The sequence below is a fragment of the Pseudopipra pipra genome, chromosome 9 (assembly GCF_036250125.1).
Source record: "Pseudopipra pipra isolate bDixPip1 chromosome 9, bDixPip1.hap1, whole genome shotgun sequence".
NCBI lineage: Eukaryota > Metazoa > Chordata > Aves > Passeriformes > Pipridae > Pseudopipra > Pseudopipra pipra.
Window position 1 is genome coordinate 7225094 of NC_087557.1, and position 121896 is coordinate 7346989.

Consider the following 121896-nt stretch of genomic DNA (forward strand, 5'->3'; position numbering starts at 1 on the left):
AAATCTGACTACAATATTTAAGCACCTGTCCATGGACACGATATATGATATTAAACAGGTCTTTGCAGAAGATGACAAAGGCACCACAATGTCCAGCACTGAAAAACCAGCAAATTTTAAGCAGAAAATGCAATGAACACTTTGCTTGTAACAGCAGCTGACTGTCTAGGAGATTACCAAGACTTGGTGGGCTGAGCCACACTCAGAGTCTGGTCACCCACTAATTGTCAGTATGCTCTGTGGATGAGCAAGGAAAACCCCCTCACTCAGAGTTATGCAGGTGCTCAAATGAGAAAATATACACAAACTCCTCCATCCCAAATCTGCATGTAGGCACGTAAGAGCTACCCTGAGCAGGGAGTGATGGAGGGACAGACCCTGGGAGAAAGCAAAAACTGCATGGAGCAGGAGGAAAACCTGTGAGTGAAGATGACACACGTAAGGAGAAAAAAAAACTGTAGAAAGAAGCTGAGCAGTAGTCCTTTAAAAAGGCATAGGAAAGAGAGTGCTTCAGGCAGGCTTTCACAGTGTGCTCTGGCACGGGTGTATTCCCAACAAATACACTGAAGTAATGGCTTTACTTGTCTCTGCTGTGGGCACCAGCACAGGATTTGACTTCTCCCACCATTGTCACTCCTAAATCTTCAGCTTCCCTCTGAATCACAGCTTTATTTTATCTCTGTAAGTACAATAGAGGGAAGAAATTTTGCAAGGAAAGCAAATAATGATGTTAATTTTTGGTTTTTTTTTCTTGAGTTGTTGAAAAGACAAAACTGATATAATTCCTTAGCACATCATGTGCTCAGAAAAGACACAATTCAGAGCAAACACATGGAAATACAAGATGGTCATATCATCCTCAAGACCAGCAGCATAGAGTTAGCCACATCTTGCAGCTCCTGGCTCCTACCTTTGTAGGCACCCAGAGCTTCATAACACCAAAGGACCCTGAAGGAGATGTAAACCAGCATATAGAATAATGCAATCACGGAAAGGTTAAGATTGAAAGGGATGTTAAAACTCATCTAGTTCTAACCCTGCTGCCACGGGCAGGGACACCTTCCACTAGACCAGGTTGCTCCAAGCCCCATTCAGCCTGGCCTTAAACATGTCCTGGGATGGGGCATCCATGGTTTCTCTGGACGAATTTTTCCAGTGCCTCACCACCCTCACAGTAAAGGATTTATTCTAGTTTATATCCAGTTTAAATCCCTTCTCTTCCAGAGGAGATGTGTTTTGTGGGACAGCCCAAGCTACGTCTGGCATCTAGTTCTCCTGCCAACCACAGCCATGAGTCTTTGAACATTACAGGGAGTTTGCAGGTCTCTGATGTGGCCTGGCAGGGCCCTGGGATGGTGGTGAGCACCCAAAGCATGCAGACATAGTTTCTGCTCCATGCCCCATGATGTTGCACGCCTGGCTATCTGCCCGGGCAGCTACTCAGTCCAGAGATTCCTCAGTAATTCTTGGAGTTGTTTACTTTACTCTCTGTTTGCTCTCTTATGTATTTGCATACATCCAATTTACAGTTCCTGTCATCTAGCTGTCTTGGTAATTGGGCAGCTGGTCTCAGAAATGCTGATTTACTGTACTGCTGATGACATAATGTGTGTTTGCACTTGCAAGAGGGAGATGCAAAATCCCTCCCTCCTGAACTGAATTCCACTATTGATTTTTGTTCTATTGGATTGACATTTCCACGACCTGCTCTTTCAATCAGCACACTTAATACACCAGCAATAATGTGCCTGTGCAGATGTTTCACCACGAACTGCGTTTCCTGCTTGGGACACGTTTCCTTTTCTTGGCACTCTTGCAAGGGAACAGGAACAAGACTACAGCTAGGGGTGCAAACAGAAAATATCATTAACATGAAATGTTAATGATTGGGTTCGGTTTTGCTCTGCCAACACCTGCCTGGGCTGGGAACAACTTTGCTACTGCCTTCGCAAAACTCAGAGAAACTATAGAATGGTTTGGGTCGAAAGGCACATTAAATATCATTTAGTTCCAGTCCCCTGCCATGGGGAGGCACAACTTCCACTAGGCCCAGTACTCAGGGCTGCATTCAGCCTGGCCTTGAACACTTCCAGGGGTGGGTCATCTCCCCATGCCCATTACCAGATCCAGTATAGTAGCCAAGCAAAGGGGTTTGCAGTGGTTTGCCCAGGCAGCTGCTTTCATCCCTGCTGACCTCTGTGCATGGACCTGTGCCAGCGCTGGCAGCAGTGCAGGTGCCCCAGCTGCCCAGACCACATTAGTACGGCTGAGTCAAGGAGGACAATGGCCAGGACAAGTGAAAATGGTAATGAACTGTTCCCATCCCTGCCAGCTCTCTCGAGCTTTTTACGTTTGGTTACCATCCAACCCAAAAAAAGAGCAGTCTCTTAAGGGTGGCATTTGTCACATCCCAAAAGGACTTTCAAGCAGGGTCACCCTGGACCACCGCTGCAGCACAGCTTGATGCTGCCTTGCTTTGGAGAAGGGCATGAACACGGTGTCCCTAAACCACCATCCACATCCCCCCTCAGCCCCCGGATGCACAGAAAAGGAAACAGCTACAGTACAGGCTCGGTACAAATAAAAAGAGCAAGAAAGCAATTTTGCTTACATTCTTGCAGCCCAGCAAACATGATTACTTTTTTCTTGTAGCTGGTGAACCCTGTATTTGCTTATTTCCTGAAGGAAAGACTTCTCCTTAAAACCAGAAGTGAGAAAGGCTGGCGTTATGTTCATAGAGTGCTTCAGAGGATTGCACATCCCTGTGCAGCCTGGCACAGTGGAGAGCTCTTACCTGGGGGACACGGTGTCACTTTGCATCACCGACTGTCTCAGGACATTCAGCAGCAGAGGGCAAGAAGATTTTAGAATTTCTGTGCAGTACTTATGTGCCTAAACTTACAGTGACACCCTTTGTATTCCAGAACAAAAAAATTGATTCACACATTTCCTTTAATGTGCATTTTCGTGTAGCAGAAAATGGGCACAGAAGGATAATTTCAAGTGAGCAAATGATGAGGAGAACCTCACAAAAATGAAAGGCACTGGAAGGAGAACACAGGCAAACAGCAAGTTGAAACTGCCTGGAGGGGACTGGCAGCAGATCTCCACCTCTGTGATGGATGATATTAACTTTTCTACTAGTCCTTGAGTTGCTTTTATTTCCGTTGAACAGCAGGAACAAGCTTGAACCATGCCCTCTAGTTGTGCACACCTGGCGCTTCCTTGAGCCCTCCATTTCCCACCCCAGGAGTGTAGTAGGAGGCAGTGGCAGTGGGGGCTTAGGGGGCTGGGAGCAGCCCCACACTGATGTGTCCCAATTCCAAACACCACACAGCCCATGGGCTCGAGCATATTAAAATACCAGTCTCTGCAATTTGCCCATTCTAATTTTCTCCTCTCTCTTAGTAACTGGTTCGTAGAGGTTATGTTAATATAGATTTAAATTCTCCAAAAAGCAGAAAATTAAAGGAAATTATTTATGAACCAATATACATTTCATATGATTCATAAACTTTACTGTACAAAATTGGTTGATTTGAAATAATTAAGGTTAAGGATGCCCTCTTTGACTCTTCAATACTACTACTGGATGCACTGCATTTTCCCTGTCTGCTCTTGGTCTCTTCAGCATTTCAAATTACACATCCTCCATTGTTTTTTTTTTTCCAAGATATCGCAAATTTAGCAGGCAATTAAAAATTGCTATGTAACAATAGCAGCAATAAAAGTAATGACGGCAATAAACTGTGTTTGCAGCAGGAGGAGTGGAATGCTGAAGGGAGGGAGGTGATATAGCCCTGGCAGAGCAACCGTGGCACGTGCTTCTTGTCAAGGTCTGGGAATCAGGTTACTTACCAACCCTTTCATGTTGCAAAAGAGGGGCATGGCAGCGGGACTCCTCTGCAGGAAAGCTCTGCATGCACCTTAAAACCTTCCCTGGTGCAGCAGCCCCTGACTTCAGCAAACATCTCCTCCAGAGATGTGGTGGACGCCCCATCCTGGAAACATTCAAGATCAGGGTGGACAGTGCTCTAGTTTCAGATGTCCCTGCTCATTCCAGGGAGATTGGACTAGGTGGCTTTTAAAGGTCCCTTCCAACCCAAACCTTTCCAGGAGTCTATGCCTTTCCCTAGCAGACATCCACGCTCAGCTGTAAGAGTTCCTTCTGCAGAGCTGTGAGGACAGTGGCTCCAAACCTTCTAAGGATTTCTCATTAAGGTAATTTTTATACCAGTGGGTTTTATTGTGTGGATGATACATTTAAATCAGCCACATTTACATTTACATTTAAATGATATATTTAATCAACCACAGCTTACTCACGTGTGAATATCCCCTAATGAGAAGCAGAACTCGCTTATCACGCCGAAATTTTAATGGGAAATAGAGAAAGAACTTTTCTATTGCCTCAGACTGCCATGACTTGTTCCCCAGGCCATTTGGATGGTAAGATGACCCAGTTTGGTCTGAGACCTCACAGTACAAATGTGTGGCAATTTTGTTTACCAGTTGAAGGTAAGTAAGGGAGAATGGCTGTTCTCATGGGTGCATTTCTAGGCAATGGGATGCATTGCTCCTGTGTGCGGTTGCTTCCATTGCTGCTTTTTATTGGCAATTATATATTTGTCACTGATTACAGTAATTCTCTTCATTGGGAAATAAACAGCAGCCACATGCAGCTCTGTGGTGGCAGTGGTATTTCGTTCCAGCATATAACTGCTGTCTGTCCAGATTTCTCCAGTCATAAAGCAGAAGTAAAATGTCATGAATCCTCATTACTGCTTCCACAGATCTCCAGGGTGTGACAATGTGTCTTTCTCCACGCTGACCTCAAAAAAAGCATTAAAGCACCGGTTTGGAAGCAGGAATTTCTGCAGCTCTCTGCTCGCAGTCAGGCAGCAGCAGACAGAAGGGAACCCAAGAAGCAGGGCCCGTTGCGACGAGGACGCAGTGCCCGATGCTGGCTGAAGGGCTCTACCACATTTCCAATGGAGCAGAAGGGCTCTGCAGGCACTGACTTGTGATGTTAAATAGAAGTGAATCTTTTCTTTCCTTGCCTTTGACTGCTGAACCTTCCAGTGCTTTGCAAGGGGCAGGGTGTTTGATTTGGTTGGGGTGACACAGAAGCTCAGTTATCTCCTTTTGTGTTGAACCAGCTCCATCCACTGCAAGCCAGACCATTTGTTCCACAGTAGATGACCCTGTGGCTGGTGGCCAGCTCTCTGTCATCTCCAGGAGGAGGTGGATTTTTGTTCTCCTCAGAAAAAGGCTCACAGCCATTCCAGTCTGCAAGCACATAGCAGGACAAGGCAGCCACATCCTGAGCTACTTCAGGACGAGTGAGACCAGGAGATGAAGGGGACTTACCAACTCTCCTCTGCTTGGTGCTGGCAAGTTTGCCCCTGAAATAGAGCCAGTTTGGGTCCCTGCCCCCAGTTCAGAGCAGACATGGAGAAACCAAAGGCAACCAAGATGGTCAGTGCTGGTGTAGCTTTGTCACGAGCCAGGGGCTGGAGAGCAAACGCTGGTGATTCTGGTGTTCGAGGTGAGCAAGGACTGTGATATCTTTGGTGAGACAACCATGTTTCTTCTTTTCATGCTGCAGAAACAGGCTGAAGATATTGCACCCCTGTGAACTGCAGTCTGAATTTCAGCCCTGCCAAACAGACTCAGCCACATTCGAATGGTGACAGGAATGTCCAGGGGCCATGTCAGATCCTGGGAACTGCAGAGCAACTACACAAACCCCAACAAGGCAAGCCTGCAGCTTCAGTGAGTGGCTGTGGTTTTCTCTTCAAGCCTTCCAGTTTGTATTCTGCCTTGGGAGCTATTCCTGATATTCCTCCTCTTCCTCCCTGTGGTGTGGAGCAGCAGCTTGGATCCCACTTGTTGACAAAGCTGTAAATCAATCTTGACAAGCTCAACAATCACTTAAGGCTAGCAAAGAATCAGCAAAGAATGAAGGTTGCTCCTGCCAAAAATGATTGCGTGGCCGGGTGCTGCCTCCCTCAGCCACCTGCGCCTGCCTCGGTGGGGCTGGGAACATGTGCCCACCACAGCCAGAAAGGTCACTCACCCCACTTAGAGATAAAATGCCACATCAAATCTGACATTTAACTTAGACTCCCCTTACTGAGTGTGCTGTAACAGACAGGACTCTGCTCCAGGAGCCCTCGGCACATCGCCTCCATTGGTATTGGAGGCTGGGAATGCTGCCGTCCCTAACGAGGAGCTAATGGCCACAGGCAGCACACCTCCCGTGCAAGCTGCAGCCCCTTCACAGTCAGAGATCATCCTCTGGATTCTGATGGCTGGCTGGGGCTTTTAACCAAGCACAGAGATGTGCATCTTGCAGGAAAGCCTGACTCCCATTTCACACTGCCAGTAAAGCCAGAGGTTAGGATTTGCCCTGGCAAAAGGGCTGGAAGTGGAACGACAACTCAGTTGTGTGCCACTAACTAATTCCCCTCTGGGGCTGCAGGTCACCTCTCTCCCAGATAAAGCCATGAGCTGTCATGGCCCAGCCCTGCAGCCCAGTAGCCAGGATAGCATGTGCCCTTCTGCTCCCTGTTCCAGTCCTCACTGGCACATGAAGAGAACACGTTGAGCACCCAAGGGTGGGTCCTGGTAATATACAACCAGATGGGTCTCATACATTCCCATCCCCCAGCACCAAAGCAGGCAGGAGACCTGGCTCTTGCTGCCTGTCCCCTGCAGCCACCCATCCCTATTGGCAGGGGTTTTCAAGTAGTGCACGAGGTTGTGGATGGCTCCTGTCACTGACATGTCCTGCCTTGATTTGTGTGTCAGCCTCTGCTCTCCAGACCTGTGAGGCCTGTGTGCTCTCTGTGTTCCCAGCAGAACTTCATCAGCCAGAGAGGCAGGCAGGGGTAGGGAAAGCCTGACTGTTTGCATTGATAGCAGGAGATATGATGGGAGGGAATATCAAACTGTCATCTCCGTCATCCTGTGGCCAAGGTAACGGTGGGAAGTGGGTTTGCCTTGTTGAATCCCTGTTCAGATGAAAAATAGCTAGCATCAAGCTGCTCTTGTTCACAGATTCCTCCTGTTCGCTTTCTAATGGAAGGATCCAATTTGCTCAGCACAGCTGCAGTTTTTGGGCTCCTTCCAGCTTCCGTGTCTGATACAGAAATCCTGCCTCCTGCACAAAAATTAGCTGTCCATACACACACAGGATCCGTCCCCGTCCCCTTGCAATGCTCCCCGAAAATGCTGTCCCCCATGCTCCAGGAACTGGCATGCATGGGAATCTTTCCTGTACTTCTAAGGATGTATTCCCCACAGCAAAGAGTTTGAAGAGTGCAGACCAGAGAGGGGATGCCTGAACTGACAGTGTGCAGCCACATCATCCCCCTTCCTACAGATCACTCTCTCCCAAAGTAACTTCGAGTTCTTCCTCTAATCGAGCTCTGTCTTTAACAAAGGTAGTTTACCCCCTGAAGCCTTTTGCTGCAAGATTAAGGTGTGTGGCAAAGAAGCAGAGCTGTCTAAATGGCATGGTTCTTGTCTTCTGGGATCTGCTTGCCCAAGTGCAGGGGTAGCATCTCAACTGAATGGGGGAAGAAAATGCTCTCTGGCCTGCTCCATTTCTCTGAAATACCCTAATCCTGCAGGAGAGATAACATGGAAGTGGATGCATCCATCATCCCTACAGGGCTTTGTGCAAATAGGTTAGAGCTTATTCTTAATTGTTGCTTATTCTTACCCTGAGCAGCGGAGCAGTTCAGCAGAGCCTCCTGCCCACGCCATACAATCTGTGGGTAGGATTCCTTTTCCATCCCCTGCTTAGAGCCATGCTCTGACACTGCTCCCATGGGGAAGCCAGCATTCTTTTGTATCCGACCATCTTCCCTCTTCTTAAAGAACAACCATCCTCAATATAACTTTGCCCTGGGCAGTGGCTTGCCAAGCTTCCCAAGTGCTGCAGGAACTGCAGCTTTGAAAGCCATGGCATCTGTGAGGGAGGGCTGCCTGTCCCTCGCCCTGCCAATGGGACCCACGGGTGAGAACACAGCACCCCACGTGTTCACTGCATCAGCTCTGAGGGCTCCTCTGACAGACGGGCCCCTCTGACTGTCCCCATCTTGCTGAGCAGCCCTGGGAGAGGGATTATCCTCCCAAAGAAGAATAGCAATCTCTGCATCTTTTCCCATCTGTCCCAGGCACCAGGAGTGATGCTCAGGGAGCTCCCCCCTGTGCAAAAGGGAGTGTGCAAGCAGCAAAGGAATCCCTGCAGCTGTGCTGCCAAAGCCAGGCAGGCACAGGGCCCTGCCACTGCTCCGGGGTAGCTGATGCCATCCAAGTGTCATTTCTGCTCCACTGGTGGTGAGAGCAGAGCCATGCAGGAGAGTGGGGCAGGAATTGGAGCAGGAATTGGAGCAGGCAGAGGCACGGCACAGTGCTGGCCAGGCACTGTGCTCATGCAGATCCTATTCAGCTGGCTAAAAATGTTGTCCTCCTTATTTAATCTTCGGGAAAGATGCCTGACGGGTTTTATAAAGCATCTGAGAGAAGTTTATGCTCTTGGGTTGCAGGAAATTAAATGCCTGTTGGTTGTCTCTGAGGGTAGTAAAGAAAGACTTCAGGAGCCTTATTAGACTTTATTTCCATTTCTCTCCATGTTGAAGGAATACTAAATAACTCCATCTGAGTGGATTTGGAGTATCTGTCATTTGCTTATCTCCACAATATAGATTATTACATGTTCAGAACGGGAAAAAAGTCTTATTTATTTTCTCATTTTCTTTACTTTTCACTTTTTTTTCCGTACCTTTTATCTAGCAGTTGTAAACAGCTTGGGCAGCTGGACTATTGCTTCTCTCCAGTTTCACTGCCCCAAATCCAGTCCCTGAGACTCTCTTTAGAAATCCTGACAAGAACTATCTCCCACAAATTTTTGCTCTAAGCCCACGTTTCTGCAGCTGTAAATCTCCAGGAAAAAGGAGATTGTTTTTCATCTTCATTCTGGCCTCAAAAGAGTTTTTCTCCCATGAGTTTTGCACCTCTTTCTCTGAAGCCTCCCAGCCTAAGGAGAGCCAAGCACAAAGCAAAGGTAGGATGAGGCCTCCCTGTCATCGAACTTGCCCTTAAATCAGCCCCTTAAACTCCTCCACTGAGTCCTTGCACCAAGAAGACTACAAGCCCTCTGGCTCTAGCAATTGGACACAAAGAAAATAATTGACTTCCAGTGAAGAAAGGCAGCTTTCCCTTGGACTGCTACTTGACATTATACTCCTGATTGTACTGTGACTTCCTGGGGCTATGGAGCAGGTTGTAAAATGTAGGTGTTAGCAGAAAGGTGGATATAACTGAGGTTAGGGAATGAGGCAGAGGGGGCTGAGAACAGCACCTCCATCACAAAAAGCCTCTTGGCTTGCTGCAAGTGTTGGAATTGACGATTTTTGAATTTTCTGTTTACATGGGATATTTCTCTTTTATATTCTGTGTATTAAAATACATTCTAAATGATTGTTATGTTACAGGAAAATGGCATAGCTATTTTAGTAATTTTCTGTTTTATAGATTCATAAGCTTTGGGGCCAGAAGGGATTATTACGATATGTGGAGCTGTGGCCAAAGTCACTTGCCTGATGATTCCCTGCTTCAAGCCCAGCGTTTCTGGCTGAGTGACAATCCATCCTTGCACAGAGAGAAGCTCTGTCAGAACCAGAGAGCCCCAAATGCTGGAGAATTTACATCCCCTACAGGCACCCCAGACCCATGTGGAGGTGCTTGGCAGTTCCCCCCCCCCCAGCTGTGCTGAAAGAGGCAGAGGAGCAGACCATGTTCCACTATGGCTGGGTCCACGGTAACTTTCCTTAACACGGAGCTCTCTTCATAGCAGGAAAAAAAAATATCTCTGCTTCAACTGTTTCCTTACTAATATCTGGAGCAATTGCAGAGAAAGGCTGGGCTGCAGCACCATTGCAGCTGGCTGCTGCCATTGGGAGCAGGATTGCACAGAACTCACCCTGTCCACCTCCTCCCTTCTCCCTAAGGGCCCTGGTGTCTGTAACATCCAGGGCAGCACAGCAGGATGTCACAGACTCTGCCAGAATCCCTGAGCCTTTAATTTATTTTCTTTTTCTGTGAGAAGAAATGCCTAGAGTTGGGACCTGGGGTCCTTTGCAGAAGCAGCAGCCACTCCAGCCCCTGTGGTGTGAGGACCAGTGAATTGCTCCAATGCAAGTTGTCAGTCTGCTGTCTCCAATCCTCTGTGGGGTTTTATAAGTGCAGTGGGCAAAAAGACCTGATTCATTCCCCGTGTCCTGGGCTGCAAGGGAGGCAGCAGACCCAGGGCCAGGCCCCTTAGACCTCCTGCAAAGAGGCTGCTGGCTGTTGTGGCACCATGAGCTGTTTCACCTGCATGCACAGCACGGGACTAGGAATTAAGTGGGCTCTAATTTTATCGTCAGGGTTCATTAGGTTAATTAAATACTCTGGACGCAGTCTGTTAATCAGCTTTGGAAAGTGGTTTCAGCAGGAGTCAAGGAGTTGCTCAGAAGCCGCTCAGCTAATGGCGCTAAATCCAATTTCATGCAAGGGCACAGTGACGGGAGGTGATTAATGGGTTTCATATCCCTCCATCTGGGGGGATCGTCCCCAGCTCCCCTGGTGCCAGAGGGACTGGGTCATTGCTGTCTGGCAAAGTGGCAGAACCTGGCGGAGCCCCTTGCTCCATGAAACAATCTTGGGATCTGGGCAAGGGAGAGGAAAAGTTTTCAGTGCTGGAGTCAGCATCCCAATGACAAGCAGGGCCAGCCCATCTGCTCAGGTGACACCAGCCACAAACAACGGCAGTGTCTCCTCCCCGGCCCCACTCCGTTCCACCGAGGTTTCAGCTGGAAGAGATACTGATTCTGAGAGCAGAGAGCAATCCAGTGCTGCACTGAGGCAGGGCAATGGTTTCAGGGACCAGTAAAAAATTTGCCACGAAAATATATTGCTGGATCCAATGATCTAATGTCATTTGGAAAGGATTTCCATTTTCATGTGTCTGAGAGGAAGAATAGAGACACCAACTTCCAAAAAGCTCTCCTGGAGGGCTATTCCCTCCTCTCTCCCCAGAACACAAAGAGTGACTTTGAAATATGAAACAGCGTTGACTGCAAATAAGTTGAAATAAAAGTACTTGTTTTGTGACCCAAAGGATTACTTGTTGGGAAAATTATCACCTGAACAAGTAGGAAGATGAGACTGGTGGTGGCTTGAGGTCTGGGCTCCACGCAGAGCAGTCACACAGCTCTCCGTGTGGCAGGGAATGCCCTCAGGCTGCTGAGCACAGGCAAGAGATGGGAGGGTGATTAGAAATAAGTGTATTTTCCCCCATCACATGAGAAGCAGGAGAGAAGTTGGACATCAGTGCATGCTCCAGCTAAGCATGTTGACTGAAGGGCCAGAAAGGTGCTAGTGAAGGACTGGACTGGGCTAGCACCGAGAATAGCAAACCTCAAAGCTTCATTACAGCAAATAAAGGGCATATTTACTGGGATTCAGTGGTTTAATGTGGGCACTAGGGAGAAAATTCATCCCCATCCCCTGACTTCTAATGGAGACTCTGATAATCTGATTATCTGATCGGGTAATTTGCCCTTTGATGAGATTATGATTTTGGCTGGTAAAGGTAACAGTACAGCTGTGAAATAGGTTGGCTTTCCTGGCATTTGAGTCCGGGTGGCCCAACAGTCTGATTTTAAAAGTTATTGAGAAAAGAGACGCCATGTGAATTAAAACATAGCTGACAAGCTCACTTTAAGATGCCAGCATGAGCCAGATACCCTCAGGTGATTGCATTGCTGGGGTGTGGGGGGGTCAGGGCTTGGCATTTCTGCCCGGAGCATCACTGCTGGCAGTGTTTGTCACTCAGCCAGGATGAGCCGAGCACACACGATGGTGAGCACTGGGCTGAGCTTTGCAGACTATGCTGAACAGAAAGCACAAGGGTGGAGGTTTTTCATGTTGCTCCCCTTCCCTGGGCTGATCTAACGTCACTCTCGGCTTCTCCTTGTACAACCTGTGCTCCTGGCTTGGCCAGCGCTTTGGCCTCAGTGGAGTCCTTCCAGGATGTCCCTGTCCTTTTGCCAGAGAGGCCAAGCCATCTCCAGGTCTGCAGGTGCACACAGGCATTTTTCTCCCATCATCACATAAACCTGGGTGATGGTATTTTAAAAGCATGAACTCATCTGTGTGTGCTTTTCTTACGGACGGTAATTTCAGCATGTGTTCGGGCTGCTGAAGTGCCTTGTAGCACTGGAATTGTGCTCTCCCATATTTGTTAAAGGACAGGATTATTTTCCATTGATTTCAGGCTAGTCACAGAAAGAAAAGCAACATCTGCTGATTGAATGGGCTCCCAAGGAGAATTAACCATTCTCACACACAAAAGAATGGGAAAGAGTTGAACCAGCAAGATTCTCTTTAGATAGAACATTTATTTTTAGAGCCTCGTGTGGCCCCATCCATCCCTCCCTTCTTTCTGCCTGATTCCACTGACATCAGCTTTTTTTAAACTCCCCATCATCCCCATTCCCACATCTTGACCCCCTCAACGACTGAGCCACTCAGGAAAAAATGGGATTTCTATCGCGTCGTCCATCTACGGTGCACATGAACTTGTTTCCCAGCAAAATAAGTGCAACAGAGATGATTTGAATCCGTGCCAAGGTTACCCACAACACACAAGCCAGCTGCACAAAGGTGGAGCGGGGAGCCCTGGTAATAAGATGGAAGCAATATAGAAAAGTGTCCTAACAAGAGTGTGGCAATTAGGACTGCACTGTTTGTTTCCTTTCTCATGAAGAGACAAGCCATAAATCAGGGAGGCATCTGCCATGCAGGATCCAAGGGCTCTCAAAGCAGTATGAAAGAGACATCCATCACTGTTAGCAGAAGAAGGATTTGAGTTTAAATTACAGATGCTCAAACTATGCATTTGCAATTGTTTAGGAACAAAGTCCTCTTTAATTTCTCCCCTGGCTCTGGAAGGGGGCTGAGCTGGCTACAGCAGAATTTAGCTGATGCCTAATCAGGCCCTAAGAGGAGCAGAAAAGGAAACTTAATTGGGGACCCCAGGGCTCTGCTGCATAGCTGCTCCCTCCACCTTAGCACCTGCATGCACTCTCTCACCCTCCTTGCCTTCTGTCCTTTGTGGGCATTTTTCCATGGTATGTTTCCAAAACAACCTGGTCCCTGAAACATAAATAAGGCAAGGAATGGAAAATTTCAAGAGCTTTCTTCCTGCTGATCACTCCTACAAGCAGATTGTTCATCCCATTGACCTCTCTGTGCTTCCTCCAGCACCAAATCCTCCTGAAGGGAAGCAGATCATGAACGCCCGAGGAATGAAGGCACCTTCCCACATGCCTGGTCCTCTGAAACCTGGGGCACTTGCTCACAGCCCAGAACAAATCTCTTGTCCCATATTTTTGGACAGATGACCTTCCTTGGATGCCATCTCTGGCCAAAGCTGTGAAAATTGTTCCCACTGGATCCCAACTTCCAGCTCCTCCTGCGAGGCTTAGTCATCCCCCTGTCCCCATCCCACAGTCTGCAGGCACATCCCCGTTTCCTCTTGTCCGTCACCCCATTGGCATGTCCAGTACATTTCCACATCTCTTCCCACACTTCCTTCTGTCCATCTGTCCCAGCAGCAGCAAGCAGTTGAGACCCCAGGCACCCACCTGAGCTGCTTGTCCCTCCTTTCACCACTGTCCAGAGACAGTGAAATTGTGTATATTCCATAGTGAATGGAAGCTAGGACTATTAACTGTGCTGCCTTTCATTCTCCCCTGCCATTTACAGTCACTGGGATTTGGAGGCTGATATAGATTATTCTTTCATACAAATATATCTCCAGGCAAGAAAGTTGAGTTGCAAGCACAGAAATGTTCACTGCCCAGATATGAGAGGCCCCTTAGGAGATTATATCAGAGCTACAGAGCTAGCATGTAAAATATGTGAGAGAGAGGGTGAAATATTGCCTTTGCAGGCCAGTGCCTATCAACAGGCTATGGGAAGGGCTGTGGGAGAAAGGCAGAGCTGGGAGAGGTTTTCCAAATGTGAGTAGGGATTGGCACATATCCCCAAGTGTGCACTTGGATGCGAAAGGAGGTGTTTGCTGTGGACTTTGCCCGGGCAGGGCTGGGCACAGGGAGTGTTTCTGGGAATGCTGCACTCATCAGCAGGCACCAGCCTGTAGCACTCAGGGATGGCTGTGTTTTGTGCACCTGTAGGGTTTTCACGTCTTCTCCTTGTCCAGGGAAAGTATGCACACTCCCATGTTCATCACAGGTGAGCACCAGCCACTCAGATTCAGAAGAAGGGATGGTCCCCCAGCCCTCATCTCACCACCCTCATAAGTCACCATATGTCAATCCCCAGATAAAAGCAGGCTTGTGTCAGAATTAATCATTCTGGCAGTTTACAAGGCAATTAAAGGAAGGGGCCATGTGTCTGATTTTACAGCAAATAAGCCCTGGCAAATTACAAACATATCAAAGGTAGTTCTAATTAGCTGCAGTGATCCACAGGGGAGAGCACCCAGGATGACGCCTCCTCCTCTGCTCGGTGTCCTGCACTTGGGAACTGGGCAAAAACATGTCTGAAGATCATAAGCTGCATTCCCAAATGAAGAATGCCAAGTAGCGTGTTTATTTATCAGGCACAAGTGGGGAATTGCTACAAGAAGCCTGACAGCTAGATGTGGCAATTAACATATAATTTGAATATGTCTATTTGCTTGCCACATAAATTAAGAAGATGCCCTTCTTGCTCCACGGTTTAGAAGCTGAGAAAAGACATATTCCTTCTTGCATCCGCTGCAACATAAAAGCCATGGCTAACATTGTATCCTCTGGACTGGGATCATAAGGACAAGGTTAGTCTGGAGTCCCTGGTGCCCTGAGAACTTCCTACAGAGATGGAAGGGCTAACTGTATAATTGCTCTACACAGAGACAAAAAACAACTTTCAGACCTTTCCTTCTGTAGCGATTCTGCCTTCAGAACAGTGTCATGATGAACCAAAACTGAATTTCAGGCCCAGGGCTTGGAGATCCAGCACCTGGATGTGTCACACACCTGGAGTGGCTGTGTGCTGACACAGCCCTCCTTGCCAACCTCTGGGATTGCCCTCACTTCAGGTCCTTGCTCTATTTTTCTAGGACATCTGCCCTCAGCAATTGCCATTCCCACTGCTGTAGGCAGCCCTAGCCTCTCATGGGCAGGGGAACCTGCCAGGTACCTGGAAACACTTGTTGGCTTCTTCTATGTGTTTTTTTTCTTTAACCCTCTATGGCCTGGCAGCATGGGGTGCCTTACTTCACTCATTGGGAGCACCTGGAGCAGTGGTGATTTAAGGGGATGTTGCTCTATTTGCAGTCAAGTGGTCTGTCCTGGCTAGGGCTGATGGCAGGTCCTTGGTGGGTAGAAGTGGTTAAGCTGTGCCCTGTGTGTAGCCCTCAGCAGCTTGCAGATGTTTTCCAGTTGTGGTTAGGCACAACCTAAATGTTCTGGGAGCTGGGGAAGAAGCTGAGCCCTGGGGCTGCAGGCTGTTGCTGTGGGGATGGGAAATACTGAATATTGAGAAAGTAAGTACTGATTTTTACAAAGAGCATCTGTTAATACAGTTATTTATAAACTCACTGACAACCAATACACCTCATCGTGCTGAGAATGGTCAAAACTTATATTTATGCAGTGTGTTTTTCTCATAATACCATATTGGGGTGTTTATTATTTATGGGCCAGTGAGATTAGAGCAAGGTGAATATTGTATGGGATGGCTCCTGTGTGGCTTTGAGATGTTCAAGAGATGTAGGCATTGCTCCAGTCTGCTGTGGGAGTACTCCTGCTCATATTTGGAGCCATGTGGGAGGTTCTCAGGGGTGGGCTCCCACTACCAATAGCTCTCTTCTGTGGCAATGGGACTCTGGGTGCCCCAAACCTTCCAGGCTCTTGTGGCTGGCTTGCAGACTTTGGTGGGGCTGGCAGGGAGTAATGTTAATTTTATTCAGCACCTGCTCTCCTCCAGGGAGTGTATTTGTTTCAGAAGTACCATGTGTTTGTCTATCTGAAACAAAAACATTTCAAGACTTGGGGTTTGTGGAGAACTTTCATAAGCCAGAAATAATTTCAAATTGAAAGGAAATCATTGTGCAAAGAGTCAAAATGTCTATGAAGAGAAAATCTGAGTTTTAAGGTGGATTCATTAGGAGTCTGTCTGCACCCCAGTGGATACCAAAGATGTGCCTGTGTTTTTAAAAACAGCTCTGAAACTCTGCCCAGTCTCACCTCTAAAATAATTAAATGCATACATAAGTTTGTGCCTGATGAGGAGCTCTGCCAGCTCATCAGAATAAAATGTCAGCAAATGCCAGCAAGTTCCTGACCTTAATTTCAGCAGACTTGCCTTCCTCCCCTTGCTGAAGTGTTTTTCTTCCTTCCCAGCCCTTGCCATTTCGATGTTGATCATCAGGTTTTATTGGGTAGAAAAAGCATCTGCCCGGGGTGCTGACCCACGTGCCTTGCTTGGTGCTTCTTCTACCTGGGGCTGTGCAGGTAACTGGAGGGACAAAGAGACTCCTCTGGCCCAAGCCCACCACGGGCTCACAGCCAGTGAGCTTTGGGATGCTCTCATGATGCACAGTTGTGTGCCCTATTGCACTTTCCAATTGCTGGACCATGACCCTAAAAAATGTTGCTGCTATAGGATTTTGTGGAAGGACGTTAAAGCAAGCGGGAGCACCTAACTATGAGCTGGATCCTACCTTTCCTGTCTGGATGCCTGCCTGAGGGCCAATTTGCTTTACAAATTATTGTGCAGAGCTGCAAAGTCTGCCATCTGCTCACTTCTTCTCACAGCCATGCCCTGTGATGTTTGCTTTTCCCACCTGCATCCAGCACAATAAAAAATATTTGCATCCCTGGCCAAAAGCTCTTTTATTACCTCTCTGGCAGAAGGAGCCTCCTGAGCCCAAGCAATGCACAGGGTATTTTCCCCAAAACCACTGTGCTGTGGAAGCAACGTGGGCAGTGGTAGCTGTGGGGTACATCAACTCCCTCTCTTTGAGAGCACAGGCAGCAAGGGGAGGGGTGTAGCAGCCTCCTGGGGCTGAAGTGCTTTTCATTGTTACCTTTGCAGGTTGCTGTCCTCTCCTCCCACAGTGGTGTGGAACAAGAGTTGCAGGGAATGTTTTAGGGAAGGTTGCAGCTTTCCCATGCTGGCACCATCAGTGTTTTAGGTATGAAGTTCTCTGCAAACATTACGTTTCAGGTTAGATAAAGGACTGTGGGTTGTTCTGTTATAGACTGTGAATATTACAGTAACAAATAGGACTTTATTATGGAAATAGTGCAGTAATTTCACTGTGCTTTGTTTGGTTTTGTTTTGTAGTTTTGTGTTTGGGTTTTTTGTTTGTTTGGGGTTTTTTGGCTTTTTGTTTTGTTTTCTGTTGTTCATTTTTGTTTGTTTGGGTTTTTTTGTAACAGACTAGACAGTGGAAACTGACTCTTGCAGACCAGGTTGTCTTAATAAAATATTTGCACAATATTAGCTATTTTCTAGCCCTGAAAATACCCTGAATCCTACCAAAAGTGTGGGATGCTTTGGAAACCACTGTGGGCAAACTTAAACTACCCTGACGAACTCTTTTGGACCTTTGCTTTTGGGGTTTGTGGCCCACTCAGCCCAATGCACAGATGTGTTCCCAAGTGAGGGACAGTCTCTTCCCACTGCACCCGATGACATCCCGGCTGCTGCTGCTGCTGGGGGGGGGCTCCTTAGCTGGCACACACTGACATGCTTTTTGGTCTTACTTCTGCATAAGCAGTGCAAGAACATCCTCTCGAGGATGCCAAAGGCAATGAATGGCAGGCGGGGCGGTTTCCCTGGGGCGCTGGAACAGTGCACAGGCAGAACATCACTCCTCGCGCCCCTAAACACACACACCGAAAGCTGGGGCGAGGCTGAGGAAGGCTTTGGGCTTTCCGTGCCGCATTTCCCGGACTTCCCAGGAGATGGCAGGCCAGCCTTACAAATCCACACCCCGCAGCCCAACTTGCGCCGGGAGAGGCGGGAGCGGGACTGAGCCGCTTTCTCCGCCGGCCGCTGCTGTCTCCTGCGCTGCTCGAAGCCTCGACGATGGACGAATCCTTCGAAGTGTCCCTGTAGGTGGCTCAGGGTCGCATAGCCGTGTCCCTTGCCATCCGCCGCCCAACCCCGGTGGGGTCCCCTCGGGCTGGGGGGACACCTCAGACCCCGACGGGCGGGTGCACCCGGGCGAGCCCCGGTCATGCCACCGGGTGGGGACAGACGAGGCTGCGACAACCAGCAAACCGGTTACACAACTTCAACGGGTTATTCCAGGGCTCCTAATTATTGACTTTGAAAGGGAGGAAACAGGTTCTGGACTCGGGACAAACATGAGTGTGAGAGTTTGGTCCTCTCCCTATCCTTCGCGGATCTCCTGTACGGGGGGGGGGGGGGGGGAGGCTTGGCTTGGCATCCTGGGATTAGCAGTCCGAAAAGGCTCTCCCAGGAAGAGGTGGTGTTTTGGCAGGCCTGGAACAACGGCAGGGTGTGTAAGGTCATTGATCCCAGAAAAAAAAAAAAGATACAGGTAATTTTTGTTACATAACAAGAAAGTGGAATCCTGTGAAATGCTGCAGGTATCGTAAGCTGCCTGTGTGACTTTAGCTGGAGTACCACCTGATGAAGCAAGTCCCCCCCAGTCACACTTGGGGCAACAGGCAGGTGTGTTTGGGGCAAACCAATCGCAGAGGAGCTGCTGTTTCCTGTGCTGCAGCAGTGCCAAGCCGCTGGTGTGAGAGACACACGAGTAACTGCAGAGGGGGACTTGTCCCTTGGTTCAACCCCAATATTTTAAGAGCAGTCTCCAGGTGCTGCGGTAGTCACTGAGAACAGATGCTGTGCTGTGGGAGAAGCCAGAGGAGCAAGCTATGGACTGCCCAGGGTATCTGTGAGCAGTCCCAGCACTGCCATGCAAACCCACCAGGACTACCCAGGAGAAGCTGGCTTGTTCCCCAGACTCTGAAGGCTTTCCATCAAACACCCGTGCCTGCACGTAGGGGAACACCTCCCCGAGGATGCCATTCACTGAAGAGATGCTCACAAGCCCTCCCACATGGGAATTCAATCCTTCACCAAATCCACGGGGCTTTGCTGGCTGTGGAAAGCCTGCAGTCTGCAAGAATGTGTGTCTTTAATCAACTTCAGCACAGGAACAGGGCTCCAGAGAGGCTGTGGGATCTTTATCCCTGGGGATACTTGCAATACACCTAGACACAGCCCTGAGCTGCTGCTCTTGTCTCTGAGCTTGCCCTGCTGGGAGCAGGCATTGGACTAGAGACTCCCGGGAGACTTCTCTGGTGGCTGTATCATTTCCAGCACTTGGGACTTCAATGTTGTCAGCTAAACCTTTGCTAGAGATAATTATAAAACCTCATCAAGAACCTAGAGCATTAAACACTAGAGAGCATATCCAGGCTCAAGACTTTCCCACCACTGCCTTCTGCCTGTCCCAGGCTGAAGTGAGTTCAAGTGGGTGTTCAGTTCTCTGCACTTTTTTTCCCCCAGGGATCTCTGCAGGTGCAGTCACTAAGATGCTGCAGCACACAGTGCTGATCCCCTGCCCTCTTCCAAAAACAGGAGTAAAGGTTTCCAGGAGCCCAGGACTTGCTGGCATCTTGTCTTCAATGGGAAATCATCCCCTGATTCATTTATCCAAGCGCTGACAGCCCTGTGAGATTCCTCCCTGGGTCAGGCACAAGGAAATTGGCAGCACAGCCACTGCTCCCATACAAGTCTCATGGGAATGATGGAGCACAGGGATTTCTCAGCTTGTCGTGTGTTTGTGCCCACACTCTTACCCGAGCCTCTGAGGGTGGTGGAAAGCCCACTCCATTTAAAGGGGAACAATAAATTTTTCAGCTGTGGCTGGCTCTGAACTCTTGACTGACTCTGAACTCTAAACTCAAAGGAAGGTCACTGCCATTGATTCAGTATGAAAAATCAGTGGCCCTGGATCTGCTCTGCCCAGGAAAGGGTCAGCAGCTGGCATTGGTCTTCACATTGCATTTAGAAACCCAAGGGTAATGGGCTGTGGCTGTAGGGTCATGCAAGCACAGCAAGGCAAGGACTTGGGGAACTGTGAGCCTCCTGCAGAGCGCAAGGACCCATTTGTCCTGGGAAAGGCTTGTTCCAAGTTCCTCTAAGGCCATTGTGAGCTCTTCATGCATATTGCCGGGAGATGAGCTCTGCAGCATCTGTGGTATTCGAACATAGAAGGATGGAGCTCTTTCTGAGGGTGTGCTATGCTTGTGGGGATAAGGGGTGCAACAGCTTGGACTTGTTGTGAGATCTCTGTGAGCAGGTCATCTGGAAAGCAACTCCATGGTGCTCTCGGGGGAGGTGGGGTGGGGCACACTCACTGCTTTTGGGGCTTTTATAAGGGAGGGCACAATAGGGGCAGGTCTGGTCGCAAGGCCTTTCTTTAGGCGCAAGATGGATATTTTCCACTTCCAGCTTGCTTGGTTTCCACCGTGTCCGGTGTTCATACAGAGATTTGTCAGCAGTTCTCTGGTCCCAGCGACCGCCGCACCCGGCTCCCCCAGCCCGGAGGGATGCGCGTCCCGCTCCCAGCAGCGGGCTCGCCCTGTGCGTCCCGGGGGGCGCGGCCGGCGCTGCCCACTGCCACCGAGACACTTCCCGAAGCATTGTTTTCCATTTTTCCCTTTTTTTTTTCTTTCCTTTTTTTTTTTTTAAGTTTGGCGGCGGGGCGCAAGCCCGGCCCCGCGCACTAGGTGTCAGCGCCGCCCGCCCCCGCGATGCTTTCGGGGCCGGTCCTTCCCCGCCGGAGGGGGGCTCGGAGCCCCCCGCCGCTGCCTCCCGCCCGCCCCATCGCTCCGCGCTGGCGCGTCCCCGCCCCGGGGCCGGGCGGGGCGGGGGCTCGGCGGCGGCAGGGCCGGGCGCGCTGCAGGGCTGCCCGGCCGCCGCGGGGCCGCCATGCCCGCCAAGTCCAAGTACAACCTGGTGGACGACCGGCACGACCTCCGCATCCCCCTGCACAACGAGGACGCCTTCCAGCACGGCATCTGCTTCGAGGCCAAGGTGGGCGGCGGGCGCGGGGGTTCCGCGGGGGTTCCGCGCGGGGGTCCCGGCGCTGCGCCCTGACTCTCCGGTATGCACTGTTTTCCAGCTCTCATATCGCATAGCCATGGGTTTTGGGTTTTTTTGCTTTCCCTTCCCCTTGGCGTTTCTTGCTCTCCCCAAAACTCAGATGCAGAGTTGGGCGAGGCTTCCCGCCTATCCTGTAGGCTGGTGAGATGGGTCAGGCTGGAGTGAAGAGTCAACCTCCTGCTTCACCCCAGCATCCCTCCTTGACCCTGCGTTCCTCCGTGGCTCTGCGCGGTGTTGCTTGGGGACGGTGGCCCGAAAGAGCGGGGTCTGTGTGCATCTTCCCGGGAAAGAGCAGAGGGCTCAGGCTTTGATCTGCGGCTCAAGCGCTGTGGGTACTGCTGGAGTGCCGGTGTGATGGGAGACGGATGTTTGGGGTCTGCAGGATGTCTTGACCCAGGTGCTCCTCTAATGCTCACGTGTGAGCAGCCAGAGGAACTGCGTGCCATTTACGGTGTGGTGCAAGATGCCCACCTAAAATAAAGGCTTGCTATTTGGCTTTACATACATAAACCGTCCTTGCTAGTGGATTTCGCAGGAAGTGCTCTTTTCTTTTTTTATTTTTATTTCTGTTAGGACCTTTCAGTCTCTTACTGCACTTAGACTGTGGCTTCCCGCAGGCTGGGAAAAGTCAAGCTAGCTGGCTGCATTGCCCAGCCTGAGCAAGTAATGCTGGCCAGCAGTAAATTGGGGAGGAGCTGGCCAGAAGATTTAAAAAGGGAAGCATAAAATCCTACCCCTTTTGCTTCTCCTGGCGGATATGGTTATCATGCTGACAAGATACTCAAGTGAGGCTGACTTAGGAAAAAAAACTGATGTAAAGCGGTTTTGAGTGGCAGGAAAGCAGGCATCTGTCACATACTGTTGTCCTCGGAGCACATGTACTCTCAGGGGAAGAAAATCACAGATTTGGCATCTAATTGTGTGCAGTGCCCTCAGGGCAAGGCTGTGGCTCATCAGAAGGTGTCAAAGTCTTATTTTCCCCCTTTTCTCCGGGCTGGGAGGGTTCCTCTGCAGAGGCCATCACCTGCCCCATGGCAGGCGCTGGGCTGCAGAGCGCAGAACAGCGGGAGTTGTTGTTTATGGAGCAAACTTAAACCTGCTTTGCAACTGTTTCCCGGGAAAGACTATTCAAGCTCAACTTTGTAGCCTTTTGCTCCTGCGTTATTTGAGCCGATCGCTGTTTTACTGCCAGCACCCGCTCACCTGTGGGGAGGCTGCAAGGCATCTCCCAAATCCCATGTGCCACTTCCGTGCCAGGTTTGGGTGACCTGGCTTGGGGCTGAGGAGTGGGATAGGGCGTCAGCAGCCCCTCGGTCTGCTCATGGCTCATGTCTGCTCCATGCTGGTGGGCTGGCTGTGTTAATGCAGTGCTGCATATTAGTCTTTGTTAGCTCCTCTTTCTCTTATTTGGTATCTGGTGGCACACGTTAATGCCAAGCACAATCTGTACGAAACCCAGCTTCTGAATTCGTGGGTTTCTCCAGCAGCCCTTGATGCCAGATACGGAATGCAGATGGCTTAGGCAATTACTCTATCCTTTTATTAGATTGCTGGAGATTAATTAAATGCTTACACTCCTTTAGTTCCTTTTATCCCCAAGAGTCCCAAGCCCTTATACCCGTGCAGCCCTTGTTGCAGGCAGGCACCCAGCGCAAGTCACACAAGTGTGGAACTCTGATTTAGAGCTGGACTTTGGGGCAAGCTTAAACAAGAAAAATGCTCATCTGGGGCATCAGGACTTGCATGCCTGTCTCCTAAAATCCTCCTGGGATGGCTGATAGTGCGGGTGGTGAGGATCCTGGTATTACAGCCCTCAGCAGCTGGATCAGTGCTCTTTGCTCCAGCAGCCTGAGATTCCTGACGAGCTTGCTTGGGGCTCACTGCAGGGGGGTAATGTAAGCCTGAGTTGGTATGTGCTGATTTATTGTTTTAATTTTTAATTTTATTTTTACGCTCAGACCTGCTGCCGACTTTAACTGGCATGTGTGGTGGATGTAGGGTGTGTTTTGGTCCATCAGTAGCAGCTGGCATCCGTGCCGTTGTCCCCCTTGCCTCTGTCCTTAGGGAGTCTTGGCATCCCAGGACGGGTGGGTGGCCATGGGCAGTCAGAATTTGGACCCTTGTCAAGCAGAGAGCGATGGATTCTATCTGAAGGAAGCAGTGCTGTCACATGTGATGTGATGCTGTCAGGAGAGTTATGCCTCTCATCCCCACTGGAGCCACTTGCAGTGCTCATATGCTATGGCACAGGGACACCGAGTCAGAGCAAAGTGTCCTCTGAGGATTATGTTAGTCCATTTTCTGGAGATAAATCCAATAGATGGAAAATTCCACCCCATCTTCTTAGGAACAACAATACATTTCACACTTTTGGATCTGTTTTCATTGGCCACTTGTCTTGGCACCAGACCCCTCTGTATCCCAGAGGTGCCTCAGTCAGGCTGCTGGGAATCGGAGGAGCTGGCTCTGAGGGAAGGCAGGACGTTTGTTTTCTTCTGTGTCTTGCAGTCTGAATTGTTGAGTAAAATCAAAAGCCAGGCCTCTTGGGTTAGCTGAAGCATTCAGATGAAAGAACTGGGAACTGCAGCATGGTGCAGGGGAGCAGACAGAAATTCCCACTTGTGCAGTGGTTTTCTGGTTAAATAAATGGGGATGTAGAGAGGAAAGACACCTCCCATCCTCCTCCACCTCCATGAGAAGGAGAGGGATATGAGCTTACTCCTTATCTTCCCAAAGCCATGGTGCTGCAGGACAAAACCCAAGAGCCACCTTGTGCAACACCAGCAATTCTGTGCATTCAGAAATTATGACTCAGGCTACTCCAACGCCTCCAGAGAGATCAGCAGGCAGAGAGAATTAGGTGGGGTGGCAGAGTCTGTCACTGGACTGCCAGACCCCTGTCTGTTGGAGTTTTGGGGCGTGCTTGGTGCTTCTGGGTTTCCACAGGAAAGCTGTTACTGTCTCTGTCCTTTGAGCCCCTTTTGGGAGCCCACTGGGCTGGGCTGGGCTCTCCTTCTGTCCCAGAGGTCTTGTCCAGAGCAAGGTCCCACCTGCCTAATATCCATTATTTGGAAACAGCTATTAATCCATCAGTCCTGTTAATCCCTCTGCAGTGCCTTAATGTACATGGTTCCCAGTGAAGGGGCAGATGGGTGTCAGGACCCTCTCTGCTGCTCCCCCAAGTACAGGTGAGGGCAGAAAGGGCTGCCCAAACACATCTTGATCTTTGACAGACCCAGTGCCTGAGGTCTGGGACTGCCATGGGCCTGGACATCACATGTGCTGAAACCTGATGTTCCTGATACCGGACCTGCTTGCAGATAAGTGCAGGACTGGAGGTTCAGGAAGATTGCTGTTCTTCTGTGCAGCAGGTGGGGTTTTTGGGTTTGGGTGGTGGGGTATTTTTTTTTCCCTTAAGTGATCTTGGCAACCAAGCATTTTCTCTCATTTTTGTCAGTGCTTTTCTCTGCTTCTGTGCGTGGGAAACTGAAGTTGAACCGAGCATCTGCTGCTCTCTATGTTTGGAGATGGGACATGAAGGAGACTTTAGTCTAAACCAATATGTCCCTTCCTCTGAACCTCTCCAGCCCACTTGCCTGCCACCCTCCTGAGGCTGCGAGCACCAGCAGTGCCTGCTGGTTGCTCCAAAGAGAAATTCATTCCCTGGAAAACAGTTATAGCCTCAGATGAACACTAAGCAGGGAATGGACATGTATTCCACATAATTCCACTCCTGTGTGTATTTTTATGTACATAGTGGCTGCATGTAACAGTGTTGGAAATTGGTTGAATTGCAGGCAGCTCTGATTGGGGTGCTTAGTTCTCCTCCACTTCTCCAGGCTCCCTTCCCAGCAACTGTTCCTTCCCTGGAGGGCTGGGCAGCAGGAGACAGGTTGTGTGAAGCTGTGCACCAATTTGGCTGGCTGGGAGAGACTTGGCAGCTCGATTTGGGGGCTGTTTGTACTGGCAGCTCTGGTGTGCTCTGTTGGGGCTGCTCAGCCCAGAGCAAAGCTGCAGTGTGCCTGAGCCCGGGATTGCTTGCTTCAGGCTATAAATAACCTTCCCAAGTCTACAAAGGTTCTCCTCTGAAACAGTGGCATATTTCTGCCGTACTTGTTAAGTCAGTTCACAGACTGCTTAGTGAAGCTCTTAGCAAAGAAAACTCAGTCAGGATTTGGTAAAGCCATGTGTGCCCAGCCGGGCAGCACATGGGCTCAGCAGATGCCAGAAGGTCCCAAGGAAGCAGTAATGGGGGTGGGATGCTCCCAGCCCTACTTTCTGCAGTGCTCTGGTCTTGAGCATCTCGTACATGAACACCTGTTGGGGCTGTAGCTGGGTGTAGGTGCAGGAAGCTCAGGCCCTGCGTGGGGGGCGGCTGTGGGTGGTGTGCCTGGGTGTGGTACAGAAATGGGGCGAGTGGACAGCCCTGCTTCATCATCGTGGAAAAACTTTATCCCTCCTCTGCACCTGCTATCTCTGTGCCCTGGTGTCCCCAGTGCACAGTCACCTGCAGCAAAGGTGTCTCCCCTTTTCATGCCAGCCCTGTTTTGGCTGGTGAGAGGGGAAGGTGGGTGCAGTGCACATGGCTCTGGTGGGTGCTGGATCTTGTCTTGGCACCCCCAGAACTCTGTGTTTCTGGCACTTGAGCCCCTGCACAGCTCATAAGCATGGCAAGCGCTGCTGGGACCAGCAGATAGATAAGCACTGATATCCTTAAGGGTTCAGCCTGGCCAGTGCTGCCTGGTGTGGGGGTCCCTGTGTTAATGCCTGCTGTCCGGGTGCATCCCAGCTCTGGATGAGTCTGACATACTGCCTAAAACTGCCTGGCTGCCAGGGCTGGATGTACCCAGTTGTCCTCAGGGTGCAGAGCCCTGCTAAGGGAGGACTGGGCAAGGCTGGAGGCCCACAGTTCAGCCGGGCACCCGTCTGCTGGGCTCAGGATGGAAAGCCAGGGCTTTTTTCCATTGAAGTCAGCTGGCATCATGAGTTTTCCATCCCTTTTGGCCTCTGAGCCTGCACCACCGCAGTCTGAGTAAACTTCCCCCTTTCCTCCCAGCGAGGCTGGGTGTTCCTGAGGTGCAAGGCAGAGCTGGGACCATGCCAGCCCAGACCCTTGGCTCCCTGGGCTGAGGCCATGTGTGGGCAACTGGAGAGCAGGAACAGTGGGACAGCAAAAGTCCTGGGAATTGGATTTCTCCTTGCTTTTCCTAATGGCAGAAGCCCAGGGAGAAACCCTTATCAGCCAATCTGCAGACAGGCTGGGTGTTCCCTGGGCACTGAGGAAATCAAGGTTTAAGATCTTGGGGCACCTGGCACAGGACCAGGGGTCAATGTTCCAGTATCTGGTGCAGCCTCACATCATCCTGGACTCTTCAGAAATCTGGGGTCCCTCATGCCCCGTGTCTGATGCCTCCCAACGGGCTGCTGGTAACTCCAGTGACCCCTCCGTAACCCGGGTGCAGGATCCCCTGCTTGGACGAGGCTCTCTTGGCTCTGCAGGTGGCTGTGTAACCTGTGGTGGGATGCCCCAGCCTCGGGCTGGTGCCAGCATGTCCCCCCTGCCCGTACTGCCCTGCTGCCTGCCTAGCAGCTCCTCTGCAGAAGCAGTGGCTCCCCATTCGTGGCAGGGTCTCTGGTTCAGGGTGGCTTTCGTATCTGGAAACCTGACAGCCAGCTGATCCAGGCTCCCCTGTAAGCTGGGGATGATTCAGCCCTGACCTTTGCACACTGCATTGGGCTACCGGAGCAGCAGCGTGCCTCCCTCGGGAAGAAGCTCCTCTCTGGGAAGGCTTTGGCTGCCCACCTCTGCCCACCACCGATCTCATCAACACCCCTTCCAAGGTGTCCCCTGTCAGGGATGCGATCGGCCTTCAATTTTCTGAAAATATCTGCCACCTGCTGTCACAGAAAAATCATCTTCCCAAGAAAATTCATTTCTGACAGAGCAGAAAACGAGCAATATTAAATAGCCTCAAGCAAAAATGAGAAACTGAGTGACTTGTGCAAACAGTGCTTTGGCAAAGTGCTCCCCTTTGTTTTCTGTTTAAAAAACAGATTTTTTTTTTCCCCTTGGCATTTCCCAGAAATGGGCAGATCTTTTGGAAGCCACGGGCAGGGGGTGCATGGTGTGAGCTGTGTCCAGAGACCCCTTCCCGCCGTGCCTGGGACAGAGAGGAGAGCCTATTTGCACAGCAGGGGGAGAGCAAGCAGAGTCCCTTCAGGTGCTCAGAAGCCCGATGGGTGATGTCTACCTGTGCCCTGGCAGGGAGAGGGGCTGCCCATTCTGGGGGCCCTGGAATGATGAATGAAAGGCTGGATGCCACACACAGGGATGAGAAGCAGCAGGGCATGTGAGGGACCAAAAGCACCCTGCAAAAGAGGTGCTTTGTGCTGGTGTTGGCAGTGTGAGGGCTGCCTTTGTGGGGCTGCCAGGGCGCCTGTTACACGAGGGACCCTCTCAGCTGCCCATTCACCAGCGCTCCGAGAGGGTGGCCTTTCTTCTCCTAATTGGGTTGAGGAGGAGGGGGCTGCCTGGGACTGCCCTCCCCACCTTCAGAGCATCCTAATTCCCCTTGGCTCTTGGGTGCAGGTGGGGGGCTCTACCTTTGTCCCCCCATCCTTTGGTGGGGTCGTGGGGCCGTGGATTGGTAGGCAATTATTTGGAAAAGCTGCATCCTGCATATGTACATATGTTTTCCCCCTCAGTTTGCGGGGCTTTGGGGTGGATGGATTCTTTCATAGGTCTATTTTCTTTGGCAGTCCTTTCACACAGCTTTATTTTCTTTCCTTTTGTCTCAGGCACCTTCCTTTCTCCTTCCTGTGCTCAGCCCTGGCCCCACTGCCTCCCTTTTCCATGGGGTCAGCGTGCTGGCACAGATGCTGGACTGAGTCCTGGGAGCCAGGACAATGGCCCCTGCAGGGACCAGGACCACCGCCGTGTGCCTGGCACCTCACTTGGGGCACACATATGTTAAAGGAAGGCAAAACTCTGTGCCTGGGAGTCCCCATGCCTGGGGGGTCTCTGGAGCTCCTGTCCTGGGAGTGGGGGAGCTCAGTCTCAGTGTTGGGGTGGGATGAGGGGGAAGTATTGCACTGTGGAGGCTCTGGGTGCTTTGCTAATTCTTGCCTTTGCCTCACCTGCTTTTTCCCACACCTCTTTCCGTAATTAAAGTTGGTGCTGTGAGTAGGAGGGCTGGAGTAGAGCAGAGCAGGAGCAGCCCTTGTTGTGCTTATCACTTGGAAAACACTGCTAAATACGGATGGTTTCTCAGGCCATCCTCCCTCCTTGCCTGGGAAGTCAAAGACCAACTCGCAAGTCCACATTTCATCTGAAAGACCGATTTCCAAGTCCACGTTTTTGGGCAATATTTGCCACATTGTGAAGGGTTACTCTTCTGCAGTGCGGTTCTCACGTGTGATTTCTGCCCTGCAGGCAAAAATAATCTGGGGAGACTTTGTCCATCTGTTGAGTTTTGTGAAATGTGCAAAAAATACCTGCCTCCGGAGTGAAGGGAGAAGGGGGTGTTTTCAGAACTGTGAGCACAGTAATTGTGTGAAGTGAGCCCACACTGGGGCTGCATGTGCTGAGGTCTCTGGTGGGAGCACCCACAGGATGTGGGATACAGCATGATGCCCTGGAGCCCACGTTTGGGAGCAAAGCTGAATCCTGCAGAGTTTGTGACCTGTGCCCCTTGTTTTGGGTACATGTGAATGTGGGCTGGAGGGGAATAGCTGAGTGAAGGGGCATAGATAGGACAGCACTGAGAGATCTCTGCTGCTGGTGCTGTTTCCCAGGAGGCCCATCCAGGGAGGTGTGCTCGTCCCAAGGTGGTGTCTGGCTTATGCTCCATCACTTGCTTACAGGGTGCCCCAGACCTGCTGGGCCTGCACATGCAATTTTGAGCATGAGGTTGTGGTCGGCAGCCAGGAGATTGGCATTGCTGGAATTCATGTGGCTGTGGGAGTCAGTGGTGGATGCAGCCCATCTCCTGCCCAGCTGCCACTGCTTGCCCTGTCCTTGGACGTGCCTGTGTTCTGCACCTGCCTGCAGAAGGAAACACGGGGGAAGGAAAGCGATTACCCTGCCAGTGGTAGTGACCTCATGCTGTTGGGAATAGCTGGAAGAAGATAGGCATCCTCTGGCTGCAAAAGTCTGTCCTCCTCCTCATGTAGCTTAAGAATTTCCCTTCCCCAGATGGTCCTTGGCAGAAGAGTGGTGTGGGGAGGTGCTGTGCAGTGGGGACATTTGCCTGGCAGGGCAGGATGGGGAGAGGCTTCTTCCTTAGGTGCTGAATGGTGACTGTGTGTTCAGGGCTCCAGCTGCCTCAGCCCTTCTCCTCAGCTCCTGCTTTTTATTGATGGTTTCCAGACTTTATATAAGAAAAGGGAATCGATTGTGTCTGAGATGCCTCTCTCAGTATGACCTGACACTTTGAAGGGGTGGAGGACTCTGTGTTGGGGATGTGACTGAAAACTTACCCAGGCCTTTGCGTTTGTAGCCGGGCAGCGAGGGGCTGGGGCCTGGGTTAGTGCCACGTGTGCCGGCACTGCCCATCGTGGGCTGTAATTCCCAGTTACGTAAAGCTGCCCTGCACCGCAGCAGCCTGCACAGCATGTGACGGACATGCCAGCTGTTGGGTGTTTATTTTTATATTCTCTCTCTTCACATCTCCTCTCAGCACTGGCTGCCCGGTGCTGGTCACTGTACACCTGCCTGTGTCTGCCCCCAGGCAGGAGCTGTGCCGTTGGGGATGGCCTCACTGGGCTGGTAGGCTTGTTGGATTGGTGTGTGGGGGTTTAGCAAGGAGGGCTCTCAGAAACACAGGGCTCTCTGAGTTTCTGTCCCAAGGGGCTCTCTCGGACAGCATGCACCCAAAGCTCAGATGTGGTCATGCAGCCCCCGCACCTTGTCCTCCATAGAGGTGGCAGCAGCAGCCCAGGAGAGAGGAGCTGGGGCTCCCACAGCGATGCTGGGTGAGAAATAACCCCTCTCAGCAGCCTCTGCCTGTGCAGTGATCCCCAAGCACACGTTCAGACACTTAGGCACCCATCTCAGCACTGCTGCTTGAAGCCAGTGACTTGGGCTTTCGTGATGTCAGTGAAGGTTATGGCCATATTCACAGGAACACGTAGCCCTGTCAGTTTTAGTGCCCCTGCTGTGCTCCCGAGCGTTACGTCAGCCCTTGTGTCGAGATGAAGCATGGGAGCACAGGGGGCTAGTTAATAGGCTCAAAATGCTTTTCTTCTAACTACATGTTTTTAGCACTCAGCATTGACTCTTCATCACTTGTCTGTTTTCTGATCCTTCTTCTGAATCTGCCCTCTTCCATTTTATTTTTAAAAAGCTTTTTGTTTGGCGTTTCTCCGTGCTGGGTCACAGTGGCGCTGCCTTTGGTCCCCTCTGAATAGCAAAGCAGCTCCTTTATTCTAAAGGCTTGGCCTGGAGGCTCAGCATCGCTACAAAAACAGCCACGGGTTTGGTAGGGCTGTAATTAAATAATGAGGGGCCTGACACAGGACAGGTTGGCCCAGCTATTTTAGGGATATTCCAACACCCAGGTCTATAACAGATGACTCAGTGCAGCTGAGGGGATGTTGGCTTATACCTACGTGCTTTGATCATGGCCTAGATGAATGAGCCCTGCTGGCCTGATGGATGAAGTTATTTTATTGCCAGAGAAAGGGCTGCTGAGTACTTGCAACGTTATGGTGAGGGAACAGCTTCATGATGGGAGGAGTACAAGGATTCAGGTGCAGCAGGCAAAATGCTGCCCATTCCCCAGAAGTGACCCTGAGTTCCCTTCATGGATGCTATTGAGGCCATGGTGGGACTGTGACATTTCCAGTTTTGTAGAAACTCGACTGATCTCCTCTTTCTTTCCCTCCAGTACATCGGGAGCCTGGATGTGCCACGGCCAAACAGCCGGGTGGAGATCGTGACGGCCATGCGGCGGATCAGGGTGAGTGTGGCGAGGATGCTCCTTCCCCTTCTGTGTTGGGGTAGCTGGGGCACCCCTCCTCCATCTGCACTTGCAGCTTTGCCTTGCATGAGTCCTGTCCTCCAGGTTATTCATAACTCTGTATTTTTCCACTTTCTCCACTGACACCTCCATGTAACCCAGGCACGATGCCTATGAGCTCCATGTGCCACGGAGTCACATGTACAGCGTGGCTGGCCCCTGTGGTACCCAGGCATGCTGTGTGCTGTGGCTGGGGTCGGCAGCAGGGCTGTCTCCATTCTCACGGTGCTGTGTCCGCTGCAGGAGCATGTGCTGTGGGGGCAGGGATGGGGTGGAAAGTGGGCGACAGACGTGGCGCTCTTGGCGCCGGCTGGTAACTGTGTAGCACTTCCACCATTCGGAAGATTTCCTCATTTCTCAGTCGCAGTAACAAAGTAACAACAAACTATTTATGGAAGAGGTATGTTAGGGTTTTGCTGTTTGTGTGTTTCAGCTGCGTGAAAATTTCCTTGCTGCCTGGATATGGCAGAAGGATAGTGCCTGCCTAATGGCAATGTGCAAATTAAAGTGCAGAGTTACGAGCTCTGGGGTTGGCCAGCAGCAAGCTTGTTTAACAGCGAGTAGGTCAGGGGATGTCATCTGGTAATGAAGTCATCTGGCTTCCCAAAATACTTACAGTCAGGATATAGGACACTCTTGCTGTATAATGCTTGGCCAATAGCCAGGAGAGGAGCTTTTCCTCTGCTCCCCCAGCCTCTCGCCTGCAGAACTGGAAGGTGTTCAGGGCAGGCTAGGAGGGGAGAAAACCACACGCCCTGTGAGCTCGCTGCCCCCATGCTTAAAACAGCAGGAGCTTGACTGCTCTTTAAAACATGAGACAGACCTTTGGGCTGGGGTGGACCTTGGCATGGTATCTGTGGCCACATGGCCACAGGCGCAGGTAATTTGGCCTGTCCGTAAGCAAAGGGTCTGCCCTGTCTTCCAGGGATGGCTCCCTCCTGGGAATAACACTCTTAACTGGAAGGACCTGAGGGCATTCTCAAGGATGTTGGGTAGTGGATGAGCTGTCTTTCTGGTGGCCTCATGAGATCCCATAAGCACTGGATCTGCTCCTGTCACTGAGCAGCCCTATCAGAGTTCTGCTCCTCTCAGCCCTTCCTGCATATTCTTGCTATAATCTGAATTTCTCTTTCCTTATCACCAGGAGGAGAGGGGTATTATATCTCAAGTCAAGGAGTATCACATCCCAAGGACACAGATTGTCAGGCTCTTCTTTTTCAAGCTTTCAGGGTGTAAATAGATTGTGGGCTTTACTCCTCAACAGCTTTCCCACCCGCTGCCCTGTCCTCTCCTTGGTGTTTAATGTTGTGACGGGTGCAAAAGCTGGGAAGTCCTTTATGGCATTAGGTTTGCTCACCATGTTTCCAGATGAGGTTTGGGACAGAACAACTGTTATGCCATCAAGAGTTCTCATAAACAGCAGTTTCCTCCTCTGCCTTTCAAGATAAGGCTTTTGAAAGAATGCAGCTCCAGCCCCAAAATCACAGAACTCCACCTCAGTATGGGAGGATTGGCACAACTTCGAGGGTTTAAGTAAACCCTAGGAGAAAAAAAACAAAGAACACCAAAATATCTTTGTTGACCAATATAAATAAACTTTAGTACAGTTTAGAAAATTCATAGATTAAGCTCTGAATGGCGGAGAAGGGACACGAAATAGGGTAAAATAATGTTTTTTTCATGGTGAATGATGTGCTTGAAACATGTGCTCAGGCTTCCTTCGTCTAGTGTAAGACAGGAGAGATGCAAGTCATTGAAAGGCCATGACTTTGCAGGTCAGATCTGCCAGAGAGATTTTTAATGGTTGTTTATTTGTTGCGGGGTGCTGTTTCTGAGGAGGATGCCAGGATGGTTTGTTTTGTGGATGTTTAAGTGTAGAGCCCTCCCCTGGTTTCCTGTGCTTTGTGGTGGCCTCACGTCTGGCAGCAGGATGTACCACAGCATTGCAAGGGCATTTCTGGCTGGGTGCTGGGGGCTGATTTCAGTTTGGCTGGAGGTGAAGGAATGCATGTCCTTCTTAAAGAACACAGCTACCCTTCTGCTTTAGGGAATAAAATAATCCCAAAACATTGGCATAGGGAAAACAGAGGAAGAAAAAGCTTACTTAGGTGCAGAAAGCAAGCAATGGGAGATCATCGAGTGCAAGCAACAATGGTTCTGTGTGTGGGGTGGGAAGCAGCTGCTGACCCTGAGGCTTGTGTGGTTTTTAATGCAGTCCCTGGTTTAGGGGCAAAGTGCTCTGTCTCAGCTTGTTCCAAGTTAGTCACTGCTGGGGAAGGAGGGGGACCTTTTCTGTCCCTGCTGCAACTCCCTTTTCTCGGTGCTGCAGGCACCATAGCTGCTCTCTTGGCTTTGCCTCTACTTACGAAATGATAAAGAAAATGATCCTGCAAAGAAGTGAGGAAGCTGCTAACAGTGGGGATCCCAGAGGGGAGAGTGCCCTGGAAGCCTCCCATGACTGCCTGCGCTGGGCTGGGAGCAGGGAGGGAGGGGGGCACCAGTAGCAGCAGCACCTCCTGTAGTGCTGCCTCCCTTCTACTCCCCCACACTCGGGGCCTGGTGGATCCTGGCTTCCTGTTTACATGGAGACCTGACCCTTTGGGGGCACAGAGGAGGACACAGCATAGCTGACATTGTTGGGATGCCTGCTCCAGGCGGGCTCTCCCGCCTTCTGCTGCTCTCCCACTCTGCAGAGCAGAGCAGTGGCTGTGGGCAGGACAGTTTCACCTGAGCAAGAGGTACAGATTAAATGCAAATGTGGTCCATTGTGTGGATCTAGGTGGAGAGGAACTTTAAACAGGGGGTTGAGGTTGCAGGGCAGGGATGCCATCCCCTTCCTCCCCACTGCTGAAGGCCTGGTGAAGCCTTGGCCATCCTTATGATGTTGGCTGGAGGGAGAGTTTCTGTCCAGAAGCAAGAGGTTGTGGAGAATTCCCAGGATTCTTGCAGCTCAGGGAGAGGAGGGAAGGTGAGGTGCTCAGCTGGCTCTCTCTGCCTTCCTGCTTTTCCTTCCTGCATCAGCTGGGCTTTCTGAGGATACAGCCCTATCTGCACTGCACCTTGGTGCAAATCCCTGGCCCTGAAAGGACTCAGTGGAATGGGACGTTAGCCATGCCAAGGATGCACTTGGACAGCAATTTTGTGAGCATTTGCTGCAGCTTTCCTCCAAAGCCTACATCTTTCCTGCAGAGCACTGATGGCCACGTCAGTACCAATAAATACAACAGGCCAGGGCTTGCTTTCCAGGCAAGCTGCTCGGCTTCTGTTAGTACAACTGGCCCCCTTCTCCTCCTCATCTCAAAACAGGGTGACCCACTCCATGTTGCTGCTGGGGTAGGTTGGCTTTCAAAATGCTCCTTGGCTCCTCTGGATGCAAGGTGCGAGGAACTGATCTGTGAGTCCAGACCTGCAGGCACCTGAACGTCAGAAAGTCCCAAACTCGAGTAATTCAGCTGTCGCTACAGCTGCAGACAGCCTGTCCTGTTGATGTGAGCCCAGGACACCTTCCTTGCCCAGGCTCTCTGGGAAGCAGCAGCCAAGAGGACACAGTGATCTTCTGTTCTGGGCCAGTCATGGGCAAAGCTGGAGAAATTCAGGAGTGAGCTCCTGGGTCCGTCAGATACCAGAGAGGGTGTTACAGTACTGGAGAGCAAGAGCCCAAGTGATGTATCTTCCCAGCCATAAGGGTTACGAGCTGTTGAAGATTTCAGGTGAAAATGCCTGCAAGATATCTTTTTGCTTCCCTTCTCTTCCTGATGAACACGTGGAGCCCTAAATGACATTGATAACTATATATTTTTTGTGTTGTCATGATGTAAATGTGTGCAAATGCTTTCCTCTCTGTGCCCCTGGCATGTCTCCAGTGCAGCCAGTGCTGCCTGGCAGGGGCTTGGTGCTGTGGTTCTAGAGAATTTGGAATCAGCCTTTTTTCCCTTCCAATTTGCTACTTGGATTGCTGAGTGCAGCTTTAATGCCAGTTTCCTTTGGAGAAATCTTATATTCTGCAAGCCTGTTTCTGGGAAGTGTCCAGCTGAGTTTTGCAGGCTCAGAACAGGGAAGCATTCCAAGCACTTGAAAATCTAGCTTCTCTACACCTCCTACTCTGTAAGGTACATCTGATTTTGTGGGACTTCTGCTGCTTTGCATAGCTGAGCTCAATTTTAGCAAATTGGCAAAATTACTGAATTTCAACAAGCTTGTTTAAAGCAAGATTTTGCATCCTCTGCAGGCCACAGGTGCAGTTGGACTGGTGTGAAAATTGATGCATGCGGCTGGTTATTTGTGTAGAGCACCTGGTGTAATTTTGAGCTCGTTTAATTAGAATATATCTGAGATAGCCCATGTCCCTGCCATGGTGAGTTTTTAGAAGCATCAGGTCAGTTACAGTGATGCCTACTTTTTTTTTTTCATCTTTCTTTCACCATGCAAGGAGCAGCACGGCTCTCCCTGCTGTAAAGTGGAGCAGGATTTGGGAGCAAGCTGGCCCTGTGTGCCTGGGGCAGCCCACCCCCATCTGTCTGTGAGGACCAGCACTGTGGGCAGTGGGCTGGCCAGGCTTTGGCTGCCTGAAAAACACAGCCTGCTTGCCAAGTCACGGCACTCAGCACAGGGAGAATGATTAACAAGCTAATGGCTTGACGTGATTATCTGAGATGAACGAGATTATGTTGTGTGAGATCTGGGAGGAACCCAAATGATATCTGTAATAATTTCAATTGCTCTTTCAGTGCTCTGACAGTCACAGTAAATGGGTGAAGGCTTCTGGGCAAGCTCGTTGTATTTCTGCTGGCATCACCAGTGCCACTTAATGTGATAATAAAATAATGGCTGGTCCCGTATTGCTACCAACATGCCGCCTACTTGATGGCATGAAATAGGTCAAGATCTCGTCCTGTGGTTAGTATTTAATCAATATACTGGTTAAATACCCAGATTGATTGGAACAGCCTTTTGTCCAAGACTGCCCACAAGGAAAGGTTGTTTTCCAGGAGGGTTGGCCAAAGCATGGTGGCCCTGGCTTTATTGCCTGCCTTAATATCATGGCCAGGATGGGGCAAGCGCTTTTCAGCGGAAATGTGGAGGTTACTGGCAGCATTAAGGTAGGGTGAGTTGTAATGCACACTTAGTAAAATTAAAAGTTTAGGGAGGTAAATGACTCTGTGTGGCAGAGGGCAGGCATCTGGACTGGTAAAGAGGTGTGAAGTGTGAGCCATTAATTCTGGAAAGGAAGGTCTGAGTCCCAAGGAAGGTGGTTATGGATGGTACTTCGGGCAGTCCTTGCCAGAGAGGCTTTGGGAAGGCACTGAGGGCAGACACGAGCAACCAGCACCTGTGCTGGCTGTCTGCTGGGCGTGCTGGGTCATGTGGTGGCAGGAATGCCTGGGCTCAGCAGACATGAGACCTGGTGGGTGCTGAGGAGACAAGGTACAGGCATGCTTTTCTTCCCCTGGTAGCTAGCTTCGTAAATCAGTCCTGATAAGCTTGTTGCCTTTTGACTTCCAGCTATGTCCTACCTAAGAGTTCTCTACTGAACTGGAGACAGCACCATGTCCCTTGTGGCCAGGCTCCAAAATGTGGTGAGGTGGAGAGCTTGATGGCAGGGGGTCCAGCCTGGGAAAGGAGTTCCCAGCTGAACAGAGAGCTTGGTCGAGAATGAAGGAAACCATAACTCAGATGGGGCAGCATGATTTGGGAAAGCTCCTGAACCAGGAGGTACGTGCCAGTGTGCAATCTTCCCCATGCCTCCAAGTCTCTCTGAGGAGCTCAGCACTTCAGCTCTGGGCAAGTGTCCCACGGGCAGGCGATGCCCGGGGCTCTGGCAGGAACACATCGACTGACACTGGGCGTGCCAGCACAAGCAGCAGTGTTCCTGATGGGTGATGCTGGCCTGGAGCCAGTCCAGTGCCTTTGAGAGGGCTGGGAGCCAAGTAGACGCCGAGCCCGGGGCAGGACTGGAGCTTCCGGCAAAAAGCTGGGAGGCAGCAGTGTCTCCAGTCCCCTACACCCCTGTAACACATCCTTGCCCTCTGTGTGCTTGGGTTGGCCTTCCCTTGGTTGGACTCTCTTCCTTCTCGGAGAGCCTGTGGTGTCTCCCTGTGATTCATCTCGCTCCCTGGCTGGGGGCTTTCCCCACCACGCTCACCGTGAGTCACGTTTCCAGCTTGCCAATGCCATCATCTGAGCCATCAGCAAATATCTGCTAGGAGCTCAGGGGAGAGGACAGGGAATAACATCTGCCAGGCTCCCTGAACATGGGGGAGAGGGCAGACCTTCAGCATCGCTCCTTTCCAGCCAGGACATGCTCTGCTGGATCCCACCCCTTCTCTAAGTTCATGGTCAGCGTGTAAAGTAATTTCACAAATGTCCGTCCCCTGTGGGCCCTTGTGCTTCCTCCTCTTCCTCCTGCTTCCCACTTTTTCTTCCTCAGAAATGGTTCTTTGAGCAGGTTTTAGAGATTGCACTTTTGGATTGCACAGTCTGTGGGACACAGCACGCTGGACAGGTAACCCTGGCTTTCTGTGGCTCCTTCCTGTGAGGCTCCCATGTTGCACACATGGTTTTGGTGGGGCAGCAGGCTCAGTTCCGTGCCAGGGCTCAGCTGCACTTGAGGCAGGGGAATACGGCACTGCAAACCTTGCTTTCTGCAGGAGCATAGCTGGAGTGTGGACACACATAGTGTCTGTGGGACTGCAAATGCTGTGGAAGCTGCCAGAGGTGCCCATGGGGCTCTCCTCTGTGTGCCTGCTCTGGCTTTTCCTCCTGTCTAGAAAGGAGTGATTTGTTGCACACTGTGGCTCATGGGCATGGATGGATTTAGCCTGGCTGTCAAGGCAGGGATGTCTGCAGCTTGTTCTGGGAGATCTGGGGTCCTGTTAGTGCTGGTAATTGCTGTTTGTAAGGGTTTGAAGAGTTCTTACAGAAACCATTGTCCTTTGATAGGTCTCTGCTCCTTCTGCAAGGTGATAGAGCTGCTTTTGATAATTTGACCCTCAGACTTGCATAAATCTCTGCAGAAGGTTTTGTTATTGAGGGAAAGGGCTGTGTTTAGTGTCACCAGCTGTAACACACCCAACTCAGCACACACTAGCCCCACCACTGTCACCAAGAGGTGCTGCTAGAAGCTTGCTAATGAAGATAAACATCTGCACTTACCTTTGCATTTTAGAGTAAATTTCTAAGAATAGCACAGGTTCTGTGCTCCTGGCTACCTGAGAGGTTGTTGAGAGGAAAAAATGGGTTTGAGAGAGGCATGCTGAGGTTTGGTTGATTTCAGGGTCTGCAACTCATCCTGGCATCTCCCAGCACTATCTGGTCAGCAGAGTGGAGAACTGGACCTGCCCCCTGTTCCAATCCCCCTGAGTTTGTATCTCCCCACACCCATGGAATTGCTTTTATTTGGAGGCTTTTTCCTTCTTGTTTAATGCAACATGGAGTTTTCCAGTGTTTTTTAATAAATCAGTGCTTTCATCAATTTTCTGCCATCATGGCAGTGTTTTATTCTTGGGATGGAGTGGGTCTAAATGCTCCCTGATGCTGAGTACTGATGCTGCATGGGCCTGAGCAGGAGAGGTGCAGGCAGCCTTATCCTGGACAGCCACATCTTCCAGCCAGGCATGAGTGTGTCCAGAGAGGATGCCTCACTCTTGCTCTGTGGTTAAAGGGAGAAATAGCTTAGGGAAAGGAGAGCAAAGAGTTAAAGAACTTCACCTGCGGGAGGGGGGGGCAGGGGTCAAGCAATATTTTATATCTGTTTTATGGATGAGAAACTAAGACATGGGGAGACTGAATGACTTGTCGGATTCCTTCTGAGGGAGACATTCCTGCACGTGGAACCAGGCTGAATTAAAGTCAATCCAAACTGAAGTCAACTTTAAATCCTTTCTGTTCTTGTGCTTCTCTGCTGGTCCTCAAAGGCCAAGTACCCCTTGAAGTGTTCTCTGTTGCATCACCTCAGAAGAGATGCAAAGCCTGGGGCTGCAGCCTTCCAAAAAAAAACAAACAAACAAAAAAAAAAAGCCACGTGCCCCAGTTTCTCCACTGCTAAAATTAATTCTTGGTGGTTTTGACTTGGTGCAGCAGAAGATGCTGTACACCAAACAGCCGGGGGGAAGCGCAGTGTCAGAACCCGCCGTGCAGCCTGCGGCAAGGTGAGAAGGGTTTTGTCGCGCAGCTCCGGGGCTGTGAGAGCTGTAAGGATGTTACGGGATGTCCCTGCCCTGTGCGGGAGCAGGGGGAAAGATCACGTCTGTTTAAAAGGAGAGGCTGCAAAAGCTATTGTGTGAGCTGGTCTGTGAAATGGATCTCGTTTAATTAGGTGGTGCCGAAAAACCTCGGAATGATTAACTGCTCAGAGACTTTTGGATCTATAAGCAGCAAGGTATTTGTTTATTCAACGTTGGGAGCAAGCCAGCTCGCGCCGGACAAACTTGCTCGAAGGCACCAATACAAACCCAGGGTAATTTATACAGTCTACATACATATTCATATGTTACAACATCTATTCATGCATATTAATAATAGGCGGAGTCTGGGCGGAGCTTAGGGCGGTGCTTTCCAAATTCTTCTCTCGGCGCTGAATTTTGGTGGTGGTTCCGACCTTCAGCCTCAAATCGGGAGTCTGTTTCTCTTCTTTCTCGCTTTGACCTCCTTACCTTTCTATTGTTAATGTTATTACTACTGAAGCTTGCAGAAACCCTTGGCTCTAAACCCTTTTCTCCTATTCAAATGTCTACCTTGTCTTAACCTCTAGGTTGATTATATAGCATTTCTAGCATTCTTCTTATGATTAGGTTCAGGTCCAGTAAGCAGAACAAAGCGAGTTATCAACGTTTTTGCAAGGGTTCCTTAGCAGCACAGGCAGAGCAGGTGTTGGGGGGGGGGATTTTCTCAACAGAGCAAGATACCTCAGTTAACTCTTTTAGGCCTTGCTCTCATTTCAGTCAGAGGAAGGGATGTGTCTGTTGTAGGGCACTGGAAGGAACACTGCTGAGGACAAGAGAAAGGAGCCAAGCACTGTCCCCATCCCAGCAGAGAAGGGCTTTAGTGTGCAAAGCGTGATGAAAACCCTGGAGGTTCCCTGCCTCCTCCTGTCTGCACCTCCTCACCCCACAGGGAGGCTGCACAAGTCTGCTGCTTCTCCTCATGCCACTGTGGCCATGGATGTGGTCCCTGAATGCCCTGGTATCCCTGTAGATGATGGCTGGTGGGGGAAGTGATGTGCTTCAACTGGGATTTTTGGATGGCATGGACATTCCCCTCTGAAGTGTACCCAGGGCGAAGATTGTAGACAAAGAGTGTAGCCAAATTTGGATGAATTTTCAGAGAAGTTTGGGTGAGTTTTCCTTCTCAGGCCAGGCTTCTCTGATGGAGAATGAGGATCCCAGTGATTCTTAATCTGTTGCTTGGTTTTCAGCAGTGTTAGTTTAACATGATGGGGAAAAAATCCCCAACCAAACCAGTTCCCCCTGCCATGTGCTTGCCTATAGAAACTGCCGATCTGTTTCAGCAGAAACTGCAAAAGTCTGAAGTATATATTTACCACAGGAAACTTCAGCAAAGATGGTTGAATTTCAGCTTAACTCTTTTAACAGAAAACAGCCCTACAGTGTTGTTCTTGGATTGCAGTAGTGATATGCATCAGAGAGAGCCTTCTCTTTCTTTTCCTCTCCAAGGCCTCCAGGTTTTTTTTAGCATTTTGCTCCAATGACAATTTCTTACTTCCTCTTGACATGATGGATGGGACTGGTCTGGACTCCTTCAAACACTCCCTGATCCTTGGGAACTCTAGGGATATGTGCATTTATCCAGTACTGGAAGCACAAAGAGCACATCTCTGCTGACCTCTACATACTTGTTAAGAAATCCACAATATCTAAAAGAAGAGAAATCTAGAGTAATTGTCCAAAGCCGTTGGTGAGTGTGACTTGGAGTGCAGGTCCCCTGGAGCTTTCTGTGAAAAAAGACTTGTCTTTCTGTGGTTTGAATGGATTAAACTTCAACTCCCAGCTAGTTGATTTTGTGCATTTGCCTAAAGTCAAAGCCTTTGATGTGAGGAAGCTCTTCCCAAGTCCCAGGTCTGATCTGTGGACAAGTCCCCTCCAAACTTGCTTTTTGAATAAGCTAAATAGAGAGAGTTTGTTTTGACCTCTAGGATGTAGGAGTCTGGGAAAGCTGCCTCATGTTCATGTTGCTTTTTTCTGAACTCTTTTCTGTTGTTTTTTTGAAGTGTACAATAAAGCAGCACATGTTCTGTTGGAATGGGTTGTATTGGTAGTGATTTCAGCAGTGCTGTGTTTTGAGATAATGTCACCTTTGCTGCACATTGCTGAGGACCACATTGTCTTCATCTTGTCTTTTCCACTGGACTTTTCCACTTTCCACCTTTTGATGGCTCCAGGGCTTTTCTAGGATACATTTCTGCATCTTGCAGATGCAGCTTCTGTTCCGTTTTCCTGTGAGAGCTGCTTGGCCAATGCCATATAAAATCAACCTGAAATGGGTAGATGCCAGATTCCTGTACACTTGACCTGGATAGCAAGTACGTGGTGTTTTTTTTTTTACCCCAGACCTGCATAAAAATGAGCATTGCTGTGTTCTCCTCACTTGCTGTGTTCTCCTCACTGGAGTTTCCTGGAAGCGCAGTGGCATTCTGTCATCTGTCTGTCTGTCCTTGCTTCATCTGGGGCTCCACCCCTGAGGTGGATTTCAACCCCTGTTTTCTAACTCCATCTGAAATGTCAGCACTTTTATTACTTGGAAATTTTTTTATAATTCTGTGTAAATCTGTCTAAAGGACATTATTCGTATTGCCTTTAACATACAGAATTTAGTGAATGGTTTTTAACACCTGCATTAGTTATTGCTGAAATAGGAACAGCAAAGCAAGTGTGATATGAATAATTACCTCTTTTCTCTGGTTACAACTCAGAAACATTGTTGAGCACTGCCAGCATCTAATGAGCCCCACAGGGCTGGCTTGTTTCTGATGCACCAAGCGTTTAATGCTGCTGCTCATTCATTATTAATTGTCTGAATTTCATAATTGCTGATTTAGTTACAGTGTTACCAGCCTGCCTTCCTCGGTGTGTCACTGCTCCTCTGCCTGGTTATTCTCATCTGCCTTCTCAACTGGTCTTACTCAAGCTTTTTATGCAACTGGGGGAGCAGCTCTGTGGTGAGCAGTAAAAAAATACAGCTATAAATCCTGTGTTTTACAACTTGGGGCGTAAATATCATTGTGTTGTGATTGGGCTCACTTTGCTGAGCTGACACCTTTCTGAAGTGCTGCGTGGGTGTCTTCACAGGGTGCCCCTTGCTTTGTCACCTGCCCTCAGGGTGGATTTGGGGTGACTCTGCTCTTCTGCAGTATCAGCCCCGCCTTTGACCCCCCTACATGTGGGTAGGGATTATCTCAGCTGCCTTGAGCCAGGGTCTGTCTTAGAAAGAAAGCATTTCGGGAAGAAAGCTAATCTTGAACACAGAAATTTTGTTTCCCTTCTCAGGTGGAGGAAGGTGCTGGGCTGGACATTGTCTGCACTGCTCAGTCCTGTGGTCCCCTGGGCCACAGGGACTTTCTGGTGCCAGAAAGGGGCAGGAGTTTATTAGGGATTACTGTAAAGGGGCATGACTAAATTGCTGCAAATGACAATGCTGCTCTTTAGGCCAAGCTCATTCTAACACATGGGCTCAAACCCGCTGTGGGCTGGATGAACAGAGGCCATTTCCAGGCTCTTTTAGTTTCTTGCTTTCTTCAAAGGGCGATTGCACCAAACAGCTTGTGCACCCACTGCCTGCATAGGTCGAACCAATGCATATCTAATTAGAAATACCACAAATTCCAGTCAGATGTGGGGTTTCCAAGGAATGGGCTTCTGCTTCTTCTAGCGAGAGGTGGCAAATATTAAAACGTGTACAGCTCAATTCTTGTCTTCTCCCTCCCGGGCTGTGAAAAGCAGTGCGAGAGCAGTGCCCGCAGATGCACGCAGAGCCTGCCCTTGTTTTCCTTTACTGAAGGAAGTAGCTCAAAGCCTGGTTGTTATTTTTGTAACCAGTTCGACCAGTATCCCACACACACCCACTCACCGGTTAATTTGCGCTCTCGCTTGGCCATCGGAGATGGCAGCATGTGAAGGCAGGGGGGAGCTTGCCACCTCCCACACAGGTCCAGTCTGTGCTGTTATCACTTGCTTGGATCTCTGAAAGAGATTTAGGCGTGTTTTCAAGGCTGGAGGCTGGCGTGTTGCATGGTCTCCACCAACCTTCATGACTGGCTGAGAGGTACCACTTTTCCCAGCCCCTGAGCTCCCACTTGGAGCCATCACTGCACGTGCCCAAGCTGGAGGAGAAATTATATGGCTTTCTTTTGTAATGTTGGTATTAGACAAGCCCCAATGAAGTGAACAGGATGTCTTGCACAGGGACCTTGTTGGCTTTGAGGAGCTGCTGGTGGAACTGAGGGATGTTGCTGGGAAGTGTGCGCCTGCTCCACCAGCTGCATCCCTCATGTGCACTGTGCTGCTGCATCCCCTGGCATGCAGAGCAGCTGCAAGCTCCTGATGAGTCTCAAGTCTCCTTTGAACCTCTGATTTTCAGGTGTTTAAAAAAAACCAAAACCACAGGGAAGTCTGGAATCCCTAAGGATTGCTTGTAAGGGAGGTAAATAATCTTGTAAATGGAAGTCCGGAAAAGAGGAGATGAGAATAAGCTGTTACCTGGAGGAACTTTCTTCATTTAACCCTATGACTGGTATTGATTTAATTTTTACCAGTTCTGATTTCTCTGAGATTCCTGTCAAACTGCTTTGACTGCAGATGGCTCGTGTATGTGTCCCAGTTTGCCACCTCAACTTGTGAAACTCGGAGGCAGTGAGAGGAAGTGGATGGAGGCAGCTCTCTGGTAGGAAATAGCAAACCGAGCAGAAGGCATTTATTGTGAAGTATTCAATGTTATTGGAAAACATATTTTTTGTGATAAATGGGTATGCTGTGATCCTGGGATGGTTTCAAAGCAGCAACCTTAACTCTGCTGTGCTGCTCTCACAACATGGGTATTTTTAGACTGATTCCCATTTATACCCATCAGTACTTGCAACCGTTACAGACGGTTACCAAAATTAAACCTGAAGTTGGATGGGAAAATAGGCACTGACCTTGTCAGTGCAAACCAAAATCATATCTATTTCAGACAAACACATGTACCTCAGAGCCTCATTTCCCATATGTGCAAATGCAAACTCCAAGGAACTGTAGAAGAGTTTTAAAAAGAATCATTAAGCCCAAGGGCAAGCATCTAATACTCCATTATTCCTTCTCTTTTTCAAATTACTGTGCTCTTTAATTTAAGTCTAGCTATTGGCAAAACCACAAGCAATGGTGTATAGACAGGTAGACAGGGGAAATTTAATCCTGAGGAGCATCTTACACCTGAGCTAGGAGGATGGCAGAGGTCTCCAGCCTGTTTGCCCATGCCATGCCAGCAGTTTGCCAATGGAGCTGGTGGGAACCTTGATCCTGCCGCCAGATATCTCCATGATTCTGTACCCCACAGTGGTAATCATCCCTGCTGCAAGTGCAAGTGCTATGGACTAGTTTTGTCCCAGTTTTTGGCAACAGGAACAGGGAGCACAAGTGAAGTGACCACACCAAGGAGATCCCCAAATCTCCTTGCTGTCCTTGTCTCTTTTTCTCACAGCCCTGAGGGGAACAGGAAGGTGCTGCTGGCATCCCATGGGCAAGTACCCTGCTCATGTGTGGATCATGGGCACAGTCATGGCCAGGCATGTACTTTCAGCTGCATGCAGGAATTGGGGTGGTAAAGCCTCCTCACCAGAGCTGTGATGGGATAGCATGCCCATAGTAAAGGTTATGGAGATTCTCAAGTCACAGGCAGCAGCACAGCACTTTGGTAGGGTGGCTTAAGGCAGCCTTTTAAAAATGGGTTTTAGTCCATTTATTGCTGATGACATTAGTAGGCTAAGCAGGTATTCCAGTATGCTCCCCTCTAGCAAGCCTGAGTCCCCTGAGGGCATAAAGTGCAGCCCAGAGTAGTGGACTGTCAGATGTTTTGAAGCCTTGTCCAGAAATGCCTCTTGGATGAAGCTGATTGCCCTTCTGGGAGGTGTCCTGCTTTCCAGCCACTTTATCCCTTGACATCTGCTGCTGCTCCAGTAGAGCTGGAGGGAGACTCGGACCAGGGCAGGCTAGCAGGTGCATTTCTCTTTTCAGGACAGCAGCCCATAGTGGAAGGGAGTGATGCTCCATGCCTAGGGACCCTGCTGGCAGGATGCTGGCTCTCTGCTGCCCTACCCTTCTGACAGAAGGGCTCCGGGGAGAGGCTGTGCTGCCTCCACTCCCTGTCATATAGCAGACTGTGCCCAGCTGTCTTCTGGACACCACCCGGTATTCCCAGACCTGTGTGGCTTAGATGGCTGAGGACTCTTCTGCTCTGCAAGGCTGCCCCTGGCCAGGTGGCCTCTGTTTGCTAATGTGCCAAAGCTGTATTTAAATCATTCCCTTCTCCTCTGCAGTGCTCTTTTCTTTCAGGCACAGCTGCGTTTGCTGCATCCCATACGCACCCACCAGTCCCAGCACACAGCACCTGTGCTGGGCAGGCTGGGTGCAGTGTGTGCCCTACCACCACACGGCCTTTCCCAGCCTTCTGGCCCACGGAATTCTTGGTTCACAGGCCAGATGGGCACATTGTGGTCCTGTGTTCGCTGTGCTGCTCACCTTGATGTGTGCAGCCCCTCCAACACTGCAAGTCACGCTTCTCCTCCAGTTAACAAAGCACCAGAAGGAAAAAGAAGAGGTGAGGTATTCTGGCTGCAGTCTGCTCATAGTGCTTTGGCAGGACCCCAGCGCTGAGCTCTGGGTGTTGATTACCCCACAAAAGGCCAGCGGAAAGCCAGTGTTGCATTCCTGCTCCTCCAGCTTTCTGTGCCCATCCCCGAGGCAACTTGGCACCCCTGTCCAGGAAAAAAAGGCTTGTCCTTCACAGGTTCCTGTTCCCGCACAGCCCACAGGTGGCTTCTGAGTCATTTAGGGGCACTGGTGTTGATGCCATTTCTTTGTGTGGTTCAGTAAAGTGAAATCCTTGTCCCCTGCACAGCGCTGCTGTTTGCTATTCCTCACAATTACAGCTATTAGGATCCCAGCAAGGTTTCTCAGGCTTCCCTCCTGTGGGTTACACCTGAGCTCTTGTACATTTCTGAGATTTACCGTCATTCCCCGTGTTTTCAGCAGCACAAATTGCAAGGTATGTGGTTCCCCCCCAGTCGTTAATTCTCGGCGCCGTGGAGCCTGTGCCGATTGAACTCGAGCTCGGCTGTCATTTTGTAATAAGTTAATTCTTCATCAAGAGCACAGCACCGCTCCTCCCCCAAAGCGCTGGGAAAGCGGTTGCTAGTCTGCCACGTCTGTCATTAGCCCGAGCTGACCTTGGGTTAAAGTCTAACTCTGAAAGTATTTTACGAGGTGCTGTGCCAGCCAGCTGCGAGGAGGAGCCGCAGGGGGTGCCAGGGGAGGCGGGCACTGGCTGTGGGAGCTGCGGGGGCATCACCACGGTTAGGAGACCTCGGGGTGCTCACAGTGCAGGGTCCTGGCCACCCAACCCTTTGCATTTGACAAAGGTGGTTCTGGGGGATCCGGCACTGCTCGCAGTTTTGTGTGCTTTCTGGATAAACACAGAGAAATTGTGCTTTCTGGCAAAATTACATCCCCTTCAATGGTTTTTCTTATAGCAGAGTAGCAATGAGTTTTGTGGGAATTGCTTTTTCCCTATTAATTTAGTTCTCAGACTGCTGCTTTTTCCCAGAAAAAGCTTGTAACTTTGGGGGTTTTTTAAGGATGGGGATAGAGGATGGAAGGGGATGGGGCAGTTCAATGCACTTAGAGCAACTTCCATTAAAAAACATTCTGTTTATTTGCATTCTGTTGGCGTAATCTGACCATATAGCATTTCTGGTACCTTCCCTCACTGATGAATGGTGCTAGTGGGCAGACTTAAAACTGTACCCACGCCTGTTTAGATGGGCTGGGATGAAGTGAGGGAATCTTTATTCAGGTTAACATTTTTTTGGATGCTTGTGAATGTGGGGGGATGATGAATCTAGAAAGATATCATCTCTCCTCTTTAATGTCTGATCTGCCTAACCTAGTGTGCAGCGCGTGGTTGCAAGTTTTCTTACACTTCTACTGTGTGGAAACACCACAACAGGAGTGGATAGCATCTTTCTAGGGATGCTGAGTTTTCCCCGCTTTTCACACATACCCATCACACTGGGATTCATACATAATTTTACTCTAAGCTGACGAGGTTACATGAGCTCTCTATTAAGCAACATATGTTACTCAGTTCTCCAGAAAGGGCAGTTTTAATATTCTGCCAGTAGGAATGTGTTGCGCAATGATGCATACACCAGCTGGCTTCTTTTCCTTCTGAAGTTATTTAAATACTGAGCTCCACATAAAAGACAGATGTTGAGAATAGACTCCCACAAACCTGAGGTCAATGGTAAGGCTTTCGTGCTCTGATGGGAGTAGATGTTTTCTTTTCCAGATGAAAAGATGAATGTGTTTTTTTGTGGGCAGTGTAATATTAAGGGATGATCTGAATTCACTTCTTAGCTGGTTGGGTTTTGTGGGTGATCTTATACTTCTTTTTTCATTACTGAGACCACCTTTGCTTTTTTTCTCGAATAGCTGTGGGGTTTTTTGACTGATGCATCTCGAATGTCCATTTTCAGTCTTTGCTCAAACCTTTTAGTACAGGTCTTAGAGCTTCAGTTGGAGACCAACTGTGAAGCTGTGAAAGTCCAGGAACGGACAGTTTCTCTTGCTTTTTCCATTTTCTGTGTATTTCCCTGAAATTAATTCTTCTTTGTCTTCTGGGATCGCCACATTTCTATAGCCAAGAATTAATATAATTAACCCAAGCTTGCATTATTATTACAGATATTTAAAGATCCAGAATCATACCCAAGATGGGCTGAAGGCTAAGAAAGCTCTTCTGACTCTTACACCATTTAGCCATTTATAAGTAATACAGTGAAATGCTACATGGTGTGAAACACAAGAGGATCATGGGAAAGCTGCACAAATCCTCTTTCCTTTCTTGATCCCAAGCTGGATAATTATTTCTGTATCACTTCTTTATTAAGCCGTAGGGTGGAATTCAGCTCTCCAAGATGGAGCTATTGGTAGCTGAGTTTATCATGCGTGAAATTCTTTTCATGTGTTTTTTCTCCTGAAGGAGTCACCACAAAGCAGAATGCGGTGCCCAGAGAGTGTGGGGTGAATCGCTGTCACCCACCTCCCTGCATCAGATCACAGGGACACTCCTGTTGCTCCTGGTGTAATGAATAGCAAAGCTTCCCCCGAGCATCCCCATCCCCTCTTGGCAGTGGAATGGGTCCTATGCTGGTGGCTTTGACAAACCCCCTTTTGCTTTGCTGCATGCAGGCAGTTTTGTACTGGCTCAGAGAAAAGCTTCTTAGCAGCACAGCAGTGCTGTGCATTTTAGCACATCTTTGGGGATGCAGGATGTATCCCCAACAAGGGTTGTATGGCAGTGGTCCAGTGTTTCTGGAAACATGTGCGTTTTCTTTTCCTGTGGGTCAACCAGTGCCTGCTTGTTTTGGATGCAGCAGCAAACACTGGCTGTGCATACCTTCTCATAGTCCCTTTGGTGGCATTTTCAACCCTGTCATCACCTCTGCTTTCCTCCCAGCAGCAGGAAAAGTTAAAACCCTAATGCTTTTCATCCCTCTTAAGCTTTATTTTGCAGCAGAAGGAGGGATGTTGACAAACATGGGCAGACATGCAGATCTCTGTGCCTGGGGCACACACAGTTGTAGTCAAGAATAACTCCAAGCCAGGGAGGTCCTGATCGATCATACAGAGAGGTTTTTCTATGGCCCTGTTAACTAAAGGGGCTTGCAGGGCAGGTATTAGCAAGGGCTGGTCCTGTCCATGCTTTGGTGAGACCATCTGAAACATCCAGTAGTCTTCAGAAGCAGAAATACCATGCTGGCACCGGTAGCCTGCCAGCGGGAAGGATTTGCCTTGGGTTTGGAGAAGTCCAAGGAGGTAGTGTAGGGCCAGGTACCCTTCCCAGGCTGGAGAGAGTGCATGTGCAGGCAGGGCACCCAGCCCAGCCCTGAGCACTACTCCTGGGCTGGTGCCTGGGGCTGGCTGTCACCATCAGCCACTGCCTTCCTGGGAGCTGCAGGGGCTTGCTGGATTGGGCAAGGGCTTGTGGTAGCCATGCCTTCTTCCTGCCTTAACCAGCGAGCAGCACCCAGGACAGCCAGGCATTGAACTGGGCTGGTCGTGGCACTTGCTGTCACTGCTAATGTGAACTGCTGCCCCGTGAGATGGTGCAGATTCTGCCCTGCACAGCTTTGGGTTCATCCCTTACAGTCTCTGTGGCTTAGATCTCACTTAGAGGAACTGCACAGAGCTAACGCTCCCTTAGACCAAATTAGAAAGCCCCTCAAGATCAGCAACGCATCTCCTGGCCTGTGGGACTCAGCTTGCCTTCCCTGTACAGCCCCGGGATGCAAGAGGCGACTCGACTGAATTGCTGTCTTATTGAATCCTCTCCCTTGCTAATTTATTATTAAGTGACGGTTAGTGTTTCATTAGATCCCCAGTGGGCATGAGTTCATTAGCATTTTATTGGCTAGAGCTGTGCTTTCGTGCATGGGAAGTGTATCCCGGAGAGCCTCTGGGCTCCTTGGAGTGACTGCACTAATGAGCTCTGTATGGGGTGGGATGGGCAATAGCTCTCTAAGCGCATGGCTCAGGCTTGCAAAGAAGCTTGGCTCTCACTTTGGTGTCAGGATAAAGACCTGGATTTGTGGAAGGGCTTAACAAATCCGGCTGGTTGGTTCTTTTGAGAATTTGACTTTTTTGCTTCTGTTGGTCCTTGCTGGAGTTTTGCCATGAGCCATTGGCACAAGGGGACTTTGGCTTTAGTGTGGCAGAGGCACACACACAACAGCTCTCCCCTCTGCCAGGCTTGGGGCGAGCCTGGGCAGAATCCCTTGCCTGCAGCCAGGAATTCCAGAAGCCTCTCCAAGGAGCTCTACATTTATTCTATCCCTGAAACATGCCAGGACTGGGTAACATCTTTGCTGAAAACTCCTGGCCTGTCTGCATTGTTGTCCTGGAGCTGTTACTCACCCAAAAAAACAGGCTAAAATTAGTCTGTTTAACCCTGGGATATTTTTCAGGGTTGATGTCTCTTCCAAGCCCACATTAATTAGCACTTGGGGTAACCCAAGAATAGAAACCCCACGGCACCAGCAGCAACTTGATGTTTATAATCAATGATCATTAGGACCAATAAATCAGGCTGCAGTGCTCCAAGGTGCTGTGCTGTCAGCCTGAATGCTGCAAAGAGCATCCAGCTCAGCCCTCAGCTCCTGGAAAAATCACACACAGAGCTTCAGAAGGGGCTGGGTTAATTACTCCGAGGTAGTCGGGCCAGAGCTCACCTTCTCAGGGCTCAATCAAGACATTTCTCTAGTGTTAGGTACCAGGCACCTGATCTTGGCACTGGTCTTAGCAAGGCACAGAGAAGGGGCTTTTGAATGCAGCTTCACCTCTGCGAGTAATGATGGGAAAGGAAATATGAGAGATGGGACCTGGAAACCCACACCAATGGGTTCTTTGTTGAGGGACTCTGGTGAGACCCTTCTCCATGAGGAATAGGCTGTGCAAGTAGCATATGGGTATGTGCTGGGGGTTTTAAGGCTGGCCATAGCCATTCCCCTGTACTCAGCGCTGGTGAGGCCTCACCTGGAGTGCTGTGTCCAGTTCTGGGTCCCTCAGTTCACGAAGGATATTGAGGTCCTGGAGCAGGTCCAGAGAAGAGCAACAAGGCTGGTGAAGGGACTCGAGCACAAGTCCTGTGAGGAGAGGCTGAGGGAGCTGGGGCTGTTCAGCCTGGAGAAGAGGAGGCTCAGGGGAGACCTCATCACTCTCTACAACTCCCTGAAAGGAGGTGGTAGCCAGGTGGTTGTTGATCTCTTCTCCCAGGCAACCAGCAGTAAGACAAGAGGGCACGATCTTAAGCTCTGCCAGTGGAAGGTTAGGTTGGATATTAGGAAGAAATTTTTTATGGAGAGAGTAATCAGCCATTGGAATGGGCTGCCCAGGGAGGTGGTGGATTCACCATCCCTGGAGGTTTTTAAGATGAGACTGGATGTGGCACTTGGTGCCATGGTCTGGTAACCACGGCAGTGTTAGATCAAGGGTTGGACTTGATGGTCTCGGAGGTCTCTTCCAACCTGGTTGATTCTATGGTGGGATCCTGAGCTCTGCTTTCTCCAGCCCATCACCATGGCTTCAGCCCTGGAGTTTGTGGGCTCGTCTGGTTGGGCATGGGGAAGGGCAGAGCTGCATTCCCTGCACTGTTTTCCAAGCCATCTGAATCTCCCATCCCCATCAACGATTTTAAAATGGCTTTGAGGAATTGTGCTTTCAGGTCTTTTATCATTTGATCACAGGTCAGGGCCAGCAGCTTTTCCTGCCTGCTGGCTCTGGCTGCCAGAGTTAATACATCATGTGGTGCTGGAAATGTCACGGCGAGGCTCGGCGCGGGCTGGAGGCAGGGCACTGCGTCGGGCATCTGCCCTGTGCTCCCTCTGCAGAGACATTGCTGAAATAAGGAGAGGATGAATTGAATTCCACTTCCTCAGGCAGGCTAGGTGCAGGATGCAGGGCTTTTCTGGGCACAGAGGATCTGTCCCCACGGCTGTGCACAGCACTCTGCACGTAGGACCAGCGCATCGGGTACCTGATGTGGGTGCACCTGAGGCAGACAGGTGATGGGACTCCTCAAAAGTCCCACAGCACGAGGTTGCTCAGCCTAAATGGCTTATTTAGCCTATTCCCCTGCCAGCTCTCTAAATGTAAGTAAGACTCTAAATGCCAAAGTGGATGGATTTTTCAGAAATCTTATTCTCTCCCCAGGCCAGACCAGAGCTTTGTGTTTAGCCACTGATCTTTAGAAGTTCCTATTGGGATTTTTTCCTGTCCAGTGACTTCTAATTGAAGTGGGTAATTGCATTATCCCATATCCCCTGGAGAGGTTCACAGAGTCCTCAGCAATCATCATCAGTTTTATACTGAGCCCAAAAATACCCCACTCTAAATGCCATTTCCCTTACCAGAGCTCAGCAATGGCCACAAGCCAGCGGGGCAAACGCAGCCAGGCTGTGGATCCCTGGGAGCTGGCAGGGCTAGGGAGGTGGCAATCCTTCTTTGGGGAGGCTCAGCCCTTTTGAGGGTCAGAGTGAGTGCCTTTGAAACAAGCTACCATTCCCAGCAGCATCCTGGGTCTGGATTGCTTTGATGTGTCCTCCTGCGGGGTATGGGAACACTGCAGGGCAAAAAGATCCCTTGTCCTGTCCTAGCATGGATGTGCATGTTGATGCAGGCATGTGAGATCAGGAAAACATGTTCTTGTCTCTCTTGCCCCTTCCTCTTGCAGCCTCTTCAGCCCTACCTGAGACTGTCCTGGCACAGAAAGGCTAATTCAAGTGTTTTCTTCCATCTTCTGCAGTATGAGTTTAAAGCCAAGAATATCAAGAAGAAGAAAGTGAATCTCATTGTGTCAGTGGATGGCGTGAAGGTCATTCTGAAGAAGAAGAAGAAGGTAGGCAGCACTGGTCCCTGGGGCAGCAGTGCCTTGACAGCAGGAACTCTCCCTTCCCGGAGCAGGGACCTGCAGCATCCTTGAACTTCTGGGAAAATCTGGTGGGCTGGGAGAGAGAGAGATGGGCTGGGATCAGCCATGGGTGGACCATGTTCCCACAGCGTGGCTGAGGTTGTCCTGATGTGGGTGTAGAAGGGGCTTGGGGCCCCCATGGCAGTGATGTGGGATGTGGCTGATCCCCAGCAGGACCCAACCCTTGGTTCCCTGGGAGCAGCAACAGACAAGAGCTTCCTGAGTCTGTCCCTGGACTGTCTCTGCCCTGTCCTTGTTCTGAAGGACAGCATCTGACGTACTCATTTTCAGCTTCTTTCATTGCAGAAAAAAGAATGGGCCTGGGACGAGAACAAAATGCTCGTCATGCACGACCCCATCTACAGGTAAACCTGATGGGTGAGGGGACAGAGGCTCTCTGCCATCCCACTTACTCACACCACACTGGCACTGTGCTGGGGACTGACCTGGAGAGCTGCCACCATCCCTGCAGAGGGCAGCTCCCCTGGCTCGCGGTGCTCTCCGGAGTCCCCAGCTCTCTTCCTCCATCTTGTTGCCAAAAGCAAGAGCATGGGGTGTCTGTCCCAGCGAGGCTGAACGGGGTCGAGACGGGCCCTAGCCATGCTGGGGAGGGGGCAGCAGGCACCCAGGCAAGAAGGCTGACTCTCTGAGCAGGCAAGGAGTGAGGTTTGCTCTCCTCTGTCCCTGGAGGGCTCCTGGCCGCTGACTCTGTCCCTGAGGGCTGAGCAGAGAAGTCCCATGCTGCCTTTGCAAAACATTTGCTGCTGCTGAATCAGCAGGCTAATTTTCCCAGCCGAGGCAAAACCACTGCCAAAAAAATATTCTGATGGGCTTTAGCAGGGATGTGCTGCAGAGGCTGGGGATCTGCCAGCACCCCGTGCCCTGGGAAGCGCTGGCTGTGGCCTTGGCAGTCTCCTGGGCATGTAGGTAATGTGTATGATGATATCTTCCCTTCTTTTCTGTCCTTGCAGAATATTCTATGTGTCTCATGACTCCCAGGACCTAAAGATCTTCAGCTACATTGCCAGGGATGGGTCTAGCAACATCTTCAGGTGCAACGTCTTCAAATCCAAGAAGAAGGTAAAGGTGCTGGGGTGCTCGTCTTGTCATGGTGTGGCCTCGGTGGAGCAGCTGGGGCAGGATCCGGTGGCACTGCATTGCAGGTGGCAGCCCAGAGCACACCGGGGGTCTGAGCTCTGGTGCCCCAGGCCCTGTGGCAGCACACAGAGACCCCTGAGAGCTGCACCAGGCTGGGGGGTCACCAGGCAGGGGTGGCCCAGCTGAAGTTACATCCCTCCTCTCCTCTCCTCTCCTCGCCTGCCGCAGAGCCAAGCCATGCGCATCGTGCGGACGGTGGGGCAGGCGTTCGAGGTCTGCCACAAGCTGAGCCTGCAGCACACCCAGCAAAACGCAGATGGGCAGGAGGATGGAGACAGTGAGAGGAACGGAGATGACCTGGATGTCCCAGGTATTTCGCAAAGGCGGAGGTGGGGGTAGCATGGGGTTCCTGGAGCCTGGCAGACACAGTCTACAGAAGCACTGTCTTCCCATACTGCTCCTTGCTGGCTGACACCTGTGGGGAATAGATTTGCACAGCAATCTGGCCTGTGGCGCCTCTGGCTCAAGCTGGGATCTTGCCCAGCAAGGAGCCTTCGCTAGGTGTTAGCCCTCATCCTCGCAGACATCCCCCTTGCTGGGAACCAATTAGCAGCGCCCGGGACTCTGCTGGGCGCCAGAGTACTCTCCGTGCTTGGCTGCACACACTGCAAACATTCCCTCGCTGCTTCTGCAGCAGAGGCCTCAGCACAGACCTGTGTCCCGAGGCGTGCCTGGGGCTGGGGCTCTCTGCAATTCCTTGAATGGACTAATCTATGTTTGTGGTCTTGCATCAAGCTACCAGGTCTGCAGGCAGCCTGTGGACCCTGTTCCTTCTCAGCCCCATGGGTAGAGGGTGCTGGAACAAGTGCTCCTGGCTGTTGGTCCAGCCCCATCACCCAAGCTCTGCAGGGCCCCAGGGAGCTGCCCTGCTCCTTGGTGCCTGTGCCTGTACTGGAGGGGAGGCAGATGTTTTGCAAGAGGTTGGTCAAATACCCGTCTAGTGCCAGCTGAGACACGGATGGGTCCTGCTGCCTGCTTGTGTGTGGATTGCCTGCCCTGCCATCCCATGTTGGGGGCCAGTTCCCCCCCATCACAATAGGAGCAGCCTGGAGTGGGCTGTGGTTTCCTGCTTGCCTCTGTGACCAGTGCTGTCGTGATGACCTAATCATTGGGCTGTTATGGACCGGTCATTGTTTGGTTTTCCTCCACACAATGTCCGGGCCATGATATGCAGTTCCCTGGAGAATTCCGAGCATCTGTTTTTTGTTTTTCTTTCCCGTAATCTCTTGTTTACCTTTCTTTATCTGTGTTTTCTGCTCTTGGTGGCCCATTTGTCCAGCCTCAGGGGTTTTGGCTGCTGTTCCCAAGGTTTGGTGTGCTGGGGCTGGGTGTGTTTTTGGCTGCAACCCCCATCCTGAGCAGCAGCAGGAAGAGCAGCTGTGTCTCTGTGTACCTGCGTCCCCCCAGAGCTGGAGGGCGGGTGGCAGGGGGGTGGTGGGGACCGACCCTGGGCATTGCTCACTATGCTTGGGGTGCACCACAGCGAGCTCCTGCTCCAAGCAGACTGTGCTCTACTCTGACACTGCTCCCACAGCCTGCCGCCTCTCCGGTGTGGAGAGGGCGGCCGCCTCAGCGGAAGAGACGGACATCGACGCCGTGGAGCTGCCGCTGCCCGGAGCTGACATCCTGGACTTCAGCCGTGGCGTGACCGACCTCGATGCTGTGGGCAAGGAGGTGGGTGGCCTATGCCAAGGTGCCTGGGTCCCTGCCCTCCACTCTTGGGGCACTGCACAGCCCCAGCCCCGTGGCTCTGATGTGCACCCCTGAGGGCCCAGGGATCAGGAGGGATTCAGCAGCATTCCCCAGCTCCCAGATCAAAGCCATCTGCCACTGCAGGGCTGCCCTTTGGCTTGGGGCCCAGGGCGCTCCTGGAGAGCGCTGGGATGAGGCTGAACTCTGTGCAGCCACACGGAAAGTGTTTGGGGCAGAGCTGATAGGGATTTTTTCCACCAAAAAAACAAAAATAAAGGACTTTTTTGATACAGTGGAAATTCCCATTGGAAACGCCAGCTTTTTCAGGAATTTTCTTCAGAAGTATTTGGGTTGTTGTCGAAACTGAGAAAATACTGTCCTCAAAGTTTGTCAGAACCCCCAGCAAAGTGTGCATTTGCTTTGAATGCATTTGCTTCTTTCCTGGGTATTCTGGGGGGCTGCTCTCTTCCGCAGCCTGTATGTGCCAGGTGGCTCTCTGAGGTGAGTGGCATGGGATCACACTTTCCACACTGGTGTTTTGCAGGGCTGCCTCCACCCTGAAGATATCCTGACAGCGTCGCCCAAGATGCTGCTGCCCTCATCTGCCCAGCTGCCTGACCTGGGAACACCCCTCTCTGCCCACCATCAGATGCAGCTTCTCCAGCAGCTCCTGCAGCAGCAGCAGCAGCAGACACAAGTGGCTGTGGCACAGGTTCTCCCCTCCACTCTTTTCTGGGGTGGCAACAGGGCTGGGGCACACTGAACCCCTTGGTGCCACCAAGGGGAGTGGCACCTGGAGGCAGTGTTGAAGGCAGGCTGCTCTGTGGGGAGCTCCAGGCAGAAATGTTCAGGTGGCAACTGTGGGAGAAACTGTGACTCAGAGGATGGGACGTGCAGCAAGAGGAGAGGAGTGGCAATTTGCCCTGGCCCCATCAGGAAAGATGAGGTGCTTAGGTCTGCATGCCACCAGGTTTCTTGGGCTTTCAGCCCCTGCCTGTTTGCCAGTACCTGGCCTCAGTGTTCACCCTGAATAACTGCTGCCTGAGCTGTGTGTCTGGCAGCTTACTCTCCATGCAGCTATTCCTCATTTAAGCAGCTCTGTCTGCTTTATCCAACTCATTACCTGAGCTTTACTTGTTCACTGACCCCTCGCAGAGCTCTTCACAACTGCTCAACTTTCTTCCTGACCTGGCCCGAGCAATGGGCTCCAGCAGCCTTTTTGTGCTGTCCCATGGCTTTCCTCGTCTCGCATCAGTAAATCAGTGTTTGTGCTTCTGCCTGAGCTGCTGCCCCAGAGCCCACGTGCCATCTGGGGTCACAGGCTGCAAAGCTGCTTTCCTCTCTGGAAGAGAGACCTTCATCCTCGGGGGATCCTTTATATCTGCCCAAGTACAGTGTTGCCTGCAATCCAAAAGGGCTCTGTGGTGCCTGCTCAGAGTGTAAATTATTGCACCCCTTGCCCCTGTGACTGATAGTTTGGTCAGTGCCAGCCCCCTTTGCCTTGGGCTTTGCCATCAGAGAGGCCAGGGGACCATGTGCTGAGTGTGCTCTGGTTTACACTGCCACCTGCCCGCACGCTTCCCATCACGTCTGCTGTACCTGCAAGGAGTGGCTGCCTCATCACACCATTGGGTGGGATGCTGGTGAGCCCTGGTAGATGAGTGGTGGCAGCCAGAGTCGAAGCCCTCAACCCTTGAGCAGCGTCTCCCCACGCTCACCCCCTCTCGGCTGTCCCACAGGTGCACCTGCTGAAGGACCAGCTGGCAGCAGAAGCGGCGGCACGGCTGGAGGCCCAGGCTCGAGTGCACCAGCTCCTGCTCCAGAACAAGGACTTGCTGCAGCACATCTCGCTCCTGGTCAAACAGGTGCAGGAGCTGGAGCTGAAGCTGGCAGGGAACACGACGAGTAAGCGCTCCCGTCACTTCTTCTCCCCTCACTTCTAGCAACGGCTGTGAGGCACATGCACATGGGTGTTTCTGTTGGGGTTTTTTGTGTGTTTCCATTCGTTTTGTTTAGAGGGATATTTGTGCCCTTCTGGCCAGGCTTGTGCATGTGCAGCAGGGTGCTTGCATGCCGTGTGGGATGGGGCTTGGGGAGGGCTGTATGGACAGGTACTTACCTATCTCCATCAGCTGTGTGTCTGCTTTCCCCAGTGGCTGCATGCTCTAGGCCAGCTCCATACCTGCCCAAGAGCCCCTTCTTGACTTTCCTCTCCAGCAGATGTGGCCATCAGCTCCCTGCAGGAGCTGGGGTAGGAGACAGTTAAACGTTTTGTCCTGCAGAACTGGCTCTTTGTTGGTCAGCAGCAGTAACACCAAATAAGCCCCTCTCAACAGTGGCAGTAGGGAGGTTGGTAGCCAAGTGGCCCCAGCCTGTCCTCCTCTGGGCAGTGTGCAGCCAGCCATGGTAGCCAGGGGACGCCCAGGCAAGCTAGGCCTCTCAGCCATGCCCTTCTCTTGCAGCAGGCTCCCAGGACAGTCTGCTGGAGATCACCTTCCGCTCCAACGTCCTCCCTGTCCTCTGCGACCCGATCACCCCGCAGCCCGAGGACACCCACCCGCCGCCGCTGGGCCCCAGCTCAGCTTTCCCCAGCACCCTGGGCAGTCCCATAGGTAGGAACGACTGTCTGGTGAAGCTGGAGTGCTACCGCTTTCTGCCGGACTCGGGGCCACCTGCCCCAGAGCCACCGCTGGGCAGCCTGGAGCTCATCAAGTTCCGCGAGTCGGGCATCGCCTCCGAGTACGAGTCCAACACGGACGAGAGTGAGGAGCGTGACTCCTGGTCCCAGGAGGAACCACCACGCCTGCTCCACGTCCAGCCCAGGCAGGACCTGGGTGATAGCCTGGAGGACGAGATCGCGGTGTAGGGGGGGTCAGCAGGAGGTGGTGCGGAGCAGCCAGGACCTGCCAGAGCTGGGACAGACCCGGGCCATAGCCCAGTGGCCCTGGTAGGGATGGGACAGCCCGGAGGGAGCGGGGTGGAGGGGGGAGTGTGAGGCTTCCAGCACCCAGTCAGGAGATATGCAGGGGTTAGGTGGAGTCGTGCTGAGGGAGTGTGCTGGGCGTGCTGTGCTCCAGCGTGCATGGGCTTGTGTGCTGAGCTGGAGCATCCCTGCTTCTCAGCTGACAGCGAGCTGACAGCTCCTTGTGCTCCCCCCTGGCTCTCACCCCCCCACAAACTGTGTGTCAAGGTGGGGCAGAAGCAAAGGGACTCCCTGCTGGATTAGCCCCTCCTGCTGCTGGGGAAGCAGTAAAGGAGAGGAAGGATTTTTCGGAGGGAACAAGAGAGGAGATGCAGGGCAGGGAGCAGGGACAAGAGGGACCAAGGGGGGAATGCTGGGGTGGTGAGCAAGGACAGAGTGGCTGGCAGGTGGTCTGGCTCTCTGTATTGTGGGCAGGGTGGAAGACAAGGGTCATGCTACGTTAGGGTTGGTGACAGTGCACTGTTGTAGTGGGTCTGTGAGTGAGAGGTGAGGCATAGAGGGACAATGGGGACGAGCCTGGAAAGGAGTTGATGGGGTAAGATGAGGTTGTGCAGGCTGGCCAGGTGCAGACAGTTCCTGCAGGGTGATGTGGCACTTCTAGGACAGAGTTTGTCCCTGCCTGAGGCAGGTGGAGGGCATGCAGGCACAGCCACTCCTTTCCCAGGCTGTGGGGCAGAGAAGATGGCACAGCTCAGTGTGGAGCAGGGAGCCAGGAATGCAGCACTGGGCTATGGAGTGTCCTCCCCGACATCATCTAGTCCTTTGGCTCTTTGGCACACCTGCCAGGTTTCAAAGCCTTTTTGGTGCTCTCAAGCCACTTTTTCAAGCACTTCCTTGCACCCCCGTCACCACAAACTCCTTGCTTTGCTTTATAGACAAACCCTCCCATTTCCAAGCAGTTGTCTTCCTCCAGACCAGGGCTGGGGCCTGCAGTGCTGGCATTGGTATCTGCAGGGATGAGCACACTTCCACTCCTCAGTGGGGAGTGAATTGCTGGTGTCTGCAGAGGGGCTCTGTCACATCTATGGTTTACACCCTCCAGAAAAGTGAATCCAAGATCTCAGGATCCCCCACCAGCCCCCAGGATGCTCTTGGCTGAGAGCCATCTGTGGGGGCCTCCAAGGGACCCAGAGCTTGTTTCTTTTCTGCAAGCACTTTTATCACCTGCCTGGTCCTACAGCCTCTAAGAGGCCATGACTGAAGGGGTATGAACCAGAGTCCTGATGTCCGCCCTGCTCCTTGTGGAAGCACTCAATGAGGTGGGGATTGGCACAGTTGTCTTTCCCCCATCCTCCCTCCTATCCTGCTTTGCTTTGCTTTGTTGCTTCCCTGCTGCTCTCGCCTTTGCCAGCTCTGTCTCTGCTCTATCTGCCTGCAACTAACCCCTGGCTGACACCAGCTCTTGCTCTCCTCCAGGGCTTAGCCTGGCTGCTGAGGAAGGTCTATCACTTCTTTCTGCCCCGGTCCCCCTGGGACTGAGGGCTGCTGAGGAGTGAGGTGTGGATGAGACCCCCGGGGTCAGTATGAGCTGTGCTATGTACCCTCTGCCACGAGACAGGGCTGGATGATGTGAGGAGCTAGAGAGTCCCAGTGGAAAGGAAGGAAGGACATGTTTTAGTGTCCCCAGCAGTGCCCTAGTGTCCAGGGGAGCCCCTGCACCAGCCACAGAGGGGGCAGAGTGAGAGAGGGTGTTGTTTGGTACATGGGTGCTCCTGTTGTCTGGCCACCACTACCTCCATGTGCCCTGTCCCATACCGCTGTGGGCACAGCAGTGTGCTAGCCCCTCTGCTGGGAACCCCAGCATCCCACTGCCAGCTTGCAGCAGTTGGAGGTGAAAGCATGGGGTGGGAGGCTGGTCCAGCTAGGAGGAAGAAGTGGGTATGGCAGCACACACAGGACATGGTGCAGATAGGGTAGGGATGCATGGGTGAGCTTGGAGAGGGATTTCCACGTGGGCAGACAGATTGTTCAGCAGAGGGGACAGCAGGAGCTCAGCTGTACACACAGGGCAGATGAAGGGAGAGCCTGGGAGGAGCAGCAGTAGGACAGAGGTCTCTTCCAGGCTGGGCTGCCTCAGAAAGCAGGCAGGGAGGAGCCATCTCCTGAGACACCGCTCCGGTCCATTCCTGCTCCACACACACAGGCAGTGTCCCTTGAGGAGCTTCAGGACCAGCTGTGGGTTTGGGCTCCTGCCTGGCACTCTGCCCGCAGGGGACAGTGGCAGGTGCCCCGCAGGCTGATGGGGTGATGCCGGAGCTGGGTGGGACCTGCCAGCACCATGCCGCACCACAGGTGTACATGTATAAATGACCCTCCTCCTAAGTCAGCACTGCCTCCAAGACGCCTCTCTAGCCTCTCACTTTTATTATGGACCTTGACAGGGGATTTATAGCTATATTTTTTGTCCTTTCTTTTCCTACAACTGTCATATTACTAACTGTTGACTCTATCTGGGAAACCAATCTGTCAATGTAAGTGCACTTAACCCTTGGGTGTTGTCATTAGTCAACTGGCTTTTGCTAAATAAATCTTTCTATTTCTCAAGGCTTTCTGTTGTCTCTTTCTTCTCACTGACTCTCTCTCTTTCTGTACTTCCTTCCCCCTCCATGCTGGTTGCCAGCACCAGCAGCGACATCCTCTGGCCTTGCACAGACCCCCTCCAACCTAAGCGTACTCCCCTGTGGGACCCCTGTTGTGGTGCCAGCCACAGGCTACCCATGAGAGTAAGGTGCTCTGAATACCTCTGGGAGTAGAAGGGTTTCAGTCTTCCCCTTCAGCCACTGCACAGCGCAAGCTTGTCTTAGGGCTGACCCAACAGCTTGATGGTGCCAGTGGGTTCCTGACATCTGCAGAGCTCCCCACAGAGGTGCAGAAATGCTAAGCAGCACTTTTAGGAGCTCAGGAGATTTTTGTCTGCTGGGGAAGGAAAAGTAGGGAAGAGCCTCTCAAAGGATGGCAGTGTTGCGTAGGAAGAGCAGCACAGAGGCAGGGCTGGCTGATCCTAAAAGAATTTATTCTGCCGCTGGCAGGAGCGATGGAGCAGTGCCCTCCCGTGGTGGCTGCTTGGCTGGTGGGGCTACATGGACAGCCTGGAGGCTGCAGCCTCCTGAGCCTTGAGCTCCTGCTTCCCCAGGGCATTGAGCCTGCAGTAGAACCCATTGCAGCTGTAGCCCTCCTGGGAGCTGTGCTGGATCTTGGTCTTGACCAACCACAATGTGGGGAAGATGCGGCAACACAACATGCACTGGTAGCCACGCTGGAGCACTGTCTGCCACTGGGAAGTGGTGAGGATGTCCTGGACCATGATGCTGGCTCTGCTGCTGGCCAGCCTGTCCCTCTCAGGGGCCTAGGGGTCATCTGAGGAGTCAGAGGAGGAGCAGATGCTCTACAAGAGGTTGTCAGGCTGCTCACGCTTCTGGGGGCTGGTGTCCAGGCTGGAGGAGAGGCTACTCAGGCACTGCTGTGTTGCTCCTTTGGTGCAATGAAGTAGCTGTAAGATGAACTCCAGGACTGGTAGATGCTGTGGGTGCAGACAGGGAGCTTGCTGTTCAGCAGGACTGTGGGGCCACAGACTGCAGAGGAAAGGGTCTGCAGTGAGTCGGGGGTCCCTGTAAGAGTCTGGCCCCCATGGAGTTGGAAGCAGTGCTGGGAACCCTTCCTCTGTGTCTGTCTCCATGGGATGTGAAGGTGGTTGGCTCTGTCCCAGTACATGCTCCTGGGATGCAGAGGTGGAGTTGGGCACAGGATGCTGGTGGGCACTGAGACCCTGGCAGCACCAGGCTTACCCAGCAGCTGGCTGGAGCCATCACATGGAGAGCCACACTGGCATGGGGGCAGCCATGGGGGGTCCAAGCTGGCACTCCTGGGGGCAGCACCCACTGCTTCAAGGAGTCCTGCTGAGAAGACATGGGGGAGAAAACAGTGTAGCTCAGAGGTGGGGTGTGACTGCAGAAACCCACTGGGTCCCCAGAAAGTACCCACTGCCACCCACCACACAGACCCAGTCTGGGCTGGGCTGGGCTGAGGGAGCCTTGGTGGGGTGGCCAGTGCAGAGCCCAGGCTGTGGGTGCCCCCACTGCAGCCCCTGCAGCTTTGCCAGGGCCTGAGTGACATGACACCACATGACTCCCATTTCCACAAGGTAGCGTGGCAGGTCCAGGCAGAGGGTTGGCAGCACACCCACCTGGCAGTGTGGAAGGGACAGGCCTTCCCCTTGCCATTCCCTTGGTAAATGCTCTCTCTCTCTCTTTCTTTCCACAACCTGCTTTCCAAGTCGTTTGCTGTCAGGTAAGAGAAGCTCTCGGTGTGTTGGCAGTGCCAGCCTGGAGCCCTGGGCTCACTGCTAACCTGTCTTGCCCCATGCTGTCCCCCATGCATGCAGCCCTGGGATGGCCTGGCTGCCCACAGCCTCTGCGGGGCTGAAGGAGCAGCCTCCCTGACCCCAAGATTACATTCCCATGCTGCTGGCAGGCAGCTTCAGGCCAGCTGTCCTTGCTGGGATCGCCCTTCCAGCCCGGCTCACATCCCATCTCTGTTCCCTTCCCCCTCCAGTGGACCAGAGCATGTTTGAGAACACCAGCGCCAGCACGGCACCCACCCCGCGGCTGCAGCACGTCCCTTCCTCGGCGGGCACTCTGCCCCAGCCCTCCCGCCCCGCCAGCAGCCAACACCTCCGCAACCTGGGCAAGGCCATGGGGGCCAAGGTGAACGACCTCCTGCGCCGAAAGGAGCCCGCCGGCCTCCCCAGCGTGGGAGCGATGGAGGCGAACGCTGGCGTGGGTGCCATGCTGGGCACAGCACAGCTGGCTGTCGAGGACGGGTGAGTGTCCTGCATTGTGCATCCCATGGCGGGGCCACTGGGACAGGCTGGAGAGGCCTCAGCATGGGGCTGTATGTGACTTTCCCTCTGTGCTTGCAGGGCTGTGGAGCTGGATGCCTTTCCCCGGCTGGACCCCCCGCCCCCTATCACCAAGAAGCGGACACCACGTGCCCTGAAGACCCCGCAGGACATGCTTATTGCTCCACAGCCAGAGGAGACCAGTACAAGGATTGGCACAGAGGAGCCTCCAGAACCACCCACAGCCCACCCTGACCTTACAGAGGAGCAGCTGGATACGGGAGACCCATCCCCTCCAGAATGCCCTGGGGCACCCAGCACGACAAGCACCCCAGAGCCCAGCGGGAAGCAGCCTACTGGTGCCCTACCCGTGCCCGACCTCATCCATAAGGGCAGCCAGGAGAGCCAGTGGCGAGTGGGTGAGAGGGCCACCGAGATGTCACCCCCCACAGAGAAGCCCTCACAGAAACCAAGGCTGGAGCATGAGCCACCAGGGAGCACAGGGAGGCCGGAGCCACGTACCCCTGGCTGGGAGGTGGAGGGGACCCACCCCGACTTACTGTCTTTTGAGTAGCAGTGGGGGAGCCATGACAGGGGCAGTGTGGGGGCTGGCTCTCCCAAACATGCCTCTTGCTGCCACTTGCCATTTTTGGGGTCTTTATTTTGGGAGGGGGAGCCCCAGGGTGGAAGGAGCCATTGCTTCCCCAGTGTGGGGCGTGGGGAGCCATGACAACATACTTCTCCCCAGATTCCTGGGAGGGGCACAGTGTGTCCTGCCATGGCTTTTGTGGCTTCTGCGACCCCACCCTGGTCAGTGCCAAGGTCCTGTCCTGCCACGGTGTCGCTACCACCCCATCTGCAGACAGGAGCCATGCTCAGCTGGGGACCAAAGGAGTACCATTCTGCCCCAACCCCATCAGCTCTGCTGGAGTGAATGTTCCACACTATTGTTCCCCATTTCTGGCTGTCTGCCTTGGTCTAGAGGACTTCCCCAGCTTATGCCATGTTCTTGCCGAGATACTCTATCCCAGGGTGCCAGCAGGCTCACCCAGCTCTAGTGCTGGCTGCCAGGGTGCTGGGAGGGCAGAAGTGTCCAGGACCTTCTCCAGGTGATGATCCCATGGCAGTACTCTGCCCAGTGCCATCTCTCTGCAGCAGAGCCTCAGATGCAGGAGACCTGCTCACAGCACGGGCTCTGGTGCCAAGCTCCTGTGAGACCCCCTTCCCCACTTATTTCCTGGTCTCACCCCAGCCATCATGGACAGGACCGCCCTGTCCAGGCAGGCAGCCCACTCCGTATGGGCCAGTGTCACTGATGTCTGTGATGTCTTTGCAGGACACAAGAAGCCACATGGTTCTCTGATACTGCTCTATGAGTGTTACCCCATGGATTACAGGAGGGTTAGCCAGCCTGTGGACCCCTGGGCCAGTGCAAGGAAGCAGTTATGAGATGCAACTTTTTGCTTAGAGCTTTTATGTATACCTATACCACAAAAGTGGCTTTGAGAAGAAAAGCTCCAAAGCCCAGATTTGGGCTGGAGGAGGCAAGGAGCTCATGGGTGGGCACTTCTGCTTGCAGCTCCTTCTGGGCCATGCAGGGTGGTTGGACTGAAGAAATATCTTCTACCACCCAAAGCCAGGTTGTACCACTGAAGGAGGCTGTGAGCATTTGTGATCCCTTTGCCTTGGGAGCAGCCACCCATCTCCTTGCTGTTGTCATGGTGGTGCCATGGTGACGCTGGGGTTCTGAAGCTCTCGGCCCTGGGAAAGCCCTGCTCAGGAGCAAAGGGGATACAGAAATGCACAGAGCCCGTGGCTGGTGCTCAGGTGTGTTCAATGTGATCACACTGTGCATGGCAGGTGCCACCCCAAACAGGAATCTGTGTATGTGTATTTGTGTGCTGCCCAGACCTGTGCTACACTGTAGGTGTTGATGGAAACCAGGCCTTGTAGCCCTTCTCTGAGGAACCAGCATCTTCCATTGCTGCGATCCCAAAGGAACCTTCCCCTTAATGGAAGGGTCATCACACTCACCGCCGGTCCAGTACTTCTATTTATGTTGTCAGGAGGTGTGTGTTGCTTGGGACAAAAGATACAGATTGCACAATAAATTTTTTTTTCTTTTTTACCCACTGACATGTGGCAGTCCCTTGATGGGTGGGGACCCCCTGCACCAGCCTGGCACCTGCACAGGAGATCACTATCCCGGGAGACCGGTCCGGTGGAGACCCGGGGGGCGTTGGGGGAGTTTGGCGGTGCCCGGGCTGAGAAGGGAACGTGGCTGCCCTGCTTGCTTGGCATTGAGGGGACGGGAGCCCTAACTGGTGTCTGGGATGAGGAGATGTGAGCCGGGGGGTACTGAGGATGCTGGAGCCCGCTTGTACCCGGTCTGAGGGGACCAGACCCCGGGAGTGCTGAGGGCTGCAGGGACGGCACTCCGGGGGTACTGAGGGTCTGTGAGGAGCTACTTAGGGTGCCCTTGACCGCCCGGCTGAGGGGCCCAGACCCCGGCCCGTGCAGGGGCTGCTGAGGGGCCCAGCCCGTTCCGGGCGGACGGGCCGCGCCCCCGCCCCGCCCCGCTGGGGGCGGTGCCGCCGTCGGTGCCGCCCCGTTTCCGGTGCCATGGCGGCCGGAGCGCGGCCGCGGCCGGGGACGGGGCCGGGGCGGCCCGCGGGGCAGCGGCGGAGCGGCGGCGGCGGGATGGTGATGTGAGGCGGCGCGGAGCCATGTCGGGGTGCGCGTGGGGCGCGGCGCCGCCGCTGCTGGAGGCGCTGGGCCGGCTGTGGGAGGTGCAGGCGCCGCTGGGCAGCGGCTCCTCGGCCTCGGTGTACCGGGTGCGCTGCTGCGGGGACCCGCGGGCCCCCCCCGGCGCCGTCAAGGAGTTCGTGCCGCCCCCGGGGCCGCGGCCCGGCCCCGCTCGCCGCCCCGGCGCCCGCCCGCCCGCCGCCGACTGCGCCGAGTACGGGTTCCGCAAGGAGCGCGCCGCGCTCGAGCAGCTCCGCGGGCACCGCAACATCGGTAACAGCACCGGCACCCGGGCACCCCAAACCCCCGCGCCCCGGCACCCCTACCCCGGCACCCCAACCCCGGCATCCGGCATCCCCCGCCCCTCGGCCCCCCGCCCCGCAGCCCGGGCACCCCCCGATCCTCCCTCGCATCCCCAAACGCCTCTTCTCGGGGACCCTCGCGGGCACCCTCTGTCCTTATAGCGCCCACCTCTGCCCACCCAGGGCAAACCCCCAAGCCAACCCCTCCAGCCAGGGAGGGGAACCCCCAACTCCTTTGGGAATACGGGCATCCTCGCCCCCAAGCCCACCCCCGCTGGCAGGGCATTGTGCTTTTTGGGTTGGCACCCCTGGGTGGGCAGGTTTAAGGGCCCTCAGCCTGGGTGCCCCAAAGCAGCCTCGCTGTGGTGGGTGCTCCTGGTACCTCAACCCTTACCTGGACACAGGGTCTGCAGGGGATGTCCCCAGGGTGGGCAGGAGAGACAGGAATCACCCTTTGTGTGGGCAGAGAGGGTCATTGCAGGCAGGGCACCCCTGAGTCCTCCTTTGGGCAGGGTGCCAGAGCTGCCCTGGCAAGAGCCATGCTGCCTGTGGGGCAGCAGTGGGACAGTGTGTGCCTGCTGGCCTGCCTGGGCTGGGCTGGAGCTCCTGGGCTGCCTCCACAGGTGGGAATGAGCTTGGAAAGGGAGGAAGCCTGTGTATTTGAGGTGGCTGCTGGAAGCGCCCTAGTTCACCCACTGATGCTATTTTTTTGTTGATAGGAAATGGTTTTTTATGCCATAATGTGCCTGGACACCCAGACAGAGCTTGGGTCCCACTGTTCAAGATTTATCACAGGAAAGAGATCAGCATGTCTCAAAAAGAGTGGCGCTACATCCAATTTGCCCCCACCCCACTTATCCATGTCCCAGATTGTCCTGAGCAGGAGCACCCAGCCCTGACCTTTAGCAAAGCCTGGTGGGGTGTTGTGAGATTGGCCTGTTCTCTGAAGCCCGTAGAGGTGACAGGGCTGGTTTTCCCTTGCTGCTTCCCATCCCTCTGAACATCACCCGTTACAAAACAGCTGGGCTGCCCCCTGCAGCTGTGGTGGTGTGCAGCGGTGGAAGGGGATGACCGATGCCTGTCGCTGTGTCTCACTGCAGTGACTCTGTACGGTGTGTTCACCAACCACTACTCTGCCAACGGCCCGTCTCGCTGCCTGCTGCTGGAGCTGCTGGACATCAGTGTGTCCGAGCTGCTGCTGCACTCCAGCAACCAGGGCTGCTCCATGTGGATGATCCAGCACTGCGCCCGAGACGTTCTGGAAGCCCTGGCTTTCCTGCACCACAAAGGCTACGTGCACGCAGACCTCAAGCCACGCAACATCCTGTGGAGCGCAGAGGAGGAGTGCTTTAAGCTCATTGACTTTGGACTTAGCTTCAAAGAGGGGAATCAGGTTTGGAATGTGCTACTCTTGAAGCAGATGGCTCTGTGTTGTGTGGCTCTGTGATGCTTTCAGGTCATGAGTGTAGGACTTGATGTGACCTGATCAGAGTAGCTGAGCTGGTGCTGAGGGTTTCCTGGAAAAGACTAAAATGTTGTCTGGCCCCAGAAACAGAAGCTCATGTTCCCATCTCCTTGCATGTCTCTGGTTTCTGCTGATGGCTTAGCCTTTGTGCTACAAATTCCAGAGTTAATGATGCACTGAGAAAAGTGGTGTCTCAGCTTCTTGGGAAGTTTGCTAGTTTTTGCATGGTCAGACCAGTGGGAGCACCCAGAAATGCAGAATTTGCTTTTATCATCCCTTATCGTGGGTAGTAGGAGTCCAGGCTTCACCATTAGCTTCCCCAATCAATTGTGTTATCTCTGACAGTGTCCTTGTGCTTGTCTTTACCCTAGCTTCAGCAGCTTCCCTTTTTCAGGAAGTCTGGATGTTTCTTTCGAGCCCGTGCTCTGGTTGTGGGTGGGCAGTGTCTGTTCTTTACTGACATGGACAGTTCTTTACTGTTCTACTCTGCTTCTCTCATTTGCTGAGCTTTCTCTCTATTCTTGCTGTCACTTTTTCGTTTTGGTGATACTGAGTTTTCTAAGTTAGTTCTTGTCCATTTTATTCTCTTCCATGGCTTCCCATGGAAGCAGAGAGCCTCGGGAGGTTCTGCTGTGGGCTTGATAGAGCTTCCTTTCACCCCTCCCTCTCTCAGTAAAGCTTTTCCATCAGGTAGCCTCATAGAACATTTGCCTGTGGTCATTGGGTGATGGATGGTAAGTCCAGTAAGCGAGCTTTAATTTTTTTGTTCAAACTTTGTCCTGGCTTGTCCCTATTCCATGCACGCTTCTCTTTTAGAGGTTTTAAATTTTTTTATACTGGTTTACCTGGTATTAACAGTACAGCTCACTGATTGTGAATATCAGGGGGTTGTGTGGGTGACCTGTCTCTGAATTCTTTGGTACAGGAGCTGTTTTTAATGTTTGGGCTTCTTGACTCCTCCATGTTGTCTTCAGTTCTCCCACGTTCTTGGCTGAGTTTGTGTTGGTAATCTGTTGCTGTCTATCAGCAAAATACATGCTCCTGGTGTCCTGTGTCTAATGCACATATTTTTATTTAATTCAGGTCTGTGTTTTGCTGCTTGCTCTGTGAGTTGCTTTGTAATAGGTGATCAGTTGTTTTATTTGCTTCCATGGTTCCTTCCAATCTGCTTTCTTTGGGCTGAGTTTCCTTTGCCCTTTCTCACGAACACAGTGGCTGCGTGGGGTGAACCGTCTGACCCTGCTTTGCATGTGCACCAGGTATCAGCGTCTCCTCCCACCCCTGCCTTGGGCAGCAGCCTACATGCATGATTTCCTTATCTGAGTCAAAGACCATGCTACTTTTACGTATGACAGTCCTGCCAAGCTTATCCTTACGTCAAGTTTCCTGCCATTACTGTGTTAACAGAGAATGGCTGTACATACAGCAAGGTCTCAACCACTTGCAGCTCTCAAAATGCTTTAGGTTGTAGGAGTGACATTCCATCTCACTCTTTTCCCTGGTGCCATTGACCATGGTGTTTTCTTTATCTCTGAATGTTTTTTGGTGGGGCTGCCAAATTGCTGCTTTTGCCATGCTGGAGGTTCTGCTCCTTGCTGATAGGAGGAGGGACACTGATGAGCAATTTGTGTATTTTTTTATTTATTTTTTTTTAGAGTTCATAAACCACTGTTGAGTTCTGTTGCTGTTTTCCGTAAAGTATATTTTCAGTCAGAGAACCAGATAATCTTGGTTTGACTGTATTATCCTAGTAGGAATTCCCAATCCTGTGCCTTATCCAGGAAGTAAGCTTGCATATTCTTCTGTCATTCTCTGAGCGTAAAACAAGCCCTCCCATGTTAAAAAGACGCAGCATGCAGTTTGTCTTTGTACACTTGGCTGGACAAAGCCACAGCTGACTGACCGGGTATTGCCTGAGAGCACGAGGCTGGACTGGAGCCTTCAGAGCAGCCCCTCCAGCCAGCACTTGTGTGGTTCTACAATTTCCTGTTTTCTTTGAAGCAGGCAGTGGATGGGCATTTTCTTCTGCTGTGCCAGCCACGGCAGCTGGGCAGGTATTGATTGCTGCAGCACTTGAGGCTGTGAGGGGGAGAAGGAAGAGGTGTGTGGGAAGTGCCTTTGGTAATTTCCTTGTCTGAGCATTAGGTGCCTGCTTCGTTCTTTTAACATTTTGTTCCAGAGAACATCAGCACTTGAATGATGGCAGCAGTTACTGATCCTCACTGCTCAGATAGGGCTGTTTGTGCTCTCACGCAGCCGACGTGGGAGCTCAGTGTGGGTGTTCGACTCTTATCCTGAAATTTCTAGCGTCTTCTGTGCTTAGGAGAGGCTAAAGGGCCAGTCTGCAAGGACATCCAGCCTCTTCCTCCCAGCGGTGCTGTCTTTCAGAGAGGGCAGATGTTAGTGGGATGCCTGCTGTTTTGCTGGGAGATGTTTTCTTTTCCAGATAGTCTTGTTTTTTCCTCGGCACAGCAGTATAGAGAGTTGAGCTCCCTGCCTTGCACAAGGCTGTACAATGCTCTCTGTCAATTTGGCAGTAGTATTTTGGGGCCCTGTTTGGAAGGATAGCTGTGAATTGATTTAAGGACAGAGTGGAGAACGTGATTCTGGAAAATTAACTTTTTCTGTGTGTTTGGTCTCCCGTAGGATGTGAAATATATTCAAACAGACGGGTATCGGGCTCCAGAGGCAGAACTGCAGAACTGCCTGGCACAGGCAGGGCTCCAGAGTGAGACAGAATGTACCTCTGCTGTGGATCTGTGGAGTCTGGGAATTGTTTTACTGGAAATGTTCTCAGGAATGAAACTGAAACATACAGTCCAATCTCAGGAATGGAAGGTGAGTGAGAGAGAGCTGCTGAGAGCATTCTTGCTTGCACCAAACAAGTCTTTGTTCATAACCTGGATTTGTGAGGTAGCACCTGGCAACTAGATAGTGTTTCCAGGATGTTTCTCTAATCCTATTGCTTTGAGATTAAGGTTCCAGAGCCTTAAAGACACACCTGTCCTGTGGGACTGGCATCTCTGAATGCTGCCTGTGTTCAGGTTACTGAAAGGTGAGGGTTCCAGGAGTCTGTGTTTGGAGCCTGTGTCTTGCCTAGATTTGGTAGGCAAGTTGTCCTGGTTGTTGTTGTGGCACAGGAGGAAGAAAAAAATCAGTGGCTGATGTTTGTCAGCTAGTTCAACAGCACAATGACAGAGGAATTATTTGCTGATTTTAGTTTAATGTTAGCTCTAATTTGGGGATCTTTTTGTAAGTCTATATCCTGAGAAAACAAGAGGAAGTCTCTGCGTTGTGAGCCTGACCTCTGTTTTGTATGAAATAACCTTGTTTTGTGTTACCCTTCCCAGTAAGAATATCCTTTCAGCATCATAACCTCCACAGTCACAGCAAATTTTCCTGCATATGGAAATTTCCAGCTTTTGCACAGGCAAATGAGAAAAGCTTCATTTGATGTGAGCCTGCTAGTTTAACATGTGAGGCTTGGGCATTGGGGATGTCTCACAAAACCCCACAGTACTACAGCCCTCTGCCATCCAGTCCGGAAAATGGTGGGATATTGCAAGCTTTGCACTGGTCTGGTTTTTACCTCCCTAATCACTGTTTCTTTTTCTTTACAGACAAACAGTTCTGCCATCATTGATCGTATATTTGCCAGTGAAGGGGTGGTTAATTCAGCCATTCCAGCTTATCACCTCAGAGACCTTATCAAAAGGTATCTTATCATATTTGCCTACTGGTGCTTAAAGATGTGCTCTGTAAAGTCAAGCCTGTAACCTTGCTCTTGGCAACTTAGAGCCTACACTTAACACTTTCTTTTTTTTTTTTAAATCTCCCACTGTACTCATAATGAGCACAAGCATTATCAGAGATGTTTTGGTTCCTCTGATTTTGGCACAGTTTGGAGTAAGTATGTAAAGAGTATCAGTCATGATGTTGATCATTTGCTCTTTCAGTGCTTAGCACTTAAAGCCAAGAGGTTATATTTGGAGAATACTGAAGACTTTGCTGCTTTGGGGGAGTGTTGTCAGAAACGAGGGAGAGGGGCAGAAAGTGCTGCTCTCCGCTGCTCTCAGGATTCAAATGCACTTGTGAAACTCTGCTGAGAAGTCTGCCAAGGGGATTGTTTTCGCTGTTCTGTGACTGTGCTCTGAGGCTACAGAGTGAATGAGGACACAACTGGGCAGAAATAGTACTGGGAGCCACTGGTAAAGCTGAGTAGGGCATGTTCTCAGGCAAGCCCTGGGCTATTAGCTGCTTTGAATCCCATTTGTGGAAAGATGTGGGAGCACCTTGGAGTGTGATAACTTTCATGAGACTGCATGCATGCCTGAGATGTGGGCTGAATGGCCTGGGGAGGTCAAGCTGGAACATGCTGTGTTCCCTGTAAACTTGTAAGTGAGCAACTTCCATTTTCTGGTGCTGAGAGACATCAAGAAGGAAAGCCTGCTCTGCCATATACCCAAAATGCTTTCAGGGGATCCTTCTGGTGTGCTTCAGCTGTGGGTTGGAAGGTGTGCTTCTCACTCTTCTCTTTGTACCATAACCACCCCAAAAATATGGTACTCCTCTGTGCTGGCTTCCACTGAGTGGAATTTGTCTGTGCAGGAATGTCCCACGCAAGAACATAAGTGTGTCTTCTCTTCCAGCATGCTTCATTGTGACCAAGGCAAGCGAGCCTCCGCTGAGAAGGCTTTATGCAGCCCGTTCTTCAGCATTCCCTTTGGTAAGCTGTGTGTGTCGCTCCTGCTCACGGCTCTCAGCATGTGCTGGAAGCAGCACAGAGTACAGTTCAACTGTTGTTTCTGGTTCAGGCCTCATTGCTGCTGCTCTGTGGCTCTTCCCAGCCCTCCATGGTACCGCAGCAGGCAGGTCAGAGTGATGCCTGTGCTCTCAGTGCTGCCCTGCCTCTCCAGCCCCGTGGGCTGTCACTGTTCCCTGGTTGGACTCCCATTAAATTCTGACTAAGAGGGTATTGGCAGCAGAATTCATCTGAGGGACAGAAATAACCAAGATATTTACCTAATGTTGTGACCATTGAGGTGCTTTTGAAGAGTGAAATGCTATTTATGGTGAGTGGATGGGTTTTCTTATGCCAAGTGTTTCCCAGTTGAGAAATAGCCAGGAATGTGAGTGACTAAGGCAGTGGCTGGTGGTGGCATGTGCTGCTGCCTCTGCGTAGGTCAGACAGTCCCAGTGTGTTCTCAAGGTGCGAGCCTTTTTTGCAGTGACTGGCCTGCCTGTTCTGCTGCCTGTGTGGCAGATCACGGACAGATGTCACTGTCACATTCATCTGACCCTTATATTTAGTGAAATAGAGGTGTTTCCTCAGGACCTCCCCATGTGGGTTGCAGGTGGTCAGCAAAAGGTGGGCTGAGATCTCCCTGTTTTCTGTTCCAAAAGCAACACAGTAGCATTCTCCGGAGCTTGTCTTCTTTCAAGAACACCAGTGAAGAGCTCTGCATCCAGCTTTTCTGCAGCATAAATTAATGCTTCAGGCATCCAGCTTCTGGCTGGGCTAGGAGTTCCCCTGGAGTCTTAGCCCTGCTTTTCTTAAGCTCCTTGCTGTATCTTGCAGTAAAGATCACTAAGTGTTGCTTCTTATACTGATATTCCTGTGTTTTAGGCAAAGGTAACAACTCATTCCTGTTTTCAAACTTCACTTGCATCTCAGAAACTGGGACTGTTGTAATCAAAGCTGCCTTCCATGGCTGAACCTTGCAGCCAGTAGTGCTTTAGAGCAGAGGGAATAGTGTATTGGCAGTGCTTTCTGATCTAGTTTTAAACACACAGAGTTCTAACTGTACTGAGGAAGGTGCTTCTGTGGTTAGTGCTATGAGTTTATATGATTCTATATGAGAGCTTCCATTTTTCTTAGTTCTCTTTGCTGGTTCTTTTCTTTGCAAAACTTGTGCTTATGCTTGTCTGCACAAAGAACCATTTACTGTTTCTTTCCTAGCAAGTCAGAAAATGATCTGTCATTGCCTTTCACTTGGACACAGCTTTTCTGTTTAGAGCAAAGACAGATAAGAATGGCTTTCCTTGTCATTTACAGCCAAGTCTTGACTTTCCAGTTCATCAACTCCTTTCCTGTGTTGTCAGTGTGGTTGGTGTCACCTGGCATTTGAAGAGGAGCAGAGGGACTGGGTAGAAAGTACCTCCTAAAGCAGAAGAGTATTGCAAGAAATGTGTTTGTCACTTGGGTGCAAGAATACCAGATGGCTCTGAATTCTAATTATTGGTTTGTTTCCCCCTCTGAAAAAAGACATATGAAATGAAGGACAAATTTACTTTAGTGTCTGTTTCTTCTTCTGGGTAGCAAGTGACAGGGCAAGAAGAAATGGCCTCAAGTTGTACCACAGGAGGTTTAAATTGGATATTAGGAAAATTTTCTTCACTGAAAAGGTTGTCAAGCATTGGAACAGGCTGTCCAGGGAAGTGGTGGAGTCACTATTCCCAGAGGTATTTAAAAGAAGTATAGATGTGGCATTTGGTGGTGGACTGGGGACATTTGGTGGTGAACTTGGCAGTGCTGTGTGGGACTTGATCTTACAAGTCTTTTCCATACTAAATGATTCTGTGAATAAAAGGGGCAGCATGTAAGACCAAGGTGACACTTACATGTTCTTTCAGTCTCCAATTCATCTGCTGTCTCTTGGTTGAAAATAGTCCTGTGGAAGAACGGTCCTCAAAGTTCACTTGGAACTGGAATACTGGTTATCTGAAGGCAGCACTTTTCTTCAAAGGGCTGCCCTGAGTGATTCCTGGCATCGTCTAGACTGATAAGGCCTTTCATACTCTAAGCTTTTCACAAGGGCTTTTCCTTGTCAGGCAGGAGGAGATTTACAAGGTCTGTGCTTGCCTTGCATCTTTTCTTGGACTATGAGATCAACATCTTCTGTCTGTGCCTAGTGAAGATGTCGGCTCCCTCATATGCATTATGTACTTAGCTTGGAAAAGTATTTCCTAGGAAATAATAGCCCACTTTGCAAACGTGGTTAGAAGGCTCAGGCTGGAGAATTGAAGCCATTTCCCTTTTCTGTCCCCTCTCACTGTCAAGTGGGAGAGCTTTGAAGTACTGCTATTGTGTTCAGCTGCTGTAGCTGCCAAAACAAATAAACACATTAACACTCTCTAAGTACTGCAAGTTGGGCTTCCAGATCTTAAATTCATGAGTGGCCTGCCAGTCCTGTCCAGGAACTGCGAAATCAAGCTTTTTTTCTTGGAGAAGTGACACTGTCCCTGCAGCTTTGAGTTTATAGAGGATATCCTCATTTTTGCCATTAGCCTTTCCACCTTGACTGTTTCCTTCTCCCACAGTGGTATCTATACTACACTGATCCAAGTGCCCAAAGTGTTTTATTTCTGCTCCTATGAAGTTGTTCACAGGATCACTGCTCCCCCACCTTGTGGCCATGCCTGATTCTACAGCACTGCATTATTTAAGTAACCAAATAGTTTTCCCCAGTTCTGTTGCAAGATTGTATGGTGGTCTTCAAAGCAGTGAATTGCAGTTGGTTTTTGTAGAGGGAAGGTTTACATGGTGTTCAGGGAAAGATATTCTAGGGAAATCTGAGGCCTGTGCCTTAGTATGATTTAAGAATTGGAGTTACAGAAGCTGGCCAGCCTTTTTTCAGCTTGTCTGTTAGCAGTAACAGGAGAGGCGAGTTGCAGAGTAGTTCTTTCATCTTCTCACATCTCCACATATATGGGGGAGTTTGTTCAACAAGCGTAGCTCTTGAGGTCACATCAATTTCTGAGACTGAGCTAAGTAGACACAACTCTAGTCTTCATTTAGAGAGCAATTTCAGGTGCTGGCCTCAGAATAATTGCAGAGTGCACTGAACCCATTGGAAGAGTCTCTCAGTGCACAGGTAAAGATACGTTGGAAACAGAGAATACAGACTGTAAGTGCAGGTAATGGAGCAGAGAAGCAGAACTGTACTGCAAGGAGAAGTGAGTGCTTGTGTATCATAATGCATTTTGAGTCAACTTCCCGTTTTCTTGCTCCTTTGATTTCTTTTCTTTAATTCTTTGGATGCCAAACAGCTCCCCATATCGAAGATTTGGTGATGCTCCCCACGCCTGTGCTGAGGCTGCTAAATGTTCTGAGTGATGCTTCTCTGCAGTGCGAAGAAGAATATGAAGGTTGGTGCAAGCCATGCAATTCCCATGTAGCAATGTTGTCTTACAGACTCTGTTTTGTTTGCCTCTGGGGATGTGAGAGCAAGCAGGTGAGCAATTAATAGGCTCAAGAACAGTAAACAAAGAGCTGCTCGGCTGAGATTTGGTACCAAGTGGTTCAACTGCACCAATGGAGAATAGACTAAGAGACTGAGAGAGAAAGCAGAGATTGTAGGAATTTCCTGAAGGATCCCAAATTTAAAAACAAACAAACAAAAAGTTTATTTTTATTTTCTTCTTTGTTTAAATGCCTGTAGACTTCATTGTGTGTTTGTAGCTCTGAGCTTCCACTGGACATGTACAGGACTCTGGAGTTCAGTAGCACACATCCTTAAAAAATTGCTAACGAACTTATCCAAGATCTCAGCAGAGAACTGAAATATCTCATTGGAGTTCTTAAACTGTGGTAGATGGCCAGGCATGTTGGTGGAATTTCCATTTCTGCTTGCTGTCAAATCCATGTGAGTGGCAAAAGCTAGAGAGCTCTGGGAATACAAGTTTAAAGGCCAGGTTCTGCTCACACAAAGAAGGGCTTGTGGCAGCTACTTTAGTTCCCCTCCTCCCAGTGCCATAGCAGGCACTCGTAAATCCCAGATGTTTTAGCTACTGGAAGGCCAGTCTTTGTGTGCAAGGAAGAGTTCATGTGCTTCAAACCCTGCTCATGGAGGTTCACTGCCTGCAGGTCTGTGTTCCTGAGCCTCAGTTCAGACACTTCCATTTCATTACGTGGCCATTAAGCAGCATAAGCTTCTGCTGTGGCACTTCATGCTTGTTTACTTTAAAGTGAGAAGAAAAAGCTATGTGTTGACTAAGTGTTCTTGATGTGTTATCTCACCTTCGTTTGTTTCTTGGCTCGTCCTAGTTTGCAAGTGAAAGACAACCAACTCTTTCCTTTCTCAGATATCCTGGAAGACATAAGGGAGGAGTGTCAGAAATATGGACCGGTGGTTTCCTTGCTTATTCCAAAGGAGAATCCTGGTAAAGGCCAAGTAAGTGAACGGAGGGAAGAGGCTGTGTATTCCTACGTGCACTCCATGTGCTGCAGGACTGCTGCTCAGTGCCTGGAAATCTCTTGGCTGATGGAAGTGCTAAAAATAAATGGCTATTTTGAAGGGCAGCACAGGTTCCTTCCTAGTTACATAAGGTTGCCCAAACAGCTTTAGCAGGGGGGCTGGGATATGGGATGGAAGTATAGAAGCTAATGGGTGGGAGAGGAAATGCTGAGGATGTAGAGCATTATCATACTTTCTCCCACCTTACCAAATGAGGAGTAGGAGATGAAATCCCAATTCGGAGAAGCAGCTCTTTCCTTTTTAGCTCCAATGCTTTGTGCTCAGCCAAGGATGGAGGGGAAGAATTTGTTCAGGAATGGTTTTCCCAGCTGCAGGGTGGGAGGGAGGGAGTGGCATGGAGCACTGGAAGTCCTGTTTCTCCTCTCTCTCTTTCAGGTCTTTGTTGAATATGCAAATGCTGGTGATTCCAAAGCTGCCCAAAAAATGCTGACTGGAAAGATTTTTGATGGCAAGTTTGTTGTGGCTACGTTTTACCCACTGAGTGCCTATAAGAGAGGATATCTGTACCAAAACTTGCTGTAGGCAGTAGCAACAATCAGGAGAGTTGTCTTGCTCCTCTTCCTCACATGTTTTAAAGTTGAATGTGCAAAAGATCTTCCTAGCCCTGCTTTCGAGTCATCTGTGAAGGAGAGATGCGAAGGACTTGAATGGGCTTTGAAACCTTTACTGCTGCTTTGTGATGTGCCGAGGAGGCCGGGATGGCTTTCAGCGTGTGCCTGTGTGTGTGTTGTGCTTGCTCATGTGCAGGGGGTGTGTGGCTCTGCCCTGGTGGGCGCTCGCATGGCAGGAGCGGTGACGGTGGGAGCCCGGCAGGCCGAGCAGACCTTGGCAACCTCTCTTCAGCGATTTGCAGTGAGACCAAAGTCTTGGCCTTAGCACTGGACTTGGCTCTAGGGAGAGAGTTTCTCTGTTAAGCTTTCCTATAACTCCAGTGCTGGGGAGGAAGAAGAGGAGGAAGGCTTCCCCGCTTTTTGTTGACACCTATAATAAATAAAGAAGCAAAACCAGCATCCTCTCTAAAGCAGACCAGGAGGACTTTTGAGTCTTCTCATCACGTAGAGCAGAGGGAGGCTGTGAAATCGGATCTGCTGAGCCTATGGGGTTGCCCTGTCACCGTGAGCCAAGCAGAGTCATCCAACTGACCTGGCACAGACATCTGTGCTGAGGCAATGAGATGTGGGTGACAATGCCTGTGGGGAGCTGAGCTTGCTTGTATGCCTGGGGTGGGCCGGGACTGGTGGTGGATAGCAGGTCAGAGCAGTGGCAGCCTCAGTCCCCACACAACCTGTAAGCACTTTGTAGCCTGAGGTGATGTGAAAACCCTGCCATGTGGAGTCATCTTTCTAGCACATACCCTGTGCTGGCACTGATGCTCCCTAGCTCTGATGCCAAATCATCTGTAATACATAAGCATCTTTAGGTGATGTTTTTGGAAAGGAGTGCTACAGCACGCAGTATTCTTTGTGTCTCAGCAGGACTCCTGCCCTTCCAGTCTTATAAGAACAAATATTTGTCTGTTGTAGGTCCCATGCTTGGCTTTTCTGTGATGTGCGTTTTGGTTTTGCATTAACCCATTAGACTTGTAGATTAGAAGCACTGACACTTTTGGTCCTTCATAGGTTACACAAAGGGCCTGAGGCAATCTGAGATCCTGTATGGAAAGGGCTTAATCAGTCATCAGACTTGACTGGCCAGGAGAAGGTCTTTCCCACTGTCAGGGACAACAGCCATGTGCTTTTGGGGAAAAAGCACTGGGCCAGCAGCACCGCTGCTCCCCCCAGAGCACACTTTGGTCATGTGGCTGCAGTGCTCAGGCAGACACTGCACAGCTGCTGGTGTGGGGTTGGCAGTGACTTGTTTCCCAGGGGTGTCCAAACCTGTAACCCAGCAGAGCCTTTCCCTGCAGGGTAGGCACTTTGCTCCTGATGAGCACAGGGTGAAACAGCCCTGCTTAGAGGGTGACCAGCTTGTGGCTGGTGGTGGCTTGTGACCCTGGTACCAGTTTTAGTGAGGAGGAGAGCCCTCCTGAATTCTTTTCTCCAGCTGAAATACTTGTGGGCAGCTGCCTGAACCATCCTTGACCTTCCCTGGAATAATACCTGAATTACCTTGCAGTTTACTGTTTGCATCTTGCAGATGCTGGACTTGCTGGAATCCTGCACTTAAAAGTTCCTGTTGATTTTTTGCCCTGTGTGTGGTGTGTCAGAAGATCCAATGTCTGTAGCATTTCACAAGTCTGAGTTTCCTCTCTGTGCTGGTGTGTAGTCCTGTCTACTGTGGCCCTTCCCAAACTCCCCCTGAAAGGACCAATCTCTGAATTCTTCTATTGCCTTTGAGATGGTGGGCTTGCCAGGGAAAAAAAAATGCCACAATGAGTTTTAAGGTGTGATTTGCTGATCACATTTTTCTGGGAATGATGCTATTTTGGTGTACATAGCTGTTAACCAGCTTTGGGGTGTGTGATTCATTGCTTTTAATTTAACTGTCCTTGCAGTGAAGCACCTTTTAGTGTCGGGGAGGAACTGGATGATTAACTGGGTGAGGGTTTTTCCTATGTGAAGAGCAGTGTTTAAAGTATTGGTAGGCATTGACTGACTGCCTCAGCTCTGTGTTGTTGCTGTCCCTGAGGGGCTGAGCCAGGGGTCAAAGCACTTTGGCCCAGACTTACACATGTTGAATGCCATCGTGTCAGCAGCATTAAGCTGGCAGGAACAAACCTGAGAGTTCCTGCCCTGCTGAGTGCCACCCACCTGGGGACACAGGGAGCTCCCCTGGGTGCTGTCACCTACAGCAGTACCAGGACAGGGAGATGTTGAGGTGCAGGTGCAGAACTTGAATGTGTTTTAAGTTCTCACATGCATTTCTCTAGGACCGTGAGCTGCTCTGTCATCTTTCAAGCATATCTTTTTCAGTCAGAATTATGCTTTCAGGCAGAATTTTCAACAAAAGAGCTGTGCCAGGATTAATCTTTAGAGAGGAGCTACAGCCTGTTCCTGCAGCATGGTAGAGCTCCTCCACTAGAGTTTGGATGGGGTTTTGTTCAGCTGCTTTAATAGAACCTACATGAATCCTCCAGATGCAAACTTCTGCTATCAGGTCTTTTTCTCTTGATGTTCATTGACCAGGCTTGAGCACTGAGCTGGGCAAAAAACCCAGAGCTGCTTTTCATTTTCCTTCTGGCGAGAGCTGAAGATGCTGATCTCTGTCCTGTCACTGGATCCACCCCTCTGCAGGCTGTGGGGTACAGGGAGATTTCGATGCATTTTATTGTTATTCCTCACCCTCTGCCTTCAAAGACTTTCTCCCAAGATGAGGCTTACTCTGGTGTCTCAGCAACCTAGTGGTGGCTTGGTTAAAACCTGTGAGTTTCTTAACTCTAGATTGTATCTCAAGTGTGAGTGGTGATTCAGTCCAAGGTGTCTGTCGTGGCATGTGCCTGGATGGGTCTGGCTTTCCTTGTCTCTAGATTACTGCCTGCTTGAGGTGCAGAAGTGTTGAGGCTTTCCACTCAGATGCTTGCTGGGTTTCCTGGTCTGTGCTGCTCCCTCTCACTAGCCCTTGGTGTAGCACCGACCTATGTAGTCCTACCTTAGTCGTAGGGTAACTGGTGTTTAAGTCACTGGCCAAAGCACAAGTCAGCTCTGATTTCAGCTGTATTCCTAATTTTATTCTCACTGGTCTTCAGCCTCCTAACAACATAGCCTAACAACAGGCACCATGTTGCACCCGGGTTGTCTTTCCAGAGGGTTCAGTACACTTCCTCCTGCTGTGCCGGATCCTGTAACCACGTGCCTCCCTTCGGGTTAGATGTCAACTGTTGTATCTCATCATGCACCCTTGCTGAGCAGATGTGTGCTTGATACAGGTGATTAATAAACGATGCTTCAGTAGAAAGTGGTTGTGCAGTGTGCTGTTCTTGTGGCACTGATGGTGAAAAAACACGTAGCTGAGCAAGTTCTCTGTCACCGTGCGCCAGTTTGGGGGGACAGGGCTGTGACCCGGCCCTGGTGGTGGTATTTATGCTTGGCTGCTGGAACTTACTCGCCTTGTGCGCCAGCAGGGCTGAAAACCCCGGTGGGAGCGCCGGGGTGACCTCTGCCTGGCCAGAGTCCAGCGTGTCCCCTCCCAGTCACTGGAGGCTCTGCTTGCGGCAGCACCGCCTACGGACACCTCACACGGGCGTGTTCCTCGCTCGCTCTGGCATAAGGGCTTCCGATGGGATGTCATCCAGGGGGGAAACCACTCCGTGACGCAGGAGCCTTCCCGGCAGATGATGCGGGTTGCACAAGGTCCCGCAGCCGCCGGGGGGCCGCGTGGGCGGTTCTGTGGCTGCGGCCGCGCTGGCACAGCCCCGGGGCCGTGTCGCTGCACCGGGCCCGGCAGAGCTCGGGAAGCGCTGGGACAACGCTCTCGGGTACACGGGGCGACTCTTGGGGAGGGTCCTGTGCGGGGCTGAGTGTTGGACTGATGGTCCCGGTGGGTCCCTTCCGACTCGGGATGTTCTGAGTCTGTGACACCACGCGCCCTCTGAATAACGGGACGAGCGGTGTCTCACCGGTCCTGGACCGGCAAGGTTCCCGGCTGAGGGGGCTGTTCCCGCGGGGCTCCTCCTCCGCAGGGACTCGCACGCGGATTTTCGGGTGGATTTGGGTTTTTTCCTTACGGGCCCCTCCCCTCCGGCCCAGCCGGGGCCGTGCGCTGACGTGGCGCGCGTTGCCATGGCAGCCTCCGGCGCGCGCCCCCGCGGCGGCCGCTCCCATTGGCGGCGGCGCCGCGAGGGGGTCGGGCCGTCCTGCCCCCTCCCCCGGCGCCTATTGGGCGGGCGGCGGGCACCACGTGGCGCGGGGCGCGGCCATTGGCGGCGCGGCGGCGGCGTGGAGCTATAAAATGCCGGCGGGGGCGCGTCGGCCCCGCGGCGGCGGCGGGCGGGATGGAGGCCACGGACGGCATGGAGGCGGCGGCGCTGCGGGAGCGGCTGGAGGCGGGCGGGCAGGGCCATGTGCTGCGCTTCTGGCAGGAGCTGGGCGACGCGGCCCGCCGGGCGCTGGCGGCCGAGCTGCGCGGCATGGACGTGGCCGAGATCAACCGCTTCTTCCGCCGCGCCCGCGGGGACGGCGGCGGCGAAGCGGCGGCGGCGCTTGACGCGCGGATGGAGCCGGTGCCGCGGGACGTGCTGGGCAGCGCCAGCCGCGACCGCGGGCTGGTGCCGCGCTGGGAGAGCCGCGGTAGGTGGCGGGGGCGGCGGGGCCCGGCGCGGCGCGGTGCCGGAGCCGCCGGCCCCACGCGTGTGTGCTCCCCCAGGGCTGGCGGAGATCGCGGGCAGCCGTGTGGCCGCGCTGCTGCTGGCCGGCGGGCAGGGCACCCGCCTCGGCGTCCCCTACCCCAAGGGCATGTGCGACGTGGGGCTGCCCTCCCGCAAGACCCTCTTCCACCTCCAGGCCCAGCGCCTGCGGCGGCTGCAGCAGCTGGCGGAGGAGCAGCACGGCACCCCCTGCCATATCCCCTGGTGAGCTCTGGCCCCGGGTGGCCTCTGGGGAACGGGGAGGTGTCGGCAGGATCCCGTTGGCGCTGATGGGCTGGTGTAGCCCTGTGGGTGTCGGCAGCCCGAGATCCCCCGGATTGGTGCAGTTCCCCTTCCCAGCCCCTGGGCTGATGCAGAGCCCCTTGGCCGCCCAGGAACAATGGGTTGGCGCAGCCCCTCTTGATACCAGTGCTATTGCTATGGGCATATCCCTTTGGAGTTAGTGGTTCCAGGCTCAGTGAGTGGCACTGACAGGTCCCACGTTGTCAAACTCAGCCCCGTGGCCCTTGGGAAGGTCTGTCATGTCCCCATATGGGACAGCAGCCATGCAAAGCAGGGGTCTAGGCAGCAAGGGGCAGCTGTGGTGCTGTGAGCAGGAGGTTGGTGTCAAGGAAGAAGCTGCTGCGGGTGTCCCCTGCACTGTGCAGCGTGTTTTATGGTTTTGGAGATACATGTTGCAAGGAAGAGCTCTTCATTGGCTTGCCAAAGTGGTGGCAAGCCACCATCTGACAGCAGGTCAGATCCTCCTAAACGTGGAGAGGGCTGTTCCCTACATTTGGGATGAGGGGTGGGAGACCCTGCCTCTCCTCCCTGCTCATTGGGGGTCTCCTGCTCTGCAACAGGTACATCATGACAAGTGGCCGCACTATGGAGTCCACCAAGGAATTCTTCCAGAAGCATTGTTATTTTGGCTTGAAGAAGGAAAACATCATCTTCTTCCAGCAGGGCATGCTGCCTGCCCTGGGGTTCGATGGGAAAATCCTGTTGGAGGAGAAGGGCAAGATTGCTATGGCACCAGGTTAGTGGTGGGAGCTGATGGGAGAGGCACACAGGGGTGAGGTGTGGTGCTGAGGACAAGCTTTTGGAGCTGGAGTCTTGCAGTGTGACGTGGCTGACGGGTGATGCAGGCTGAGAGGTGTCTGTCTTGGCAGGGAGGACCAGGGTGGGGTATGGCTGGGCTGACGACCCTCCACACCATCTCCATGGGGAAGGAGGATGAGCGTGGGTGGCTGATGGGACTGCTGGATGTTGCTGCAGCCCCAACAGTTTGTTCTCTTTGCAGATGGCAATGGGGGCCTGTACCGGGCCCTGGGGGCACACGGCATCGTGGAGGACATGGAGCGGAGGGGTGTGCAGAGCGTCCATGTGTACTGCGTGGACAACATCCTGGTGAAGGTGGCTGACCCCAGGTTCATTGGGTTCTGCTTGGAGAAGGGAGCAGACTGTGGGGCTAAGGTACGGTTTTGGGGGCTGGCAGGCACTGCTTCCCTGGAGCCGAGTGGGGTCTGTCCTGCTCCTTGCCTGTCTTCCCTGATTCCTCATCCTTTGTTTTCTGGTTCACCACATTCAGAAGGGATAGCTAAGCACCAGGAGCATAGTGGTGAAGTAGCACATGTTGCCAGTCCTACCTGCCCCTTGGGTAGTCCTGCCTGCCCTTGGCACTGTGGGGGATGTGGGGCATCACTGAGCCCTGCCTGGTGCCGTTCCTCTCCTGTCTTGCACAGGAATGTGGCACTGACAGGCCCAGGGCTCAGAGGTCCCTTAGTGCCTGGGGACAAGAGGCTCCTAGGGAGTCCTGTGGAGCTCCCTGGTTCACACCTGGATGCTGGGCAGCTGTTTTCCAGGTGGCTGTGGGTAGCACAGGTGGACAAGATCCTTGCCATAGGCTGCCAGCTGTCCCCAGGAGTGACATCCTGGGCCACCGGACCAGGATCTGGTGGGTGCAGCTGACACACTGAACCCAGCCCTATGTGTTGTGGGTAGGACATTGCATACTCCAAGCTTTACCTAAAGACTGGCTTAACAGCCAAAGAGGCTGTTTTTGTTTACATTGGGCTTGGCTCTGGCAAACAGACAAGAGGACTTACTGGGTCTGAAGCTTTCAGAGAGCAAGCTGAGAAAGGGAAAGCAGTTCCTCCTCCTGGCTTGCACGAGAGAAAGAGGAAATAAGCAGAATGCCCTTTGTCCCTGCATGCCACCCCACTGTGGTGACAGTGATGGGTAGGGATTTGCTGGGGTAGTCCTGTGCCCAGATGGAGGTATGTGGGTTGTTAGGAAGAGGAGGGAGGTCAAGTGTAGGGGGATGGCTCTGCTGAGCCAGCAGCCTCTTGGTTGTGTACAGCAAGCTGGCTAAAAATATCCATGCCCTCTGCCAGCTGCACATGGGCTTGGTGCCAGATCCTGCCAGCACCCTCTGGGTGTGTCTGACACCCTGTCACCCAGTTCTGCCATCAACCTCCTCTAGTCCCCATTGCCAGAAGTACCTGAGAGGGGAGGGCTCCAGCATCCCTATCCCTGCACTATCCCAGCACAGCAAAAAGCCTTGGCAGGGGATGCTGGGTACGAGGGAGTATATTTGAAGTGCTGGGCTTTGAGTGTCTCTCTGACAGTCCTTCCCTTGGGCAGGTGGTGGAGAAGACCAACCCCACGGAGCCGGTGGGTGTGGTGTGCCGAGTGGATGGTGTGTACCAGGTGGTGGAGTACAGCGAGATCTCCCTGGCCACTGCCCAGAAACGGGGCCCGGACGGGCGGCTGCTCTTCAACGCGGGCAACATCGCCAATCACTACTTCACCACTGCCTTCCTGAAAGATGTAGTCAAGTAAGGGCCTGCTAGGGTGCTGCTGGAGTCCTGGTGCCAAGTGGAGTTGACTGTACCTTGCTTTCTGTTGGCTAAGCTCCAGCTGTTTGCAGGTGTGCTGATATGAGGCCCCTGATATCCAGCCTCTGCACATGTGGCCTGACCCTTGCCTCTCCACACAGTCTCTTCCTTGAGATAAGATTTCTCCTGGCCATAGCTAGATGCAGCTTCCAGAGTGCAGGCGTGTAGAGCCGTCCTCTCCTGGCTGCCATGGGGATGAGCAGCCTGTGCCTCAGAGAGGCTCTCCTGCTGCAGCAGTGTCTGAGATGGAGACGTGGCTTGCTCAGGCAAGTGACATCTCTTTCTTGGCCTGTTGCAGCACTTATGAACCACAACTGCAGCACCATGTAGCTGAGAAGAAGATCCCACATGTGGACATCACTACAGGGCAGTTAATCCAACCCGAGAAGCCCAACGGGATTAAGATGGAAAAATTCGTCTTTGACATCTTCCAGTTTTCCAAGTATGTCCTTTTCTCTCCACGGGGCAGAGGCTGTTGGCTCTGCCTTGGGCAGCTCTGAGAGCCTCCGGGGTGGTGCCAGGGGTGTGCCCACTGGTGATGCCCTGATACCAGGATAAGATGCCAGCTCCTGTGCTTTGCCGCAGCAGTGGATGGTTGTGCTTGGAGATGAGCAGCAGGAGGGACAGGCGCTGTGTGCTTCTTGCTTGGCTGAGCCCTGCTTCTGGGCCAGAAGAACATCTGCTGACTCTACAGCCCAGGCCCTCCCTTCCCTCCTTCATGACTGTAAAAAACAGCCCATGGGTGTGGGCTGTGGGAGGGCCATGGCCCCAGCTCAGCCACCCTGGCAGGGGAGAAGTGATGAAGCAGCCACGATTTCCAAACCTGACCCTCCCATGCTCTGTTTCCCCCTAAGGAAGTTTGTGGTGTACGAAGTGCTGCGTGAGGACGAGTTCTCTCCCCTGAAGAACGCAGACAGCCAGAATGGCAAGGACAACCCCACCACAGCCCGACATGCCTTGATGTCCCTGCACCACTGCTGGGTTCTCAATGCAGGGGGGCACTTTGTGGACGAAAACGGCACACGCATCCCTGCCATCCCTCGGTGAGTTGCTGCTCCTGGCACTCCTGCATCCTTTTTTGGGCTGGATATAAGGCACGAGGCAGTCCCCAGCCCTTCTGCATTTCACTGCTCCTGATAACAGTGTCACTGAAGTGACCAGCTATGGGGCCTTTCTCCTGGATGGTCCATGGGGCAGAGCTGGATGCGAGCTGAGTGGTGGCCACAGGAGCAGTGCTTGCTCACTCAGCAGCAGCTTTCCTTCTTGATTCAGCACCTCTGAACCAAATCCTGCCAGACTCCCAGAGGTACAGCGAAGGTTGCCTCTGCAGGGAGGAGGTGGCTCCCTAAAGCCCAAGCACACCAGCAGATCCATACAGCAGCCAGGCTGGAGTCAGGGCATCCCTTGACCACAGACCCTCCCCACAACCCCTCTTTGGAGATCAGCAAAGCCCAGACTTGCTCTGCTGTGTTTTTTCCCTGCCTCGCTAACCCTTGTCTATTCCCATGTAGCATCCCAAACGGAAGGTCCGCTGCCACGCCAGCAGATGTCAAAGACAAGTAACTATACCGTGCAGCTTGCATGGTGGCGGGGCTGTGCTTAGGAACTAATGGGCTGTAGGCCAGGCTGTGGGTGCGCGCTGGGACAGGTGCCCACAGCCACTAACGGGGCTGGGGGGCTCTGGGCCGCATGCTGGGAGCGGGGCACGTCCCACAGCTCGTCCCCGTGGATGCTGCTTCTCATGGTGGCGGGCAGTAGGCAGCGTCTGCTCCCTCCTAGGCTCCTTTCCGCAGGGGCAGCCAGCGGGGGTGACTGGATGGGGCTTGTGCTGCTGGTGCGGATGCGGGGTGGCAGCAGCCTGATGCTGACTGCCCACGGCCCCCAAAGGACACCCCACAGGTGGGATGTTGTTGGGAAACATGCTGGCACGTCCCTTTGATGACACCCCCCTCTTAATCACACCATGGCACAGCACAGGCTGGACTGGTCCCGTCCGGTCCCAGTGCTGGAGATGGCTGCTGTCTCCCGATGTCCGCCAGGCATCCAGGCAGATGGAAACGGGATTGAAAGCGTTGAGTTAACGTCAAGCAGGCTTTGATGTAGCATGTGTGAATCACAGCACAGCGGCCAGCTGTGCTTTGTGTGACTTCAGCTCTTAAGGTTGGTACATCCAGACCATGACACCAGGAAAAGCCCCTGGCTCAGCGCCTGAAAGCTTACAGGAATACACGGGAGAGCTTTAACACTTCTGTTAACAGCAACATGTTCTGTAGGCACGGGGCAGGTGGGGTGTCTGGGACTTGGTCTGCGAGTCATTCACCAGCTCTAAGCAAGCTTGTTACCTTCCCCCGCTTCAGAAGTTGTATCTTATAGTACTTTCTGGTGAGATATTCCTAGGATCTCCGTTTTAATTCCAGACTCCAAGTGTTTACAGGCTTATGACTGGGCCATCACACTAGTTATAACACAGGAAGAAGGATGCACTTTATCCTACATTTACTCTTCATTGCCAGTTGATGTCAATTCTTTTTTTTTTTTTTTAAACAATTATCTGGAATCTAACTCCCAAGGCAAACACAAGTATGAGGGCTGGGTTAGGATGGGTGAGTTTTATTTACAGCTGAGACAGGAGAGGTGCTGAGTGAGTGTGTGGCAGCAGGGATGAGCTTTAACCAAAGTGAAGGGAGCATTGTCATGGATGACATCCTGCCACGGCTGCCTGGCTGCCATGGTGAGTGGCTGGGAAGAGGCACCTTGGGGTGCTGCTGTGGCTCCTTGTTGGCTCCACGTGGATGCACCCCCTATCCAGACTTATACACCAGCTGGATCTGGGGACTATCTGGGAGGGGGTCCTACGAAGGCTAGTGACAGCAGGAGCAGCCTTGAGGCCCCCACACAGCCCCCTGCCCAGCAGTGCTGCTGCAGTGGCCAGTACTGGTGTGTTCTGATGTTTTGCTCACCAGTGCCAGCACACAGGCAGAACAAAGGAGCTGAAACAGTTGATCTAAGAGGCAAAGGCAGGAGGAGCAAACAGTGCTGCAGGGAGCATTTCTGAGCGAGCAGACAGGCTTACCCTCCGTCCTCAGGTTGTGCTTTAAGCAGGAGAGGGCTGAAAGAAAGACCAGTTATAACCAGCAAATGGGAAGGTGTTGTGTGAGTGCATCTGCCATCACCCCAAGGGTGCAGGAGGAGGAGGAGGAAGGAGTTTGCATGCAGCATCAAAAATAGGGGGGCTGGGGACACAGGCACTGCCGTAGTTGCACACATGGAAAGGCATCATGAAACCCACATCTAAAGCTCTCTTCCCTTTCAGTCGCTGCTGGTATCTAAACTTTCACTTGCACCTCTGTGGAGAGCACGCAAGGCTTGACTAACCCAGGGCAGCTCTGTGCTGGTGGCAGCTCTGTGCTGACCCCCCACCTGGCATCAGCAAGATCTTGGGCGCCGTCCATGTCCCCTAGTGGGGTGTAACTAACTCTCCTGGCTTTTTCTCTGCAGCTTGAAGGATGCAAACGACCTGCCAATCCAGTGTGAAATTTCTCCCCTCGTGTCCTATGGAGGAGAAGTGAGTACTGACTCTCCAGAGCTGAAGAGGTCCTTGCAGATGGACTAGACAGGTGGAGGGGCTGGCAGGGCACACACGTGAGGGGATAAGCCACAGAAGTGTGACTTGAATTCACTGTGGGGCTTTTTGAGACAGTGTCCCCCAAGCTGCTAGCCCAGGAGGGGACCAGAGCCACCTGTGAGCAGCTCAGTGGATCAGCAGAGCAGATGACGTGTGGTGTGTTCCTAATGAGCCACTTTGTCTTCCTGTAGGGTCTGGAAAAGTACGTGAAGGACCGAGAGTTTCGTGCACCTCTGATTATTGACGAGGATGGGATCCACGAGCTGGTGAAGAATGGGATGTAGTGGCAGCAGGGTGCCCAAGCAGGGCTGTCCATCCCACCAGGAACTCAGACACATGAAGGTTTATAGCTGTGACTGGTTGGGGCTGGTCCTGCTCACTCCAGCCCTGTGCAGGGGAGGATGTGGCCCACTTGGTTCTCAGCACGTTGTATGCTTCTATTTATATTTTAATTTAAAAACCAAACACTTTATGGATTCCCCTGCCAAGAAGCACAGCTATAGCGTGCTGCTCTTTGCACTCCAGGCTGTGGGCATTTATTTTTAAACATGTATATAGTAGTACTCATTGTACATGCAGAGAGAGGATTTTTATGGTACGGGGCTGGGATCAATCTTGAATTTTTATTTTTCTTAAATCTACATGACTATTTTTTTTTAATAGGGTCCTTATCATTGCCCATGTCCCTCCTTTTGGTCATCCTTTCTACGTTGCACAACTGGAAGCACCCAATTAAACTCTAAGTCCCTCCTGTTTGTCATCTGGTGGTGTTTGAGTGACGATGACTTTCCACAGAGGCTCTGCTCATGGAGTAGAGAGCTGACTGTATCATACCACGTGCGCTGCCAGTGCAGCAGGGGTTGCTGCCTGGGGTGGCTGCAGGCAGGTCCTCTGGCCTGCAGTGCTTGTTTGGGGCATTTCTGGAGGAAGCTGAGAGTTGCACTTTCCTCTTGTATTCCTGCCGACAGTGGCAAGCCTTGAGCAGGTATGAACAGGCAGGTGTGCTGGGCTGCCGGAGTGCTCAGGGTGAAGCCAGCCTGGCATGGAGCTCTCCAGCAGCGCTGTGTGCCCTCTGCTTTTCCTGAGAGGGCTCCTTCCACAGCACACTGCTGTGGAGTGTGGCGTCCTGATGCCCCCGGGCAGAGCAGCTGTGCTGCCTCATCTCCTGTTTGGGAAAAGGAGCTTGGCCAGCTCCTCTCCTGATCCGGTCCCATCACAGCCCCGGTGTGGTTGGTCACTGCCTCCCACTGCCCCCTGGCTACCTGGAGAGGGATTTTCCCTTGCAGGGCTGCGAATGGGACCCAAACCTCTCTCCCCCAGGGGAAGTCACCGAGTCCTGTGAGTGCTAAGGTGGCTGTTGGGCATCCTAGGCTCAGCCAAGCACTCAGTTTCCCAGGCAGTGTGCCTGGGAAGCCAGGGCCACGCGGGGGGTCCCGGCTGGCGCTGTGCCTGCTGGTGGCTCTGCACTGGCTGTCTGGGCTGTGTGTGGCCGAGGCTTTGGCTTCTGGCTCTGCAGACCACCACCTTTGCGTTGGGTCCTGGGACAGAGCAGCGCAGCACTGGCTGCTGCCAAGTTATTTGAGTACTGATTCCAGGTAGCAGGAGGGGAGCGGAGCAGAGCAGAGCTGGCTGGCATTTCTGTGGATGTGCACATAGGGCAGCCTGTGCTTCTCCCTGCCAGCTGATCTGGGGCAGCACGAGGGGGCACACTACAGAGCCCTGCAGGCACTGCTCTCACCCGTTCCCTGCCTGCCCTCCCTGCCAACCTGGAGGCAGCTGTGCCCTAACTCTGGGCACCCCTGGCTCAGCTGGCACTGCAGCCCCTCTGGTAGCAGTGGTGAGGGTCACCAGAATCTGCTGTGGGCAGTGGATGGCTCACCCTGCCTGTGACTCAGTTGGTCTGTCTGGAGAGCAGACAGGCTGGGAGTATGGCGAGGAGGTTGTGTTTAGGAGCAAGCCTGCAGCCCTGGAGCTGTGGGGTGTCCTGCAAGACAGGAGAGCTTTTTAGGGAGCTACTGGCCTGCTGCCAGGCGTGATGCTTCCCTCCCACAGTGTGGCAGTGGCACAAAATACAGCCAAAACACTAGTCTGAAAAAAAAAAAAGTTGCTTTTCAATTTTTTTTTTAATTGTGGTTTTTGCTATTGCACAAAAATTAATGCGAGCCCTTTATTATTATTTTCTTCTTGCTGCGTTGCATAGTCAATGGCTGCAGTGCCAAGCTAGTGCCTGGAAATGATGTAAAACCGCCACCTCAGCGTGGAGCTCGGGGAGTTGGAGCGCCGATTCCATGCCGTGTGCCAGGCAGGTCGCCACTCCAGCCGGTGTCCTGGCCGTGCGTGCCCGCGCAGGAGTCTGATACCCTTCCCACCAGGGGCCCGGAGAGGGATAGTCCATGTGGGTCCTTCTGGGACAGTGATGGGGTCTTATGGAGTGTCTCCACTGCCCACATTTTGGGGGTGTCTCCCCCGTGGACCCACGGTGCAGGAGGAGGGTCCTGGACACACGTGCCATTCTGCAGCCGCGGGGGCGAGTGCCGGAAAGCAAAACGCTGCCTATTGCTTTAAGTTCCCCTGCCGGCCACGCGGATCTTTTTATTTTTTCTCTTGCGCTATGAATGGGTTTTGCTGTAAATTATAGCTTTGCGCACATTCCCTCGGGCCGAGGAAAATAACCTCCGCCGAAAAGCCAGCCCGGATTGCTGACTGGCTCCCCCTCTCCGCTCCCTAATTGAAACCAAATGTGCAAGATGTAGGATTGTGGGATTTCTGGACGGCTCCCAGGAATCCGCAGAATGCAAAAACGCTCCCAGAGGCATCTTGCATCAGCCCGGGGAAGTTCGCTCCTCGCCTGGCTCCCCCGGCCCAGGCGAGGGGCGAGGAGCCCACCCGCCTGCCGCCGCCTCCCCGCTCCGGTGAGTTGCTCTTGGGTACGTGGAGAGGCTGGAGAGGCGTGTGCCCCTCGTAGGTTTGGGATTTTGGTGGGATGTGGGGCGAGCTGTGCTCTGCGGCGGAGCCTCGGCAGAGGGGCTGGGGTGTGGGTCTACCTGGTAAGGGGCTGGGGCAGAAGCAGGGCGGTGTTTCCGCTTTGGGACGTAACTTTTGGCCACTTCTCACCAGTTGTCCCCCCACTGCCAGTGTTTCCCCCCGTGCTTCGTGCCGGGCCAGCATTTCCTGGTGTCCCTCCTCAGCTCCCGCCTATGTGTCTGTTGGCAGAGCCGGCGGCAGCGCTGGCCAGCCAGAGAGGCCCTGCTGTCCCCCAGCCAGGCACCAGGTCACACCAGGGAGGGGACACAGGGCCACTGCTCTGGTACTTTTGAGCGTCGTGCCCCGTCCTGGTGCTGGTAACTCACTTGTGGCTTCCCGAGCCCGCGTCGTGTCGGAGCGATGCTGTGGACCCTGCGCTGTGGCGGGGCAGTGCCGTGCGCCGTGGCGCAGACCGTGGAGGAGGGATGGAAGTTTTCGGCTGGCGGGGAGTGTTTGCTGCAGCAGCATCCACAGCGCCGTGTCCCCAGGCCCCCTGTCCATGGGCTGTGCTCCTGGCAGGTCTCCGTAGGGCAGCTGGCAGCCACGGGGATGTGCCGGTTGCTCCTCGCACCCTGGACGGCTGCGATGCCCCGGGCTGAGCTAGGCAGCCCGTGGCTGGGGAGGCGCTCGCTGCTGAAGAAAGTGGGGCTGCATCCAGCCCGGAGAAGGTCTAAAGTGTTATTTTTGGAAGGGAGGAGGACTACGGGTCCCGTCATGCTGCGCTGTGCTCCTGCCAAGGCTGTGCCGGTGGCACAGCATGCTGGGGGCTGTAGTGCCAGCTGGGGTGGGGATCCTGAACCCCCTTACCCACACACTGCATGTCTTGGGCCAGACTGCTGCTCCAGGAAGGGCATTCCCTAGAGCATGGCCCTGGCGTGCCCTGCCATCCCAGCAGGAGGGGAGCCCCAGCCCCATGCAAGGATGGGGAGTTGCAATGGGAGCCCTGGCAGTCCTTGTAGACCCATGTCCAGGACCTGCTGCTATCCAGCCCCTCTCCATGGTTGATGCTCCTCCAGTGCCAGCATGGGGAGCAGTGCCCACCTGGGAAGCGAGCTGGGGATCTCACCAGCTGGCATGGGTGGAGGGCAAGAGGAACCACAGGTCAGATGGGGTCTGTCTCTTAACAAATGTGGATTTACTTTTTCCCCTGGTAATTCTCCCTGGTTATTTCAGTAGTATAAGAAAGAAGGGAAATAAAAAGGGAAAACAAAACAAAAAAAAGCAGTGGCCAAGGGAAACTCAAAGCCCAGGCGATGCCAGGGAGGAGCTCCAAAAACTCTCTGTACTAAAAATTTCCAGTGATTGAAAATTTTCAGCAAACATTTTCTGTCAAAACGTTGCAAAGCCACCCCTTTTGCAGGGCTGGTGGAACAGAAATGATTTCCAGCTGTGTTGCCAGTACTACTGGGCCAGTTTGACCACGTGTCCCTGAGCCCCCAGCCTCAGCACCTGAGCCACTGTCTCCCCAGTGTCCCCCAGCCCCACTCCCCTGAGGAGTGATGACCACTTCCCTATATTTGATTTCCCTATATTAGACTAAATGTAAATGCATTTCCTGCAGGAGATTGCAGCATCTGGTCTCCTGATGCTTAAAGAGTTTACTCAGCCTGAAAGAATAGTGGGGAAAAAAATATCCCTGGATATTTTTTGGAATGCAGAAGGAAATTGAGATTTTAATTTTGGGGGAACTGGCCATCATCAAACACAGGAGCCTCCTGCGTACCTCTCGGCAATGCAGCTGAAATTCCCAGTTGCAGCTGAGTTAGTTGCAACTAGCTAAAATTTACCAGCTGAAAAAAAAGCAACAACATATTATTCTTTAAAAAAAAAAAAATTAAAAAAAAATGAAAAAAGGGGAAGAATCACTCCAAGTGCAGGTGTTTATTTGTGCCTACTGCAGAGCTCGTGGTGTTTAGCAGAGTCCCCCAGGAATCCAGCAGTATGCTGTGGGGTGCAAAGAGCCTCTAGTAGGACGCAGGTGGCAGCTTCTGGGGTTTTACACTCCCCTTGGGTGCTGGCATGGTCTCAGCAAACCCCTGTCTTGCTCCTGCTCTGCCAAACCCTGGCTTTGGCAGTGACCAGGGAATCATATCCAGCACCTCCCAGCTGTACTTTGTGGGATAAAGGCATCTGATGTGTGGCAGATGGTTTGGGTTGGGTTTAGGTTTTTCTTGGTGGTGGGGACAAGGTTGTGGGACCCTGTGTGGGGCGGATGCAAGAACACAACCAAGCACCCACCTGCGGGATCACTGGTGCTGGGCTGGCCTTGAGGATGTGCCAGCCCAGCCCAGACATTGCTGTTGCAGTGGGCTTGGGTGGGATTTATCCCAGCAGCCAGGTCCCACTTGGCCAGGAGCTATGGTCCCTTTAACCCTCAGGTTAGTAAGTTGTTCTCTGAAGTTTAACGTGCATGTAAATTAGATTAAAATAGCCTTGTTTAATAAAAAGAAGACTAATCTGCATCTGGTGCTTCTGTGAAATGCCCCCTTGGCAAATAAGAGGAGGGGCAGAAGCCCAGGAAGCCTAGGGCAGGGCTGGTGGCATATAAGGGTGTCCCTGGTGCATCCCCTGGTGTGGTGCCAAGCCCCGTGGTGGTTCCCCAGAGGTGTGTGGGTGCAGTGGGAACTTCTCGGGCTCTGGGGACTCCTGGCAGCTGGCCAGAGCCAGGTTGATGACTGTGGTGAAAGCACTGACACAAAGGCAGGCACGTCCTGGGGGGATCCCACTGTGGGCTGTACCCTCCGAGGAGGAGCCCTGCCAGCACTGGCACTTTTTCTCCCCTTGATGCAGCCTGAGCCCCATTGCCAGGACCCCAGTCTCCTCCAGCTCCATCCCATGCTCCCCTCGAGGCAGTGGGTATAAGCTGGCTCCCATGCCCTCTGTCACACCTTTCTCTGTCATGCATGTCCCTGAGATCCACTCTGCCACAGGGAGCTGTCACAATAAATACGCTGTAAATCTCGGGCGAGTATCTGCTTTCCTCTCTCCAGAGCCAGCAGGCAGGGAAACCGCCTGTTGAAACGTGCTATTATTGTCTTATATGATGGGGTTGTGCAAATTCTTGCTTTCAAAGCCGCCCAAGGGTGGGCGGCCCAGCCGGAGCCTTTCTGCCTGGCGCTGGAGCCGGATGGCAGTGGCCCCAAGCAGAGCCCAGGGAGGTTCGTGTGGCTCAGAGCAGAGCCCTGGGAGGCTTATGTGGGTCCTGTGGCCACTATATGTGGCCAGCTCCAGGGGTTTGGCGTACCATGGCTCCCAGGGATGGTGGTGGAGGGGATGGGACACCGGGACCCCTTTGACCACCATCACATATCTGAGGTCTGGGGCTCTGCGCCTCCTCCGGGCCGAGATGGGACTCATGCAGGGGAAGTGCTCCCGTTCTCAGCTGGCTGCCCCAAGCAGGGCTGACATTTCCACGTGGCTCAGCTGCCTCAGTGTGATGAGCCCTGTCTCTGTTTCCACAGGACTGCCGACATGCCGGCCACCCCCAGACCAGCTCTGCTGCTGCCACTGCTGCTGCTGCTGCACGTCCCGCAGGCTGCAAGAGCCCAGGTCAACCCTGGTAAGTGAGACAGGCTGTGGGCGCCATGAGGGGCATTTCCCTGGTCTGTGCTCCTGCCAGGATGTCCAAGTTTGGGCTCATCTCCATCATCTCTGGGAGCAGTATGTGATGGCCCCCCAAGCCTGCACCTGCCTGGGCACACTGCTGTCCTGCATATGGCTTGGCCACCGGCAGTGACCCAGAGAGCTCCCTCTGTGTGCCACGGGTGCTGTCCTACCCCCATCAGTTAGTGGGACACTGGGGAACAGGCAAAGCACTGCAGCTGGAACCCTGGGTTCTGGGTGGGGCTCTTCCCTATTGGGGGCTCGTTGGCCCCACTCAGTTTTGAGGCTGCCAGGTGCCGGGGCATTGTTTTCTGCTGCTGTGTTGTGCTTTCTTTGGTGGTTTTGCAGCAAACCAAGGCTGGCTTTAGTGAAGTGGCTTGACTGGGTGCCTGGCTTCTACTTCGAAACCACAACACTGTGCTGGCTGTCAGTGGGAGAAGTGTGTTTAGGTGGCTGTTTCTGCAGGGCTCAGCCCTATCCTGTGTTGCAGGGATGAACACAGCCCAGGCTCCTTCAGCATGCCAGGGTTTCCCAGGGTCATCCCTGTAACAAATCCCTTCAAACTCTTCTTCCATCTATGGGAAGGGGTCGCTGAGTCTTCCCCAGAGGCTTCATAGTGCTTACTTAGGGAGGCAATCCTGTTTCTCCTGCAGACATCTAGGCCTGGCAGCACTGGTTTTGCCTGGCCAGGATTTTTATTACCTTGGGCAAAGGAGCTGAGCTGGCTCCATGTTCGGCAAGAATTAAATGAGAATTCAGTGGGAGCTGTGCTCTGCAGAGCATCACAAGTGGGAGAGCTGGAGACAAGAGGTGCTCCCACTGTGCCAGTGCTCATGATGAAGATGCACTCATCCCTCTGTCTGATGCAGAGCATGGTCCTGGGGATGGCAGCACGCTGGGATGCACGTTCTTTGCTGGTGCAGCACCAGGAGAACCGGAGGCCGTGGGGGTAGGAGGCGGCTTGGGCACAGCATCCTGCTGGTCCCTGCCTCCCCGGTGCGGGTGTTTGCTCGGGGTGGTGTGTGGAGGGAGTGCAGTGGGCTGGAGCCAGCGGCCAGACAGTAAACACAGCCAAACAAGCCGGCCTTTCAGCAGTGCTCTTGGCAGCCAGGCGTGAAAAAATAACTCCTGGGAAGCAGCGTGGATGTGGTGCCGGGGGGGAGCCGGCTGCCACTCGGGGACGCAGCCTGCCTGCCACACCGGGTACTTTTCCACTCACAGCCAGGGTGGGAGCAGAGCTGGTGATGGGAACTGAGGGATCAGCATGGAAGGCGAGTGCTTGCCTTTGTCACTTGTTCCCCAAGGCAGGTGGGGGGAGCAGCAGGGCAGCATGGCACAGTTGCTGCAGGTGAGTTTTTTGGACGAGTGGCCTCTGGAGTGAGCTTTCGGGGTTCCCCCAGAACAAGGAGCACGTGGATAGTGGTGCCAGCTCACAGGCTCTCTACCGCAGCCGAGGTGCCTGCCAGCAGGACTGACAGGATCTCCAGGGACAGGGCCTGGTGTGCCTATTAGCCCCTGGAGCACTGCCTCCCCTTGCTCCTGCTTCGCTTTGAGCTGGGCTGGCATCCACTTCTGGCCAGCAGCTCCGTTTGCTCAGGCAGGTGTTGCGTTGGCAGGACCACACCATCCTGCTTTGTCCTCTCTGTAAGCCAGGGGGATGGGGAGTGCTGTGCCGGGGCTGCAGTGCCAGCCGTGTGGTGGATGTGCCCCAGCTCATGCCATTCTCAACACGTATCTGGGCTGGGGAAGTGCCTGCTCAGTGTCCTGCTGGTCTTGTTACAGCGGTGTGTCGGTACCCCTTGGGAATGTCGGGCGGGCACATCCCTGACGAGGACATCTCAGCCTCTAGCCAGTGGTCCGACTCCACAGCTGCCAAGTACGGCCGGTGAGTGTGGGGACCCTCCTGCAACAGCCATGGCAGGGTCTGGGCTGCCACGGAGGGGAGAAGAGGGACATGGGGCTGGCTTTGGCTTCCTGCAAACAGCTCCTCCACTGTGTGTTCACAGGCTGGACTCGGAGGATGGTGATGGAGCCTGGTGCCCTGAGACTGCCGTGGAGCCAAATGACCTGAAGGAGTTTCTGCAGATTGACCTGCACGCCCTGCACTTCATCACGCTGGTGGGCACCCAGGGGCGCCACGCCGAGGGCCATGGCAATGAGTTTGCCCCCATGTATAAGATCAACTACAGTCGAGACGGCACCCGCTGGATCTCTTGGAGGAACCGGCACGGGAAGCAGGTGAGGAGGCGGGTGAGTGCTGCACTGGGTGGTTAGTGAGGAGGCTCCTCCTGCCCATCTCTACCATGCTTCTCTCTCCCCAGGTGCTGGATGGAAACACCAACCCCTATGACATTGTCCTCAAGGACCTGGAGCCGCCCCTCATTGCCCGCTTTGTCCGATTCATCCCCGTCACTGACCACTCCATGAGCGTCTGCCTGCGGGTGGAGCTGTACGGCTGCGTCTGGCTGGGTGGGTGGTGCAGTCTTGTGCTTGTTCCTCTGTCCCCAGAGCCCAGTGAAGGGGCTGGCCATCCCAGTGGGGTCTGTCTGTCCCTCTGGGGGCTGGCAGGGCTTTGGTATTGGCAGGGTGTCCACCTACTCACCCTCCCCTCCCTGCAGATGGGCTGGTGTCCTACAACGCACCAGCCGGGCAGCAGCTCATCCTTCCCGGGGGCACCGTCATCTACCTGAACGACTCGGTGTACGATGGGGCGTTCGGGTACAGGTGAGGACTGGGTACCACACCGGGCGGGAGGGGTTGGGGCTGCTTCTTCCCTGCATTGTCAGGCTGATGTGCTGATCTTCAGCAAAGCAAATGCTTGGAGTCTCCCTGAAGTGGGGGACATGGCCAGCTTGGGGAGGATGCACATCACCAGGGGGACAGTATGATGGGGCAAGCACCCCTTGGATTTACGCAAGCTGCACCTCACCTTCAGCACCCCACAGCCTTTTCCAGAGAGAACATCAATAACTAAACCCCTTCCTGAGTGTCCCAGGGGCTGTGAAGAGCTGCTGGGGGAGTGCTGGGTGGTGGCAGGTTTGTGGGGTTGGCAAGAGTCACACTCCCTTCCCCCTTCACATGTGCCAGCATGACAGAGGGCCTGGGCCAGCTGACGGACGGGGTGTCGGGGCTGGACGACTTCACACAGACCCACGAGTACCATGTCTGGCCGGGCTATGACTACGTGGGCTGGCGCAACGAGAGCACCACTGGTGGCTACGTGGAGATCACCTTCGAATTTGACCGCATCAGGAACTTCACTGCCATGAAGGTCTGCACACCCCCTGCCCTGTCACCTGCCCCCGTCCCCCTCTGTGGCCGCACTGACAGGCTGACCCGCAGGTCCACTGCAACAACATGTTCGCCAAAGGGGTGAAGATCTTCAAGGAGGTGCAGTGCTACTTCCGCGCCGATGCCAGCGAGTGGGAGCCCAGCACCATCTCCTCGGTGCTGGTTGTGGATGACGTGAACCCCAGCGCCCGCTTCGTCACCGTGCCCCTGCTCCACCGCATGGCCAGTGCCATCAAGTGCCAGTACTACTTCGCTGACACCTGGATGATGTTCAGTGAGATCACCTTCCAGTCAGGTACCCATTGCCATGAGTCCCATGGGGACCAGCCCCTACTGGGAGGGGGGGGGTTAAGGAGAGAGTGGGGCTGTGGGGCACCCCAACCCCCCACCCTGATGCTCTCCTCTGCTCCCTTGCCAGATGCAGCCATGTACAACAACTCAGTGCCCCCCGCCGAGGCACCCGTGGTCCCCACCACTTACGGTAAGGCATCGAAAGTGTGTCGCCCTGTGATGGGTGGGGGATGCTCGGGGGGGGGCAGGGGGTCTCCCAACATGCCAGTATGACCAGCTCTTGCTGTACCCTTCTCCTGCCAGACCCCACGCTCAAGGTAGATGACAGCAACACACGCATCCTGATCGGGTGCCTCGTGGCGATCATCTTCATCCTGGTGGCCATCATTGTCATCATCCTGTGGCGGCAGTTCTGGCAGAAGATGCTGGAGAAGGTGGGCAAACACGGGGTGCTGCTGAGGTGCTCCAGGGCAGCAGACTCATCCTAGGCAGGTTCTTCTGGAAGCTCAGTACAGAGAAAGCAGACTCCATGTAAGGGCTGATGCTCCCCTCTCCTCCTCAGGAAGGTTGCGATTTGCACCCATCTCTCAAGCAAGGGGATTTAATTGAGCAGGGTGGTCACTTTGGGGCCTGACTGCTTGTCCATCCCTCTGTCCTGAAGCTGATCTGGGCAAGAGGAGCCTGGGGGGGTCTCACCACAGCTGCCACCTAACCAAGGGCAGTCACAGAAGCGATGGAGCAAAACTCTCCTCCATAGAGGCAGAAAAGAGAAGGGGGAAACATGAGGACAAACCTAGGTGGGTGCTGAATCCCTGGGACAGGGCACCAGAGAAGAGGTTTGGGTGCAGCACTGACACCATGGAACACAAGAGACCCCATCCTGCCCATGCTGTGGAGGACCCCATCTCTCTGCTCCCTTCCCCCCTCTCACAGGCATCACGGAGGATGCTGGATGACGAAATGACCGTCAGCCTCTCCCTGCCCAGCGAATCCAGCATGTTCAACCACAACCGCTCCTCCTCCTCCAGCGAGCAGGAGTCCAGCTCCACCTACGACCGCATATTCCCCCTGGGACCTGACTACCAGGAGCCCTCCCGCCTGATCCGCAAGCTGCCCGAGTTCACCTCCGGGGAGGAGGACACAGGTGAGAGCCAGGAAATCCTGCATGCTCAGAGCCATCTACCACGCACTGAGGCTGCTGCAGCCCCTCTCCCCAGCCCCAGCTTTTGGCCAATCTCCAAACATTTTGGCACGGAGGGGAGAGGTCGACAAAGCTCCTGTGCATCCCATGTGGAGGTCACAAAAAGCCTGTGACCGAGAGCCATCACTGATGTCCACTAGCATCCTTTGGATGCTCTGGTATCTCTTTCTGAGTGATCTGGAGGTCGGGCACTGATCCCTTCTCCTCTGGTGCTCAGGGCTCGATCAGTGTGTTTGTCAGTGACTGGGAAGGAGTCGAGCAGCCTGTGATTCTTGCAGGAACCCAGCTGTGCCGGGGCAGTGCGGGGGCTCTGGGGAGGACAGGGATGGAGAAGCCAGCAGCTGGAGTGGGAGCAGCCCCCAGGCAGCAGAGGGTGCAGGGCAGGACACCCATGGCAGGGCTGGCCCCGCTGTGTCCCTCCAGGCTGCAGTGGCCCTGTGAAGCCGTCCCAGGCCAGCGTCCCAGAGGGCGTCCCGCACTATGCTGAGGCCGACATCGTGAACCTGCAGGGCGTGACGGGCAGCAACACCTACTCGGTGCCAGCCCTCACCATGGACCTGCTCTCCGGCAAGGATGTGGCCGTCGAGGAGTTCCCCAGGAAGCTCCTGACCTTCAAGGAGAAGCTGGGGGAAGGCCAGTTTGGGGAGGTGAGTGGGGACTGGACCTGCTCTGAGCAGGGCTCAGGCAAAGCTCTTCCCAGCTCCCAGGGGCTGAGGGACACTGTTAATCAGCAGAGGTAATGGCTGCCTCTTGCTCCCCCAGGTTCATCTCTGTGAGGTGGAGGGGATGGAGAAGTTCACAGGGAAGGACTTTGCCCTGGAGGGCTTGGATGGCAGCTCTGACCGCCCCGTGCTGGTGGCTGTGAAGATGCTGCGAGCAGACGCCAATAAGAATGCCAGGTACAGGGCTGGGCGGTGCACACACCCGGCATTGCCCCCCACGTAGAGCTGCACCAGGAGACCTGGGAAGCTCGGAAAGCATCCCTGCCTCCAGCAGCCAGGCACTCAGTGCAGCTGCAAGGACCCCACGTCTGAGCTCTCTGGGGATTCTGGGCTGTCAAGTGTCAGGATTCTTGATCCTAAGCAGCTCCCCAGTGCCTGTTTACCTGCCAAGGCTCCCCTGCAGCCAGGTGTGGATCAGCCCTGAGCTCCTCCTCATGGCCTCCAGTCCCAGGGGAGTCCCAGTCCCACGAGCTTTGGGTGGGTGGGTGGCACGCTTGGCCAGTCTGAGCACACCTCTGTGCCCCTCTGGGTCTGTCTATCCGATCCGTGTGGTTTCTGTTCCGGAAAGGAATGATTTTCTGAAGGAAATCAAGATCATGTCGCGGCTGAAGGACCCAAACATCATCCGGTTGCTGGCAGTGTGCATCACGGATGACCCGCTGTGCATGATCACTGAGTACATGGAGAATGGAGACCTCAACCAGTTCCTGTCCCGCCAGCAGGCAGGCGGCCCCCCCGCCGGCCACGCGCCCACCGTCAGGTAGTGCTGCTGGGATGGGCAGGGCTGGGCAGGGCTGCTTGCTCCCAGCACCCTGCCTGGCTGGGGGACACCCTGCTCGGAGCTGTGTACCCCCTGGCTGCCATCCTTCCCAGCGCCTCAGCCCTCCCTTGTCCTCCCGGCAGTGACCTGCGTTTCATGGCCACCCAAATAGCCTCCGGCATGAGGTACCTCTCCTCCCTCAACTTCGTGCACCGAGACCTGGCCACGCGCAACTGCCTGGTGGGGAAGCAGTACACCATCAAGATTGCCGACTTTGGCATGAGCAGGAATCTCTACAGCGGGGACTACTACCGCATCCAGGGGCGGGCGGTGCTCCCCATCCGCTGGATGTCCTGGGAGAGCATCCTGCTGGTACACAGGGGCTGGGTTCCTCTGACAGACACTGACACGCCTCTGGGGATTCCCACTGTCTTGTTTCCTTGGGCTGGGGGGATGCAGAAGGGATGGGGAGATCTTTGCTCCCTGCAGTCCAGATTTGGGGTGAAGCATGTGAAAAGCAAGAGTGGTAGCAGCTTTTCATAGTGGGCTGGGGAGACTATGGTCATTTTTGATGTCCCAGGGTAGGACATCCTTTAAGCAGGATGTCTGACATTTTCTCCTGGCCATGGTCAGACCTGGAAGATGGAGCAGGGTTGCTTTTTGCCTTTGAAGGTAGCTGGGTCCTAGGCAAGCCCCAGCCCTCAGAGCAGTCACTGCCAGCCAAACCTGGAGCTCACCAGGCTCTGGCCCCAGGCAGAAAGCAGGTCTGTGGGACCACACACCCCTCTAGGCCCACATCTGGAAACTGAAGCAACCAGAAAGCGGTTTTGAACTCTGACCTAGGGCTTATGGAGCAGGATGGGGTAATGCCCATGCCTGACCCCTACTCTGCTCCCTCTGGCCAGGGCAAGTTCACAACAGCCAGTGATGTGTGGGCGTTTGGTGTGACACTGTGGGAGACCTTCACACTCTGCCGGGAACAGCCCTATTCCCAGATGTCTGACGAGCAGGTCATTGAAAACACCGGCGAGTTTTTCCGGGACCAGGGCCGGCAGGTAGGGATGGGATGGGATGGGATGGGACGGGACGGGACGGGATGGGATGGGATGGGACAGGCAGTACTGTGCCTGGAACATCAGAGACCTGGGGAGAGACTTCAAGGTGACAAGATAGGGAGCTTGGGGCAGTTATGGGATGGGAACTCCTCTGGAAAGGAGCCCTGGTGAAGGGCCTGGCATGGCAAGCTCTGAACTTTACACAGTCCAAGCCACGACTTGCTTGCTGACTCTGCTTCAGCACTCAGCCAGGCTGGGAGGCAGAAGCAGGTGTCCCCAGGCCTCTCACTGTGCCTTCTGGAGGTCCCCTCGCCCCTGGGCACACAGTGGCACAGCCCCCCACCCTGGGGCATGGAAAGATGGGGCTCCCCGAGAAATGGGGCTCTCCAGGCGCAGTTTACATGTTCATTTCTGTGGCAGTAACTCTTTCCCTTTGCCATCTCTGCTGTTTGTTTTGCAGACCTACCTTCCCCAGCCTGCACTGTGCCCTGACAGAGTCTATAAGCTAATGCTCAGCTGCTGGAGACGGGACACCAAGGATCGTCCCTCCTTCCAGGACATCCATCGCCTTCTCCAGGAGTCAGCCAGCGAAGAATGATCCTTGGCTTCTCCCAAGCCAGGTCCCCATCCCTCCCCGCCCCCAGAGGAGCCCCATATGCAAACTGAAGCCACTTCACTTGGACTCAGCAATAAACCCCGGGCAGCTGGTCTTGTTCTCATTGTACAGTGAAGCCTCAGAGGAGAACCCCAAGGACAGCAAAGAGAGCCACGACGTGGGACGACTCAGACCTCCCGCTTGCTTGCAGACCTGGGCCCGGGAGCAGCGCGGGCTGGGATGAGGGTTATTTATTGACGCAGCATGTTCTTGGTGACAAGGACCAGGACAGAGCGGCTTCTCTTCCCCGACTGGAGGGGAGAAAGGGCAGCTGGACTTTCTCTGTGAGGAAGCTCTCAGCCCACACAGAGGGTAGGTGCCTGGGGAAGGGATGTGTGCGGATATGTGCCTGCTGGAGCAGGGACCGACCAGCAGCCACTACCTGTTTGAGGAGGAGCTGGGAGCTGCCACCAGCTCTCAGTGGGCTGTGCAATTACAGGGTGAAAAGAAACACTCTCTGGACATTTGGGACTTTGGACATGGCTCATGGAGAGGCCAGAAGCGCCGTCACTGCTGGCCGCCAGACCCCAGTTGCACAGGGAGAAGCCTGAACCACTCCCAGCACCTCACCCTGCTGCTGGAGCAGGCAGCATGCTCAGCCATGGCTGTTCTGTATCAGCCAGGAAGGAGCAGGCATCACCGAGGGGACATCCCCTCATGGACCACAGCCACTCCAGAGCAGCTCAATTGCCCATGAAATGCATTTTGGATACCCTATGGGGTGATGCGTGGCAACTGGCAGCAGGATGTCAGCACCTTTCACTTCCATGGGGAAATCTCCAGGTCCTCCTCTCCCAGGGTTAACCCATATCTTCACCTGTCAGGAGAGGAAGGCACATAGCAGAGCTTCATTGGCTGCTGCCCGATGCCCATGCTTGCTACAGCCTGTGGGCATGGAGCAGGGCGCTCCAGCTCTCCCTGGCTCTCAGCCTGGGATCACAGTTCAGCTGATGTACCTGGCTGGACTCTGCCACCCTGAGCCTCCCACAGCAGCGTGGCACCAATCCATCCTCCCGGATCCGGCAGCATTGTGAGCAAACTGGGCAGGTGCCAAAGCCATGTGCCTCCAGGAGCCCTGGCAGGTTACTGGCTACGCCCCAAAATTGGACCCTCCTGCAGCTGGACAGGAGGGACTTTGTACTTAGAGGGCACATGGACCCCTCCATACTTTTGTATGCATTAGTTCAGCACCATCAGTCACGCGTGGCACAGTTCCCAGTATTCCATTGCTAAGGCATGTATATATTCAGTAGATGCCCCCTATATGTAGGGGCAAACCCGCTGAAGAGACATTTGGTGTGTGAATCTGGTTGCATGGTTTGCTTGCGGCACCTCTGAGGGCAGCTCAGCTCACCTCCTCCATGGGCACCCCCAGGAGTGGGGGGCTTTGGGGCTGCACTCTGCGCCCTGGGATGTGGGGTGGGAAGAGCCTGGGGAGTGCACACAGGTAACAGCCTAAGGGATGGAGGAAGGACGCTCAAGAGACTGGCTGGCTGAGCCACACCAGTTGTCCATCTCCTCGGGTGGCAGGGAGGCTGCTCTGAGGCTCAGCATCCATGTCAGGAAACTCCACCAGCAGGGATTGAGGCAGGACAGTGGGTCTGGGAGAGGGGAGGGAAGGGATGGTGGGCTGTGCTCTGAAGAGGGACTGGCTGATCTCCCCACGTGTGCTCCTGCTGGCTGTGGCAGAGGAGGTCTCATCCTTGCCGAGTGTGTCGAAGACGAGGACAGGCTTTGTTCATGCCATGGCTTTGGTATCCCTCTGCCTGTCCCCTCGGATGCCCTCTCCTGCTCAGGGTGCGTTGTGGCCCATCCCAGCCCTGCCTCAGCAAGCGGGGAGCAGGGAGCACTGGCCAGGCAGGGGCACATCTGCAGGTCCCACCGCTCGGGCTCGATGCCTGGGCACCCTGCACGGCCCTGGGTCAGAGAGCACGTTGGGGTGTCTGGGGGGCTGGTGTGTCCATCCCCTGCTCCAACTGGGACATCGCCAGGAGCAGCGCTGCACCTGATGTCTTCCGGGAGGGACCTGCGCGCCCAGACCTCGCTCCCTGCCACAGCAACACCGGCGAAAACAGGGACCCGGGGGCGTTTCTGCTGGGCTGCAAAACGTCCCTCGGTGGCATAGGACGGCGTGGCAGAGCACGGCGTCCCCGCGGCAGCTGCGGGGCACGAGGGGGCCCCCCTTGGCCGGGAAGGCAAGGCAAGGCAAGGCAGGGCAGGGCAGGGCAAGGCAAGGCAAGGGCAGCTGGGGAACGGAGGCAGCTCGGAGAAGTGGGCGTGGCCCGCGCAGCGTGGGCGTGACCAGCAGCCCTGTGGGCGGGGTCAGAGGGCGTATCCCCCGGGTTGCCCCGCCCCCTGCGCTCGGCTCACTATCACGCCACCGGCGGCGCGGGCCCCGCCCCCTCACCGAGCGCCGATTGGCGGGCAGGGCTGGGCGAGCCGGGCCACGCCCCCTCTCCCCGCGCCGATTGGCGGCGGCGGTGGGGCGGGGCGGGGCCGCGGCGCTGACAGCGGTTATAGCGCGGGGGGGCGGAGGGCGCGGGACAGATATGGAGCGGGTGGTGCTGGTGACCGGGGCTAACAGGTGAGGGCCGGGCCGGGCCGGGCCACGTTGGGTTTGGTTTGGTTTGGTTTGGTTTGGTTTGTCTTGCTTTGCTTTCCTTTCCTTTGTCTTGCCTGTGTCTAACCCCGTCCCGTCCGCAGCGGCGTGGGGCTGGCGCTGTGCCATCGGCTGCTGGAGGAGGATGGCCGCATCCACCTGTGCATCGCGTGCCGCAGCGTGCAGAAGAGCGAGGCCACGCGGGACCTCATCCTGGCCACCCACCCCGCCGCCCAGGTCTCCACCGTGGAAGTGGACCTGAGCAACCTGGCTTCCGTCCTGCGTGCCGCCCAAGAGCTCCGCTGCAGGTATGGTGGTCTCTGTCCTCTGTCCCACCGGACCCCTCCTGCCTGTAGCCCACCCCCCGGACCCTTCTGTCCCCGCTCTAGCCCTTACCCCTCTGCTCTTCTCCATGCAGGTTTCAGCGCCTGGACTTTGTCTACCTCAATGCTGGGATCATGCCCAACCCACAAGTGAACTTCAAAGCCCTCTGGCAGGGTCTCCTCACTGGGTAGGAGATGTGGGAGGGGTCCAGCAGGGTCTTGTGGGAAGCCTGGGGTGCTGGCACAGCGAAGATGTGCCCTTGAGTCTGGGGCTGAAGACCCTGTCTCCCTTCCCCAGTGTGACACAGAACACATCCCTATGGGATGCACAGTCTTGCTTGGGGTGGGCTTGGCAGCTGAGTGGAGTGCTGGGGTAGTCCAAGGCACCTAGTGCTGCTTCTGATCTCCGGTGTGATGCCCACTGGGTGCAGGGGAAGGGCAAGAGGTCACCCAAAGCCTGCAGTCTCTTGCACTGCGTGAGAAATGCTGCTGTGTTGCTGGGGAGGTGAAGTTTGCTCATATTGAGTCTTCTTACTGTTGTTTTGATCCCACTATAGGTTTTTGTAGTTGTTCACAACTGTGGATCACAGTATTTTCTGAAGCTAATGGTGGGTGCTGGTAAAAGCATCATTATTCTGTCAGCAACACAGGGAAGCTGAGTTGGGGAGCACAGTGACTTGTATTGAGTCTGATACAGCTGTTGGGGTGTTGAGCATAGAGGCCAAACTGGTTTCCTTGCCTGCTTTAGAGATGGCCCTAGGGCTTACTTCCATGCTGGATCTTGATTTGGTTAATTGAGCATGAAATGGAAGAGCAAGCCTTTTTTTTTTTAATGGTACTTTAGTGCTAAAGTGAAGGAAGGGACAAGTCTCCTCTGGTCTAGTCAGTACTGAGACAGTAGGAGCTGGGACTTTTCCATCTCTTTTTTTCATGGGTTGATAGAGCCCTTGAAGGTGAAACTAGAGAGTCTGTGTGGAGCCTGTGAGGTGGGGGTTAATTCTGAAGGACTGAAGTAGGGGCTCAGTCTGAAGTAGGTGGCTCCTGGCAGTGTTCCTTGCTAATTCCTGTCCTTGGTTTCCAGGAAGATGCTTCACATGCTAACCACGGCCGAAGGCATGATGACCCAGACGGACAGGCTGACTGGAGATGGACTTCAGGAGGTGTTTACTACCAACCTCTTTGGGCACTTTATCCTGGTGAGGCTGCATATGAGGGTCGAGCCCTCGGTCTGGCGTTTGATGTGGGTGGGGATGGGTCCAGGCAGTCCTGGTGAATCGGTTCTCACAGGTTTGGATTCTGATGCGAGATGCAGCCTGACAGATAGAGAATGACAGGGCAAAGGCCTTGAGATTTGTTTAAATAGCAAAAAAATGTTGACTTTTGTTACAAGGGTTAATATAATTTTGAGGTTACTTTAGTGAGCCAGCAGATAGAGGTAAATCATATGTAATTCTCTGTCCAGGGTAAATACTAAGGCTTGGCTGTATGAAATTCCAAAGTGCTCAACTGAGCTGTGAAAGAGAATGACAGCTGCTTTTAAATGTTCCTGGTGCACCCTGGCCTGAAGTTACACCTGAGAAGTGTCTCCTTCTGGTTAGCCTAGGAAGGGCTGGCTGAGAAAGCTGAGATAAGCTCACAGGTTTAAAGTACTGTAAAGCCATACCCTAACACTGGCAAATTGCTGTGTTAAATAAGTTAACAATTCTTTTTCAGGTTCGTCAGCTTCAGTCTCTACTCTGCGGTAACGAGAAGCCCTCACGACTCATCTGGACCTCCTCCAGCAATGCCAGGGAGTCTGCCTTCAGCCTCTCTGACTATCAGCATGCCAAGGGGCAGGAATCATACAGTTCCTCTAAATATGCTACTGACCTGACAAGCGTGGTTCTGAACAGGAAATATAATAACCAGGTGCTGATGGGGTTTGTCTTTCTGAAAAAAACTAATGAGCTCCTTCTGTTTGTAATTATCATTACATTGTAGTTACCTGCTTGAATTCATTCACTCACAGCAACCTGGTGCATTCCTTAATGCACATGTAAGAACAAAACATGGTTGAGGTTGAACTGGTGGCGTAGGTGGCAGAGAATCTGCCAAAGAGATTTCTTCTGGGGTTCTAAAACCAGAAGATTTTAGGATCAGTCCCTGCCTTGCAAGCTCTGTCTCTTCAGACTGAAGAATTGGTCTTAAAGAGCAAAGAGCCTCTACTTTTTTTCGAGTGTCCCTGCCTATCAGAACACTGCTCTGGCAGTGTTGCCTGCAAGCACTTGAGGTGCAGGCTCTGCTAGTGGCTCCATGCTGCTGTTCAGGTTTGTCACACTGACATGTACAACCAACCTGCCTTCCCTATCACTGGGGATTGCTGGAATTTTGTTGGCAAGCTGCAGCCCTAGTCCAGTGGTAGCAGTTGCACTCTTCTCAAACATTCAGGAGAAAATGGTTTAGACCTAGAAGGCTGAACTCTTATCTCAAAGGTGATAAGAGGTCTGAGTGACCCTTTGGTCTGAGTGAGCTGTAAGTTGTGGGATGTTTGCTGTGGCTGCTGAGCTGCAGGGAGACTGCACTGTGAGGCTGTGATGTGTCAGGAGGGTGCATCTCCTATCCCATGGGCTTGTAATGAGCACAGATTTGACACCTCTCAAAAATCACTATGTCTAATGACATAGTAACTTATGGTAACTTATGAGAGGAGAATATCTATTATCTGGTCTATATACTCATGCTCACTTTCTTGCTGAGGAGTACAGGGAGGGAAGGAGTATGATCCATTCTTTAACTGTTGTGTAATTGCACACTGACTTGGTTTCTTCTCTGCAGGGTCTGTATTCCAGTGTTGTTTGTCCCGGTCTCGTTATGACTAACATGACCTACAGAATTTTGCCATTCTTTCTGTGGAAGCTGTTAATGCCCATCATGTGGTTGGTGAGTGGATCTCCTGGGTGGTTTTGAGCTGAGGTAGCCCTGCTGTGATACACTTCACTGCAAGTGATGTACAGCATGATTCTGGCTCCTTGCTGCCTGTGCTCTTCCTCTTGCTGAGCTGGGCAGGCTGACCCCTCTGCAAACCTTCCCTTTTGCATCTTGGGGCCCCAGTTTCCAAGCTGAGTATGGAGGTTTGGTGCTGGACAGCACTGTGCATAGAGCCAGCGTTCAGCCCTTCAGCCCTAGCAATGTTCATCAAGTCTCCCCTTGGAAGGTTTGCCAGGCTTCTCAGGCTTGTGAAATACAGTTGTTTTGGTGGCAGCAGAGCTCAGGACAAGACTTGGTCCGTGTGCTTTGAAATGCTGTTTGTTTCTAGAACAGGCTGTTTTTCAGTGTTGTTCTTTCCAGCCTTCTAGAATTCAGTGTTTCTTGCTTTTTGCTCTCCATCCCTCTGGAAAGCAAACCGTCCTGCTTTCTATTGCCTCTTTCCCTGCTTCACCAAAACTTTCCTTGCCTTTCTTCCTCTGGGAAGAAAGGTCCACTGCAGTTCTGTCTCTGAAGGCTGCGTGCTCTGAGCCTTGATGCTCTTATTGCAAGACTGGCCTTTCAGCTTAAGCTGCCCCAGTTGTAGCAGCTGATCCTGACAGATCACGTTTCTTCTGGCAGCAGAGAGGCAATGCCTTCTCAGTTGTCCTCAACTCTGGCAGTTGTACAGATCCCCTTTGCCTCCTGCCATTTGTACTCTTAAGACCATTGAAGTAGAGGCACCTGCAAAGCACGTGTGGCCCCCTGCCTCCTGCCTTGAGGTGAGCTCTGTGTGAGAGCATGAGCATGGAGCTTGCTGACCTGCTGGGTAGCTCCAGAAAACAGTTTGTGGTGATAAAGGGATGCTTTGATCATCGTGTGGTGTTACCCGTAGTCAACTTTGAGAAGATTTCTGCCACTGGTAGATTATATGGAGTATCTGTGCTGTGCAGGGCTTGTCAAACAAACTTTGGATCACAATACAGATCCTGTTGTGTGCTTCTTTTCCCCTCAGATCCGATTTTTTGCCAAAACTTATACTCTGACACCGTATAATGGAGCAGAAGCTCATGTAAGTATTTCACAACTTGATTTTTGGGTAGCTCTTCCAGGATCTGCTGGCTTGAGCCAAGAGCCTCTCAGGAAGGCTGGTGGTTGGGTGCTGTATTTGACCCCCCAGTAATGTACAGCACTGAGTGCTGGGGGACGAGCTGTCACTGGGGCTGATCTGCCAGGTGATGCTTTATGACCTTTATCTAGTACCCATAAAAGAAATGGTTTTGGAAAAACACTATTCCTTCCATCTCCTGTCGGGGACAATGACATGCACGCACAGGGGATGGAGGTGGGTGATGTGGGGCACAGCATATCTCAAGCACAGCAGGAGCAAGTTTAGCCATGCTGAGCTGCTTTGTCATAAATGTTACTGTTGGCTCGTGTAGGTCACAGGTGAAGGGAGCCAGCTCAGAACTTCTTCCCTAGATACTGTGTCTTGCCCTGCTTGGTGGGAGCACCTCTACTGACTTCTCCTGTGCCTGCTGGCAGCTGGGTCCTTGCCTGCAGACTTGGCTGAGACAGTGTGTGCTGGACTCATACACCTTTGTGCTGTTCTTCCCAGGTGTGGCTGTTCAAACAGAAACCGGAGTACCTGGATTTACTTGTGAAATACCACAGCTGTACTACTGGATTGGGGAGATGCTATGTGGAGCCCAGGAAGGTAAATGGAAAGGGAGCCTCCTTGGCCAGGGGTCTGCCATCTGCCTTGTGTTGGAAGGGTTGGTGCCAAGGGTGTCCTGTGGCTGGAGTGGAAGCAAGATGCATGTTGAATGCTGAGCAGCAGGAAGGGATGGGGGCTCATCTGTGAGGTTTCCTGGAGTAATTCCTGGCTTAGGCTGGAGTCTGGAAGATAGTGGAAATGATAGTTAGGTTATGTGTGTAATGATGCTGCCCCAAAATATGTCGTGACTTGTGCCCTGGTGACAGATGCCTTTGGTTGCCTCTCTGTGAACGTAGAAGCTCTGGAGGTACACCCTGCCTATCCCCAGAGCTGCCCTTGGCATCTGTGCTGGCTGCCACCGGGGTGATGGTCTCACAGTGCTGTTCTTATTGTCTTCCAGATGGATGTGGATGAAGACACTGCTGAGAAGTTGTACCAAAAGCTGTTGGAACTGGAGAAGCAGATTCTAGAGAGATACAGTGACCTTTTAGACTAAGTAAAGCCAGTCTCAGTGGGGTAAGAGTCTTGTATCGGTCACGTGGGCTTTCTTCATTCCGGTGCTACTCGCGTTGCCTGCTGTTCTGCAGGCACACAGCCTCAGACACAATCTTCCTTCTCGACAGAATGTGAACAGTTCCTGAAAATGGAAATGTGAAAACTGAAGAGAAATACTTAGACCTTCTGGTATGGGATTTTTATTTTTGGCATAAAACTGGAGACCCAGGGTAGGCGGAGTCTGTCTTAGAGTTGCAAAGCAGTGTCTTGCAAAAACATGACTGAACTGTGCATGGTTCAGGAACAGCCTCAAAAACCTGTGGTTTAAACCTGGTTCAGAGCAGTAAAGGCAGCAATCTGGGGTCCTGCCCTGCATCTTGGCTCTACTTGTGTTTGTTGGTGGCTCAGACTTGTTACCTGTGGCTGATCCTGACGTACTTGAAGGCTCACCTTCAGAAGAGCTGCTCTTACACTTGTTCACCAAAGCTGGGGCTGGCTGTACTGACCTGCTCAACAAGAGTGAACCTTACTGGCAGTCAGGCTCTGCATAGCATCTGAAACCAAGCTCCTGAAGAGCTGGCTTGAGAAGAACACCCCTGCCTCAGCTGTGAGGATAGATGCCTTGCTCTCCCCTGGGTGTGAGGGCATCAAGGGTTTTAACCACGACTGGCTGTAAAGGCTGAAGCTGATGATGTTAACCTGGACTCAGTGCTAGTCTGCTCTGTTTATAGCAAGAGTGAGAGGTTACCATGTTGTTTTATCTATTTAAATGTCTTTTTATATAAATCTATTGTACCAACCATTCTTCCTATCTGGGGACCTTCACCAAATACCTGGCACCAAGTACCTTCAAGTGCCCTGATGAATAAATGACTGGAACTGACTTGTCCTTGCTTGCAGTGGTGTTTTTACTCTGATATCCATCTTTTTTTGACTTGGAGGGCTGGAAGGGAGGTTGGTTTGTTGCCTTACACTATAAGCCTGTGTGTACCTGGGAAGTGTGGGGTCTCTCTTCTCCTGCCACAGGAGGGCTGTTAACCACCTTTTTGGCTTACTTCTCTTGCTGTTTTTAGTTACTGAAGACTTCAGTGTGGTTTTTGTGTGTTGAGCACTTGTGGGCTGTCTGAGACTATTTCCCAGCCTTAGGCCCTTGGGAGATGTCTCTGGTGCTTGCTCACCCTCACGTGTCACATAATTACTTAATGCTCCCTTGTATGGGAGCCCAGGCCTTTCCCTGGGGCTGGCAGGGGTTAGGTGAGGCTCCTTGAACTCTGGAAGCTGCATGCCCAGGCTGGTGCATCCTGCAGGGGACTGGGGTGCCCACAGAGAGGGGTCACTCAGGAGTCTCTGTAAGAAACCTGCACAGAGCTGACAGCCAGGAGAATCCAGGCTCTGCAGAGGCTCTTTATTGAGTTGGCTTGCAGGGATACAGATTTAAAGAATCCTGCTTTTAGGTTTTTTTCCTTCTTCCTACCCTCCATTGGTTCTGAGCATCTCTGTGAATCAGAGGTGTACTGCTAGCAGGGTGGTATCAGCAATAAGAGGGAGGCCATTCTTGAGTTTGGGCTGAGAAACACCTTTCAGCTCAGACTTATATGAATACCAGTTGCCACCTGACATTAGAACAGAATGACGAGTTGGCCATTGTGGAGTGGTGCTTCCCTCACCTCTCTGTAGCTGTTCACAGTTGTGAAGCAGATCTGGTGTGTTTATGTGGATGTGTAAATGCAATAAGGCCTGTCCCAGCACCAGATCTGGGTTCTGTGGCTTTGTTCAGCTGTGCCCTAAAACATGCCGGGGCCAGACCCCGCTTTTTCTGGTGCTGTTTATTCTCTGCTCCACAGGAAAGGAGTCTGGCTGGCTGCCTCTTCAGTTTGGTGTACTTGGTCCCCAGAACATCCTACAGCAGTACTTGGCTCCTTGTTCTGGAGAGTAATGAAATGTGTTGTCTTGACTGGTTTTAGATGAGTATCTTGAACCTTTACTGTGCCTCTGCTCTGGGTTGTGGTAGGTATCAGTCACCCCCTCCACGTTTAGGCTTCCCCACCTCCTGCAGATTCAGAGGCACTGGGTCATTCCTTGTGCCTGCCTCATTCTCTCTCTGGGCTGAGATTAATGAATTAGCAAGTGTTTTTCAAAACAATCTGACACAACACTTCAGGAGCTGAGTGCCACTTACTGGGGTGTGGGAGGGTCAGGGTTCTTAGGGCAAGATGATCACCAGCTCTGTGCTGGCAGTGCAGGTGTGACAGCCCTAGGATTTGAGTGCAGTGAGGTCTGGAGGTTCTAGAAGAGGTAGCTTTGAATAAGCTAGCATAGTTAAGAAAAATGTTTTCTGATACATGAGTTCGGTGGTTTTGTTGTGGTTTTGTTTTTTTTTTCCCTAAAGCCTAGAAAAAAAGGGGCAATTTTCTAATATGGGCAGAGGTTGGTGACTGTAGGTAAGACCTTTGAGTATTTATGTCAAGTATGTGCCTGTAGGATGAAGTTGGGCATTTATCAGGAAAAGTAGTGTCTGATGGGATGGGACAAGTGCTTTCTGCCTATGGAGCATGCAGAAGAAGAGGATGTGTGATATACCACCACCAGTCTTTTATCCATGACATAGGTGCCAAGTAAAGCTATGAACATGTCTCTATGTTCATTTTAAAAGCTCTCTGTAGCTCTCTCTTGAGGATCTGTGGTTCAGGGTTAGAGAAAATGTGTGGTTTTGTCCTACTGTGTCTGAGCTCAGCCTGCCACGTGGTTTAGTTTCACCTCAGTTGCTGTGATGGCACCTGGTAAACTGTGGTGTGTGTTACACCCTGGGAGATGCAAGTATGGGATTCAGGAGTTGTGAGAGGTGTGAATGCAAAGTGGCCTCTGGAGACCTCTAGCTCAGCTTCCTGTTCAGGGTCACATGAAGAAGGAGCAAAAGGTGTTAAAGTACATACTGAGCCCTGGAGAGATGGAACAACAGGGAAAGGTGGGCTAAAGCTTATGATTTCCCAAGAGTTTGGAGCTGCATGGAGCTGGAGATGCACAGTCAGCCTAGATGTCTCCAAGGGAGTGCTCTTCAGTTGGACAAGGTGCTCTAGTGTCCTATGGCACTTGTCACAGGTCTCCACTGCTCTACTGGGGTTTCTGCCTGCTTTTGTGACTCCAGAGATGATTGTCCATGCCCTTCTGCAGAAGAAAGCTTGGCTGTGCTTACTTTCACCCTCTGCCCCTCTCCTCCAAGCAGCAAGAAGCTGGATATCTTTACACCCAAAGAATGGGACTCTTCTGTGGGATAGGAAGTGTAACCACCTCTCAAGTTTTGTCTTTTGTGTCCTGACAGCACAGGTAGGACCTGGAGCCTTGAAATAGGGGCTGCCCAAAGGACAGGGGGTGGCTCAGTTTTTGGCTGCTCTCTGTGACCTTTGCCTGGTGAATCTGGCTCGAGGGTGCTGTGTCACCTGGTTTGGCTGCCCACCATCTTGATGACTGTGAAAAGAGCTGGCTAGTGCTGTGGAGCTCCTGGTCTGCAGAGAGGGATGGCTCCTCATGCCCTGGTCCTGGCTAACAAATCCCTATACATGGAGCTTAATGCCCCAGATAATCCCTTTCAGATGGCAAGCACATCCAGGCATGAAAATAATGGAGAAACAGCAACTGGGACAACAAGAGCAGGCAAGTGCATGTATCTGTCAACCTCCTCCCAATGCACTCCCATTTCCTTGTTTTTGCTGATGCCAGTGCATGAGTTGGGTGCCCTTGCTGAGGTTGTGCACGTGGTGTTGCCGAGCCCTTTGTACAATGAAAACAGGTCCTGCCTGGCTGTGGTGGGCCAGGGGTGATGCAGGGTGGTGAGGAATGTCAGGTGGGACAAGGGAAGAGCTGGCAGCAGCAGCTGTGAATCAGTGCTAATACAGGAGCTTGCTGCTTGTGATCCTCGGATACGGAGCTTTCCAGAGATACTCTAGGGCAGGTCTTGAGACTGAAAACTTGTTTTGGTTGCTTTATGGTGTCCTGCACAATGGTGTCCTGTATGATCTAGTCACTGTGCCTCATTTAATATGCCTCTATCTAATCTAATCACCATGCCTCACCCTGAGCTACTGGTTTTTTATCTTTGCTGGCAAATGCACTGCCTTGCTCCAAACACAGCCTGAGTCCTCCACTGCTTTTGAGCTCAACTGGCTTTCAGGTATGTAGGGCATGGATAACAGGAGTGTGAGTGGGAACTGAGCCTCGGCCAAGGGAGGAGAAAACTTGAGATCAGGCTGAAATCCCATGGCTGGGTGACCTTTGCCTCTCCAGGAAGGGAAGGCAATAGGATAGAAGAAAACAGCAAGGATCAGCACGTGTCCCTGTAAGCAGGTGGATGTAATATAGTCAGCTTGTTTGGAAAGATCCAGGGTTAAGCTCTGAATGGCAGCTTTGATGTTGAAAGTCTTGGAGGGGAGCTGCCCAGTGTGGGGAGAGGAGAGATGTACCTCTTAACAGCTGGGTGAGAAATCGGGAGCAGGAAATCCTGTGAAAGGGTTACAGCAGCATGACCGGTCTGGCAGGGAAGAGCCAAGAGGGACCTGGATATTGGTGGGTTTTTCTGAGAATGGTTAAATTGTAGAGCCCCAGGAAGTTTTTGATGGGGAGAAAGAGCTTGCACCTCCAGCCAGCCCTGTTTCAAGCAGGTGGCCTGGTGGCTGGCCCAGGCAGCCCAGGGATATGTCCAAGCGAGTTCTGAAGTCTCCAGGGATGAACACATCCCAGCCCCTCCCAGGCCCTGTCCCAGGGCTGCTCCCACACACTTTGCAGGTTCCCAAGGGAGAGTAAGGCTGAGTTGCTTGAGGAGTGTGGTGTTGGAGGCTGGGGGCAGACATGTGCCACATGGCCAAGGAAATGGGAAAGCCCAAAGAGAGCCAAGACTACCCACAGAGTCAGGATTGTCAGGGAGAATTGTCAGTCCTGCTTTGCAAAACAGGGAACTGTGCCTGAAGGAGAAATCTCCAAGGGAAGTGGTGGATGAGTTCAGGAACAGCTTGTGAGAAGAATCAGAATGAGTAGTAAATCCTTTATCCTGCTCATCAGTAGATGCTCCTGTATAAGAGCAGAGCTTGGAGAGGCTGCAATGCTGTAGTGGACATTTTTGTCATCGCTGCTGAGTGAGAGGGGTCTGGGACAGCTGCCCTGCTAGAAACCCTCTGCAGATGCAAGGGTTTGTGTCAAACCAAAGTGCTGGCAGGGGAGGCAGATGAATGGGGCAGGCAGATGAACCACCAAGGCTGCTGGATGACACTCACCTTGCGGCAAAGCAGCTGAGCTGCTCACTGTGCATTCATTTCTCCCTTAAAACTGCCTCAAGCACAGCAAACAGGAGGGTGGCTGGATACCCAGCCTGGGGTCAGGCTGTGCCAGGCAGCACAGGTGCTGAACACATACGTAGGATTCTTGTAAGAGAGAAGCTACTAAAGACAAAGATGACTGCAGGGTGTGCCGTGGAGGCACAGCTCCAGACTCGCCCTGCTCTGTGTTTTTGTCTGTCTCAGCAGAAGCTTTGGTCAGCTCAGTTTGGTTCAGTGGGAGTTGTGCCCCTTGGGAGCTCCATGAGTCACTGTGGCTGGCACCTCTCTGCCCATGGCAGGTGCAGCAATATTTCATGTCTTTGTCATCTGACTAGAAGGTGAGACAACAAAAGCCAGATGGTTTGGATAAGTCATTTCCAGGCAGCAGTATGTGAAGGTTGTAGGGATGCTGCTCTGTGCTGGCTGGTCCTGTGGAGCCCCAGGATGTGTGTGCACGGCCTCCAGGCACTGGGGTTTATTTAAAGGCCTTAAAATGCAGTAACACCATTCAGGAGTGGAGCAGATCCTCACGCTACCTACTCACACTCTGCCTGTCAGCAGCTGCCACAGCTCAGGTGTCAGGAGGGCTGCACCCCTGCCTCAAATTCCCTGGATACCTTTCAGCAGGTCATGGCTTCCTTGGCTTTGGGCAGCTTTTGGGTTGACTCAGGCTCTTCCTGCTGTGCCCAGCAGCTCCCCAGTCAGATCATGATAGGCATTCTTGTCTGAAGAGGGATGTGTTTATCACTTGGGTCTGGGCTGTGTGGATGGGAGAGGGCAGAATGTGGTGGGAGGGATGACCCAGGTCTGTGTGATGACAGAGGTGCTGGAGAACAGAAAGGTTTGGAGGCCAGCTGTGAGAATGGATCTGTCTCTGGGGCACCTGCCAGGCAGTGGCAGACGTTGAGGTCAGTGAAATTAGGGAGAGGAGGCTGTAGCATGTACATTGCTTCATGTTTAGGCTGGAAGGAAACACCGGATCGGGGTCAGAGGTTGGAATAGCAGGAGCAAAATTGGCAGTTTGGGTATGTGTCTGTATACAGGCAGCAGGTCATGTCTCCAGATGTGTTATTATAGACTCATAGGAGTGTTGATGACATGAACTTCTGGAGGTCCTTTGTCAAGGATGCCCCTCTCGCAGCAGGACTAGTACCAGCATTGATAATCCACCTCTTGGTTCCCAGCTGCACCACATGGTGCTGGCCATGTCCTTGGGCTCTCCTGCTCTCCTTCCATGCCCTGAACCAGGAGGCTTTTGGATCCAGTGGTCTTATGTGCTGGCCTTGCAGTTCATATGTGAGGTAAGAGGTCCATCCTCCTACCTAAATATTGGCTGTAGGGTGAGCTCTCTCCCAGAGGGCCAGTGTACTGGGGTAGTATAGCCCCAGGGTGTTTAGCTGTGTGGTCTGTGATGGAGGTCCCTGCTCTGCATGGCCAGGTGGGGTGTGTTGGCAGATGCCCTGTCACATAGCTGGGCTTTTGAGGACCCCTCTGCCATTTGCAGGAGGACCAGCAGTCCTTCTGGGACTGCATGTTTGCCTTTCTGAAACCCTGGCACTGGGGTGATGAGTCATCCAGCAGCATGACAGCCCGGCAGGCATCTCTTGCCAGATGCAGCCACCTCAGCCTTGTGGGCACCAGTGGCTTCCTCCCACCCATGTGGTGATGGTCCTTGGCATTTCTGTCATTAACAAAGCATTTCTGGTGCTGTTGGCCTTCCAGGCACAGTGTTTAATGAGAAGAGACAATGAGGGTGGGATATCTCCTGCAGGAAATGTCGCTCCTTGGTATGCACAGTCATTCTCCAGCTTCTGCCCTCCTCTCTTTTCCCAAACTCAAGGACAATGCTGTTGGGGTGTAGAGCTGGCAAGGAGATAGGGGAGAAGGGTGAGCAAGCAGTCAAGGTGGTGGGATTAGAAGCTGATGGTATGGAGGTGTCTTCCCCAAGATCTCTTGGGCCCCCATGAACCTATAGGCTCTTAAGTGAAGAGTGGGCACTGACCACGGTGGAGTGAGCTGCTGCTGTTACCCCTGGGCAAACAGAGAGCATGCTGGAACAGCTTTCATAGCATCCTAGAATATCCTGAGTTGGAAGAGACCCACACAGATCATCAAAGTCCAACTCCTGGCCCTGCATAGAACTTGCCCAAGAATCCCACCATGGGCCTGAGAGCATTGTTCAAATGCTTCTGGAACTCTGGCAGGATTGGGGCTGTGACCACTTCCCTGGGGAGCCTGTCCCAGTGCTCAACCACCCTTTGGGTGAAGAACTTTTTCCTAATATCTTACAGAAATCTCCCCTGACACAGCTTCATGCTGTTCCCTCGGGTTGTACTGCTGGTCACCACATGGAAGAGATCAGTGCCTGCCCCACTGCTTCCCCTTGTGAGGAAGCTGTAGACCACTATGAGGTCTCTCCTCAGTCTCCTCTCCAGGCTGAACAAGCTAAGTGACCTCACTACTCCTCTTATGGCTTCTCCTCTAGGCCCTTCACCATTCTCATAGCTCTCCCTTGGACACTAATAGGACCCCCAGGTGATTTGGGGCTGGTTTGGTGACCCTGGCCCTGGTTCCATCTCCGGACGTGCCGCCCAGACTACCACATTTGCAGGTGCTGCTGACATGTGGTGGCTGTTTCCTGGAGAAACCTGCCCCAGCACATCCACCCCTGCCTTGTTGGATCACCTTCCCTGAATGTTGCTGATCAGGCAGGTGCTGCCTGCCCACTGCCTCAGGAACTGAGCTGATTAGTTGTGATGGGACCTGCCAACACTCCTTGTGACCCAGACCTCTGCCAGAGAGAGACAGGGAGAAGTCATGTCTTTGGCAGGCCTTGCTAATCCCCATTTTCTCCCAACCTTTTTCCCCTGCTCACATATCCCTCCATGAGGTGTTCAACAGTGATGTGATTGCTGTGGGACCAAGGTTGGCTTTCCTGATGTTTAGCACAGCACTGGTATGTGAGCTGTGTGTCCAACAGTGGCCTGGACACCTCAAAAGCACTGTTTAGAGCAGGACAGGCTGTCCTGGACCTTGCCCATCCTCACTTTGCCAGCATTGCTGAATGCTGACCCCCAGCAGACTCTGCAGGGGCTGGCCAGGGTGTGTAGGTTCTTCTTGGGTCTCCCTGGACAGTCCCCTGACCTCTCAGGTCTACGGTTCAGCTCAGGAGAGAGCAGAGAAGGTATTAACAAGAGGGACATCCCAAAGCAAGTGCCAACACAGTTGGAAGTTATGTGGGACAGCCAGGCTGGTTTCCCCGGAGCCAAAACAACTGAAGCCAAACAGTCCCCAGAGACTCACTTTTGTCCAAGCTGGAGGTTTCCACAGAAAATTCTGGTGGGGATTTTTGTCTGGGAGATTGAAACAAGGTTTTGCTTCCTTGCTTTGTCCTTGAGCAGTTCCATGGCTCCCCCAAGCCCCTGCCTGTCCTTGAGGGCCCTTCTTGTCCCCTGCCACTGTCTTGGCAAGGCTGCTTTGAGAACAGCTGGGCCAACAAGGAGGGGGTCCAGAGTAGATGGAAAGGTGTGTGGGCAGGGTGCTGTGGTCAGGACTGTGTGGAGAGATTGCTAACCTTTTGCACCAGCTTGGTAAACCATGGCTTTTATCTCAAAACACTGATTTTGTGCTTTCAGCTGAGTGTTTGTCACTAGAGGTGCTGCTTTTTGTGACCTGGTGAGGTTCCAGTGAGAGGCTGTGCCACGTGCAGATGGGTGCTCGTACAGCTGCTGTGCGAAGGGCGGTGTGAGCACACGTGTGGTGCCTGGGGGTGCTGCTCTGCTGCAGCGAATCCTCTGCTCACCACCTCCAACCACGGCTTCCCACTGAAGGGTAGGATGTGCAGATGCGAGAGGGGCACGGGGGGACATGCTGATTCTTCCCAAATGGCCTGGAAGCGGAGAGGTGGCTCATATCCTTGTGTGTCCAAGGACTGATGGAGCAGCCCTGATGGTGTGTGGGTGTGCTGGAAACGTGACAGTGAGCCAGGGTGTTGGCACTAGCTACCTGGCCTCAAAACCCAGGGTCAGTTTTTCACAGTCCCACCCAGCAGAGAGGGCACATTGTACTGCTGTGAAGTGTGTGCTCAAGGGGATTTGTGTTTTGAAACACAGCAAGGTAGAACCTCACCTTGATCACAGGTTACAGTGTGAAATGTGGATGGGTACAAACAGCTGGCATCCCTCACATTACCCACTGGATTTCTTTGTCACCTTCTGTGCTGTTGAAAGCAGGACTAACAGCCATGCCTGTTTTCCTGGCTGTGCCATGCGTGGCGTAAGCATGGGGCAGGGGTTTCCATGGAGGAAGAGTGGGGCTGCAGGGTGTCTGAGGCTGCTGTGAGAGCCATGCTGCCTGCCTGCACTCTGCAGGTGCCAGTGCTGGCCCAGGACAGGTACCCATGTCGTGTAGGAAAGCCCAGCTGGTGCCAAAAGTCTCTGACAGTGGTGGGAAAATACCAGGCCCTAGGGTCTGGCACTGCTTGGTGAATGGGAACGGGAAGCCATCAATTTCAGCATAATATAATAAAGCAGAATAATTTGTCAACAATGTGTAATAACATAGTTATTGTATTGTTATATTATATATTATTATATATAAAAATAATTAAAAGTTGTATTATTATATAGTACTATATAATCATTATCTAATAATAAAGCAGAACTTGTATGAAGTCCCACTTCTCTCACATTACAGT

At 52.7% G+C, this 121896-nt stretch overlaps 6 protein-coding genes across 14 annotated transcripts; 5 read left to right on the forward strand and 1 right to left on the reverse strand.

Annotated features, from left to right (window-relative positions):
- The first annotated feature begins 20970 nt into the window (after positions 1–20970).
- On the forward strand, positions 20971–65768 carry NOS1AP (nitric oxide synthase 1 adaptor protein). Of its 7 annotated transcripts, none has more exons than XM_064664399.1 (12): positions 20971–21150; positions 31107–31178; positions 52806–52898; positions 53262–53335; positions 53942–54050; positions 54297–54438; positions 55663–55802; positions 56365–56532; positions 57560–57725; positions 58286–58432; positions 63355–63622; positions 63722–65768. In XM_064664399.1, exons 1-12 carry the CDS (start codon positions 21046–21048, stop codon positions 64212–64214), a joined length of 1977 nt encoding a protein of 658 aa, XP_064520469.1. In that variant the 5' UTR covers positions 20971–21045; the 3' UTR covers positions 64215–65768. The 7 variants fall into 7 exon arrangements, 6 of the variants coding, with proteins under 6 accessions (XP_064520469.1, XP_064520468.1, XP_064520470.1 ...); XM_064664398.1 differs by having other exon boundaries at positions 20972–21150; positions 58283–58432; XM_064664400.1 differs by having other exon boundaries at positions 20973–21150; positions 53277–53335; positions 58283–58432.
- On the reverse strand, positions 55346–63359 carry SPATA46 (spermatogenesis associated 46). Its single transcript, XM_064664406.1, is given in 2 exon segments — positions 55346–62286; positions 62289–63359. Coding segments are annotated over 2 exon segments (1299 nt in total). The 5' UTR covers positions 63181–63359; the 3' UTR covers positions 55346–61879.
- Positions 65769–66268: 500 nt separating the features above from the next.
- UHMK1 (U2AF homology motif kinase 1) lies at positions 66269–81303 on the forward strand. The gene is made up of 8 exons (XM_064664407.1): positions 66269–66658; positions 67788–68080; positions 70799–70990; positions 71773–71867; positions 72802–72878; positions 76202–76300; positions 77237–77325; positions 77785–81303. The coding sequence occupies exons 1-8, from the start codon at positions 66367–66369 to the stop codon at positions 77929–77931; spliced, it is 1284 nt and encodes a 427-aa protein (XP_064520477.1). The 5' UTR covers positions 66269–66366; the 3' UTR covers positions 77932–81303.
- Positions 81304–82324: 1021 nt separating this feature from the next.
- UAP1 (UDP-N-acetylglucosamine pyrophosphorylase 1) lies at positions 82325–89975 on the forward strand. 2 transcript variants are annotated; one of them, XM_064664404.1, is made up of 10 exons: positions 82325–82634; positions 82711–82915; positions 83554–83729; positions 83994–84166; positions 85337–85530; positions 85889–86032; positions 86445–86633; positions 87102–87149; positions 89089–89155; positions 89407–89975. In XM_064664404.1, the coding sequence occupies exons 1-10, from the start codon at positions 82340–82342 to the stop codon at positions 89497–89499; spliced, it is 1584 nt and encodes a 527-aa protein (XP_064520474.1). In that variant the 5' UTR covers positions 82325–82339; the 3' UTR covers positions 89500–89975. The 2 variants fall into 2 exon arrangements, with proteins under 2 accessions (XP_064520474.1, XP_064520475.1); XM_064664405.1 differs by lacking the exon at positions 87102–87149.
- Positions 89976–91407: 1432 nt separating this feature from the next.
- DDR2 (discoidin domain receptor tyrosine kinase 2) lies at positions 91408–105122 on the forward strand. The gene is made up of 17 exons (XM_064664397.1): positions 91408–92127; positions 95701–95798; positions 97625–97727; positions 97849–98080; positions 98164–98311; positions 98461–98566; positions 98930–99113; positions 99185–99428; positions 99552–99614; positions 99728–99858; positions 100358–100568; positions 101049–101272; positions 101388–101524; positions 101916–102107; positions 102251–102479; positions 103013–103162; positions 103623–105122. The coding sequence occupies exons 2-17, from the start codon at positions 95711–95713 to the stop codon at positions 103758–103760; spliced, it is 2580 nt and encodes an 859-aa protein (XP_064520467.1). The 5' UTR covers positions 91408–92127; positions 95701–95710; the 3' UTR covers positions 103761–105122.
- Positions 105123–106307: 1185 nt separating this feature from the next.
- On the forward strand, positions 106308–112777 carry HSD17B7 (hydroxysteroid 17-beta dehydrogenase 7). Of its 2 annotated transcripts, XM_064664409.1 has the most exons (10): positions 106308–106401; positions 106521–106724; positions 106835–106927; positions 107821–107935; positions 108453–108647; positions 109554–109658; positions 110698–110754; positions 111301–111399; positions 111800–111915; positions 112023–112777. In XM_064664409.1, exons 1-9 carry the CDS (start codon positions 106367–106369, stop codon positions 111893–111895), a joined length of 999 nt encoding a protein of 332 aa, XP_064520479.1. In that variant the 5' UTR covers positions 106308–106366; the 3' UTR covers positions 111896–111915; positions 112023–112777. The 2 variants fall into 2 exon arrangements, with proteins under 2 accessions (XP_064520479.1, XP_064520478.1); XM_064664408.1 differs by having other exon boundaries at positions 106309–106401; positions 111800–112777.
- Positions 112778–121896: the final 9119 nt, after the last annotated feature.

What these genes read in the sequence shown, in the direction of transcription:
- UAP1 (XM_064664404.1), top strand. Translation starts at nt 82,340, where the DNA reads ATGGAGGCCACGGACGGCATGGAGGCGGCGGCGCTGCGGGAGCGGCTG. An exon ending in GCCGCGCTGGGAGAGCCGCG is followed by an intron (nt 82,635 to 82,710) that starts GTAGGTGGCGGG and finishes GTGCTCCCCCAG; the next exon opens with GGCTGGCGGAGATCGCGGGC. An exon ending in ACCCCCTGCCATATCCCCTG is followed by an intron (nt 82,916 to 83,553) that starts GTGAGCTCTGGC and finishes GCTCTGCAACAG; the next exon opens with GTACATCATGACAAGTGGCC.
- UHMK1 (XM_064664407.1), top strand. Translation starts at nt 66,367, where the DNA reads ATGTCGGGGTGCGCGTGGGGCGCGGCGCCGCCGCTGCTGGAGGCGCTG. An exon ending in CTCAGAGACCTTATCAAAAG is followed by an intron (nt 71,868 to 72,801) that starts GTATCTTATCAT and finishes CTTCTCTTCCAG; the next exon opens with CATGCTTCATTGTGACCAAG. An exon ending in GTGCGAAGAAGAATATGAAG is followed by an intron (nt 76,301 to 77,236) that starts GTTGGTGCAAGC and finishes TTCCTTTCTCAG; the next exon opens with ATATCCTGGAAGACATAAGG.
- HSD17B7 (XM_064664409.1), top strand. Translation starts at nt 106,367, where the DNA reads ATGGAGCGGGTGGTGCTGGTGACCGGGGCTAACAG. An exon ending in TCTTTGGGCACTTTATCCTG is followed by an intron (nt 107,936 to 108,452) that starts GTGAGGCTGCAT and finishes ATTCTTTTTCAG; the next exon opens with GTTCGTCAGCTTCAGTCTCT. An exon ending in ATAATGGAGCAGAAGCTCAT is followed by an intron (nt 110,755 to 111,300) that starts GTAAGTATTTCA and finishes TGTTCTTCCCAG; the next exon opens with GTGTGGCTGTTCAAACAGAA.
- DDR2 (XM_064664397.1), top strand. Translation starts at nt 95,711, where the DNA reads ATGCCGGCCACCCCCAGACCAGCTCTGCTGCTGCCACTGCTGCTGCTG. An exon ending in GGGAAGGCCAGTTTGGGGAG is followed by an intron (nt 101,273 to 101,387) that starts GTGAGTGGGGAC and finishes TTGCTCCCCCAG; the next exon opens with GTTCATCTCTGTGAGGTGGA. An exon ending in TCCGGGACCAGGGCCGGCAG is followed by an intron (nt 103,163 to 103,622) that starts GTAGGGATGGGA and finishes TTTGTTTTGCAG; the next exon opens with ACCTACCTTCCCCAGCCTGC.
- NOS1AP (XM_064664398.1), top strand. Translation starts at nt 21,046, where the DNA reads ATGCCCGCCAAGTCCAAGTACAACCTGGTGGACGACCGGCACGACCTC. An exon ending in TTCTGAAGAAGAAGAAGAAG is followed by an intron (nt 52,899 to 53,261) that starts GTAGGCAGCACT and finishes ACTCATTTTCAG; the next exon opens with CTTCTTTCATTGCAGAAAAA. An exon ending in CAGCTGGCTGTCGAGGACGG is followed by an intron (nt 63,623 to 63,721) that starts GTGAGTGTCCTG and finishes CTGTGCTTGCAG; the next exon opens with GGCTGTGGAGCTGGATGCCT.